Below are 144,179 nucleotides of genomic sequence, written 5' to 3' on the forward strand. Positions count from 1 at the left end.
ATGTAATTTAAGTACAATTTTAATTTCAACTAAAAATTGTCTATATATTTGCAATAATTCCTGTCGTGTATAATAATTGACAAGATAAATGATAAATGGGTTATACTTGTATAGCGCTTTTCTACCTTCAAGGTACTCAAAGCGCTTTGACAGTATTTCCACATTTACCCATTCACACACACATTCACACACTGATGGCGGGAGCTGCCATGCAAGGCGCTAACCAGCAGCCATCAGAGGCAAAGGGTGAAGTGTCTTGCCCAAGGACACAACGGACGTGACTAGGAAGGTAGAAGGTGAGAATTGAACCCCAGTAACCAGCAACACTCCGATTGCTGGCACAGCCACTCTACCAACTTCGCCACGCCGTCCCTAGATAAAATTGTGCATTTGTTCTCGTTCGTTTATTACCATGCCGTAAAAGCCAGATCTCCAGAGGTCCCTAAGAATGTTAAGTCCACATGGGTTTACGTCAATAAAACACCCAATTCTAACCATTGGGTCGAAACTCCATGACCTCCTTGCACATTCAAACCAGCCACAACACACACACACACACACACACACACACACACACGCGCAAGCACCACACACACACACATGCACATAAGCACGCACGCACACACACACACACGCATAAGCACCACACACACGCGTAAGCACCACGCATACACACAAAAGAAAAAGCTGCACGAAAACTCTTTCTCTGCGATTCACTTTACCATATAACTTCCAGTTCTCATTTACCAAATGTTTGAGTTCACGACTTCACGAGTGTTGTAAACTCCCTCTTAACCCTTCCTGCTCGGACTCGGAGTCATTTGTCAAGAAACGTTCTCTTTTTTTTTCTATTTTTTCTTTTTCTTTTAAACTCTACCTGCTAATTCCATTGTCACCAACAACACATTCAATTGACCATTAAATGTTAACCAGTCATCACATTTACCCCAACGACCATCACATTTTTTTTTTCTTGGTCAACCTCCTCGTCCATTGTGTCTCTCTTGTACAAATGGCGTCCTGCCGCGGAATTTATCATACGGTACAGAAGGGCCTCCATCCGTACGGTTCTTATTTTTAGTGTACAATTAAAGTCGTCACAGAGATCTCGCAACCAGGGAGTATTTATTGTACTTTACAAATGGCCTCCAACCCATTTCTATGTTTTAGTGCACATAAAACTGTCACAGGGATCTTACAACCAGGGAGTATTTACTGTACCATATGAAGGGCTTCCAACCCGTTACTCTTTTAGGGAAGACCAAAAACCCAGGGTGAGCCACACCCGACTATTTGCTCACTCGTCAGTGAAGCGACCCATCACGTTTGTCTATACACAATGACGTGAGTTGACCACTATTTACAACTATTATGTAGAGGCGGGTAAGGTAAAAAGGCACTCAACACTACAATATTACAACTCTGTCTCTGGGGTCCAAAACAGTGTTTGACTTACAGACTTCAGGACAGACTCCTAATGCAGATTTTACAAAAAGGCTCTGTTTACCTTGATTTCTGTTTTGGCCAAGTGAGTCTGTCCAGAAGAGTGCAAGAGATGTTCAATCCTCAGCGTGTCATCGCGGACGAGCCCCCAAATTGTGGTGTCGGACCAGTTCTTCCTCCCAGGGAATCTAAGGTACTGGTCAATCCCAAGTTCTTTCGATGACATATATGCTGAGTAAGAAGGACCATCAAGACAGAATTGGAATATTTTCAAGTTTATTCCAAAGCTTTGGGAGATCAACTCAATCAATACATTAGTATCGGCTGCTCTAGCTGATCTGGCATTCCAAAGGAAAAACACACTCTTTTCACACAAAAGAAAGTCCCCCTCCCCCTCCTCTCAACGCTGTAAGGAGAGAGACGTGGGGGTTGTCTTCACATTCCGATGGTTTTGCGACACTAACCAGGCATCTGAAGACAAAGAGAGACTGGTAGAATAAACAAGGGAAAAGTACTACCTACTCTGAACATGGCTACCCACACAGCAAAAACACTCCGCGGCGGATACACCGCGGAGGTATCGCGCTTTCCGGAACGGAACCGCGAAACGGACCCGCATCGGCGTCCACTTGCTCTCAGGAACGTATCCGCCACGGCGGCGGGTCGCGGATCCGCCGTGGCGGCGCGCTGCATGCGCTCCGCACCCATGATCAAAGCCTTATTTCCGCGGCGGGTGCGCCGTGACGGCGCACTGCATCCGCTCCGCACCTAAGATCAAAGCCTAACCTCCTGCCGCGGACCAGCAACGGACTCATAAAAACCCTGGCTCATCTGGCCGTTTTGGACCCCTTTATCTTATTTTCAAAATCCCTTCTGTTCTTGCTGTAGGATAAAATAGGAAACTAAAAAATTCACTAAGCCCTACTACAGCAATATAGGCTTACATATGCATTGCCTTGTATTTTTAAACTAACAATATTGTCAATAGGCAGAAACAGAAAATGGTCAATTCACTCTATAAAGTAAATATATATAATATATATTTAAAAAGTAAATGTACTTTATATATTTACATACTTTATATAAATATACGTATTTAATCTATTAGGCTACAACTTCAAGGAAACACTGCTCCATGCACAGCTAACATATCAGAAAATGAATAACTGGTGAATGACAAGAAGTCCAATAAAAGGTTGTTTATTTTAACATATACATCTCTATTCCTCCTGAGGAGGTGGAAGCGGGACTCGTCTCCTCGTTGCCCGATCCCCCGCCAAGTTGAACCACCTGATGGCGTGTTTGGTGACCTCAGCGTCCGTGGCTGACCTTGTCAACACATTTTTACTCACAGCACCTGTAATCAAACAAGATTACAAGACAGATACGTTTATGTTTATGGTAGGAAGCATCCAAAGCCAAGTATGCTTACACAATACAAAATATGTGATAGGTATTAAGGAGATTACATTTGAAAAAAAAACATGACTTAAAGTTACTGGAGGTGGTTAAAATAAGGTGCGTAAACTATGAATTTGTGATCAGGGTATAGGTGTGCAAGACATCCAAAATGTTCAAACAATATCGTTCTTTGGTTCCTTGATCAGAGTACTTGTTTGGCTCTGTTGGATGACGGCGGCGGGGGGTTGGGGATGGGGGGCATAAATAAATATCCATAACCCAACTTTGGGAGGTTGACATTGTTTTCTTATTATATTTGTACTATCATTCTATGGTTGTATTCGTGTAGGCCAGGGGTGTCCAAAGTGCGGCCCGGGGGCCATTTGCGGCCTGCAGGTCATTTTTTAACGGCCCCAGGGCACATTTTTAAAAAATACGATCTAAATAAATAAAAAACATTAAAAGTGGTATTTAAAGAGCAAACAGGTGAAATGTAACAAGAAAATGTAGCAATGTTTACTCTAATCACACAAAGCTGCCATGTAGGCTGTTTCTTTCTTTAAAAAATAATAATGAATCAAAATCAATGTCATTATGAATTATTGACCTATTCAAGGCTTAAGAAGTTTACCTTCGCAATCAGCTGGTCTTGGTTGTGCTTCATATGTTCCAGCAGGCTAAGGATGTGGATTACCTCAGGCGCTGTTGACAAACAGCAGTATAAAATTAACATGTTTCAGTGTTTATCCTCATTACTCATAACCCTGACATTAGCTATTGACCTTAGTTAATGGCAAAAGTTATTGACAAAGTTTGAAGAAAATATGTGATTGCTTGTGAATTTGAATTTTTTCCAAAATTTGTGGCACAGAATAAAAGCTAATACACAAAATAACAGAAGAAATAAAAAAAATAGAGAGATGGTTTGACAAAAACAGACTGTATTTGAATCTCAGTAAAACCAAAATAATGCTGTTTGGTAACAATAGAATACAAAAAATCAGACAAATACAAATAGAGAGAGTCGAAATTGAAAGAACAAAATAAATCAAATCTATAAGTGTAATAATTGATGTTGAAATGAACTGGAAATCTCATATAATAATATACAACATAAAGTTGCAAGAAATATTTCCATAATGAACAAAGCAAAGTATGTTCTAGACCAAAAATTACTTCATATCCTCTACTGCTCCTATATATGCAGTATATATGTGTGTGTGCGTGTGTGTGTGTGTGTGTGTGTGGTGTGTGTGTGTGTGTGTGTGTGTGTGTGTGTGTGTGTGTGTGTGTGTGTGTGTGTGTGTGTATATATATATATCTGCATAAATAAATATATATATATATATATATATATATATATATATATATATATATATATATATATATATATATATATATATATATATATATATATATATATATGTGTACATATATGTTTGTGTATATATATATATATATATATATATATATATATATATATATATATATATATATATATGTACATATATGTTTGTGTATATATATATATATATATATATATATATATGTGTTTTTTGTGACCAACAAGTATGTGCTCCAATCACTCTATCACTAAAAAATAAGAGTTGTAGAAATTATTGGAAACTCAAGACAGCCATGACATTATGTTCTTTACAAGTGTATGTAAACTTTTGACCACGACTGTATATATATAAGCCTGTTTTGCAGGTTTCCCTGCTCGGAAATCATCGAAACAGGCTTGTAGGGATGATATAGCCTCTGTGTTTTTTCGTGACCTAACGTATATTCCGCTCTACCCCGGTATTGAGCACTGTATAACGAATAAACCACAGAAACCTCGACTATATATATATATATATATATATATATATATATATATATGTGTATATTAGGGGTGTGGGAAAAAAATCGATTCGAATTCGAATCGCGATTCTCACGTTGTGCGATTCAGAATCAATTCTCATTTTTAAAAAATCGATTTTTTTTTTAAATGTATTTATTTATGTTTCTTTTTTTTTCTTTCTTTTTTTTTCTTTTTTTTTTAAATTAATCAATCCAACAAAACAATACACAACAATACCATAACAATGCAATCCAATTCTAAAATCAAACCCGACCCAGCAACACTCAGAACTGCAATAAACAGAGCAATTGAGAGGAGACAAACACGACACAGAACAATCCAAAAGTAGGGAAACAAAAATTAATATTATAAACAACACTATCAATATTAGTTACAATTTCAACATAGCAGTGATTAAAAAATCCCTCATTGACATTATCATTAGACATTTATAAAAATAAAAATAAATGAACAATAGTGTCACAGTGGCTTACACTTGCATCGCATCTCATAAGCTTCACAACACACTGTGTCCAATATTTTCACAAAGATAAAATAAGTCATATTTTTGGTTCATTTAATAGTTAAAACAAATTTACATTATTGCAATTAGTTGATAAAACATTGTCCTTTATAATTATAAAAGCTTTTTACAAAAATCTACTACTCTGCTTGCATGTCAGCAGACTGGGGTAGATCCTGCTGAAATCCTATGTATTGACTGAATAGAGAATTTTGAATTGGGAAAATATCGTTTTTGAATCGAAAATCGCGTTGAATCGAAAAAAAATAGATTTAGAATTGAATCGTGACCCAAGAATCGATATTGAATCGAATCGTGGGACACCCAAAGATTCACAGCCCTAATGTATATATATATATATATATATATATATATATATATATATATATATATATATATATATATATATATATATATATATATATATATATATATATTTATTCTGGTTTTATTCCACCAATTTCCTACCATAAACTTGATTTTGATGTTTTTTTTATCTCCTAATTTGTGGTGATATTTCACCATGCTTCTTAATCAACAATTTGCATGTGTTCAAAAAAGAGGGTAAGAAAACATAATGTGCTGATACTGAATGGAGGAATGACAGAGACTGTTTCTGCTACCTCTCAAACTGTCAGCATGCATGTTCATCCAGAACAATGGAGGAAGCCATGACTAAGGCAACTAAAAATAATATGTCTGGATGTCGTTGGCTACTGATATGTGCAAATGTGAGGTCATTTTGACGAGGGCAAAGGTCAATGCAGAAATGCTGCTGGGAAAAGGAGGAAGCACCTGCCGCTGCTCTGCAAACACACCACGTACAGAATGAGCTTGTGACGGCAAACAGAACAAGACCTCCTTGCCAAGAGTTTCCACTCTGCTACACTTTATATGGTCACGATAGGAAAAGTGCATGTGTGGAAGGAGTCCTTGTAAAGGTTGATGATGGTAACCCTCCAAAACAGTATATTTTACTAACAATTAACAATTGACCGGTTGCATTATGTGACATATGATTATGTTCATTAAAAACCTACTTTTAGGTTGTTATTTGCAGTGGAAAATCTGAACTATTCCTGGGTTTAGCCGGACAATTCAAAAGGAGAAAATTGTTGATCTTATCAATCTAGTGGGGGGGAACGATGATGAAGCAGGTAATCAATATTGATATTCTCAACAAATTCATACACTTGATTTTATTAATTGTTTGTTTTAAGTGTTACAGCTTGACCAAATATATGTTGGTTATTGTTACTTATATTGTTTTGCAGTGTTTTCAGTTCATTTTTTAGTTTATTTATTTTTTAGGGTTTTTTGTATTAATCTGTTTTTGTTGTGGTTTATCCTATATTTATATCAGGCTGTCAAAATTGTAAGTATATAACTATGATTAATCACATTTTTTCCGTAGTTAACTCATAATTAATCGTGGTTAATATATGGTTTCTGTCTTTAATTAGTGTATCTGAGGCAGATAGTTTTCTGGTTTTTTGAGCACCTCACAATTGAGCTAAATCTGATTCTTGAGTTGGCAAATCAGAATGGTTTTCTCGATTCAACACGATTCCTGATTCAAAAACAGAGACTCCGATTTCCCTCGCCCGGACGCGGGTCACTGGGGGCCCCTCTGGAGCCAGGCCCGGAGTTGGGGCACGATGGCGAGTGCCTGGTGGCCGGGCCTGTCCCCATGGGGCCCGGCCGGGCACAGCCCGAAGAGGCAACGTGGGTCCCCCCTCCAATGGGCTCACCACTCATGGAAGGGGCCATAGAGGTCGGGTGCGTTGTGAGCTGGGCGGCAGCCGAAAGCAGGGCACTTGGTCGTCCGATCCTCAGTATTGGGACTAACGCGTTACTTTGTAAGGGGGATAGCGGGGGGGGGGGCGTGTCTGTGTTTACTAACAAGACATCATGGCGGAGCCGCAGTCGAGTTTCTTAACATGGAGATATTTTCACTACTTTTTTTTTGTCGAGCACAAAGAAAATAACATTTTAGGTAAATGTAAGTTGTGTCTTGGATCAAAGATCCCATCTACTGCCCAAAACAGCAATTCAAATCTGCTGAAACAGCTACAAAAGCAACATGCTTTGACGAAGCTAGTAAAGAGAGACACAGACTCCGATGCCACTTCACCTCCACCACCACCACCACCATTTAAGGATTTTAACGGAGGGACTGCTAGCCAGGACAACATTGATAGAGCCATTGCAGCGTATGTGCTAGAAGACATGCAGGCTTTCAGGCAGCTAATTAGCATGATAGCTGGCGTCAAACAGCAAATGGCACGAAAACATTTTCCAAGTTCCTGGACACAGTGGACAGTGAGCACATAAACATGGAAAGCAAGCTAAAGACACTCCAAACTCTGCCTCTGCTCATCATTCAGCACTGAAGGTACACACTCTGTCAATTCTCTTATATACTCTTTCATTCCAGACTTCTAGAGTGTTTGATTTTCACATCACTCTAAATCAGTGGTTCTTAAAGGCCTACTGAAATTAATTTTTTTTATTCAAACGGGAATAGCAGATCCATTGTATGTGTCATACTTGATCATTTTGCGATATTGCCATATTTTTGCTGAAAGGATTTAGTATAGAACAACGTTCGCAACTTTTGGTCTCTGATAAAAAAAAAACTCGCCCCTACCGGAAGTAGCGTGACGTTGTCAGTTGTTCACTCCCTCATATTTTCCTATTGTTTTCAACGCAGGTAGAGCTATTCCGACCATTACCCCATTAATTTGAGCGAGGATGAAAGATTCGTGGATGAGGAACGTTAGAGTGACGGACTAGAATGCAGTGAAATACATATTTTTTTTCGCTCTGACCGTAACTTAGGTACAAGCTGGCTCATTGGATTCCACACTCTCTCCTTTTTCTATTGTGGATCACGGATTTGTATTTTAAACCACCTCGGATACTATATCCTCTTGAAAATGAGAGTCGAGAACGCGAAATGGACATTCAGTGCCTTTTATCTCCACGACAATACATCGGCGAAACGCTTTATCTACGAGCTAACGTGATAGCATCGTGCTTTAACTGCATATAGAAACAAAAAAAATAAACCCCTGACTGGAAGGATAGATAGAAAATCAACAATACTATTAAACCGTGGACATGTAAATACACGGTTAATGCTTTCCAGGCTGGCGAAGGTTAACAATGCTGTGCTAACGACGCCATTGAAGCCTACTTAGCAACCGGACCTCACAGAGCTATGCTAAAAACATTAGCTCTCCACCTACGCCAGCCAGCCTTCATCTGCTCATCAACACCCGTGCTCACCTGCGTTCCAGCGATCGACGGAAGGACGAAGGACTTCACCCGATGCGTTTAGCGGCCCGGAGACGTAGGAAGTCAAGGTGAGGTCGCCGGCTAGCGCGTCTGCTCTCCAACAAAGTCCTCCGGTTGTGTTGCTGTAGTCCGCTGCTAATACACCGATCCCACCTACAACTTTCTTCTTTGCAGCCTTCATTGTTCATTAAACAAATTGCAAAAGATGTCCAGAATACTGTGGAATTATGAAATGAAAACAGAGCTTTTTGTATAGGATTCTACGGGGTACCATAACTTCCGTTTAACTGACTACGTCACGCGCATACGTCATCATACCGCGACGTTTCAGGCGGATATTTCCCGGGAAATTTAAAATTGCACTTTATAAGTTAACCCGGCCGTATTGGCATGTGTTGCAATGTTAAGATTTCATTATTGATATATAAACTATCAGACTGCGTGGTCGGTAGTAGTGGGTTTCAGTAGGCCTTTAACCTTGTTGGAGGTACCGAACCCCACCAGTTTCATATGCGCATTCACCGAACCCTTCTTTAGTGAAAAATAAAACTTTTTTTTTTTTAATTCAAGACAAAGTTATGTTTTTGGTAACACTTTAGTATGGGGAACATATTTTAAGTAACAAAGACTTAATTTAGAGTTTTTTGGACACTAGGGGAACATATTCTAAGTAACAAAGACTTAATTTAGAGTTATTTGGTTAGGGTTAGGGTTAGGGTTAGAGGGTTAGGGCCAGGGTTAGAGGGTTAGGGCCAGGGCTAGAGGGTTACAATAAGGCCATGCCGAATAAGGCATTAATAAGTACTTAATAATGACTAGTTAAGAGCCAATATGTTACTAATTTGCATGTTAATAAGCAACTAATTAATGGTGAATATGTTCCCCATACTAAAGTGTTACCATGTTTTTTTACTGGTACACAAAATTAACCGTGCATAAACATTACCATGATCAAAGAACAAAACCAACGCAGTGCATAAACTCACAACAAATTACACACCTGCAAATCAGTGTGGCTTCTGCTGTTGCCGTATCCGTAATCAGGCCCGGCCCTAACCAATCTGGCGCCCTAGGCAAGATTTTAGGTGGCGCCCCCCCACATCGACAGTGAAGTGTATATACTCACAAGAAACCGAATAGCTTTGTCATTGATCTTTTTTTTTACTTAAAGAAAGCAAATTAACAATCAGAATAGTTAACAAGAGCGTAATGTTGTAACAAATAATATTTCTATTAAATAGGCTATACTTTGCATTTTAATCAACGTGGGATTATTTTATGTATTTACTATTTAGAAATAATCGTACCAACTTTTTTTTTCTTTTTCTCTCCAACATTTGTGGCACTGGCGTGGCGTCCCCTGATGGACGGCGCTCTTAGCATTTGCCTATACGGCCTATGCCACGGGCCGGCCCTGTCCGTAATACACCGATAGGGAGAAGTTTTTATTTACACGATGAGTCGGGTGTGTTTTGACCTCCATCGAACCCCTGAGCCCGACTCACCAAACCCCTAGGGTTCGATCGAACCCAGGTTAAGAACCACTGCTCTAAATGTATAGACTATAAAGTTCACAAACATAAAGAGGGATCCTAGTGGGCCAGGCCAATCTTTCTTTATCTCTAAACTAAAATTGGGGAAATGCGTAGTGTCCTGGGCTTCAGTACAGTGTTGATCTCATGAAGACATGATTTTATTTCAGAATTCCTTGAGAGAAAAAAATCCCTGGTTAGGCTTTGTGTATGTGTGCCTTCCTTGGGTGAAGCCAGGTTTACAGCTATGTTGTTATTATGCTGTTTGTTACTTATGTATGTTAAGTTGCAGCTATTTAAAATAATGTTGTCAATTTGTCCTGGCCTGAAATAAATTGGCCCTTTGAAACATATCTTTGTCTTCGTGTGTTGTATGTAGACCACATTGCTTAGCAGAGTTCAGTGATGCAAATGCATGTCAAGTTGATTAACAGATTGTATTATTCTCCAGTGCAATAATAGTACTAAAATGAAGGCTAAAAGGGCATTAATGGGAGCTTAAAAAAAAAAAAAGAAGAAAAGAAGAAGTAACTAAATAGTTACTTTTCACAGTAACACATTACTTTTTGGTGTAAGTAACTGAGTTAGTAAATGAGTTACTTTTGAAATATATTAACTAGTAACTGTAACTAGTTACTGGTTTTCAGTAACTAACCCAACACTGACGATCCTTGGGTACATAAGCTAGTTCTTGGGACGTGGAATGTCACCTCGCTGGAGGTTGAGCCTGAGCTAGTGCGCGAGGTGGAGAAGTTCCGGCTGGATATAGTCGGACTCACCTCGACGCACAGAAAGGGCTCTGGAACCAGTTCTTTCGAGAGGGGCTGGACTCTCTTCCACACTGGCGTTGCACGCAGTGAGAGGCAACGGGCTGGGGTAGCAATTCTTGTTGCCCCCCGGCTCAAAGCCTGCATGTTGGAGTTCAACCCGGTGGACGAGAGGGTAGCTTCCCTCCGCCTTCGGGTGGGGGGACGGGTCCTGACTGTTGTTTGTGCTTACGCACCAAACAGCAGTTCAGAGTATCCACCCTTTTTGGATACATTCGAGGGAGTACTGGAAAGTGCTCCCCCGGGTGATTGCCTTGTCCTACTGGGGGACTTCAACGCCCATGTTGGCAACGACAGTGAAACCTGGAGTTGTGTCATCTGATTTGCGGCCTCACGTTTTGGACACTCGGGTGAAGAGAGGGGCGGAGCTTTCTACCGATCACCACCTGGTGGTGAGTTGGCTGCGATGGTGGGGGAGGATGCCGGACAGACCTGGCAGGCCCACACGCATTGTGAGAGTCTGCTGGGAACGTCTAGCAGAGTCTCCTGTGAGAGAGAGATTCAATTCCCACCTCCGGAAGAACTTTGAACATGTCACGAGGGAGGTGCTGGACATTGAGTCAGAGTGAACCATGTTCCGCACCTCTATTGTCGAGGCGGCTGATTGGAGCTGTGGCCGCGAGATATTTGGTGCCTGTCGTGGCGGTAATCCTAGAACCCGTTGGTGGACACCAGCGGTGAGGGATGCCGTCAAGCTGAAGAAAGAGTCCTATCGGGTTCTTTTGGCTCATAGGACTCTGGAGGCAGCGGACAGGTACCGACAGGCCAAGCGGTGTGTGGCTTTAGCGGTCGTGGAGGCAAAACTTGGACGTGGGAGGAGTTCGGGAAAGTCATGGAAAACAACTTCCGAACGGCTTCGAAGCGATTCTGGACAACCATCCGCCGCCTCAGGAAAGGGAAGCAGTGCACTGTCAAAACCGTGTATTGTGAGGATGGTGTTCTGCTGACCTCTACTGCGGATGTTGTGGATTGGTGGAGGGAATACTTCGAAGACTTCCTCCATCCCACCAACACGTCTTCCTATGAGGAAGCAGTTCCTGGGGAATCTGTGGTGGGCTCTCCTATTTCTGGGGCTGAGGTTGCTGAGGCTGTTAAAAAGTTCCTCTGTGGCAAGGCCCCGGGGGTGGATGAGATCCGCCCGGAGTTTCTAAAGGCTCTGGATGCTGTGGGGCAGTCTTGGTTGACAAGACTCTGCAGCATCGCGTGGACATTGGGGGCGGTACCTCTGGATTGGCAGACCGGGGTGGTGGTTCCTCTCTTTAAGAAGGGGAACCGGAGGGTGTGTTCCAACTATCGTGGGATCACACTCCTCAGCCTTTCCGGTAAGGTCTATTCAGGTGTACTGGAGAGGAGGCTACGCCGAATAGTCGAACCTCGAATTCAGGAGGAACAGTGCAGTTTTCGTCCTGGTCGTGGAACTGTGGACCAGCTCTATACTCTCTGCAAGTCTACATGTGCTTTGTGGACTTGGAGAAGGATTTTGACAGTGTCCCTCGGGAAGTCCTGTGGAGAGTGCTCAGAGAGTATGGGGTATCGGACTGTCTGATTGTGGCGGTCCGCTCAGTACAATCAGTGACAGAGTTTGGTCCGCATTGCCGGCGGTAAGTCGAACAAGTTTCCGGTGTGGGTTGGACTCCGCCAGAGCTGCCCTTTGTCACCAATTCTGTTCATAACTTTAATGGACATAATTTCTAGGCGCAGTCAGGGCATTGAGGGGATCCGGTTTGGTGGCTGCAGCATTAGGTCTCTGCTTTTTGCAGATGATGTGGTCCTGATGGCTTCATCTGGCCAGGATCTTCAGCTCTCACTGAATCCGTTCACAGCCGAGTGTGAAGCGACTGGGATGAGAATCAGCACCTCCAAGTCAGAGTCCATGGTTCTCGCCCGGAAAAGGGTGGAGTGCCATCTCCAGGTTGGGGAGGAGACCCTGCCCCGAGTGGAGGAGTTCAAATTTTGAGTCTTGTTCACGAGTGAGGGAAGAGTGTATCGTGAGATCGACAGGCGGATTGGTGCAGCGTCTTCAGTATTGCAGACGCTGTATCGATCCGTTGTGGTGAAGAAGGAGCTGAGCTCGAAGGCAAAGCTCTCAATTTACCCGTCGATCTACGTTCCCATCCTCACCTATGGTCATGAGCTTTGGGTTATGACCGAAAGGACAAGATCACGGGTACAAGCGGCCGGAATGGGTTTCCTCCGCCGGGTGGCGGGGCTCTCCCTTAGAGATAGGGTGAGAAGCTCTGCCATCCGGAGGGAGATCAAAGTAAAGCCGCTGCTCCTCCACATCGAGAGGAGCCAGATGAGGTGGTTCGGGCATTTGGTCAGAACGCGTTTAGGGCAGTCCGACCGGTGGGGAAGACCGAAGACACATTGGGGAGACTATGTTTCCCTGCTGGCCTGGGAACGTCTCAGGATGCCCCGGGAGAAGCTGGACGGATGTGCCTGAGGAGAGGTAAGTCTGGGCTTCCCTGCTTAGGCTGCTGCCCCCGCGACCCGACCTCGTATAAGCGGAAGAAGATGGATGGATGGAAAATTTGAATCGATTTAGAATCGGATTAACCCCTAATATCCACTTGAGATTGAACAAATTGTTTTATGAAAATGTTTATTACCCCAAAGGCTGTTTTTTTGTCCTTTCAGTAAATTGTTGCTATATATTTGGCTTTAATTTTTTACACAATTATATGTGATTTTTATTCTTGCAGAGGTTTTTCATGTGCAAATAGAAACATTTCAATGTCCAATTTTTTCAATACCCAATTATTTTGCTTCAGGTTTGTGCTCGCAAACTAGGAGGTGCGACTTCTGTCCAAATGCAGCTGGGATAGGCTCCAGCCATCCCCATGACCCCGGGAGGGACAAACGGTAGAAAATGAATGGATGAACTAAGAGATGGCGCTGAGTTATTTCTTCTCGAGCATGTCAGACCTTTTCTTCCTGTTATGCACACACAAACCAGTGACCTGTAGAGATGCAGCTGCGGAGCAAAGTGTGTGACTCAAATATTGTTAACAAGGACGAGATATGATGCTAATTTTAAGACAATGGGGATCAATAAAGCTGAGTCATTAAACAATATGTTCAGCAGGTAAGAAATATGATTGATAAACGGAATAGAATTCTATTGCTATTAAAAACTGATTCCTTTAGTCTCCTTTTTAACACAAATTGACCTTTTTAAACACACACAGTATTTATAAGCTACTATTTTTATCAACAAAGCCAACTGTTAAAATGAATAATACTCTAAGCAGACTTATTTGCCCTACAGATTATTATTAATGTGAATAAGCGTTAGCACATTGCATTGAAATTTCAAAGTGCATATATTAGTTTACATTTAATTACGTGCAGCGGGAAAACAGGAAGGCTTTTATCTAATAAAGCGTAGAATCCAGACAAGCAATCGTTAAACGATGAACCTTAAAGCGGCCTCTTCTTCTGTGTGTGTGTATATAACAGTGTGTGTGTAACCATGTGAGTGTACATAATCACCACTCAGTTGGGTAAAATTCCAAGCTTTGCCCTATCAGGACTCCAATCACTCTTTCTGGACTCCTGGTGTGAACAAAAGGACATGATCAGACACGTAAATCCTAGTTAGCATGATTGCAAGTGCATGCTGTGAAGATACTGATTGCACAGCAGATGACTGTAGAAAACAACACTGACACATGTGCAGTACACCGCTCACAATTAATTTCAATAATCAGTTTCATGACAATATACCCAGTCAAGGAACTTACTTTACATTAGAATAGTCAGAAAACTTGTGATAGAGTGAAGACGCAATGTATGGCCACGCGTCAACCAAGACATTTTACATAAACTGGAGAAAAATGATATCAACTTGTAAAGCTATTGTTCTTCAAAGTTGATCATAATATAGAAAAGGGGTGACTCGATCTGATCGGATAACTAAATTACAACATTGAGGGAGGGCAGAATAATTGCCACATACTATATTTTTTGTGGTGGAAACTCCCAACAGTGCTACCTCACAACAAAAGTAGTTCTGATGAATGTGCATAGTTGCGATAGTGTGTGACCCCAGGATGCAGACACAAAGTGAAGGTAAAAGTCTTTTAATTTTCAACAAAGGGAAGGCATCAGAGAAAGGAGTGCATGTTCAGCAAAACAAGACAAATGCAAAGCTATAACCCATCCCTGTCTGAAGGGGGCAAGGCTGGCATATAAAGACGCCTGATTGGCAACCCTAAACAAGTGTGCCCAGATTGCCAATAAGGGACAGGTGAGGGAGACAGCGCTCAGGCGAGAGGACTGGTGGAGCCAGACAGGAAGTGAATCAAAATGAGAGCGCTGGTAAGGAAATAAATTCAGAGAAAAAAATATGACATCAGAGACACTTCGCGTTGCTAACCGTCCCTTGAAAAATTGAGCTGTCAAGGGACGCACTTTGTCCTGTATTTTTATTAAGTGGCTAACATAGCCGATTATTTGTTTCCCAGGTTGGTGCGCCCTGTAAAGCTACAAGAAAAAGGTAAATCGTGACGTCACACACCAGTTTTGACTTTGCAGTTTCACTACAATAGCCAACACGCACCGAATAGGCATCTTGTCAGTGCAGCAGATAACAAGTAATTGTAAACATTTTAACTATAAAGGTTATTTTGTCTATGGTTGCAACAAGCGCAATATTTATGTGAGCATGTTTGTTTTGTCACTCAGTACAGTTGGTCCGAGGTCAAGCACACAAATGAGGATATTACACATACAGTTTGCACCCTTCGGTAGGCTAAGAGAGGTATGTGGCTTAAACCATTTGTGGCGTGTCATTTATTTTACAGTAATGAGCTATGAGCTTTTATTTAATGATCAATTAACACAATATAGATAGGCTCCAGCACCCCCCGCGACCCGAACGGGACAAAGTGGTAGACAATGGATGGATGGATGGATAGCATAAAGACAATAGCCACACTGAGTGGAGATATCCTTCAACAATAAAGCACAATTGAAATGTTGCCAGTCAACACAATAACACAAATATCTCACCTCTCTTTTTGTCAGAGTAGTTCTCATAGTGATGATAGTTCGAGACCTGCTCTGTCATTAAGTTGCACACTGAATCTATTCCGTTTTAAGTTAAGCAGGACTAGGGTTGTCCCGATACCAATATTTTAGTACCGCTACCGGTACCAAAATGTATTTCATTACTTTTCGGTATTTTTCTAAATAAGGGGCACCACAAAAAATGGCATTATTGGCTTCATTTTAACAAAAAATCTTACGGTACATTAAACATATGTTTCTTATTGCTATCGAAAAACAATTTTGTCCTTAAATGAAATAGTGAATATACAAGACAACTTGTCTTTTAGTAGTAAGTAAGCAAACAAAGGCTCCTAATTTGTCTGCTGACGTATGCAGTAACATATTGTGTCATTTATCATTCTATTTTTTCAACATTATTAAGGACAAGCTGTAAACATTTATTAGTAATCCACTTGTTCATTTACTGTTAATATCTGTTTATTTTCCGTTTCAACATGTTCTGTCTACACTTCTGTTAAAATGTAATAATTACTTATTCTTCTGTTGTTTGGATACTTTACATTAGTTTTGGGTGATACCACAAATGTAGGTATCGATCCGATACCAAGTATTTACATGATCATACATTGGTCATATTCAAAGTCCTCATGTGTCCAGGGACATATTCCCTGATTTTTTTTTTATTTTTTTTTTCCCCTGAGTTTATAAACATAATATTTTAAAAAAAGGAAAAAGGATTTTGTGACGATAAAAAATATCGATGTAATCATAGTAGTATCGACAAGATATGTTATTGTACTGGGTATCATTACAACGGATGTAAGGTGTAGATCCACCCATGGCATTTGTTTACATTCAGGGTGCTAGCTTGCTGTTAGCAGTTAGCTATCGTAGCCTTCTACGGTGTGTAGTGAAGCATGTTTAGTTATTCCTCATCCTGCAGCGATGATACTTGTAAGAAACGTACTTTATTGGTCACCATGGAGGCGAGGATTAGTGATTTAGAAGTAGCTAAAACACTGCCGACTGCGGATGGACGTTTTTCGCTAGCTAGATAGCCATGTCTTAAAGCACTTAAAGGCATATTCAGTGTTATAGCTTCGCCTTTATGTTTAGTTTTTAGGTCAAAATGCATTCGTTCTCCCTTTTCTGTCTACACACTGTGTCTGCTTGTAAGTACTCTGTGATTGTGCGCTGCCGAACTGCTCCTATGTTCGCAAAACCAGCAATGTCATGACATGATGACGCGCCGTCATGCCCGGGATGCGGTACTTTATAGTACCGTTTTCATTAGTACAGCGATACTATACGTCCATTGCACCAGTTGCCCAGGGGGGGGGTCCCCACATCTGCGGTCCCCTCCAAGGTTTCTCATTGTAATCCCATTGGGTTTGAGTTTTTTCTTGCCTTGATGTGGGATCTGAGCCGAGGATGTCGTTGTGGCTTGTGCAGCCCTTTGAGACACTCGTGATTTAGGGATATATAAATAAACTTTCATCTGAGATAGGCTCCAGCGCCCCCCGCGACCCCGAAGGGAATACGCGGTAGAAAATGGATGGATGGATGGATGGATGGATGGATTGATTGATTGATACCAGTACCGGTATACTGTACAACCCTAAGCAGGACAGACATTAGCCAATAATAACGACACAAAGCTTTGTCTTTAAAAAACAAGGAGAAGGCAGCAGATGGAGAAGACCCTTGAAAATGGGATCGACCAGGGGCTCCTAAACACAAACTTTGGCCACACTTGCGTGTTGGGAGGAAGACTAGGTTAGGATGGCTACTTCTTTTTCACCTCACGAGGGTGAAAAATGCTGCCACTGCAAAGGAGTGTTTATAACAAGGCCTCCAATTCCCAGTTGGCATCAACCTGCTGTCCAGTTGCATGTCCCTGTCGTCCCACGCTCTCTGGCCTCCTTGCAAGCAGAGGTCAAACGCTTCACCCTCTTACTTCCGGGTGGCGCTTTGCCAAGGATGAACCAAAGAGACTTTTAGAGGGGTCAAAGGTCATGTCCATGAACTCCCCCTTCTGTAGATCACTCAAACCTGAGAGGTTCAGCCACAGGGCCCTCTCATCTGAAACTGTGAGTCCTGTACTGCACAACGATAGGAACGCAAGATGAGGTCATTCACCAGACAGATCTTGTCCCACAGGGCGGGGGTTTAGAGAGTCCGTCTGCTTCCCCATTTCCTCCAGGATTTTTGATTGATACGCAGACAGTAGCGTTGGTGCTTTAGAGCTGCATGTTTATAGGACCTCTGGAAGATAGAGGCTGTGAGGTGGTCCATTTTGCTTGGCAGAGGATTTTCGAAAGAGGCTGACAGCGACCGACGGTTAGGGTGAAGATAAAAGGCCATGGAAGGTTCTACCTGTGGGGTTCGGCGAGCCCCAACTCACCCATTTTGTGAATCTCCAATTAAGAGCAGCCTTTGGTGGGAAGCCCGCTCTTGTATGGGTTTGTCCAGTAACGACTCATCTCCCTCATACACACCAGTATGGCGGGATATACTACATTGATTGCAGCTGGGGTGTGGTGAGCCACTTGCCATCCAGCCCCTTCACGGTCTCTTCTGCATCCTGGGTGTCAGGCAACTGGATATCTCGCCTGGAAGCAGCCCGCTTACAAACATCATACAGATGGCTGTTCCTAGGGAGGCTGCGTCTGTCGTGCTAAGGGGCCTGAATGGGTCAGCAAGGAATGTGGAGTCTTCAGCCTCCATCCCATCCATATCAAGAAGGTCAGAATTGCCGTCGTCATCTGCATCCTCAGCTCCCCGTCCAACTCAAGGAGGTCCTCAAAGAGTAGAGGCATGTCCGAGAGATTATTGTCCACACAACTCTTAGTAGCTTGCGGGGGATGGTGTGGTTTTAAGAGAGGGCCCAGGCAGACATTGGTCCTGACCACCTGACTTCTTTCCAGTAGCTTTTCTGGCAGTGATGCACAGTTGGGGCATGACTGGGGGTCTGCCAGCAGTGTCCGAGCACGCCAAATACCCATGCAGGCTATGCACATCGGGCAGTGGCGGGCCGTGTGTTTCCCACCTAGGTCTTCAGTGATGTCCGACTTCAATGATCACCTCTCAAAATACCATAACTTATGTCACCACATGACCATTCCTGGAGAAATACTATACAGGAAAACATTTACGCACTACTGCGCATTGAGACACCTCAACAGTATACAAAACGGGTTATTTTCTGGTGCATTTAAAAATCAATCAAAACGCATCAGCAATTAAAACATATCTTATGTGATACTGTCATAATTAAAATTGCAAAAAACATTAAAAGTAAAAAAAATAATTATTTGAACTCATAATTTATAGGACCTTCGACGCCGTATAAGCCAGTGGTACGCCTCGTCGTTGGCTTATTCAAGTGGAAATGGCGGGAATTTCCCCATTTCATCACCAGAACAGCTGAGCTAGCTTCCGGCCGACATCATCCCACAAGATGTAGTTTCTCTTTAAATATCCTTCTTCAAAATCGCCTTGCAACTATATATCAGTGGCCTAGTGGTTAGAGTGTCCGCCCTGAGATCGGTAGGTTGTGAGTTCAAACCCCGGCCGAGTCATACCAAAGACTATAAAAATGGGACCCATTACCTCCCTGCGTGGCACTCAGCATCAAGGGTTGGAATTGGGGGTTAAATCACCAAAAATGATTCCCGGGCGCGGCCACCGCTGCTGCTCGCTGCTCCCCTCACCTCCCAGGGGGTGATCAAGGGTGATGGGTCAAATGCGGAGAATAATTTTGCCACACCTAGTGTGTGTGTGTGACAATAATTGGTACAAAAATATACAGTGTATATATATATATATATATATATATATATATATATATATATATATATATATATATATATATATATATATATATATATATATTTGCCACCTTTTGTTCTCCTTCTCTGCTATCCCGGTATGGCTACGGCGCAACACTTCCTGCTTCCTGCTAAATTGAAACTTGTGAATGGATACTCACTTTGGAATGACAAGTGAGTATCCAATCACAGTCTCGTTAACATCAGGCTACTTAGATAGGCTACTGTCAACAACATGTGATCTGATTGGCTATCGCAACTGTTTCTCAACTCTGTGTTCTCAAATTCATCCGCTAACGGCCCCGGTGAGTATCCAATCACAGGACGCGTAAATGTCACGTTTAACGTGAGGCCATCTAAAAGGCCTTACTGACAACAACTTGTGATCTGATTGGCTATCACAACTGTCTATCACCTGTATGTCCCCGTTCACTTATAGTGCACATATGCCCACATTGTTGATTCTGAAGGCCTCGGGCAGATTTCATACAGCATGGCAACATAAGCTAGCTGAATTCTGATTGGATACAAACTAAAACTAAGAACAACAGCACTGGAACGAGCATTGTATGACAGGACGAGAATATTAATACTTTTAAATATTTAGGGAAAGTAAATAAAAAATATTTGTATCTTTAATTATGATCATGATTTCTGGTTATGTTAGGCCAGCAGAAAAGGCCTTGCTGGCCCTGACGGCACACCACTGACATCGGGTGAGGGTTCCTGTCTGAGATGGAAGCCCTGCAGGACACAGGCGGGATGCAGCCACTTTGCCTTCATGGGAAACAAAGCTGCTGACATAATGCAGATTGGGTAGAGTAGCCATCTTTTAACCGGAGGGTTACCGGTTCGATCCTGACCCGGAGAGCTTTTGTCAAGGTGTCCCTGAGCAAGACACCATTTTTAATGTGCAATGACAATGAACGCTTATCAAGAGTAGTACTAGTATTAAATTAATACAGAGTAGCTAAAAGGAGGCATCCCGTAACAACTTGGCCGCTCCTCTGAGACCAGTGAACGAAACAACGGAATAACACATTGATCAGTTGTCCGTAACTAAAGTAGATAACCACATTCACAACTTTACCTCTTGAATCAATTTAACAGCTACCCACTAGGCCCCATTCAGCAACCGTTCTTAAGAAAAAATGTTGTTCTTAGGCCCACTTATGATGTTTTTAAGGAGATTTTTGTATTCACCAATGTTTTGTTAGCTGGGATTTGTTCTTAGGTAAGAGCACTCTTAGGGTCGCCTATTTGTTCTTAAGTGTGACAAGTTCCCTTCTATTGTCTAATGTTAAATTAATATCATAGATAGATAGATAGATAGATAGATAGATAGATAGATAGATAGATAGATAGATAGATATAGATAAGACAGACATATACACACACACACACACACAATCAACGCTGATTTAGTGATTGGTGACTCTTTAAAAGACCCAACTCACATGGCTGCTACTGCAAGATGCATTGCGGCAAGATATAATATATATATATATATATATATATATATATATATATATATATATATATATATATATATAGATAGATAGATAGATAGATAGATAGATAGATAGATAGATAGATAGATAGATAGATAGATAGATAGATAGATAAGACAGACAGACATATAGCAAAATTAGCAATATATAGACATTTCAAAATACCGTGTGTGTCCTGTCGCACCAGAAGAACCAGAACCACTCATGGGCATACTTGCCAACCCTCTCGATTTTCCCGGGAGAGTACCGAATTTCAGTGCCCCTCCCGGAAATCTCCCGGGGCCACCATGCTCACAAATTTCTCCTGATTTCCACCCGTCCAACAATATTGCTACACCATCCTTCACTGGGCGCCGTTTCCGGCCGGACAATAATAACGGTTACACCTCGAAGTCAAGCGCGGCAATCAGAACAGAAGAAGAAGAAGACGAAGCAGAAGAAGAGGCATGGCGACGACGAGTAAGAAGAAGAAGTACGCTTGCAAGTTCCAAAATGATTGGAAGAATATCAGTTCATCCAGGAAAGCTCAAAGGGGAAGGGGTATGCTGCCTGCAAATTTTGTAGATCAGACTTCTCCATTGAACACGGTGGCCGAACGGACATAGACTCATGAATGGTCAGAGAAGCACAAGGTTGCGGCAACGCAGCACCAGTCACAGCCCAGTATTATGGGCCACCTTGCTAAATGGAGACCCGAGGGTGTAACTTATGCCGAGACAAAGAAGGCTATGCTGATAGCTACAAGCAACATCCCGTTGTCATTTGCGGATGTTTTCAACAAATCCGTGAAAGATATGTTCCCGGATTCAGAGATCGCTCGCCAGTACGCAAATGGGAGAACAAAGGCTACTCAAATAGTGAAAGGTGAGTGTATAGGGCTGCCACCAGTCCCTTATAATACGGAGTCGTCCCGTATTTTAAGATTAAATTGTTACATTTTTTTTTTTTTTTTAAAGTAAGCAGCAAGTACAGTACAGTTAGTAGAAAAACTGTGTTTTCATTAGTGTGTATTTGATAGGTGCCATTGCCCCGGAATTGGACAAGGAAGCGATCGAACTGTGCCAAAACCAACTCTTTGGTCTGATGTGTGATGAAAGCACAAGCAGAAACATGGGATGCATCTGTCATCTGGTCCAGCTGGCCACAGGATGTGGCATTAGGGCTCTATGCCAGCCTATTGAAGACATCCTCAGCAGTATATACTGTATGCTCACTTTGACATCAGGTAAGCATATTGATATGCTGCATGTTACACTTGCACATAAGTTAAAACAGAGCCTCTGTGCCACAATTTGACAGTTATTGGATGTCATTTTGGTTCCCTGGCTTTTCATTATTTAACAATTTACAAACCCCGTTTCCAGATGAGTTGGGAAATTGTGTTAGATGTAAATATAAACGGAATACAATGATTTGCAAATCATTTTCAACCCATATTCAGTTGAATATGCTACAAAGACAACATATTTGATGTTCAAACTGTTAAACTTTTTTTTTTTGCAAATAATCATTAACTTTAGAATTGGATGCCAGCAACACGTGACAAAGAAGTTGGGAAAGGTAGCAATAAATACTGATAAAGTTGAGGAATGCTTATCAAACACTTATTTGGAACATCCCACAGGTGAACAGGCAAATTGGGAACAGGTGGGTGCCATGATTGGGTATAAAAGTAGATTCCATGGAATGCTCAGTCATTCACAAACAAGGATGGGGCGAGGGTCACCACTTTGTCAACAAATGCGTGAGCAAATTGTTGAACAGTTTAAGAAAAACTTTTCTCAACCAGCTATTGCAAGGAATTTAGGGATTTCACCATCTACGGTCCGTAATATCATCAAAGGGTTTAGAGAATCTGGAGAAATCACTGCACGTAAGCAGCTAAGCCTGTGACCTTCGATCCCTCAGGCTGTACTGCATCAACAAGCGACATCAGTGTGTAAAGGATATCACCATGTGGGCTCAGGAACACTTCAGAAACCCACTGTCAGTAACTACAGTTGGTCGCTACATCTGTAAGTGCAAGTTAAAACTCTCCTATGCAAGGCAAAAACCGTTTATCAACAACACCCAGAAACGCTGTCGGCTTCGCTGGGCCAGAGCTCATCTAAGATGGACTGATACAAAGTGGAAAAGTGTTCTGTGGTCTGACGAGTCCACATTTCAAATTGTTTTTGGAAACTGTGGACGTCGTGTCCTCCGGACCAAAGACGAAAAGAACCATTCGTATTGTTATAGGCACAAAGTTGAAAAGCCAGCATCTGTGATGGTATGGGGGTGTATTAGTGCCCAAGACATGGGTAACTTACACATCTGTGAAGGCGCCATTAATGCTGAAAGGTACATACAGGTTTTGGAGCAACATATGTTGCCATCCAAGCAACGTTACCATGGACGCCCCTGCTTATTTCAGCAAGACAATGCCAAGCCACGTGTTACATCAACGTGGCTTCATAGTAAAAGAGTGCGGGTACTAGACTGGCCTGCCTGTAGTCCAGACCTGTCTCCCATTGAAAATGTGTGGCGCATTATGAAGCCTAAAATACCACAACGGAGACCCCCGGACTGTTGAACAACTTAAGCTGTAAATCAAGCAAGAATGGGAAATAATTCCACCTGAGAAGCTTCAAAAATGTGTCTCCTCAGTTCCCAAAAGTTTACAGAGTGTTGTTAAAAGGAAAGGCCATGTAACACAGTGGTGAACATGCCCTTTCCCAACTACTTTGGCACGTGTTGCAGCCATGAAATTCTAAGTTAATTATTATTTGCAAAAAAAAAATTAAGTTTATGAGTTTGAACATCAAATATGTTGTCTTTGTAGCATATTCAATTGAATATGGGTTGAAAAGGATTTGCAAATCATTGTATTCTGTTTATATTTACATCTAACACAATTTCCCAACTCATATGGAAACGAGGTTTGTATTTCCTATTTATTTTTTTTCAACCTTTCTCAACTTTAGTGCCAAACGTTGTGAAATCTTCAAAGAGTTTGTGTAGTTCACAGACTCAGAAACTCTGAATACACTCCGATACTGTGCAACCAGGTGGCTCAGCTTGCTGACTTGCATAAACCGGGTGCTCAACCAGTGGGATGCACTGCAGGCATAATTTTGCCAGTCATGAGGATGTGGAGAAGCCTGGCAAGGTGAAGATGCTGGCAGAGCATTTAACCAGCAAGAAGACAAAGTTATTCTTCCTCTTCCTTTCCCAGGCTCTGAAACCACTGGCAGAGTTCAATGTTATGTTTCAGGTCAGCCAGCCTATCAAAAGATAAACTTAAACAATTATGATAATAAATAATGCTGTTATCATCATTTTTTTATAACTGATAATCCATCATGGGTTTCTAGGCTGAAGGAGTGATGGTTCCTAGGCTGCACTAGGAGATGACCAGCCTGGTGAGAAGATTAATGGGAAGATTTCTCCCTGCCAGCCTTATTGCTGATGTCCCACTGAAGGACATCAAGTTCAAGGATGCCAGCCTACAGTTGCCAGACAGCGAACTCTGTCTTGGAGAAGCTGCACGAAGCCTCTTGGAGGACAACATGGATGAACTTTCCTCCTCTGTCCCAATGATGATCAAGTAAACATTATGATTATTGTGTTATCCAAATCAGCTTACCTCCCAAGAGCTAACTAATTGATATCCCATCATACAATGGCTGTAATTTTTGATCTGAACATGTGTCACAGGGCAGTGAGAGACTTCTTTGTAGCTGTGACCACAAAGATGATGACTGCATTCCCCCTCGACAACATCATCCTCCAAAACCTGACCGTGTTGGACCCAGAGTCAGGGCATCAATTTTCCCCAAACTCAGGTGCATCCCCTTTTTTTAATTGATGGCGGTAGTTGTTTAATAATCAACTTCAGAAGTTATAAAGGATAAGACCAGAGAAAGCAATTATATCCCCAGCTCACTTGTGCTTAATTTGCTCATTTTCATTTGCAGTTATAGAGCTAGGGCAGGGGTCGGCAACCTTTACCACTCAAAGAGCCATTTTGGCAAGTTTCACAAATTAAAGAAAGTAATGGGAGCCACAAAAAAAATGTTTTAATTTAAAATGAAAAACACCGCATACAAAGCTTAAACGCTTTGTGCTATGTTAACCAGGGGTCTCCGACACACGCACCGGCACGCACTTTAATGTGGAAATTTGATGTTAGTGCAGCCCGCGAGTTTTGAATGAATGGCGCTTGATAGCGTCATACTTGCCAACCCTCTCATTTTTCCCGGGAGACTCCCGAATATCAGAGGGTGATGACACTGCATTTGACGCCCTCTACAGTCTGCCCTAACAGTGTACCTGCTCGACCACACGTAGAATGCAATTTCAGCTTGCTCACGTAAGTGACAGCAAGGCGTACTAACTCAGCAGCCACACATCTTACACTGACGGTACCAATACCCAGAATCCCATGCAGCCCTAACTCTTCCGCTCAACCAACGCACGGAGAGGGGGGGGGGGGGGGGTTGATGTGTGGGGGGGATTTGGTGGTAGCGGGGGTGTATAATGTAGACCGGAAGAGTTAGGGCTGCATGGGATTCTGGGTAATGGTTGTGTTGTGTTTATGTTGTGTTACAGTGGGATGTTCTCCAGAAATGTGTTTTTCATTCTTTTTTGGTGTAGGTTCACAGTGTGGCGCATATTTGTAACGTAACAATGTTAAAGTTGTTTGATACGGCTACCGTCAGTGTAAGCTGTGTGGCTGATGACTAAGTATGCTTTGCTGTCTCCTGTGTGTGCAAGTAATAACAACATGCAACATGTGGCTGGACTGGCACGCTGTATGTAAATGCTATAGAGGACAATTACTGCAGTGCAATTAGGGCACGCCCTTTATTTAGTAATTAGAGTGTAAATAGGATTATTTTTTCCCTGGGAGTAATCTATGAGGGACACTGAGATCCATAAATCTCCTGGGAAAATCGGGGGGGTCGGCATGTATGTAGCTGAGCCGCATCAGAGTGGCCAAGGAGCCGCATGCGGCTCCAGAGCCGCGGGTTGCCGACCCCTGAGCTAGGGAAAAGTCTGCCGCAGCTGCGGTTGGACCTGGATAGCCTTAGGGAAGAAGTGGTGGAGTACCAAGTGCTTGGCCGGGAAGATCTTCCTCAGGAAGCAAGGATTGACAGGTTTTGGGTTATGCTAAGGAGGGATGGAAAATTCCAGACTCTAGTGCATTTGATGAAGGCACTTTTGTGCGTGCCACACAGCAATGCATCATCAGAGAGGGTGTTCAGCATGGTTAGAAAGATAGTGACAGAGAATAGAACGAGAATGGACAATTCAACCCATAACTCACTCCTTTCCTGCAAATTTAATTTCACAGGTGCTGCCCATACCTATGCTCCTTCAAGGGCTGTGCTACTGGCTGCGAAGCATTGCACCTTCAAATACAACCACGTGTAGAGGAGTGTTATGTGTGTATATGTGTAAATAAATGAACACTGAAATTCAAGTATTTGTTTTTTCTTTTGTGTGTGTAAGGCAGCCCATCTAGGAGAAGGAAATCTCCAATCTCAAAACCACCGCTGCCTTGTGGTCAACCCACTCGAGGGTAAGGCTAAGGGAGTAAACCCCGACAGAAAATCAGGAGCCGTAGTCCTGAAGGCGATTTGACGTAACGTAATTCCGGCAACTCCTGCGGCGTCGCTGTTGCCAAGTTGTATCGACACTCGTCGCTCCCTTGGATCCACCAGCCATGCGGAGAGGGGGGGCTTGCTGCCTGGACAACAGCTTGCCCTCCATAGTTCCATGCCCAGGCCGTGTAGATCCACTGGAGAGGTCCACTGGAGTGGTCACTCCAGCAGATACCGGGTCTAAGCCCATCCGATTGGCGAAAGAAACGGGTGCCAGGGGCCATCTCGCAGTGAGACCCACCCCCCTTTTTGGATCTACCCCATCGTCTCCCGAGACGGAAGGATGCCGATGATATATATATATACACACACACAAAAAAAGAAAAAACAAATACTTGAATTTCAGTGTTCATTTATTTACACCTATACACACATAACACTCCTCTACACGTGGTTGTATTTGAAGGTGCAAATATATATATATATATATATATATATATATATATATATATATATATATATATATACATATATATATATATATATATGTATGTATGACCCCCCAGCAGGCCTTTTGAATATCTCCCTAATTCTGAGGTCTCAAGGTTGGCAAGCATGCTCATGAGTCCAATTAACAATCATGCCCAAAACATTCAGCAACAATTAATTGCTCGATTCTAATTTTGTTTCATTTGATTAAAGATACTTTTGATTAAAACAAAGCATTTAGAAAAACAATTGGGATTCAGAACATGTTTTATTGTCTCATGTTTTCATTCAGGTCTGTCAATTCGTTAAATATTCTGGCCTGCGTCGAAGCTAAGCCTCTTAAGACATCAACAATTTGTGAAAGTGACTCGGCCATACTCTCAGTGAGTTCCGTGGCGATGACAAGCCTCTCCTGGCTTTCCATCACAGCGTCTCTTAGTTGACGTATAGGGGCAGGCTGGTTTTTTGTGGACCTGTGTTTACGTCGTGTGCGTGTGGTACCGGCGCTGGTGGAAGGTGGAGGTGGTGACTCAGGATGAGGCTGTGATAACGGGTCCTCAGAGTCCTCTTCTTCATCGGAAAGCAACAGTGAATCTGACATTAAAATGAATCAATTTAGTGACCTTTATTTGGGATGTTTCAATCATGATATATGGACCACCAGAAATACACATAGCCTACAGGACATGAAGGGAAACCAAACATGCCTATAGCCTATTCATTTTACGCGCGGGCGTCGTTCCAAAATGCTCTGCCTTATCGCATGTATACACCGTTGTAGGCGTGAGCAAATATCTGACAAAGCAAATAAAAAAATAGCAGTTCACCATCAGGTTCTGAGATGGGGAGGAGACGGAGCAGAATGCTGAAGATGAGATGGTGACTGTGTCACGGTCTCAGTGGTTAGTATTAGTAAATCGCTGTCCAAATGTTCTGCGGCTGGCACACCGGAAACAGCCGACTCTCCAATTAGGGCTCCAATCCTCTCATCCTGCTCTGAAATATCCAGATGTATTGGACCCTGTCCACCTGATTGATTGAAAATTATATTAGCAGTTGGTGTTTGATTTATATATTATTAGTATTATTATTATTATTAGTCTGCCCTACAGTTCACACAGTACAGTACATGTTCCATACAAAAACATTATGCAAGTGGGGGGGGTCTCAGCTAAAATAGGTAGACTACTACAAGCAGTAGCCTAAATGTAGGATAATTAGCCCAAAAGGGAACAAGCATGTACTGACCGCCTGTAGCCTGGGTCTCCGTTCTGTACTGGGCGATATTCTTTTTGGAGTCAGATTTTAGGTCAAACTATTTCTTTTTAACGTCCTCAACTGTGCGGACCACGCCGCTTGACACTATGTTTACTGCATCGGTTATAGTGCCCCAGATCTTAGCTTTATATGTGCCCTTAAACCTCAAGTTTGCACTGCTGAGGATCACTACTTTGTTTTTCTCCACTTCCTGCAGTAGAACCTCCATTTCTGAACTCGACCAGTTTTTCTTCCGCTTTGGTGCTACCTCAGCAGTCCCCCCTTTCTTAAACTTAAGTTTTGACATTTGAGTTTTCTCCGCGTGTTTGATATTCGGCTTTTCTGACGGAATTGTGCCCTTATATGGGGAATTAAGGGCGTTTACCTATGCAATTTACGGAATTAAGGGAGTTTACATGTGTATATTGGGGAAATAAGGGCGTGTTTATATGCAAATTATGATAGACACGCACGCGCTAACCATTTGGCATTCAGCAACTGACGAACGGCAGGTGGGAACAATTTGGCCATTTAAGAACACGTCATGAATTTGAATGGACTCCTCTTAGGAAATCACTTAGGAAAAAAGATAAGAGGAAAAGTTAAGAACTTATTGCTGAATGGGGCCCACTGTTAGCATGGCTCAACTGAAGGAGCTTAGTGTAGTTTTTTGACAGGAAGAAAGCAAGACATTCTGGCAGACATTGGAGCTTCTGTAGTGATACACGGCCAAAGCGATATCCCATAGTGAAACACCGAACAAAGTTAGAAAATGAACCAAAACTAGGCGATGACATAATAGATGGTGTTGGCCGTAATTCAAAAACTCCTCAATGAGTTTTAATAGCAGAAGCTTGTTATGAAGATGTTCCAAAGAGGTCAGTGACTCTGCTGACCTGATTTCTTCAAGCAGCTCATTGCTTCAGGACTACACTTTGCTTTTAATACAAAATTATTATTAAATTGTTCATATTTGGCCCAATAACCCAATCACCCCTACATGATCTGGGCCCAGATGGGCATGACTGGCCAGCTAATGACTACTTCACTATCCATCACATTTTTAAAACCATATTGCTCCAAAATCTGCTTAACATTTCATGACAGCCTGATAAAATTATATCATGGTTTTATGCTGCCCCCTACTGTTTCAATAGTAACTGTCTCGAAGAAGAACACATACCTGAAAAGATATAGAAATAAAAATACAGGAAAGATAACAATATGAAAGCAACAAATAGTAAAATGCAAATCTGAAATGCAATTTTTAGAACATTAGTTGGGGACGGCGTGGCGAGTTGGGAGAGTGGCCGTGCCAGCAACCTGAGGGTTCCTGGTTCCATCCCCAGCTTCTACCATCCCAGTCACGTCCGTTGTGTCCTTGAGCAAAACACTTCACCCTTGCTCCTAATGGGTCGTGGTTAGCACCTTGCATGGCAGCTCCCGCCATCAGTGTGTGAATGAATGGGTGAATGTGGAAATAGTGTCAAAGCGCTTTGAGTACCTTAAAGGTAGAAAAGCGCTATACAAGTATAACCCATTTATCTAACATTATCTAGTATTTAGCAGTGCTCTGACCTCTTTGTCTTCTGATTTACTTCAAAAATGTTTCTATTTACAGTAGGGTACTCAACTACATAACAAATGTAATGTACTGAAGAAAATGAGGAGCCCTCTTGATCTGCCGTCAAATGCTCTATAACTGAGATATATCAACATATCGACACCCACTGGTTTGTTATCATTTTGTACACATTTCTGAGTATATTAATGGACACATTTAAAGCAAAATTGTACTTCAAGGCATTAATTATATACGTTATATATTGTATATATTATATAAAACTATAATATAATAATATAATATATGAGTATATATTATACAAATGATAAATGGGTTATACTTGTATAGTGCTTTTCTACCTTCAAGGTACTCAAAGCGCTTTGACAGTATTTCCACATTCACCCATTCACACACACATTCACACACTGATGGAGGGAGCTGCCATGCAAGGCGCTAACCAGCACCCATCAGGTGCAAGGGTGAAGTGTCTTGCCCAAGGACACAACGGACGTGATTAGGATGGTAGAAGGTGGGGATTGAACCCCAGTAACCAGCAACCCTCCGATTGCTGGCACGGCCACTCTACCAACTTCGCCACGCCGCCCTGTAAATATTACATATATGTTGTATTTTATATTGCTACTATGCTACATTTTTTGTCTACTTAATACCTGCATTATCCTTTCCACCCTTACCCTTTCCATCCTTTGAAACATAGCTACTGTGTGGAACAATTTCCCTTGTGGATCAATAAAGTTTGTCTATGTCTAAGTCTAAAAACAGGATATTACGTATTGACAGTGCACATGTATTGAAAATAAAGTGCAAGACGCCGAATCATGATGGTACAATTTTACTGTCCTTATCTACATTAACTTTATTGCTAAAACAACTAATGTTAACTGTATGTTTCGGTGAAATGTCAATAATGACCCATTGATGTCACTAAAGTCACTTCCATTCATCCATTTTAGGTTGCCAACAGTTAGAGACAAAAAAACGGCGTTCCCGTATTAAGTGGTCAAGGATGCATTTTGTCCCGCATATTTATTATCCTTAGAATTGAATATTGTCTGTAATATATTTTTTTTAAATGCATAAAGGTGTCAGTCGAGTGGGTGGAGCTTAGAGCTGGGAATCGAAAACCAGTTTAGAATTGGTTCTCAGTGCGTCAATTCCTTGGAATCACTTGCCATTTTTTCAAACGATTCCTGCGGGTCAGATGGCAACATGGCGCCCAGGCCCTGGAACCACTCCAAAGTCGGATTATAATTTACAAGAAAAGATTGCAACAGTGCTACTTGTTCGCGAGGTTGTTATTTCATCAAAAATACGATGAATATGCTGAAACATTTGAACACACAGCATGCAATAACTATAAATGAATGTCACCTTTTTGAACTACTCTGATCTGGGGTTGTACGGTATACTGGTACTAATAAAGTACCGCGATACTAATTGATACTATACTGCCTTTGAAAAGTACCGGTACCGTTCTTTCATTTGAATGCCCGCTATGTGGCGGTGACTACAGAGTCGAGGCGCATGATGTTGAGTGTGTGAAAACGCACACACAAAGAGCATACAAGCAATAACATCTTGGAGAGGAGGAATGGCAAAAAACGACAATTCGACTGGTTAATAAAGAGTGTGTGTGAAATGCAATATGGATATATTTGGGCTTCAAAACTAACGGTAAAGGTGACGTTTTAAACACGGATGCGCCACGCTTCAAGTGTTGCTTTAAAACCAAATCACCAACTGTGGCGATTAGTATTAGCGCTTTTGCTTCAAACTTTGGTAAACATTTAAATAATCAACATTTAGATATGCACATGGAGTTTAAAGATTGAGAGGTAATGATGTTGTTGTTGCACCTGTCCTGCTGTTCGGCTCCGGTGCAGACCGAAGTAGAGGGCAGACGTTCCTTTCAGGGTCGATGTTTTCGTCGGGTTAACACACTTCACTTTACCCGTCATTGGGTCTGCTAAGCTCCGCTTTCAGGTCAGAATGACGAGGCCGCCGATTTTTGAGAATCTGGTTGCTTTATCGTTAGTTTTTGCAGCACACAACCAGACCTGTTTATCACTCAACTGCGCAGTGCAGCACTACCACTCTCATTCTCTTTGCTAGCCCGCTCACTCACTGACATCACTCAGCAAACATGTTGCCATTCTCACAAACACACATACTGAACGCTACTCTCATAAGTTAACCAGCTCCATAACAGATACATAACACGTAGGTACGTAGACGCGCACACAGCTGCTTGGATTGATGCAAAATATTAGCAGAGTTAAAACTGTCCAATTAGCAGTCAACTAATGTGAGTGAAATGACTATATTTTGTAACAAATTGTTACAATTTGCGTTTTATCTTTAACAAAAGTGTGTTTTACCTGCTACATGGCTTATCTGTGTACATTCATCCATAGTTTAGTTTTAGTACTTACTAATAATTATATTTTTCTTAAAGCACAGACCAGGAGTGGCAGCCATAAATCATGAAGCATTTAATATAATGTAAATAAAGCTTTTTATTATATTCTAACCTAATCCTTGATTACGGCAGACTATATGTAAAAAGTAAAATTGTAAATTGTTCTTTGAGTGCAACAAGAAAAGCCCAATGTGTTTGATGCCTTTTAATTTATACTTTAACCTTCTAAAAGTGTTATTTGAGTGCAATAGGAATCAAATGTTTATTGTATTGTAACATTTTCTGTTAAAATAATTTTTAGTTCCCTTTATTTTGAAAAGTATCAAAAAGTATCGATATCCATGTTGGCACCAGTACCAAATTATTGGTTTCGGGACAACCCTACTCTGATGTCATCCCAGAAGCAGTAACACCAGCATGTCATCTGAATACATCAGGTACTAACACCACCTATCATGTTGGTGCTATTATTTGTTAATTGGAAATTAATGCCTTGTCATTTAGATTGGCATGGCGAGAGACAAATTCTAACTGGTTCCGAGGCGGGCAAGTACTCGCTCCAGTTTGTGTCTGCCGCTAGAAGACTGTCACCAAGGAGTGAATAAGTTTGTGGTCAAAAGCTTGCACCCATTTGCCACAGCAGACGTTCCTGATTTTCGGTAGGTGAATGTTCAATTGTAGTCAGAGAGAAGTTGCATGTGCTCCTCCCACCAGATTTCCACACCCAATTCCACTATACAGGGGGGAACTTAAATAATTTGAATACTGCGTAAAAGTCTATTCATGTCAGCAATTCAATCAATCAATCAATCAATGTTTATTTATATAGCCCTAAATCACAAGTGTCTCAAAGGGCTGTACAAGCCACAACGACATCCTCGGTACAGAGCCCACATACGGGCAAGGAAAAACTCACCCCAGTGGGACGTCGGTGAATGACTATGAGAAACCTTGGAGAGGACCGCATATGTGGGTAACCCCCCCCCCTCTAGGGGAGACCGAAAGCAACGGATGTCGAGTGGGTCTGACATAACATTGTGGAAGTCCAGTCCACAGTGGATCCAACACATCAGCGGGAGTCCAGTCCACAGCGGGGCCAACAGGAAACCATCCCGAGCGGAGACGGGTCAGCAGCGCAGAGATGTCCCCAACCGATGCACAGGCTAGTGGTCCACCCGGGGTCCCGACTCTGGACAGCCAGCACTTCATCCATGGCCACCGGACCTATGCAACTCCCCCTCGCAAGGGACAGGGGAGAAGAGGAGAGAAGAAAAGAAACGGCAGATCAACTGGTCTAAAAAGGGGGGGTCTATTTAAAGGCTAGATTATACAAATGAGTTTTAAGATGGGACTTAAATGCTTCTACTGAGGTAGCATCTCTAACTGTTACCGGGAGGGCATTCCAGAGTACTGGAGCCCGAATAGAAAACGCTCTATAGCCCGCAGACTTTTTTTTGGCTCTGGGAATCACTAATAAGCCGGAGTTCTTTGAACGCAGATTTCTTGCCGGGACATATGGTACAATACAATCGGCGAGATAGGCTGGAGCTAAACCGTGTAGTATTTTATACGTAAGTAGTAAAACCTTAAAGTCGCATTTTAAGTGCACAGGAAGCCAGTGCAGGTGAGCCAGTATAGGCGTAATATGATCAAACTTTCTTGTTTTTGTCAAAAGCCTTGCAGCCGCATTTTGTACCAACTGTAATCTTTTAATGCTAGACATAGGGAGGCCCGAAAATAATACGTTACAGTAATCGAGACGAGACGTAACGAACGCATGAATAATGATCTCAGCGTCGCTAGTGGACAAGATGGAACGAATTTTAGCGATCTTACGGAGATGAAAGAAGGCCGTTTTAGTAACACTCTTAATGTGTGACTCAAACGAGAGAGTTGGGTCGAAGATAATACCCAGATTCTTTACCGAGTCTCCTTGTTTGATTGTTTGGTTGTCAAATGTTAAGGTGGTATTATTAAATAGATGCTGGTGTCTAGCAGGACCGATAATCAGCATTTCCGTTTTCTTAGCGTTGAGTTGCAGAAAGTTAGCGGACATCCATTGTTTAATTTCATTAAGACACGCCTCCAGCTGACTACAGTCCGGCGTGTTGGTCAGCTTTAGGGGCATGTAGAGTTGAGTGTCATCAGCATTCAACTCTACATTCAACTTCACATGGGAAATTAATATGTGATAACTCATCACATGCAAAGTGATATTTGTTAAGCCTTTATTTATTATATTTTTGATGAGTTTGGCTTACAGTTAAACCCCACATTTTCTGAGATTTTCAATTCAAGGTTTTTATAAGCTGTAAGCCATAATCATCAAAATTATAAAAAATAAACGCTTAACCTATATCTCACCTTACATGTTATGATTTAGTCTTGCTAATAAATGTAACATTATTGTGTAATTTCCACATATATTTTATTTTATTAAATTTGACATAATATTTATTTCTTATATTTATTTTCAAAAAAGTTTTTTTCTATGCTACGAATGTGCCTCTTAAAGACCTCACTGTAGACTTTGTAGGGTCATACTTCTACTAAATCAGTGGTGGCGAACTCAATTTCATTGAGGGCAAACTTGCCAACCCTCCCGAATTTTCCGGGAGACTCACGAATTTCAGTGCCTCTCCCGAAAATCTCCCGGGACAACCATTCTCCCGATTTCCAGCCGGACTTAAGGCACGCCCCCTCCGGGTCCGTGCGGACCTGAGTGAGGACAGCCTCTCGTCACGTCCACTCTTTACTTAGTACTTCAGAACCGACTCCCACACTTGCCGTCAGGGTGCGCAAACAACGTAAACCGTTGGCCAACCAAAAAGTAACTTTTTGGTTGGCCAACGGTTTACGTTGTATTGCGCACCCTGCATGGGTTCCCTCCTGGTACTCTGGCCTCCTCCCACCTCCAAAGACATGCACCTGGGAATAGGTTGATTGGCAACACTAAATTGGCCCTAGTGAATGAATATGAGTGTGAATGTTGTCTATCTGTGTTGGTCATGCAATAAGGTGGTGACTTGTCCAGCGTGTACCCCGCCTTCCGCCCGAGTGCAGCTGAGACACCCCCCGCAACCCCGAAAGGGACAAGCGGTAGGAAATGGATGCATGGCTGTTCATTGTAACCAAAAAAAGTTGGAAAAGGATGATAGTATTATTATTTGTGCATTATTAGATAATTATAAAGATTAAAAGATATGCAATTGCATGCAATATGTGTACTCATTTTGTGAGAAAAATTAAGTACTTCATCGACGCATATTATTTCAAAGCTTTCGTGGGCCACGTTTAACTATGTGGTGGGTAGTGTTGTGTCGTTCGCGAACGATTCGTTCGAAAGAACAAATCTTTTGAGTGAACGTACTGAACCGAATCACTTCATGAACTGATTCGTTCCTTTCTCAGTTCAGTTGAGCTCCGCCGCGACCATGCCGGTATGAGTGGAACTGGCGCATTCTGTGACTCACTGAACCCTCGACGTCGGCGAACGACGCAGCCAATGAGAGGGCGGGGGGAGGGACTGAGCGAACGATTCGTTCACCGCGGATTAACGACATGAATCACTCAGTGAACGTCAACGCTCTCGCTCTCTGCTCTGCTTGCCCCAATGCCGCGAGTGATTCTCCCCCCGTCGCGGGGATATGTTTCATGCCATTGGCATCCGTTCTCCATTCATTCTCCAAGCTAACGGCTAATGTTGACTCAAGCCACATGGAAACAAACACACGTCCCCATTATCTCAACACATAAAGTTAAAGAAAATCCGTGCAGGCTGAGCAGCAGCGACGCGAGGGGGAGGGGCGGAGGATAACGTGTAGGGCAGGCTGTTTTGAGAAGATTTAAAATAAAAATAATAACTAATGTATGTACACATACATAGGCTATTATTTACACAGTTATTGTAACAAAAATAAATTTCTCCTTGGGGATCAATTCTGATTCATATTATTATTATTATTATTATTATCCATTCTACTGCAACTGTTGTTGTTGTTGTTGTTTAGTAGCTATCATCATCATTATAATAATGCTGATTTGCAATTAAACTGTACTGCTGCTGCAGAAGTGATTCGGTACACGTACTGAACTGGCCACAGTGTGGCGCTGTCAGTCACTGATTCTAGTGATCCGTACTGTCAAAAGAACTGCAGAAGTGATTCGGTACACGTAATGAACTGCGGCCACAGTGTGGCGTTGTCAGTCACTGATTCTAGTGATTCGTACAGTCAAAAGAACTGCCGATCCCATGAAAACAAGCCACATGAAAACAAAATGAGAGTAGACTAGTAGAGGAGACAGAAAGAAGGGGTGGGGGGTAAAGTGTAAGCAGGCTGTTTTGAGTAGATTTAAAATAAAAATAATAACTAAGGTATGTACACATACATAGGCTATTATTTACACAGTTATTGTAACAAAAATAAATTTCTCCTTGGGGATCAATTCTGATTCATATTATTATTATTATTATTATTATTATCCCTTCTACTGCAACTGTTGTTGTTGTTAGATTAACGCGAGTCCCTACGCAGTGCGCGAATGTCTGCACTGTACTGTCTGTACTACGCACGCTCCGCCCCCCCCCCCCCCACCCCCCCCCACCCCCCAATTATTTTTTTTGGGGGGGTGATTCGGTGAACAAATTTTTTGAACGAATCAATTCAAGGAACTGATTCTAGTGATTCAGTACAGTCAAAAGAACTGCCGATCCCATCACTAGTGGTGGGTCAGATCTGGCCGGGCCTTGAGTTTGACACCTGTGCTTAAACTAAACAAAATTAATGCTAATCCACCTTTTTTCCTCTTTTTTTCCAAATAAGAATCGATAAGAGAACAAAAGGAACCAAATTGTTCAGCAGAATCGAAAGTGGAATCGGAATCGGGAAAATATTATCAATTCCCAACCCTCGTGGAGCTACTGGGAGGATACCCTTGTTGGGTTATCAATGCTACTGTGGTAAACACACATTTAGCATTATTATATTGAGACGAATGAGTAATAATTAATTCTAGCTAAGGCAAGAGCGTGTGTTTAAGTTATTAAACTATCACTACATGCTTTACGGCGTTCTAGCTTTCCACATGAATGTTTGACAACTATGGTTTCATCCATGAACCAAGGCGTACATCTCCTAGGGGTCTTTTTTGTTTTTAGTGATGCTACATTATCGATGGTCTTGTGCAGAGCATCATTAAAGGCCTACTGAAACCCACTACTACCGACCACGCAGTCTGATAGTTTATATATCAATGATGAAATCTTAACATTGAAACACATGCCAATATGGCCAGGTTAACTTATGAAGTGCAATTTTAAAATTCCCGCCACACTTCCGGTTGAAAAACTCCTTTGGATATGATTTATGCGCGTGACGTCACAAAATCCACGGACCCGATACAAAAACCTCTTGTTTTCTTCGACAAAATTCCACAGTATTCTGGACATCTGTGTTGGTGAATCTTTTGCAATTTGTTTAATGAACAATGGAGGCTGCAAAGAAGAAAGCTTTAGGTGGGATCGATCGGTGTGTTAGCGGCTAAGTACAATACTTACAGCAACACAACAAGGACTACTTACGGTACTTAGCAGACGCCTAGCCGATGCTTGCCGCCAAACCCACGGATGAAGTCCTTTGTTGCGCCGTCGATTGCTGGAACGCAGGTGAGCACGGCTGTTGATGGGAAGATGAGGGCTGGCTGGCGTAGGTGGAGCGCTAATGTTTTTATCATAGTTCTGTGAGGTCCGGTTGCTAAGTTGCTAAATTAGCCTTAGCGTCGTTAGCAACAGCATTGTTAAGCCTTACCAGGCTGAGAATTTTTAACCGTGTAGTTACATGTACATGGTTTAATAGTATTGTTGATCTTCTGTCTATCCTTCCAGTCAGGGGTTTATTTCTTTTGTTTTTATCTTCATTTGAGAACGATGCTATCATGTTAGCTCAGTAGCTAAGTGTGTCACCGATGTATTTTTGTGGAGATAAAAGTAACTTTAAATGTCCATTTTGCGTGCTCGACTCTCATTTTCAAGAGGATATAGTATCCGAGGTGGTTTAAAATACAAATCCGTGATCCACAATAGAAAAAGGAGAGAGTGTGGAATCCAATGAGCCAGCTTGTACCTAAGTTACGGTCAGAGCGAAAAAAGATACGTCCATCACTGCCTCTCGAGTCCTTCACTGTAACGTTCCTCATCTACGAATCTTTCATCCTCGCTCAAATTAATGGGGTAATCGTCGCTTTGTCGCTCCGAATCTCTCTCGCTCCATTGTAAACAATGGAAAATTGTGAGGAATATTACCTCCTCTGACGTCACGCTACTTCCGGTACAGGCAAGGCTTTTTTTATCAGCGAGCAAAAGTTGCGAACTTTATCGTCGATTTTCTCTACTAAATCCTTTCAGCAAAAATATGGCAATATCGCGAAATGATAAAGTATGACACATAGAATGGATCTGCTATTCCCGTTTAAATAAAAAAAATTCATTTCAGTAGGCCTTTAAAGTCATTGGTAAGTCGATAGAGCCCACATAATTGGGCAACAGTGCTAGTAGGCCAGAGAGAGTTATGGTTGTAGCAGCACTAATATTATGGCTGCTAAAGCATTGGTTGTTATCAGAACATTTGCAATGCGTCATAACTTCAAATTGTACAAGGTAGTGATCAGACAATGCTGTGGTATTTGGAAGACCATGACTTTATAAGTGGCAACACCTCAGACTAAATCTAACTTGTTACCATTGCAATGTGTGGGTTCATATACTATTTGTGTAAGACCACAGCTGTCAATTATAGTCTGGAGCGCTTGAAGGGTCTAATAGGTTATTCATATGAGTATTAAAATCACCCATGCTTACTATATTATCTGCATAGCAAGTCACCAGGTCAGCAACAAACTGGAATAATGTGTTGATAAAGTCAGAATAAACTGCCAGGTAGAGTGGTAGTGGGACTACAGAACTCATAATAGGAACTGCAAATTAATTATATTATTAGTAGATGCAATTATTCACTTGAACTCTAGATATGACCTTTAATGTTTGAAGTTATAGGGGCTGTTTGCAACATTTAAACAGAGGGCACTACTAACGTTCAGTGTATTTCTCACAGTATATCCCGCCCTCTGACGGCTTCTAAAACATTATGATTACGTACATAACACGTGGATTAGTATTGGTTGTTGTTCGCTAATGATAACAATTTGTATAATTTGCATTATCGGTCATTGAATGTACATTCCATCATAATAACAACATGACTGCAAAAAGTGTGGACGAGACAGGGTAACTGCCGTGGCCAGTAAAAAACATTGTTACATAAACTGAGTCATTTTGAAAAATATAGACAATTTTAAAACAGATGTGTGCTGTTAAAACACTAATGGTACCATAAGCTAGCTAATGGTCTTTTTGTTATATGGTTGCTCAGAAAAATGTAACTAATCAAAGTGCTAAAAGCCCCTGCAGGACCGACGTCTGAAGATATATTTGTGTTCTGATTAGGTTACTGTAAGCAAGAAATATTTTTATTTGAAAATATATTTTCTTATTTTATGTTATTTTTTATAAAGTAACACAGTATAAAAAAGATACTCCATATTTTAATAACACAACACATACGCTGACAACAAACAGCACAGGCCGTTTGTTTAGATTGAAGGCCAGACAACAGGAAAAACTATAACAATAAAAGCTAACTTACATCAAACAGAGTAAACACAAATTTATGTCAGATCAGGAATAAAAAACAGAGTGAAAAATCAAAGAGTTTTAGAACAGGAATAAAAGACAACTGTGATTTAGGCACAGGAATAAAAGACAACATAGTGAACAGTAAAATAGTTTAAGAACAGTAATAAAAACACAATGAACATTAAAATAGTTTAAGAACAGGAATACAAGAACAAAACAAATGATTAGTAACATTTTTGGGTGATACAATGGGTCCTAAAAGTTGGGACCAGGGGTAATCAGGATGTCCCCATAAGGCATGTCCTGCCGCACAAGCCTCCTCCTGGATGTCAAATCCTCTACAACACACACAAATATCAACTGTCATCCTCCAAAGCTCTTGTACAGATTGTGGCTTATAAACTATATCTGCATTATGACATAATTGGATGTCATATGTCTGGGACATGATCTCACTTCCTGTTTTTAATCTGTTACGTATTTGACCAAAACATAACAAATACAATTTAAGCAAACAAATGCAGCTTGGATAAGCTCCAACACCCCCAAAAGGGACAAGCGGTAGAAAATGGATGGATGGATGGATTGATTACCGATTTGGCCCAAACTCACCTATAACATCATGTCCTCATCCAATTAACATTAACACATAAAATATTAGACCTTATAAATAATTAGGATGTTATTTTCCTTGTTTACTAATTTGCTCTTTGACCAAAGTTGGTAGTTTAAAATTCCTTTCTGCACAGATATTCGTTAAATTCGTAAATTTGCCAACTATTCATTTTATTTGCTGGTCAAATGTAGCAACTTTTTTAGTCCAGTAGATGGCACCATTTTTAAACTGCAACACTATCAGTGCAGTGTCAATATAAGCAGTGTCACTAGTAATAGACATTGTTAGAAATATGACCTTTATGAAAGTGTCAAGCATTCATTACATAACATGTATTCATTTTTTTATTTTGGGTTAGTCATGTCGTACCAAGGAGTTTTTGAAAAACATTGCTGACAGTTCTGCGGTCAGCCTGCGGAGGCAGCAGCGTTTCAAACAAAACAGCAGTCTCCCCCTGCTGCTCCTCCAGTCCTGGCAACCTGGAAACAAACATGCATACTCTGTTGATACCACAAACTGCCGCTTTAAAAAGGAACACCACTTTTTTAAAATTTTGCCTATCATTTACAATCCTTGTGTGAGACAAAACACATGTATTTTTCTTTTTTGCGCAGTTTAAATCGTAAAAAAAAAAGGCTAACAACGCAGGTAATAAAAAATTTATCTATTCCACCGATTAAGCTCCAGAAACCTCCAACAACGTTTTATTTACATGCTGTAAGTATATACAGTATGTAATGTAGTAACAGGCACATTCTAAATAACATGTAATATTTACAGTATATTGGTAGCATTACCAAAACTTCTTTCCTGGGCAAATTGATTTCACAGAGCGCATCGAAACGAACGCTACTCCTGTTAACAACTACTAATCATGGCAGACTTCATGAGAGCCAACAACGACTACTTTGGGACAAATGATGATCCAGAACCTTATATTTTTTTAGCCTGAATATACGAAGGATGAGGTACAGGTTTTCGACGCTGAGTGATAAGCAGATTTAAACACAAAGCATCATGTCGCAGTACTGCTAAACGTATCATCGACAAAATAAGAACATAATAAAACAATAACTTACTGTACAATGTCTGCTGTCACTGGAATGCCAACTGATGGGACGTCTATATCTTTTAGCACATGACTTTCACGTTTAGATGATGAATTCATCATAAACCTCAGACAAAAAATGCTGGGAGCAAACAAGCGGCTTCCTAGCGAATTTCAAAATTGACCAACTTCTCGGCTTATGGCCACAACCTTCTACTATACAAGATTGATAATCTAGCGTTAACTTTTACAAAAACACAGGCGATTCAGCAGCAGCAGCATCTTCAGTAGTTATCTTAGTGTTACTAAAAGTAGTTCCTCAGCTTTAGTTCTTATAATAACAATGTCTTTATGGCTAGGTTAATATGCAGGTCATGGCAGGTAAATTGAGTATTGTTGGTGTTTTTGGATGTTTTAAGAGGACTTTATAGGCGGAATAGATGACTTCGTTGTTAGCCGCCTCATATTAGCAGTTTTTTTAATCATTATTTAAACTGCACAAAAAAAGACATGTGGGGTCGTCTCACATAGAGATTGTGAATGATAGGCAACATTCCCCTCAAAAAGTTTTCCCTTAAGAGGCAAGTGATGATTATTCACCCAACAGACTCCATTGTTTTCTCCGGCATCTCGTCTATCTCCTCACGAATGCCTGGCAGAGTGGAGACAGATCTGTGCAGGCAGGACACATTAGTCTGAGTGTGTCTACTTCTGCAACTCTTGTGTGATACTCACCCATCTTGGTCTGACTGGTAAATCACCTCCCGGGGGTTGGACATCTCCAGCAAACCAGAGTCTTAACACACGCAAACACAGACATGCGCGCGTGCACACACACACACACACACACACACACACACACACACACACACACACACACACACACACACACACACACACACACACACACACACACAAACCATGTAATCATTTGCTACATTTGGAATCCCGCTTGAAAATACGTAGGAGTTGATTTTCCCCCAGTAGAGCGGTACTCTCCTGAAGCTGGCTGTGGATGCCAAAAATTTAAGGCCCAACCATAGTCAGGTGAGAGATACGCAGTACAAACTAAGTAGAGGACTCAAAGCGGAGGACCGCAAGGCCTATGAGCGCAAAGCTCAAATTTTACGACTGCGCGGACTCTGCTCTGCACACTGGTATCACACCAAACACTGCTCAGCACATATTTTTCACATCAACCTGCATTAACTGTAACACCAATTTTGCCACCACAACATATAACATAAAAATCAGGTCAAAATCATGACATGTTTTTCACAACTCACCTCTGAGACTGTTTCAGACACAACTGATGTGATCAGTTGATAACTGGCTGCACCACTTGGCTCTGAGAAGCCAGTAGCTCGTACTTTTAGAGCGACAGCCGTCCTCTGCGTCTCTCATGGCATTTAATATATCTCTTATATAATAATATAAATATCAGAGGAGTTCAGCAGGGGTCCACGACCACCAAAATGTCAGCAAAAGTAGTGTGGGGGGCTGGGACATTTTTGGTTTAAATATCGCTTTATACTGTATATTTCCCACCGCAATTTTTCCACAAGGGTGAATGTCTTTAAATACACATGAACATTGAGCCAACACACTGTCATGTTGTTGAATGTGAATAAATAATAATATATATCATGAATAAATAATTACCATATTTTTCAGACCATATTGCGCATCGGATTTTAAGGCGCACTGCCGATGAGCGGGTCGATTCAGGTCTATAGTCATAGAAAAGGCCCACCCGGATTATAAGGCGCATTACGTTTTTTTTTCAACATTTAAAACACTTCCTTGTGGTCTATTAACATGTTTTGGTGGTTATTTGGTCAAAATGTTGCATAGATATGTTTTACAGACCATCTTCAGGCCGCTTTCTGACCGTCTCTTCAGAATGTGCTGTTTTGTGGGCAGTCTCATTTGCGTGGCTCCACTTCGAGAGCGTCTTCTCCCCGCCATCTTTGTTTTACCGGTAGTTTTAGCGCTTCCATAGCGCAGACTACAATGGTGGACACATGCAAATTTTCGGGATTTATGCAGATCCCAAATACACAACAGCAGGTACCAATAGGTCAGGAAAGTTTGTATTGCATATTATTGAGAAACAAAACGCCAGGTAATTTTTTCTAATAGGTGCCATTGTGGGGTCCTTATACACACACTATAATAATACTTGTATGTTGAAGCACAGTAAGTCTGACTACGGTAGCCATAATGCGCCAGCAATTCAACAAGCGGTGCGGCTTCGGAGCTTGCCAGAATCATACTAAAACATTCTGACAGATTTTTGAGCGTTGTAATGTTTTATATTCTCAATGAAACACCATTTTGGGCTTGCTTGCGCACGTTATTGAACAGGCGTCAACTTGCAGTCCACTCGTGTATCTCTACGAGCCGTGTACGGAGAGAGTTTGGCCAACCTGGTTTCAGGCGATCTCCTTAATGAATCGTCAAAAGGCACTCACGTGACTATGAAGCTCCATGATTGCTACCAATTGTGATGCTGGCCCTAAGCTATACTGCACTTCCTTGACAGACATTTATTTTACTTGAAGAGTTTTTCGCCGTGTAAACATGCCGTGTTGTGTGCTGCTTGGCGGCTAACAAAGCCAACGGGCTAACGAAGCACCCGTTTACCTGTATCCTCTGAAGACCTATTTTTACGATTGTAAAGGCAGGATTTGGGACGACTACTGGACCAGACTGGCTGCCGAATGGACAACTGAACAGAGCTACGGTAGTTACACGGTTCTCTCTACGCGAGTGGCTCGAGAACACAGATGTTGATTTCAGTTTTGGAGGACTATCTAATCTTGCCAAGAAAAGTTTGTAGCAGGTGGGAGCTTAAACGTTGCTCGCTGCCAAGGCACGGCTCGTCTTGGGACTGTGAGTAAAAACATAATTGAAATCCTGATTAAAATATAAGCTATACATTTATCTGTAAGTCTGACAAATATCTTTTAAATTGATCGATTTGCACATTTAGAATGCCTGTTCGTTTGTTTTGTGATTCAGAAGTCAAGTTGTTGCTGCAAAGCTGATGAGGATTTTGGCAAAATGGGGGTAATACGTTTATCTTTGGTAGTTGTGTATTTTCTGATGTTCATTGCAGGAGGGTATTAGAGAGCCTGCTAGTGACTTAACACTGCATGAATGTAGTGGCAGAGTGCATCAAGTACATCCACTAAATTGCCCCAAAATTATACTTTGACGCAATAAAAGCATGTTTTATTGTAAGTTTACGAGCTGGAGTATGTTTAGAACTATATTTAAATGTGTTATTTTGGTCTATTTCGTCAGAAAAACTAACGTAAGAATGACAGCAAATGCATTCTTATGGGCACAGCCGTACCAACGTTGGTAGCAAAGATGGCCTCACTCGTTTAGTTGGCCATAATCTCTCTACACATGACTCTGGTATCTCTTACGTGTGACTGCCATCTACTGGTTACATTTATCACTACACCATGTACCAAATAAAATGTATTCGAGGTCGGCAAGCACAACCAGAATTATTACATACATTAGGTGCACCAGGTTAAAAGGCGCACTATCAGTTTTTGAGAAAATGAAAGCATTTTAAAGGCCTACTGAAACCCACTACTACCGACCACACAGTCTGATAGTTTATATATCAATGATGAAATCTTAACCTTGTTAACTTATAAAGTGCAATTTTAAATTTCCCGCGAAACTTCCGGTTGAAAACGTCTATGTATGATGACGTATGCGCGTGACGTCAATCGTTGAAACGGAAGTATTCGGACACATTGTATCCAATACAAAAAGCTCTGTTTTCATCTCAAAATTCCACAGTATTCTGGACATCTGTGTTGGTGAATCTTTTGCAATGTGTTGAATGAACAGTGAAGACTGCAAAGAAGAAAGCTGTAGGTGGGATCGGTGTATTAGCGGCTGGCTGCAGCAACACAACCAGGAGGACTTTGACTTGGATAGCAGACGCGCTATCCGACGCTAGCCGCCGACCGCATCGATGATCGGGTGAAGTCCTTTGTCGCTCCGTCGATCGCTGGAACGCAGGTGAGCACGGGTGTTGATGAGCAGATGAGGGCTGGCTGGCGTAGGTGGATAGCTAATGTTTTTAGCATAGCTCTGTGAGGTCCCGTAGCTAAGTTAGCTTCAATGGCGTCGTTAGCAACAGCATTGTTAAGCTTCGCAAGGCTGGAAAGCATTAACCGTGTAGTTACAGGTCGATGGTTTAATAGTATTGTTGATTTTCTGTCTATCCTTCCAGTCAGGGGTTTATTTCTTTTGTTTCTATCTGCAGTTAAGCCCGATGCTATCACGTTAGCTCCGTAGCTAAAGTGCTTCGCCGATGTATTGTCGTGGAGATAAAAGTCACTGTGAATGTCCATTTCGCGTTCTCGACTCTCATTTTCAAAAGGATATAGTATTCGAGGTGGTTTAAAATACAAATCCGTGATCCACAATAGAAAAAGGAGAAAGTGTGGAATCCAATGAGCCCTTGTACCTAAGTTACGGTCAGAGCGAAAAAAGATACGTCCTGCACTGCACTCTAGTCCTTCACTCTCACGTCCCTCATCCACGAATCTTTCATCCTCGCTCAAATTAATGGGGTAATCGTCGCTTTCTCGGTCCGAATCGCTCTCGCTGCTGGTGTAAACAATGGGGAAATGTGAGGAGCCCTTCAACCTGCGACGTCACGCAACTTCCGGTACAGGCAAGGCTTTTTTTATCAGCGACCAAAAGTTGCGAACTTTATCGTCGATGTTCTCTACTAAATCCTTTCAGCAAGAATATGGCAATATCGCAAAATGATCAAGTATGACACATAGAATGGATCTGCTATCCCCGTTTAAATAAAACAATTTCATTTCAGTAGGCCTTTAAGTGCACCTTATAATAAAAAAAATACAGGAATGAGATTTATCGAGAATTTTAAATTCAGATTGCGGTATTAGATTTTAGAATTTTTAAAACCCTGCGGATAACCTAATATAAATACCCGAGGTAGAGTCCACGCCCAGTTTTGCTGCATCTTCAGGGACCTGCAAGCACATAACTTATCAAACTTCTTGTCCTCCCCATGCAAGCTTCATGTCAAACCCTCGTACCTCAGGTCTCAGTTGTTCGTGCTCGGCCTCGGTCGTGATGCTAGTACACAGTTTCCATAGCAACAGCAGCTCTTCTGGCAGGACTGTAAGCAAAGGGGGGGGGGGGGTCCAGTTTCAAAAACACCATGAAGAACACAATGGGCCCCATTCAGCAACCGTAATTTTGTTCTTAGGCCCACTTACAAAGTTTTTAAGGAGATTTTTGTATTTACCAATGTTTTCTTAGCTGGGATTTGTTTGTAGGTAAGAACAAAATCTACGAGTGCTCCAGGGCACTCTTAGGGTGGCCCATTTGATCTTAAGTGTGACAAGTTCCCTTACTTCTATTGTCTAATGTTAAATTAATATCATAGATAGATACATATCATACTTGCCAACCTTGAGACCTCCAAATTCGGGAGATTTGGGGGGGGGGCGGGGTCAAGGGGGAAGGAGTATATTTATAGCTAGAATTCACTGAAATGTAAGTATTTCTTATATATACAGTATATATATACGTATATATATATTATTTTATTTATATATATATATATATATATATATATATATATATATATATATATATATATATATATATATATATATATATATATATATATATATAAATAAAATAAATACTTGAATTTCAGTGAATACTAGCTATATATATATATATATATATATGTATTTTATTATATATATATATATACATATAAATAAAATAAAAACTTGAATTTCAGTGTTCATTTATTTACATATATACACACATAACACTCCTCTCTACTCATTGTTGTATTTGAAAGTGCAATGCTTTGCAGCCAGTAGCACAGCCTTTGAAGGAGCGTAGGTATGGGCAGTGTAATATTCTGGGTTGGAGTCAATAACCAGGCAAGGTGATGAAGTTACATCTCTTTACTTCATACTTCAGAACTGACTCCCACACTTGCCGTCAGGGTGCGCAATACAACGTAAACCATTGGCCAACCAAAAAGTAACCACAGAATATACGGTATACGGTATAGTGTTCTGTGGTTACTTTTTGGTTGGCCAAGCGGACGTGACGACAGGCTGTCCTCACTCAGGTCCGTACGGACCTGGAGGGGCCGTGCCTTAAGTCCGGCTGAAAATCGGGAAAAATTCGGGAGAATGGTTGTCCCGGGAGATTTTCGGGAGAGGCACTGAAATTCGGGAGTCTCCCGGAAAATTCGGGAGGGTTGGCAAGTATGATATATATATAGATAAGACAGACAGACAGACATATAGCAAAATGAGCAATATATAGACTTTCAAAACACGCACACACACACACACACACACACACACACACACACACACACACAATCATCAATTAGCGGGGCGCTGATTTAGTGATTGGTTACTCTTTAAAAGACTCAACTCACACAAAGGCAATGCTTTTGCTGCTACTGCAAGATGCCGCAGATCGTGCCCTGGGGAGGGAGCGCATATTTCACGACCATGTAGACCATGGGTGTCAAACTCTGGCCCGCGGGCCAAATTTGGCCCGCCGTGTAATTTCACTTGGCCCTTGATGCGATATCAAGTTAACACTAAAGCTGGCCGGCCGATCCTTCCGGGAGTCTTCCGCCAGCCCGCCAGCCCGCCCAACGAGTGCTGGCCCAGTCACATAACATGTGCGGCTTCTGCACGCACACACATTAGAATGCAACGCATACTTCATCAACAGCGATACAGGTTACACTGAGGGTAGCCGAATAAAAAACTTTAACACTGTTAGAAATATACGCCACACTGTGAATCCACACCAAACCAGAACCCTTTGCAGCACTAACTCTTCCGGGACTCTACAAGGTGTGTGTGTGGGGGGGGGGAGGTTTGGTGGTAGCGGGGGTGTATTTTGTAGCGTCCCGGAAGAGTTAGTGCTGCAAAGGATTCTGGGTATTTGTTCTGTTGTGTTTATGTTGTGTTACGGTGCGGATGTTCTCCCGAAATGTGTTTGTCATTCTTGTTTGGTGTGGATTCACAGTGTGTTGATATTTCTAACAGTGTTAAAGTTTTTTATACTGTCACCCTCAGTGTAACCTGTATCGCTGTTGATGAAGTATGCTTTGCATTCGCTCGTGTGTGCGTACAGAAACCGCACATATCTTGTGACTGAGTCTGAACAATGTTAGAATGGATGAAAAGCGGACGTGATGATAGCTCGTAGAGTACGTTAAAGGTTAATTTGTTCAACCTTGGCCCGCGGCTTTGTTCAGTTTTAAATTTTGGCCCACTCTGTATTTGAGTTTGACACCCCTGATGTAGACCTATTTGCCCAAAGTGACAAATATTTATTTGAACGCTTTAGGCTACCTTTCTTAAACTTACGTTTTGACATTATTTATTTCCCCCGCGGGATAATACGAATTTCTCTTCTGTAATCTGTTTGTGTTTTCTCCATGTGTTTGATGTTCGGCTTTTCCGCCAGAATTGTGCCCTTATATGGGGAATTAAGGGCGTTTACCTATGCAAATGTCGGAATTAAGAGTGTTTACATATGCATATTGGGGAAATAAGGGCGTGTTTATATGCAAATTATGATAGACACGCACACGCTAACCATTTAGCATTCAGCAACTTAAGAACAGCAGGTGGGAACAATTGGGCCGTTTAAGAACACGTCATGAATTTGAATGGATTCCTCTTAGGAAATCACTTAAGAAGAAAGATAAGAGGAAAAGTTAGGAACTTATTGCTGAATGGGGCCCAATGAATTTAGACTTAGGCCCTGTTTACACTAAGCCGGATAAGGTTATCCAGGGTAAATCACACCTAACCTTATCCGTGTCTACACACAACAATGCCACCGTTTAAGACCACCCCACCTCCCTCCGTTAAGGAGCATTGATAAAACACAACACCACTTTCAGGATAAACACACAAGATTATTTTCCTTTTATTTTTACGATTCAACATGTACGGAAGGAGTAGGAACAAGTAGTATTAATTTAAGTCTAACATCAATCAAACTAGGGATCTAGATATCTGGTCAAGACACTCCTTACTCTTTTGCCTTCACCTTCATTGTCCATTCGTTTTTGGTGACTTTATATACTCGAGACCTAGACGTTGAGTCGGGGACATACATGGCAGAAAATAACTGATACAGTCTGCTTTACCAGTCCAAAAGCATTCACCATTTTCCGTAGTCTTCCCTCGATGGCCAGGTAATACAAAGCACACGCTACCTTTTTTATCACATCCACTGGAGCCCACATTCTCGTTGTCTTACCTTCGACAAATAGACAAAGTTTTTCGCTAAGTAGAACCGCAGGTCACCCGGACATTCCAAAGTTCTCTTGCCGTCTGAGAAGTGTTGTATCCGAAATAGCTGCAATCGCTTTCTCTTAATGTATTCATGTGTGATTTCCACAAGCGTCTGTACATGTAGAAGAAGGAGAAACACGGGCATGTCTGGATGACTCGCCTTCATATTTCCAGTGATTACCTCCGGTTGTTATGAAACCGCTTTATTATGAAACTGGCTGTGGCGTGTTATTTCTGACGTTACTTCCTGTGTGGGTGTGGTCTTTCTGGCGTCACTTCCTCTCCGAACTCACTTTGTAAACGATCAATGAGTCCATACAAAGTTAAGTGCCGGAGATTCAAGAATTAAACGGCTGACTTACCCGTGTAAAAATTTGTCCGAGGAGGGGACCATAAACGCTGGTTTAGTGTGGCTGAAACGGGGCTTAGGCTAAATAATTATTCGTTTAAGGGGTTAAACGACTTAGAGTAGACATGGCCTTAATCTCAGTGTATCTACAAAGCAAATAAACTTTGAATCACAGCCCATCTAGAATTGAACAAAAAACAAAAACAACATAAATAAAAAACTCTTCTATGTATCAACTACCCCATTTATCATTTCCACATAATAATCCTGTGCTAACTCAATAAACTGTACAAACTGTGGTAGAAACTTTTCAAAATGGTTCAGTTACTCCTTGCCATCACTGTGTATTGATAGAAAAATAAAAGCTGTGCAATGTGTGAATAATTTTAACAAACTAAAAATTAAAAATTAAAATGCTAATAGTATTGCAGTAAAACACACACTGTTCCCTTTCTTTAAATTTGCACAGAATACATTAATTTTCACAGAACTACATCAATGTGCAGTCTCTCATGCAGCATTTTAAGTGGGGTTACCAAATCTTTATTTTACTCCTGTTTGTTTAACATTGGGTCGAAGGGGAGCACCGCTTTATCGTGTACCTCTTCTTCGTATACTTGCTTGTATAAACTATTTGCTTGCCTAACACAATTGCTATTGCAACATCCAGTGGACACATTTAGAACAGCAGTGTCTTTCATTTAAAAATGCAGCTCACTTTTACACTTAGCAAATTCGTCTCGCAGGCCGGATTGAACCTGTCCACGGGCCTGATCCGGCCCCCTGGCCGCATGTTTGACATCCCTGTGTTAAACACATAGTGTGAACCAACTGATACATGAATAAGGGTTAGACTTTAACACTACTTGTTCCTACTCCTTTCGTACATGATGAATCGTAAAAAAAAAAGGAAAATAATCTTGTGTGTTTATCCTGAAAGTGGTGTTGTGTTTTATCAACGCTCCTTAAATTGGTGACAAGCTATCTAAAAAGCTGCTATCATAGAAGACCAAAAAAACTGTTTAATGGAGTGTAGATTTTAGTAATTTATCTAGAGGTTTACGAAACCGTCGTTAAAAATACATTGATATTCCCTCAAACAATTCTGTTTTGCCTGCAATAATAAATGTTTCTGTGCTCAAAATCTGCCTCTGCGACCTCAAAATCAAGGCAAAATTATAACTCCACACACGAAAAGCTCAATACTAGCTTAGTTTTCCTGCTGTATTCCTTATAAAAGAAAAGCGCAGAGTGCTGTACAGTTACTAAAGCAGTGTTCTATCACATCGCAATATGAGCTTCCCAGTCGCAAATAGTTTGTATGAGAAGCACAGCCACAAATGTACACGGAAAGCAGTCAACCACAGGTGAACATGCAAAGGGAACACTGTTAGCAGGAAAAGCGAAGTTACACAGGAAGTAACGAACTGAGGCGTGCAATCAGTGACTGTCTGAAATGCGGTGCGCTGGCATATAATGCCTTCAGATGGTGACTGTGAACAGGTGAGTGTCCTAATCACCAAATAGAGGCAGGTGTGTCAATCAGTGCTCTACACTGACTGTGACAAGGGAGGAGAACCGCGTAGGAAGTGGAAAATCGGGAGGACAGAGAGCTGACAATTAAACTAACACAAAACACTGGGAAGTAATATACAAAGCCAAAACAGTCATGAAGGATCATGACAAAAACATCCTCATCTTAGCTTAGAATTTTATGTGACAAAACGAGTGTGTGTATTAATTCATAATATATTTTAATAATATTAACTTAAGAATGTTTACATTAGGACAAGAGCCAATACAAGAAGAGCAAAAAAGAAATTGTTCCCAGTACCACATTTTGGACACCACTGTTCTCGAGAAATTAATATGAACAGATAGCGGACTGAGGCTCCATTTGAGCTGAATTAACCAACAAACTAGCAAACAACACTTTCTGTGCTTTCAATTCTTAGCCAAATTCAAAAGGACTCAGCTCTTGAATCGTGTCACACTGACCGTTACAAGGTGCACCAAGCAACTCGCCCTCTGTTTTCATCCTATGAGACACAGGCGGGAGGAATGTTGGGGCTCTGGTCCCTATCAGAGGGTCATCAATCTGCCTTTTAAACGTTCCCCAGTGGATCTGCGTTTCCGGGTCAAAGAAGATCAGCTGCCTCTTCCTCTTCCGCTTTGGCACCTTCCTTCCAGGGAAGGGCGCAGCCTGGAACGGGAAGAATATTAGGTGGAATTGACAGTAATACATAACTAATAACAAGGCAGTATTATTCTCATTTGTAGATGGATAAATACAGTGATACCTAAATCTATGAGCATCAACGAAAATTAATTGAAATCAATTCAATCCGTGCTTGGCCCTCCCAGAACAGCCCCGTTAAACATTAAACATGACTTTTGAAAAGAAAAACAAAGTTTTAGATAAGAAAAATTGTTTTTACAAAAAATACAATTGGTAATACAAACAACTACGAAACAGCAGTTCTTCAGGATAAGAAGATGGAAAATTCCCACAGTTGAAAACTCCCATGAACGCATCACCTGTATTTTGTTATACAGTAATTTTATGTAAAGCGTACACCTTTTCAAGCAGACCGATGAGGACTTTGGAATCCTTTTTAGTTTGTTTTGTTTGGCATTGTCCCATCTCATTACATCCAACATGATTGTACAAAAAGCCGAGTTACCAAAGAGGGACAGCTGATGGCAGCGAGTAACGGCGTTTAAATAGAGGATATTCCTACTTATGCAATCTCCCACAGTCAGTGTTGTGGTCGGGAAGAGTTGACGCTTTTCAGGCGATGTGCTTGGAAAGTTACTAGGTGGGATGGGGAGGACAACAAATTTTGCTTGACGATATATTGACCTACAAATGATTGCAGATAAAAAATATTATTATTTTCATTCATTTTAGTTTTCAGAGCAAATTAACCATTGATGTAATGATAATACATACTATTAAAACATGTATATCATGCAATAAACTTGTATTTCTCATGTATTTAAATATTGTAATTGGAATGAAAACGTTTACATCTCCAAGTTAAATAAAACAAACAAATGATAACAATAAAAAATACATTATTAAAAAAAGTTTGCACTTGAATAAAAATTACAACCAAAAGCAATAACATATCTTAAGGAGAGGATGGGGGTGGGGGACTCAAATACACACAACTATAACAATACATAAAATAGCTAAACAAAGTATTGACAAACAAAATTGCACTTCAATACTGAACACAAGTTTGCTTCATGAGGAGAAAATAATACACCCCCTTCTTTTCATTCTGCTATGGTACGAACGTGCGTAGCCGCTAAAAGCGACGAAAAGCGTGAATGTTCTTGAAGTATGCACATGGCGATTAATCGACGTTGGAAAACTTACCAACTTAATTTTCATTTATTGTCAGTTAATTGACTTCTTGAATATCGGCCCAGGTCTACATTTTCCCGTGCTCTTGGCACAGCAGAGCGCAACAGAGACCCCCGGACAGCCAGAGCAGTTTTAGGCGTGCACGTGGCTGAGCTGCGCTTGTAGTAGCAAACTTTAGATGTGGAAGCTGAATGGATGCTAAAGGTTTTATGGTTAATAATTGTTGGAAAACCAAGTTATTTCAATCTCTAGCTATAAGCTGATGCTAGCAAGTTAGACCATATGTTTTTGGGAGGTTCTTACGGGGTTCACTGTGACATTAGCTAAGCTAGCTAGCGGCTGTGCAGCTAGTGGCTTGTAACTTAAACTATGCTCACATTTTAAACTACAAAAAAGCAGAGACACACCTTGTACCTTACTCTTAAGTTAAGGTACTTGTAAGTTGAGGTACTACTGTAACCTAAACAATCTGCACATTTAATTTTTTTGAATCCTTGACTAACAGTGCTGCCAATAAGTGCCATAAAACCGGCAGTGGAACAATAATAAGTCACTATAACGCCATTTGAAATGTCAATGCTGAGAGATGGTGTAACTGCTGAGCTGCCTAGAAGAACTGTTGTCACTACACAGCGTATCATAGTTACTCCCATTTAGCCAAGGAATACATCCAATATAATTAGACAGTTAATAACTTCTTAATTCATTACAGTGTTTTTGTTTTTTTCTCTATGATTTAAAAAAAATGACCTTGTCATTAAAAACAGGCATGTGGATATTCAGAAGCACAACAGAGGTAGCTCAATTTAAGAGTATTTTGAGATATTGTGATTATGCTTTGTATTGTAAGCATACATTTGAGTTACAAATCTTCCCGCTGCTAGTTGGCGTACTGAATGTCACAGTGACACCGTAGGATCTGAGCAAAACTTTCGGTCTTACTCACTAGCATTATGTTATAGTTAATGATCAACACAACTTTGTTTTCCAACCATTGGAAACCTTTAGCAGTGGTCCAGCTTCTACAGCTATCCCGCCTACCACCCACAGCTCGACTTCCTGCCCATGCCTGAAGCATCTCCGGACTGCGGTATCCAGGCTCACTGTCGCTCTGAACTGGCGGTGTCTGCCCTGTCCAGTCCTGCCAGCCAAAAGGGAAGTTGGCGGCTCCCAAGAGTAGTGATCACCCGGGCATATTGCCTGTAAAAGTGTCCCCATTGTTATTCCCCATTTCTCCGCTTGTGAGAAATAACATAACTAAGAATATTTACTTTTTTAACACCATTACTCACTACTATCTGGGAGTCAATTGTCTTCCCCCTTACATAACTTGGCTCATGGTCCATGTTGTATCTAATGAGACACAAGACGCCAATCAGAACAAACTAAATAGGACTTCGAAGTCTTTGTCAGTCTGCTGGAAATGGTAATACTGTAAAATATTATAAAATGTTTTCATAAAACTACTGGGGTGTTTTGCTGTACATTATATTGTATTACTTTTCAAAAAATAGTTCTTATCTAAAATGCGTTCGTCTTTTTAAAAGACATGTTACGTGCTAAAATTGTGAAGTTTTGGGGGATCAAGCACAGATTACATTTATTTGACTTTATTTCAATGATTTGAGATACGAGTGTTTTGAGTTACGAACTCTGTCATGAAACCAATTGAGCTCGCAAGAGGAGGTACTACTGTAGCTTGTTACGCACAATGTTTGGCCATAAAATAATCAAGAAAGTATTTTAAAATTGGGGAATAATATTTTCAAAAATGTTAATCGAAAAATCAAATGCAACGTAATATGAGCCGTATGAAAACCAAGGTACTACTGTATAGGTACTGTCCTCTGATTTTTATGTATGCTGCCCCAGTGTTAAATTTGGTTTTGGAAGGGATCTTTGTTCTATTCTGCAGTATATTTATAATTGTTAACGCATTGCTGAAACAACAAATCAACAGTATGCCTAGAATGTGTTCCGTCACTGTGAGCCTTAGTAAAATCAAAGTTAAGGAAGTCCCAGCAAAACTTTATACAGACCACACGGCCTTCTTGGGTTCGTACCTCTAACTCGGCAACTACCTCTGCAGCGGCAGGGGGGGAGACTGGGGTTAGCTCCTGCGCAATGGTTGGAGGAATCTCTAGGGTTTTATCCTGTGGGTGCAAGATGGTGTCTTCTGGCAATCTAAACAAAAGGTAAATGGTCAATCTATGAGTGTGTGCACGCATTAACTGGTGATCGTCTTTTGGGTTTACTCAGGAATGGTTCGTGTTGGCTCTGCATCCATTTCTTGCTCCCTCTCTGGTGCCGTCTCTCTAACCTCTTCTTCGGCAGGCGCTCCCCCCTGTCTTTCCATAACTGCATTTACAAAAAAAACAGAAAACAAACAAGAAGTCAGTGGAACGTTTTCTTAAGCATCTCCTGACATGGAGAAACTGTGACTAACCCTCTAAGAAGTTGTCGGGTTGCTCCTCCAAATGGGCAAGTGTAACTTCCAGGTTGGCTTCTAGGTCTGGACCTTCAAACTGCCAAAAAAGAAGCAATGTTTTAATACTTTATTGCAGGAAAGTCAAAAGTCCAAACTTGTCCATAGAGAGAGGTATGGTCGCATGGGGTAAGAGGAATTGGACGCCCCAGCTAACGATTGCATACAACACCGCAGAAGCCCACACACGCACACTCCGAACCTCAGTCTTCTTGTACAGGGCGTTTGAGTTGTGACTGAAGTCAAGTTTATTGTTGAGGTGAGCATCCAGGTATTTAAATGAGCTCACTATTTATATCTTTGATCCCTGGATGTGGTGTAGCTGACCGCCGGAAGTCAATCACAAGCTGTTTTGTCCTACTGGTGTTCAAATGTCTTACATCCACACTGCAGAAAGGAGAATTACCGTAGGTCTTTTCTACCCACATCCATAAGAATTTACAACAGACTTATCTGTTGTTTTCCACGTGTGCAATATGGGTGATAAGATAGTGTTTTGCTTTATTATTTATCCATACATAGTGTTATCATTACTACGCAATATGTATTATTTATTATTCTTTTAGTTTTCATTAAGTTTTTACTTTTGTTACTGTATGTAAAAATCTGCACTGCAACCACATAATTTCCCCATTGTGGGATGAAAATAAGTCTATCCTATCCTATCCTATATAGCATGAGGAGAATGGGCGATAATAAAACATTTTTTTAAACTTTGGCAGTTTGTTGGCATCACTATCCTCCACTAGTGACAGTTGAAATGTCTACCGCAGAAGAAGGAAGGATCTTTGGTCCGATGCCAAAGCTTTGAAGGTGAATGGCATTTCCTTTGCTGTTGTGTTTTGTTTTTATTTTATTTTTTTACACAAATCTGCAAATATCAACAACCTGACCGATTTTCTGGGTCAGTGTGCACTGTATGTTGCCAATTACTTGAGCAGGAATATTTTAGTAAAAAGAACACGGTGGATCACAAACCGATGAGTTGGTCAACTTAACTAACACAGGTTGTTAACATAAACAGGTTATAACACAGCATGGTGTTGGGTTGCACGAGTGCTGCCGACACACGGCAGCTCCGATTCATTGAATTGAATTATATTATTATATGATAAGCTGTGACATTGTGAAGCATAACATGATCCACTCCATTCATGGCGGTTTTCCAACATGATAAGGAGCACAAACACACCTTCAAGTTGGGGCCTGACTGAGGAAGCAGAAGACAATAAAAGCAACAAGTATTCATAGTGGTACCACTAGTTTGTGTTTTACCTGAGGGGAAGGAGAAGGGTCATTTAGGGTGAGGGTTTGATGAAAAGACCAAATGAATATTTTGTGATGACAAGGTATACCTAATGTTGTGACCAGTGAGTGTGCTTTGTACCTCTGTGGTAGGGATGGCAAACAGCTCTGTCTCTTTCATGGTGATACTTTCCCGAGACGCAGTGATTGCTGTTGGAAAAAAATTATGGCCGTTTGTCATTAAGGTGTCAAGTCATATGCTTCCCGTCTTTATCTTGAAATGTGAACATTTCAGTCACCACTTAGCCTTGCAGCATTGATTGTTGGTCAGCAAAGTCATTTCACGTTTGTACACAGGATTTCTGACTGCTCTCAGGCTGCCTTACTTTAAACTACACAATGCAACACCCGACTCACCCTTAAGAGTGACAGACCTGCCAAAAGTTGGTGTTTGCAATCTAGTAGATTTACATGCCATTTGGTATAATAAGCCATCTTCATACAGTGCATTCGGAGAGTATTCACAGCACTTCACTTTTTCCACAGTTTGTTATGTTACAGCAGGGGTCACCAACCTTTTTGAAACCAAGGGCTACTTCTTGGGTCCTGATTAATGCGAAGGGCTACCAGTTTGATAACCACTTAAATAAATTGCCAGAAGTAGCCAATTTGCTCAATTTACCTTTAACTCTGTTATTATTAATAATTAATGATATTTATCTTTGTGGAAACACTGATCATCTTAATGATTTCTCACAATAAATATATATAGAAACAGATAAATATCAATATGCAACACTTTATTTTTATATTTTCTCTAAGTGCACATTTTTCAAATTGAACATTTTCAAATGATCACTTCTAAGACAGTCTTGTGAAATCACAATATCCCATTTTAACTAGCTAGCCACTAACATTTTTTAACAAATCATGAATTACTTTGCACCATGTTTGTACAAATAATAACTCATGTAAAATACAAAAGTAAACTCTCAAATTTTTAAATCATGTCACACTTTGAACTGGACACCAAATCTGTTATCTGTTTTTTTGTCAGTTAGTGGGAAGCCTGGCATTGCATGCTGTTAACTAGTGTGTTGAACTCTGGTGTGTAACTTGACACTGCAACTCTGAGTGAGTCTTGCAGATGTGCATCAGTGAGGCGTGTTCTGTGTTTGTTCTTGATGAAGTTCATGTCAGAAAAGGCTGATTCACAAAGATAAGATTTTTCCTCATTGTTTGCGGAACCTTCTTAATCTTTTGGACATATTTTCACAGCAATCTGGCCTTAAGCTTAATTATGATAAATGTAAAATGTTAAGGATCGGAAATCTAAAGGGAACGTCCTTTCGAATGGAATGCAAAGTGCCTGTTTTGTGGACAGATGGACCAGTTAACATACTTGGTGTTGTTGTCCCAGAAAATCTGGAAGATCTAGGCTCAGTAAAGTATGATAATCGACTAAGAAAGCTGGACAAAATTATGCAATTATGGAAAGGGAAATCCCTAACCTTGTATGGTAAAATGTCTATTGCCAACTCGTTAATTATTCCTCAATTTATTTATTTGTTTTTGTCATTACCAGCTCCATCACAAAACTTTTTTAAGATTTATGAGCGGAGGGTCTTCGATTTTGTCTGGAACGGCAAACCAGAAAAGATTAAAAGAAAGGTTTTGTACAAAGAGTATGAATATGGGGGCCTGAAACTTCTCAACCTTGAAGCTATGTGTCTGTCTTTAAAAGCATCAATTGTTCCAAAGATGTATTTAAACATTGAGTGGTACACAAATGTCCTGTTGGACAAAAAACATGTACTGTATCAAAAGAAATTGTATCCTTTTTTACAAATGATCCCCTCCCAGAGAGTCTGCTGGGAAACATGGCGGGGTTCATAAAGGAAACAATCCACTCATAGTGGTGTTTTCAATTTTATGTGCCAGAAAAAAGACGATATTTTGCAGCAGTTAATATGGATGAACTCTAATATTGTAATAGATGGAAAGCCTTTCTTTGGAAAAATATGTTTGAAAGAGGAATCATTTTTGTCAATGATATTATCAATGGGAATGGTAAAATTATGAAGTATGATGAATTTAGAGCTATGTATGGTGATGCTTGCTCAAGCTTTTCATTTTATCAACTAACTGGAGTAATTGGGAAAAGATGGAAACAAATAATTAATTATGGAACTACTAAATTATTAGTTTGTAAACCTCTAATAAGAAATTCTAGTTGGCAAAAAGGAACTAAAATAAATAGAAAAAAATATATTTTTTATTTAATAAAGAAATCTTTGAAGGCTACCTCATACAACACAAATGGAAAATGGGAGGACTTTTTTGACTGCCCGTTGCCATGGGATGCCATATTCAAACTAATCTATAAAACCACTATCGATGTGCAAAATCGTTATTTTCAAATTAAAATTATTTATAACTTCTTACCCACAGGGAAAATGTTAAAATTATGGAATATGACAGAGTCAGATGATTGCCGATTTTGTTGTCAGGAGCCTGAATCCACCCTGCATTTGTTTTGGAATTGTCATATTGTGTCTTTGTTTTGGGTGGAAGTTGAAAAAATGTGTTTAAGGATTGGTTTGTTTATGAAGCTTAATGTGGTTTCTGTTATTTTAGGAGAGTTCATTGACAATCATGATTTAGTCAATTTAATTATAGTACTCGGTAAAATGTTTCTTTTTAAGGCCAAAAACAGATATTTACTTAGTATTACTTTCTTTAAAACATTTATTCAGTATTTTCTAACTTTAGAAAGTTACATGGTTGAAAACGATAATGATGCCAAAAAACATTAAAAAAAAAGATGAGAAGTCCTCAAAGGCTTATTTTGAAAGTAGAATTATGTTTATAGATTATATGATATCTGTTGTTGTGTTCCCTAATTTGAGTGACCTGGACATAATCTGGACTGTACATAAATGCTTATTTTGAAAATGTAATTTTGTTTATAAATTATATGCAATCTGTTGTGTTCCCTAATTTTTTTCTGTGTACATGAATGAAGGTGTGTGTTGCTGAGTCCGACTTGGACATTATCTGGACTGGGCCTGGTTTAAAAAACCCTTTAAACAAATCTAATTTCATTGACAACCTGGTCTGTTGAAGATAAGGCCCTTTTTTTAAAAATAAAATAAAATAAGATAAATAAATAAAAAACATTTTCTTGGATAAAAAAGAAAGTAAAACAATATAAAAATAATTACATAAAAAATAGTAATTAATGAAAATGTTAGTGGACCAGCAGCCTATACAATCATGTGTGCTTCAGGGACTGTGTCCCTTGCAGATGTGTTGTCTATGTTGTGGGAACCAGAATATTGGTAGCAGAAAGAAATAACCCCTTTTGTGTGAGTGGGTGTGGATGAGTGTGCATGGGGGAGGTTGTTTGGGTTGATGCACTGATTGAAAGTGTATCTTGTGTTTTTTCTATGTAGATTTAATTTTAAAAAAAAAAAAAAAAAAAATTTTTTTTTTTTTTTTTTTTAGAACAGGCCCGCGGGCGACTCATCTGGTCCTTACGGGCGACCTGGTGCCCGCGGGCAGCGCGTTGGTGACCCCTGTGTTACAGCCTTTTTCGAAAATGAAAAAAAAAAGTTTTGTCTTCAAAATAAATTCTATACACAATACCTCACAATTCTATACACAATACCTCACAATGACAATGTGAATATGTTTTGTTGGTTTATTTTAGATTTTTCTGCAAAAGTATCACAAGTACATAAGTATTCACAGCCTTTGCCGTGAAGCTCAAAATTGAGCTACGGTGCGGGCACGTCGGCTCTACGCAAAGTCGAATGCGCGCCAGCTACTCTGGATGCGTACCAGACCCTTCCCGCGCGTTACCTGCCGGGCCCCTGGACGGCGGCGCGCCGCACCAGTTCTAAACATTAGTAACAAAGACACATCAAAAGAGTGGGTTTAGCATGGTCGGTGCAGGGGGTGCTTAGCGGGGGCTTTGTGGAAATGTGGCCTTCTTTTATATTGTATTGGCACTATTACTAACTTCAGCTGTCATCTCTACCATACTTTTTACTGCCCTGCCGTGTGCAGTTTCTTTTTTTGTGAATTGTGCCTGTAAGTTCTGCGATGTCTGGCCGAGGGAAATCCGACAAGCCAGGCCGCTACAAGTCTTGTACGTCTCCGGATCCAGATACCACGGAGGAGTCGGTCGTCGACTCGGCCCTTTTGAAGAGGTTAAGTCAGAAGATGGACGAAATTCGAGCCGACATCCTCGACAATCTTAAATCTGTTGTCAGTACTCTCCAAGCTTTTGGACATGTGTCTGGTTACAAATTGAACTTGGGTAAAAGTTAAATATTTCCTATAAATTCTGCTGCTAAGAAATATACTCTGCACAATTTTCCCTTTAAAATTGCCACGCAAAGTTTCACATACTTGGGTGTCCAGGTCACACGCTTGTAGAGCTTTGTAAAGCCAACTTTATTCCACTGTTGTCCAGACACCAGAGATATTTTGATTGCTGGTCCTTACTTAATATATCTGCAGTGGCTCGTGTTAACTTTGCTAAAATGAATGTACCTCCACAATTTTCCTATTTGTTCCAGTGTATAGCACTTTTTCTCTCTCAGTCCTTCTTTCGTAAATTAGTCAAGATTTTAGACTTCATTTGGGATAAAAAAAAAAAGGCTCACAGACTACGTAAAAATATTTACAGAGACCCAAATCGTTAGGAGTATTAGCACTACCAACCTTTAGGTTTTACTACTGGGCCACCAACATTAGAATTCTGAAATGTATACAAGTATATTCCATAATAATAATAAAATAATAATCATAATTATAATGGGGTATTGTGTGTAAAATTTTGAGGACAAAAATGAATGTATACCATTTTGGAATAAGGCTGTAACATAATAAAATGTGGAGAAAGGGAAGCGCTGTGAATACTTTTCGGATGTACTGTACTTCTAATATTTATTCTTAATCATGTATAATTGTTTAGCCTAATTTAGGCACTTCAAGCTTCCAAGCAATTGGTGCTGGCTGCACTTCTCATACAGCGCTACAGCCATGCTTCAGTTGTGATCTTAACACATTCACACACTCTTTATATCTTATAAAAAATATTATTTATGTACTTAATATTTGTTTCCTTACTATGGTATATTATGTATTTGTTTACTGTTCTGTTACAGAGAACAAGGAAATTGGATAAAATTGCTATGGTATGAAAAGGGGTAGGATTAAATAAACTCAGCTTCTTCCTACTCTTTTTAGGACGTGCTGTAATGAAACAACTGGAATTTTGTGATGCATTACATTGTATCGTATGCATGAAACTGAAACTGAAACTGAACTGAACTGAACTGAACTGAATTAATCCCAATTTTTAAACAGCTAGGATGTCTGGAAACAAAAACAATTTCTGTAAATCTCCTTCAGAATCCTGAAGCTATGTTTGACCTGTTGCACTCTCTCTCTCCCTCTGCTGGAGCTGGGCGTTCTGTTGGTGGTGGAGTAATTACACACACCTGCCACAAAACAGCAGTGAAGCTCTACTTAGGCCAGTGCTTCTCAATTGTGTACAATGTGTCCATAAAATAATTTTAAGTACACCTCTGCATCACAGCATATCCTTATTAAAGGGGAACTGAACTTTTTAGGGAATTTTCCCTATCCTTCGCAATTATTATGAGAGACAAAAACACCCAGAAAAGATATTTGAAGCCAGAAAAGCTTAACATGATGTTTACATTGTCACTTTAAAAACATTAACTGTAAGTTATTTTTTAAAATATTTGCTTGAAACAGTAGTTCTTCTTGCATTATTATTTGCACTTAAAAATACATATTTGTTTAAATAAATGTGATTAGAACATTTCAGCATTATATTTGGGTTCAATTACAGTAAGTGTGTTGTCTAACACATTGCTACATTTTACATTTTACACATTATGTCATTATGTATTTTTTTTGGACATATACCACAATAATATTGTACCGTGACCTTAATACCGTGATAATATTGTACCATGAGATTTTGACACAGTTGCATCATTAATAATTGTTAACAACTATTCCTGCCTTGTAGGGGGCTGGGTGTCAGCTCCTGACGAGAGGCCATTTGCAGGTGAGTGTCCGCCATCTTAAAGGCAAAAAAAGAAAACATAATTTGAATTATTAAGTGAATACCTTAGATGCAAATTGCTGCAGGCAACAGCTACTCCCAGGTTGTGTTAATAATATATGTAATAATTGGTAGCTGCAAAGAACAATGGAGGAGGATAACTGTTCCCATAGGAAATACAATTGTACCTCCTAATTTTTTGGTTATGAATCTGTTCCAAAGGGACCACACACCTTCCTTCCATGCCTCCAAAAAGGCTTTTTGGAGGTGTGGCTTTGGAGCAAGATGGCTGCAACTGTTTCTCTCTGTTGAAAGGCCTAATGAAATTCACTAAAATAATCAAAATGCACTGACATCCAACAAAAGTCAAGATTCATTAAAGATTCCCTAAACTTTATGTCAAGGGAACTCAGTGAAGCGGTGGAACAACAGAGGAAACTGACAGGCCTCATGGAGGAGATCAGGCAACAAAAGGCTATCAACACAGACAAAAACAAGATGGCGGCGCTCCTGTAAGTTGCGACAACATTTAGTAATTATTATCAAATCCACTCTGTCAAAATACAAAGAAAAGGCGCGGGAAGCATCGACGCAATTTGTGTCATGCCTCCTCCAAAGAAGAGCGCACAGAGATGGAGAATGACATAGAGGAAATACGCAAGTCGCTAAACTTCATGTCAGGGGACCTGGCAAGCGTCTCCCAACAGCTAAGCAAGCTAACGGAGCTTGTAGATGAAGTGAGGAAACTCAAAGAAACAATCGGACAAAAAGACAAGACAATACTGATCTTGAAAGAAGAGTTGAAATCTTGGAGCAGTACACGAGGATGGAAGATGTCATTATCAGGGGACTAAACATCAGACCGCGCTCATATGCCCGAGCTGCTACGGCGGGCAGGAATATTGGAGAGGACGCAGAGACAGAGGATCTGCAAACTCTGGAGGACCAAGTCTTGCACTTTCTGAAGGGAAAAGACATACACATGGATGCAAACAATATCTCAGCGTGTCATACACTGCCACGCAGAGACAAAGCAAAGCCTGCAGTCCTTGTGTGCTTTGTAAACCGGAGACACAAAACGGAACTACTGAGACAAGGAAGAAAGTTGAAGGGATTAGCGGTGTATATCAACGAGCATCTGACCAAGAAAATATCGGATATAGCACGGGAAGCACGGATCCTGAGGAAAAACAACAAGATTGGAGCCACATGGACAAGAAACCGCAAGATTTTCATCCAGCTGAATGGATCTACGCCGGAAAAAGCAAAAGTGAACTGGTAAGAGAACTTGAAGACCTTGAACAGTTCAGATAATGTCGATTGTTCCATTTTTTGGACAGTTACACTTGCACTCTTGTCGAGCTCATTTTTTGATCGTTCCATTTTTGATGAAGACAGCTACAGTGAGATTTTTGACGAGTTTATTTTTGGAATGCTCAGACTATTTTTGTTGTTTTTTTACTTTTTCTTACCTTGGATCATAAAGACATATACTCAACACCACGTATAAACACTAACCTAATACCAAATACAAACTTGTTTTCTCTTGGACTGCTTTGGGACACTCATAATAGAGTAAAAGTATTGTCAGTTGTGTGCGTGTGTTTGTGTGTGTGTGTGCGTGTTTTTGTGTGTGTGTGTGTGTTTCAGTGCAAGTGTTTCAGTGGAGGTGGATACACATGTGTTATCTGTACAAAGAAAAAGAAAAAACTAAAATATAATGGAGAGTGAATTAAAAAATGATTTTACCAATGTTGGTGATAAGGAATTAGAATGTAGAAGTACTGATAATAATCATAGTAGTGAACTGTATAATAATTATAATCACATCCAACTAGACTTCTATGACAATATCAATTACAACTGCAATTCAAATGAGTTTGGCAGTGACATAGATCCCGACTGTAATCTTTACAATGATATTACCAGAAACTGTGAGCACTACACAGATGAACAATTTAAATGTGTGAATGTGGAAAAATCATTTACCGTAATACATTTTAATAGCCGTAGCTTGTATAAAAACTATGACAATATTAGAGAATATCTGAGCCAGTTCAACAAATTTAGTGTTGTTGCAGTCTCAGAGACTTGGCTCGATGAGAACAAGTGTTGTGAAATGAGATTGGAAGGTTATGAATTATTCACAACAGAGTTGGAAAAAGGGGAGGAGGAGTTACACTTTTTGTAAATCGAGATTTAAACTGTTGGAAGATTGACAGCAAATCAACTGCTGTAACTGGAGTCTTTGAATGTATAACTGTAGAAATTGAAGTAGAAAAATCCAAAAAAATAAATGTCAGTTGTGTTTACAGAACGCCTGGATCATGTCTAGACACATTCAATCAAAAATTTGATTATTTGTTTAGTAAATCAAACAAGATCCATATTGTGTGCGGTGATTTTAATATTAATCTTCTGAACCCCATGGACAGTACCAAAACAACCGATTTTATAACAGGATTGTACAGCAATAATTTATTTCCCCTTATCACAAAACCAACCAGAATAACAGTAGACTTTGCCACACTGATAGATAACATTTTCACCAATCAACCGGAGAATTAAATAACAGCAGGACTACTACTCAATGACATAAGTGATCATCTACATGTATTCAGCATTTTCCACAATTTCTTTGATGAGAGAAAAACCAAAAAAGCAGTTCCATATAGATTTGTTAGATACCAAACACCACAAACTATGGCAGCATTCAAGTCTGAGTTATGTGCTCAAGACTAGGGGGAGGTTTATACCTCCACAGACCCGGATGAGGCATATGAAACTTTTCGCAACATTTTCATAAAACTGTATGATAAGCACTGTCCAATTAAAAACATGACATTAAGGACAGCACTGTTAAGGACAAACCGTGGATTACAAAGGGAATATTGAAGTCCTGCAAAAAGAAAATTATCTTTACAGAAGACATTTAAAGCACAGAACCAAATAAAATGAACACAAATATAAAACGTACAAAAATAAGTTAACACAAATAATAAAGCACAGCAAAACAACATATTACTGTAACCTATTAGAACAACATAAACATAGCATCCAGGGTACGTGGAAAGTTTTAAATGGTATCATTAAAAAAAACATGACAAATAAGGAACATCCAAGCTATTTCATAGAAAATAATCAAACAATAAATGACCCTAAGGAAATAACAGATGCTTTTAACACCTTCTTTGTGAATGTTGGACTTAATTTAGCAAATTAAATTGTACAACCCGAAAACAGTGGCAAATTTAATGAACAACCATTCAAAGCAACTTAGAATTGTTTATTATTTCTCCCGTTCATGAAAGTGAAATCATAGAAATTGTAAATTCTCAGAAAAACAAAAAGTCAACAGACTGCTGTGACTTGAACTTTTCTCTGATCAAAGAAATTGTTGATTTTATAGCTGTTCCCTTCACTTATACATGCAATATTTCTTTTATTAAAAGGTGTCTTCCCAAAGAAAATGAAAACGGCAAAAGTTATTCCCATCTTCAAAAGTAGAGATAAGCATCAGTTCACCAACTATAGGCCTATTTCTCTACTCTCACAATTTTCAAAAGTCCTTGAAAAATTATTTGTCTCAAGATTAGACAGTTTTATTGATAAGCATCACTTGCTAAGTGAACACCAATACGGTTTTCGATCAAACAGGTCCACTTCCATGGCAGTGATGGAATTAGTTGAGGAGGTAACCACTGCAATTGATAAGAAGGAGTTTGCTGTTGCCGTTTTTATTGACCTGAGCAAGGCCTTTGACACCATCGATCACACATTAATTTTAAACAAAATGCAGAGGTATGTTGTCAGAGGTCTTGCTCATGATTGGTTAAAAGTTATCTTGGAAACAGAGAACAGTATGTGCATATGAACAATGTAGATTCGGATAAAAAGATTATAACACATGGAGTGCCCCAAGGTTCTGTACTGGGACCAAAATTGTTTTTATTGTATATCAATGATATCTTTAAAATCTTTAAAAAACTCAACTGTATTCTCTTTGCTGATGATACAAGTCTGTACTGTTCTGGGCAAGACCTTGGCCAACTCTTAGAGACTGTAGAGAGTGAACTCCACATACTAAAGCAATGGTTTGATGCCAATAAACTATCAATCAACCTAAATGAAACAAAATATATAATTTTTGGAAATAGGAAAAATAACATACAGTGTCATATAAGAATTGATGATATGGAGATAGAAAGGGCGTATTCAACTACATTTTTGGGAATCTATATAGATGATTAATTAAATTGAAAACTGTACATAAAGATAATTAAGACAAAAATGGCAAAAATGATTGCTATGTTACATAAAATCCAAAACTGTAAATCAAAAGGCTCTTAACATGTTATAGAATTCTTTCGTACTCCCATATCTTAATTATTGTGTTGAAATCTGGGGTAACAATTACAAATCAAACATCAACTCTATATTCCTACTTCAAAAGAAAGCGATTAGAATTGTAAATTATGCGGATTATCATGACCATAACAATGCTCTGTTTATTAAATTAAAAACATTAAAACTGCACAATCTTGTTGACCTCAACACTGCTATTGTGACGTACAAAGCTCATAACCACATGCTGCCTCAGTGTCTACAGGAGAGGTTCAAACCCAGAGATTCAGAATCCCTATGACCTCAGAGGTTCAGCTGTCTTTCAGAAACCAAACATAAGAACGAGCTTAAAAAGTAGATGTGTTTCTGTCAGGGGGGTTCAACTGTGGAACAGCTTGAATGATTCCTTAAAATGTTCCAGTTCCATTCACACATTTAAAAAACACTTTAAGACCAATGTCTGAAAGTGTTTTTTAAATGTGTGTCTTGTTTTTTAAATGTGTGTCTTGAATCAAAACTGTAGTTAATACTAGGCAAGGCAAGGCAACTTTATTTGTATAGCGCTTTTCATACATAAGGCAGACTCAAAGTGCTTCACAGACAACAAAGTGAAATGAAAGAAAATAAAAGCAAAATTAAAATGCAGACAATAAAAATAAAAACAGTGCGGATGTTAAAAGATTTAGCTGAAAGCTAAGGTGAACATAAAAGTCTTCAGTCTAGTTTTAAAAGTAGTCAGAGTTGGGGAGAGTCTGACATCTTCAGGAAGTTTATTCCAGCTATTTGTTGCATAGTGACTGAATGATGCTCTCCCTTGATTTGAGTTTACTCTGGTAACCGCTAACAGATTGGTCTCAGAAGATTTTAGTAATCTAGAGGGCTTATATAGTGGGAGCATATCAGTGATATACTTCGGCCCTAGACCATGTAGTGATTTATATGTGAGCAGGAGGATTTTGAAATCAATTCTCTGATGTACAGGGAGCCAATGTAAGGATTTAAGAATTGGTGTAATGTGCTCACATTACTATGATCAATGTTAATCAAAAACTAAATGTGAGATATAAATAATAATGGAAGTATAATTGTTTGTATATAGTATATAATTGGTGCAAAGGTTTAACACGTTTATGTTGTGTATAATGTGTAATTATTATATGTTGTAAAAAGGACATTTCATAATTTTCGGAAGTTCATCTTGTACTTGACATTGTTTATAGGGTTAGGCGCAATAAATGTTCAACTTCAGCCTAAACCCTTTCGGTCTGCAACATTTTCTTTTTCAATCTATGAATGTACAACTGTTTGTTTATTTTGTTGACCATTGACCGAAGAAGAATAATAAACTAATAATAAACTAATCCAACACAAGAATGAACGGATTGAGCTCCTAGAACAAAGGGTGGATGACTTGGAACAGTATTCCAGAGCTGATGACCTTGTGGTCACCGGCCTGGAGACCAGGCATCGGAGTTATGCCCGGGTTGCTGGCCCACCTGATGACCAGCATGGTGAGGACGCACCATCTGAGGAGCTTGACACCTTGGAGCAACAAGTGGTACGCTACATGAAGAGTAAACATATTCCTCTGGAGAGTCAGCACATATCAGCATGTCACATTCTTCCAAGTAAGGACCAAAAAAACAAGCCTAAAGTCATCATCAAGTTTGCAAATAGAAAGCACAAGGTGGAAATTCTGGAGGCAGCTAAAAAACTTAAAGGCACTGGAGTTTATCTAAATGCGCACCTGACAAAGAAAAATGTGGAAATTGCTTGGACAGGCCGGATCCTCAAAAAGCAAAATAAAATCCAATCAACCTGGGACAGGAATGGAAAAGTTGTCATCCGGACAAACGGACCACCAGAACAAGCCAAAGTGATTGTAATAGCGAAAGTGAAACCGCTTCTATCAGGACATGATCTCGAGAAATTAATCCACGCCTTTATCTCGACTCGTCTTGACTACTGCAATGCCCTGTATGTAGGCATTAGCCAGGCCTCCCTCGCCCGCCTGCAGCTCATGCAGAACTCTGCTGCTCGTCTGCTAACACAGACCCGCAGACGTGAGCACATCACCCCTATATTAGCGTCCCTTCACTGGCTCCCTTTGCGTTACCGAATCAATTTTAAACTCCTTTTATTTGTTTTTAAATGTCTAAACAACCTCGCGCCAACAAATCTCTCCGACCTCCTTCAGCCTTACTGCCCCACCCGATCCCTAAGATCAGCCGATCAGCTGCTACTGACGGTCCCTGACACAAGGCTGAAGCTTAGAGGTGACAGAGCTTTCGCCGCTGCTGCTCCTAAGCTCTGGAACGACCTACCTCTTAGTGTTAGACAAGCCTCCTCTCTTCCTGTTTTTAAATCTCTCTTAAAAACATACTTTTATTCCATGGCTTTTAACACTGAGTGATATCCATCCTGCAATGGCGCCCCATGATACACCTGCTGTGAACCTGTTTTTATGTTTTATTTATTTATTTTTTTTATCGTGTTCTGTTTGTGTTGTGTTGTGTTTGCTCGGTTCTCGTATTATCTTTTAACCTGCCCATTGTACAGCACTTTGGCTACCCCTGTGGTAAAATTTTAATGTGCTTTATAAATAAAGTTGATTTGATTTGATTTGATTTGATTGTGATGAGAATATTGAAAGACCTGGATCAGTACAAATGAAAATAGTGAGTGCATTTTTCTTTTTTCTTTTTCTTCTTTTTTGCTTGATTATTAGATATCCTGGAAGGAACTCATGACTCTTTCTTTCAAGACTGAAGCCCTTTCAAGTGTTGATTATACAGAAAGTGGCACATTTGGCAACGACAGTGAAACCTGGAGAGGCGTGATTGGGAAGAATGGCCGCCCGGATCTGAACCCGAGTGGTGTTATGTTATTGGATTTTTGTGCTCGTCACAGATTGTCCATAACAAACACCATGTTCAAACATAAGGGTGTCCATATGTGCACTTGGCACCAGGACACCCTAGGCCGCAGTTCCATGATCGACTTTGTAGTTGTGTTATCGGATTTACGGCCTCATGTTTTGGACACTCGGGTGAAGAGAGGGGCGGAGCTTTCTACCGAGTTGGCTGCAATGGTGGGGGAGGATGCCGGACAGACCTGGCAAGCCCAAATGCAGTGTGAGAGTCTGCTGGGAACGTCTAGCAGAGTCTCCTGTCAGAGAGAGTTTCAATTCCCACCTCCGGAAGAACTTTGAAGATGTCACGAGGGAGGCGCCGCACATTGAGTCCGAGTGGACCATGGTCGGTGCCTCTCTTGTCGAGCCGGCTGATTGGAGCTGTGGCCGCAAGGTAGTTGGTGCATGTCGTGGCGGTAATCCTAGAACCCATTGGTGGACACCAGCGGTGAGGGATGCCGTCAAGCTGAAAAAAGAGTCCTATCGAGTGTTTTTGGCTCATAGGACTCCGGAGGCAGCGGACACGTACCGACAGGCCAAGCGAAGTGCGGCTTCAGCGGTCGCGGAGGCAAAAACTCGGACATGGGAGGAGTTTGGGGAAGCCATGGAAAACGACTTCCGGACGGCTTTGAAGCGATTCTGGACCACCATCCTCCGCCTCTGCGGATGTTGTGGATCGGTAGAGGGAATACTTCGAAGACCTCCTCAATCCCACCAACACGTATTCCTATGAGGAAGCAGTGCCTGGGGAATCTGTGGTGGGCTCTCCTATTTCTGGGGATGAGGTTGCTAAAGTAGTTAAAAAGCTCCTCGGTGGCAAGGCCTCGGGGGTGGATGAGAGCCGCCCGGAGTTCCTTAAGGCTCTGGTTGCTGTTGGGCTGTCTTGGTTGACAAGACTCTGCAGCATCGTGTGGATATCGGGGGCGGTACCTCTGGATTGGCAGACCGGGATGGTGGTTCCTCTCTTTAAGAAGGGGAACCGGAGGGTGTGTAACAACGTGGGATCACACTCCTCAGCCTTCCCAGTAAGGTCTACTCATGTGTACTGGAGAGGAGGCTACGCCAGATAGTCGAACCTCGGATTCAGGAGGAACAGTGTGGTTTTCGTCCTGGTCGTGGAACTGTGGACGAGTTCTATACTCTCGGCAGGGTCCTGGAGGGTGCATGGGAGTTTGCCCAACCAGTCTACATGTGCTTTGTGGATTTGGAGAAGGCATTCGACCGTGTCCCTCGGGAAGTCCTGTGGGGAGTGCTCAGAGAGTATGGGGTATCGGACTGTCTGATTGTGGCGGTCCGCTCCCTGTACGATCAGTGTCAGAACTTGGTCCGCATTGCCGGCAGTAAGTCGGACACGTTTCCAGTGAGGGTTGGACTCCGCCAAGGCTGCCCTTTGTCACCGATTCTGTTCATAACTTTTATGGACAGAATTTCTAGGCGCAGTCAAGGCGTTGAGGGGATCTGGTTTGGTGGCTGCAGGATTAGGTCTCTGCTTTTTGCAGATGATGTGGTCCTGATGGCTTCATCTGGCCAGGATCTTCAGCTCTCACTGGATCGGTTTGCAGCCGAGTGTGAAGCGACTGGGATGAGAATCAGCACCTCCAAGTCCGAGTCCATGGTTCTCGCCCGGAAAAGAGTGGAGTGCCATCTCTGGGTTGGGGAGGAGACCCTGCCCCAAGAGGAGGAGTTCAAGTACCTCGGAGTCTTGTTCACGAGTGGATCATCAGATCGACAGGCGGATGGGTGCGGCATTTTCAGTAATGCGGACACTGTATTGATCCGTTGTGGTGAAGAAGGAGCTGAGCCGGAAGGCAAAGCTCTCAATTTACCGGTCGATCTATGTTCCCATCCTCACCTATGGTCATGAGCTCTGGGTTATGACGGAAAGGACAAGATCACGGGTACAAGAGGCCGAAATGAGTTTCCTCCGCCGGGTGGCGGGGCGCTCCCTTAGAGATAGGGTGAGAAGCTCTGCCATCCGGGGGGAGCTCAAAGTAAAGCCGCTGCTCCTCCACATTGAGAGGATGCCACCCGAACGCCTCCCTAGGGAGGTGTTTAGGGCACGTCCGAGGCCACGGGGAAGACCAAGGACACGTTGGGTAGACCATGTCTCCCGGCTGGCCTGGGAACGCCTCGGGATTCCCCGGGAAGAGCTGGACGAAGTGGCTGGGGTGAGGAAAGTCTGGGCTTCCCTGCTTAGGCTGCTGCCCCCGCGACCCGACCTCGGATAAGCGGAAGAAGATGGATGGATGGATAGATTTATATAGCGCTTTTCTAGACACTCAAAGCGCTGCACAAAGAAGTGAGAACCCATCATTCATTCACTCTACATTCACACCTGGTGGTGGTAAGCTAAATTTGTAGCCACAGCTGCCGTGGGGTGGAGTGACGGAAGCGTGGTTGCCATTTTGCACCTACGGCCCCTCCGACCACTGCCATTCATTCATTCACCAGTGTGAGAAGCACTGGAGACAAGGGTGAAGTGTCCTGCCCAAGGACAGTGAATTGGATGGCAAGAGACGGGGAACGAACCGGCAACCCTCAAGTTTCTGGCACGGCTGCTATACCCACCACATACAAACCCCGTTTCCATATGAGTTGGGAAATTGTGTTAGATGTAAATATAAACGGAATACAATGATTTGCAAATCATTTTCAACCCATATTCAGTTGAATATGCCACAAAGACAACATATTGTTCAAACTGAAAAATGTTTTTTTTTTTTGCAAATAATAAATAACTTTAGAATTCGATGCCAGCAACACGTGACAAAGAAGTTGGGAAAGGTGGCAATAAATACTGATAAAGTTGAGGAATGCTCATCAAACACTTATTTGGAACATCCCACAAGTGAACAGGCAAATTGGGAGCAGGTGGGTGCCATGGTTGGGTATAAAAGTAGATTCCATGAAATGCTCAGTCATTCACAAACAAGGATGGGGCGAGGGTCACCACTTTGTCAACAAATGCGTGAGCAAATTGTGGAACAGTTTAAGAAAAACTTTTCTCAACCAGCTATTGCAAGGAATTTAGGGATTACACCATCTACGGTCCGTAATATCATCAAAGGGTTCAGAGAGAGTTTTTAGTTTTTAGTTTTTAGCTCAATGCTTTCATGATGGTTTGTATGTTGTATGTATTTTATGTATTTGTACCTTGTTTTACTGTTGTACTTCGTTTTTACTGTTGTACCTTGTTTTTTACTGTTGTACCTCGTTTTACTGTTGAACCTTGTTTTTAATGACTACTGCTGCAAACCAAATTGCCCCTCGGGGACAATAAAGATTTTCTAAGTCTAAGTCTAAGAGAATCTGGAGAAATCACTGCACGTAAGCAGCTAAGCCTGTGACCTTCGATCCCTCAGGCTGTACTGCATCAACAAGCGACATCAGTGTGTAAAGGATATCACCACATGGGCTCAGGAACACTTCAGAAACCCACTGTCAGTAACTACAGTTGGTCGCTACATCTGTAAGTGCAAGTTAAAACTCTCCTATGCAAGGCGAAAACCGTTTATTAACAACACCCAGAAACGCCGTCGGCTTCGCTGGGCCTGAGCTCATCTAAGATGGACTGATACAAAGTGGAAAAGTGTTCTGTGGTCTGACGAGTCCACATTTCAAATTGTTTTTGGAAACTGTGGACGTCGTGTCCTCTGGACCAAAGAGGAAAAGAACCATCCGGATTGTTATAGGCGCAAAGTTGAAAAGCCAGCATCTGTGATGTAATGGGGGTGTATTAGTGCCCAAGACATGGGTAACTTACACATCTGTGAAGGCGCCATTAATGCTGAAAGGTACATACAGGTTTTGGAGCAACATATGTTGCCATCCAAGCAACGTTACCATGGACGCCCCTGCTTATTTCAGCAAGACAATGCCAAGCCACTTGTTACATCAACGTGGCTTCATAGTAAAAGAGTGTGGGTACTAGACTGGCCTGCCTGTAGTCCAGACCTGTCTCCCATTGAAAATGTGTGGCGCATTATGAAACCTAAAATACCACAACGGAGACCCCCGGACTGTTGAACAACTTAAACTGTACATCAAGCAAGAATAGGAAAGAATTCCACCTGAGAAGCTTAAAAAATGTGTCTCCTCAGTTCCCAAACGTTTACTGAGTGTTGTTAAAAGGAAAGGCCATGTAACACAGTGGTGAACATGCCCTTTCCCAACTACTTTGGCACGTGTTGCAGCCATGAAATTCTAAGTTAATTATTATTTGCAAAAAAAAATAAAGTTTATGAGTTTGAACATCAAATATCTTGTCTTTGTAGTGCATTCAATTGAATATGGGTTGAAAAGGATTTGCAAATCATTGTATTCCTTTTATATTTACATCTAACACAATTTCCCAACTCATATGGAAACGGGGTTTGTGGATCATCCTCAATGGATTGGAAGATTGGGGAGTAATTCAAGAGATTCAGGTCTGACAAGGTGGAAGAGATATTGATACCCAGGTATTTGATGTTCCTTTTGTGCAGTGGAATCGATAAGGTGCTCATCTGGTAACAAATGAAGGAATAATTAATTCCCCCAAAAAACAGCAGGGGGTCCATCGTCTGGCGGTGGTTTGGCTTCAAGTGGGAATACAATATGTCGAACACACAACCGTAATTTGTCAAGTGTGGGGCGAAAGCGTTGCTATAAAAAGTAGCATTACTGCTAATATGTAGCATCATTTGAAAAGTCACCTGCTTGGGAATGAACAGTGCTTACTCCGCATGTCAACATCTCCGTTCGGTGCTACACGCCCACACCATCAAAATGCTGAGGCAAACATTTCCAGATCAACACCATATGAAAAAAATAGTGATTTTTTTAGTTGTGATTTCCTTCTCTGCATGAAAGTTTTAAAGTAGCATATATTAATGCAGTATGAAGAACAATGTTTTAATGTAGACACATATAATCATCATACTGCTGTGATTATATGCATCAAGTGTTCATTCAAGGCTAAGGCAAAATATCGAGAGATATATCGTGTATCGCGATATGGCCTTAAAATATCGCGATATTAAAAAAGGCCATATCGCCCAGCCCTAATTCACTCTGTGAAATGTTTTTTCAGCACCTAATGAAACAACAGGGATTTTTAGATTATGAATAAGATTGAGTAGACGGTGAACATTGTTGAACGAGTGTCTCCATTTGATAAAACCTGTTTGATCAGGATGTACTCTATCTGGAGTAACTTTTTCTAATCTTTGAGCTAATACTTTGCAGATAATTTTAATATCAACATTAATCAAGGAGATTGGCCGATAACTGGACGGAAGTATTGGGTCTTTATCGGTTTTAGCAAGAGACTGATTATACAGAGTTTATGTTTGGAGGAAGGAATGAGTTTTCTTTCATCTCTAAAGCCATTTTTGTAAATATTGGAACAAGCAATGACCAAATGGTTTGTAGAACTCCACAGGGAACCTATCAGGTCGTGATGCTTTATTGTTTGGCATCTGTTGTAGAGCATCTTTAATTTATGTTACTGAAATAGGTGGATCTACATTTGTTACCTGCCCTGTATTTAATTTGGGAGATGAGTAAATCTGGGGTGTATATAAGTTTTTTGAAAAGTCTCTAAAGATAGAGTTAATTTCCTCAGGAACGTGTGTAATATTTCCAGCTGAATCTTTAACAGATGGTATAGAGCTTTTTTCTTTCTTTAGTTTAAGTTGGTTAGCCAAGTATTTACTTGGTTTATTGTCTTGCTTAAACTTCGCCAAGCAAAACCTCTGCAGCTGGAATTTAGTTTTCTTATCAAGTATTTATGTATTTTGAGTTTTCTCAATTTGCTCAAAATTAATTTGTTTTGTAAGTTATTTTAAATAGTTTGATTTCATTTTCAAGTTCCTGCTCAAATAAACGTTCCTTCTTTTACTTGTATGATGAATAGGAAATATTTTTCCAATCTCATCCGCCTCAATAAAAACTATCCTAAATATTTGTTTAATACAGTAGCATCGCTAACCCAACGAGGGACTTCTCCCAGTAGCTCCACCCACTCAGCTGATGACTTTATTATTTACTAAGAAAATTGAGCTCATTAGAAAGGAGAATTAAGATAACACGTCCCAGCTCCAACCATGTTCTTTTAACGCATATACGAATGTATGTACTACGGCAAATTCTCTCCAAAAATAATCTTTCTTTTTAAAGAAATAACATTAGAGGAACTCTTGCGACTCGTAAATGGGACAAAACAGACATCATGTTTACTTGACCCACTTCCTGAGAAACTTATCAAGGAGCTGTTTGTAATATTAGGACCATCAGTGCTAAATATAATTAATATATCATTTACCTCTGGTAGTGTTCGTCTAGCATTCAAAACAGTGATTATTCATTCTCTGCTCAAAAGACTTAACCTTGATTCTGACCTTCTGCTAAACTACTGGCTGGTGTCAAACCTCCCTTTTATCTCTAAAATCCTTGAAAAATTGTTGCACAGCAGCTAAATGAACACTCAGCGTCTAACAATCTCTGTGAACCCTTTCAGTCAGGTTTAAGGGAAAATCCGTCTACTGAGACCGCCCTCGCAAAAGTGACTAATGAACTATTGCTAACTATGGATGCTGATGCGTCATCCATGTTGCTGCTACTTGAGCTAAGTGCTGCTTTGGATACCCTCGATCATAACATTCTATTAGGATACCACCTTAACATTTGACAAAAAAAACAATTATAATAAGCGACTCGGTAAAGAATCTCGGCATTATCTTCGACCCAACTCCCCCCAATGTTTCGCAATATTATGCAAAACCAACTTTTTTTTACCTTCTGGTACCTGCTGATCTGTATTTGGGATCTGCATAAATCCTGAAAATTTGTGCGGGTCCGCCTTTGTAGTCTGTGCCGACGCCGTAATCGATAAGCTTCTTACTTTTTCCTCTATCTTCTTGTTATGGAGCATTTATCCAGCCCTTTGAGACACTTGTGATTTAGGGCTATATAAATAAACATTGATTGATTGATTGATTGATCCTCCGCTGTTGCCATTTATAATATAAAGTAGCGTAAAGTTGTAACGTGTTAACTATAAACTTCAATAACGGCACACATTTTTTTAGCGGGCAATTAACGCACACGCGTCCTTTTTTACCCTCGGGCGGTGCCGTAGGCAAGGCCAAAAACACGGGGGAAGAAATAGCTTTAACATTTGGTAACAGCGACATCATCATCCTCTATGTCTGCTCCAGGTAATAAGTCTACTCTATAAGAATACATTAGCTTTGCATTTTAACTTGCAATAGTTTATCATAATCAGCTCCGTTCCTTGGACAGTACATTGTAATGTTACTGTAAAGTTTTTGCTTCACTTACATTTGTAGTTTAATACCTTTGATTTATTTTTACTCCATCCTCTTTTGCTTATTTGTTTTTAACTTACCGTATTTTCCGCACTGTAAGGCGCACCTAAAAACCTCCAATTTCCTCAAAAGCTGACAGTGCGCTTTATAATCCGGTGCACGTTATATATGGACCAATATTGAGCCACAACAAGTCTCGCAACTACGGTAACTACGCCGACTTAATTTTCCCCCTTCTACGGCTGCTTATCATAGAAGAAGAACTTCTTCTTCTACAGGGGAAAATGAAGTCGGCGGCTGATTACCGTAGTTGCGAGACCTAAACTTTATGTAAAGACCCAAAAATGGCTCCTATTAAGAGACACGCTTACGACGCAGAGTTTAAACTCAAGGCGATCAGTCACGCAGTAGAACATGGGAATAGAGGAGCAGCGAGAGAATTTGACATTAACGAATCAATGGTGCGGAAGTGGAGGAAGCAACATGATGACCTGCGCCAAGTAAAGAAGACTAAACAGAGATTCAGAGGGAACAAAGCGAGCAGAGAGCAGCAAGTAGAAGTGTCAGTACAATCACTATTTGTTTTGTTGACATTCCCTTTAGCGCAGCTCCATCTAATGGATGCATAACGTAACCCAAGCCTCTACTGTAGCGTCTATTCTATGCGCCTTATAATGTGGTGCGCCTTATATATGAACAAAGTTTTGAAATAGGCCATTCATTGAAAGTGCGCCTTATAATCCGGTGCGCCTTATATATGAACAACGTTTTGAAATAGGCCATTCATTGAAAGTGCGCCTTATAATCCGGTGCGCCATATAGTGCGGAAAATACGGTAATTGCCTTAATTGCTTCCATGGACCCCTATCACATATTTTCAGATGGAAAAAGAAAGGAGTACATGCAGCCAGGTTTTATTTTGTGCAATACTAAGAAAATAACACTGCATTGTTGTAGTTCAGTGTTTTTATGTTGAAGAAATTAGCAAAACTATTGCAAACATGTTACTATACAAATAATTGGATATTGTTTTGATATATTTGATGATCGATCGATAAAGAGAAATAAATATGCTACATTTAAACATTTTAAGATTGTATTATTACACAAATAAAAACATTTTACCACATAAACACACACAAAAGTACCAAAAATTGGTACCGTTGAGTACCTGTACTGATTCCCAGGTACATGGTATCGATTTAAATGTGAAAGGTACCATCCCTATTTGTCAGAGATGTTTTGTAATGTTATTCTGTGATATTTGCACCTAAAGAAATGCTAGTACATCAGTTGAGGAATATGTGTAAATTATTTTATAACATGTTCTGGTCGAGTCCTCAATTACAGAATGATTAGCAGGCTGAATATTATTATTTTTTAATTAATAGGGAATGTTTAAACATTGCCATGCAGAAATATGAAGACCATTAACTTGTACAACATGTAATGTACAGAATATCAGAAGCATTTATTCAGGTAGAAATATCACAGATTACAGCTGGGATAGGCTCCCAAAAGGAACAAGCGGTAAAAAAATAGATGGATGGATATTACAGAACATCTTCGAAAATCAGAGCATGATCATAACAATCCACATTTTGTGTTATTTGTGCATGAAACTGTTATTTAAACATCGAAGTGTACTCCTCCTCTGAATGCAAGTTGCCCCTAAAGCAGGAATACAAATTCTGTATTTATGCAAAATATAAAATCTGGCAAGACAGCAACACACAGTAGGCATTTTTTTTTAAATTATTGTCATTAAATCATGTTTGGTTTTTTGTAATGAGCTGTTTAAAAAAGCATAAAGTTTAAATTTTTTTGCCGTGAGAAGAGACTACATCCCTGCAGCAAACGCCTGCTGCGCGCATCGTTAAGAGGTGGGTTGTGCTTCACTTCTGTGTTTACAGTTCAGGTGCAGTGATAACATTACATTTAGATTGCTACTCAGATTGCTTTAGTAAGTAAGACGACATAAAAGCTCAACAGAAATGAAGACGATCGGCAGGAAGTCGAAAGGAGACGATTTTATTGCAAACAGTCGATCCGACATCAAAGCATGTCAAGACACTTTCTCAAACCAATCACACCCTTTTCCGGCTTCAAAATGAAGCGCTACACAGTACATTCCGGGTTTCCCCTTGCTTTTATTTGATTGTGGCGATGCGCCACAGCTTCATATTAGCCGCCACACCTAACAAAATAAAGTAATACAATGTATTGTAGCGCCCAGAAGAAAACACTGCTCTATTTTTTAGCTTTTATTACCAATTTAAAGCTCACAATGGGCCCAATTTTAACAAGTATTTCCTCCGTGCACACACGTATGTCTCTGTAATTCACTGCTAGACACACATCACTTCCGTCAACACGTTGTGTTCACAGACCATCGGAAGAATCACCATCATAACACACTAACATACACATTAACACTAGCAGGTAGTTACAGTATGAATGGCTATATGTAGTTATAGTTAAAAAGACGTACTTTGATCACCAGACGATGGAACCGTGCTCCCAAAATCGATGTTGTGATTACTACAAACCCCGTTTCCATATGAGTTGGGAAATTGTGTTAGATGTAAATATAAACAGAATACAATGATTTGCAAATCCTTTTCAACCCATATTCAATTGAACGCACTACAAAGAGAAGATATTTGATGTTCAAACTCATAAACTTTTTTTTTTTTTTTCAAATAATAATTAACTTAGAATTTCATGGCTGCATTAATGGCGCCTTCACAGATGTGTAAGTTACCCATGTCTTGGGCACTAATACACCCCCATACCATCACAGATGCTGGCTTTTCAACTTTCTTTTCTTCTTTGGTCCGGAGGACACGACGTCCACAGTTTCCAAAAACAATTTGAAATGTGGACTCGTCAGACCATAGAACACTTTTCTACTTTGTATCAGTCCATCTTAGATGAGCTCAGGCCCAGCGAAGCCGACGACGTTTCTGGGGTGTTGATGATAAACGGTTTTCGCCTTGCATAGGAGAGTTTTAACTTGCACTTACAGATGTAGCGACCAACTGTAGTTACTGACAGTGGGTTTCTGAAGTGTTCCTGAGCCCATGTGGTGATACCCTTTACACACTGATGTCGCTTGTTGATGCAGTACAACCTGAGGGATCGAAGGTCACGGGCTTAGCTGCTTACGTGTAGTGATTTCTCCGGATTCTCTGAACCCTTTGATGATATTACGGACCGTAGATGGTGAAATCCCTAAATTCCTTGCAATAGATGGTTGAGAAAAGTTTTTCTTAAACTGTTCAACAATTTGCTCACGCATTTGTTGACAAAGTGGAGACCCTCGCCCCATCCTTGTTCGTGAATGACTGAGCATTTCATGGAATCTACTTTTATACCCAATCATGGCACCCACCTGTTCCCAATTTGCCTGTTCACCTGTGGGATGTTCCAAATAAGTGTTTGATGAGCATTCCTCAACTTTATCAGTATTTATTGCCACCTTTCCCAACTTCTTTGTCACGTGTTGCTGGCATCAAATTCTAAAGTTAATGATTATTTGCAAAAAAAAAAAGTTTATCAGTTTGAACATCAAATATGTTGTCTTTGTAGCATATTCAACTGAATATGGGTTGAAAATTATTTGCAAATCATTAAATTCTGTTTATATTTACATCTAACACAATTTCCCAACTCATATGGAAACCGGGTTTGTATATGCATACACATTAACGCCATGCAAGGCCTTAAACACGACCCATCAGAAGCCAGGGTGCTCAAGGACACAATGGACGTGAATAGGATGGCGGAAGCTGGGGATTGAACCACGAATCCTTAGGTTGCTGGCACAGCCGCTTTACAAACCGAGCCACTCTATATCTGAGACATATCCACGGACAGCGAGCTCCACAATTTAAGATGACACTGCCGGCTTTTAATGAGAGAAAGGCTCCCAGCAGCGCGAAGCAAGTGTGACGTCAGGCTCTCTTCTCCTTGCTTTTTGTTACGGACCTGGCCGGACAGAAATATCTAAACAGAGTCTCTAAACACGAGTACAGTCTCCAATAACACCAAAAATAGATGCTAGATTTGGTGCCAGTTGTTTTTATTAAAGAAAGAGTGACTAAAAGGATTGGAGAAATGTCAACAACGAAAAAAGTCTCAACAAAGTACATTGTACTACAAGCAGCAACAATGTAAAAATAGAACAAAACGATATTGTGTAAGAAAAATATATATGTTAATACTATACTTAATAGTTTTAAATGTATATTCAATTTTTTTTGTCTTTTTAAAGAATATATACATTACAGCAAATCATGCAATGACGTCATATTGACCACGCCCCACCGTCACAGGTATTTTGGCAATTTAGGGGAAACCTTACAAAATAGAAATGTCTTACATTACGATCATGCTTTGTCAGAGATGTTATGTACTGTTATTCTGTGATATGAGGGCGCAGGGGTGGATTTCTCTGGCTTGCTGAAATATTCTATAAATTATTTTACAACATGTTCTGGTCAAGTCCTCAATTACAGAATGATTAGCAGGCTGAATATAACATTTTATTAATTACTACAGAAGGTTAAAACATTGTCATGCAGCAATGTGAAGATAATTAACTTGTACAACATGTAATGTACAGAATACCAGAAGTATTTATTCAGGGGGAAATATCACTGGGATAGGCTCCAGCCCCCCCCCCCCAACCCAAAAGGGACAAGCGGTAGAAAATGGATGGATGGATGGATGGGTATTACCAAACATCTTTGACAATCAAAGCATGATCATAACAATCCACATTTTGTGTTATTAATGTGTGAAACTGGTATCTAAACATGGAAGTGTAGCTCCTCCTCTGAATGCAAGTGCTCTTGAAGCCAGAATACAAATTCTGTATTTCTACTAAATACAAAATCTAGCAAAACACCAACACATAGCAGGCATTTTTTATTGTCATTGAATGGTCTTTGTCCTTTTTTGTGATTAATGTTTAAAAAAAACATAAACATAAAGCATAATGTTTAAAACACATTTCATTATGTGTGTGTGACTATCAATGGTACTTTAACTTTAATTAAAACAAATTAATTGTCCGTTGATGGTGTTAAAACTTGGAAAATGATCTGTCTCGGGTACACTTATTAATGATGAAAAATTATATCTATCTGTGATTAATCATGATTAATTTTGAGTTAACTATGAATAATGCGATTAATTTTGATTACATATTTTAATTGTTTGACAGCCCTAATATATATATATATGTATATATATATATATATATATATATATATATATATATATATATATATATATATATATATATATATATATATATATACATATATACATTTATATATATATATACATATACCGTATTTTTCAGACTATAAGGCACACCTAAAATCATTTCATTTTCTCAAAAATCGACAGTGCGCCTTATAACCCGGTGCGCCTAAAGTACGGAATCATTTGTGATTACCGACCTCAAAGCTATTTTATTTGGCACATGGTGTAATGATAAGTGTGACCAGTAGATGGCAGTCACACATAAGAGAAACGTGTAGACTGCAATATGATGCCAGTAAACAACACCAAAAATGCAAATGTTCCATTGAGAATATAGAACATTACACACGGCGCTCAAAAATCTGTCGAAATGTTTTAGTACGACTTTGGTAAGCTATGAAGCTGCACCGCTTGATGGATTGTCGGCCCATTACGGCTACTGTAGTCAGACGTGCTGTGCTTCAACATACAAGTATTATTATGGGTGTGTAAGGACTGCAAAATGGCACCCATTAGCAGACATCTTATCTGGCATTTTGTTACGCAATATTATGCAAAACCAACTTTCTTACCTTCTGGTACCTGCTGATCTGTAATTGGGATCTGCATAAGTCCTGAAAATTTGCGTGCGTCCGCCTTTGTAGTCCGTGCAGACACCATAGTCGATAACCTTTTTCTTTCTCCTCTATCTTCTTGTTATGGAGCATTTATCCTCCGCTGTTGCCATTTATAATATAAAGTAGCATAAAGTTCTAACTTATATCTGTCTGTAGACTCGCTATGAAAGCGCTAAAACCTACCGGTGTAGCAGGTTTACATAGTTCATCACGAGAGTTCCGGTCGGACGGTTTTTCACAGGACACATTTCCGGCGTTGTTGTTGCACTAGTGAGCCATGGATGAGGAAATGCTGCTTGATTTAAGTTAAGTCTGAATGTCATTAAAACAGTTATTATTTATTTCAATCACCATAAACTGCAATGATTGCATTTTTGTGTTGTGTTGTATTATAATGCATTTTATACTGCTATGGACCAATGTATCTGCAATTACATTTATAATAATATGGTTTGTCACCAATAGCACCAAGCTTAGATGCATATTGTAAGAAAAAGAGTAAACCTGCCAAATAAAGTTAAAAAAAAATGTATTTGAATCAGTGCTTACCAGTTTGGCTATAAGAGTGAGTCTAGATATCTGCAGTGCACAAAGTACAGCCTGGGGTTCATTTGTGAAAAACAAGCAAAAAGACAAGAAAATGCCAAAATGTTAATACTCACCTATGACACAAAACTGAGACGCAGACTTTAGCAAGAAAAGTAAAGGCCCCCGAGCCCTTTATTTTCAGTGTGTGGCCTGTTCTGTTGTTTTTTATTATTATTGTTATTATGATGAAGATTATTATTATTATTATTATCATTATTATTATAGGACATTGGTCGAGGTCTCCTGGGAGCTCATATATTTATCTTTTTGGAACATACCTTAATCAGTGTGTTGAGACTCGCCATGCCATCATCTATTACTCCAAAAAAAGGATCAGGCACTCCATCAGCGTCATCCAGGTAAGACAGAGCATCCCGGAAGAGGAAAGCTTGTCTGGGATGACACTTAAGTTACTCCATGGGAACTTTTAGGTGAGATTGGGGGAGTCCGGACTTACCTGCCCTGGTCCTCAATGTCAAGCTGCCGAGCTCTCTTCTGCTTCAACAGCCGACTCCAAATATACTGAATATCCTCTGAGGAGGATGAGAGCAGGTTAGAGCAGTGTTTTTCAACCACTGTGCCGTGAGATATTGTCTGGTGTGCCGTGGGAAATTATGCAACTTCACCTAATTGGTCCAAAAAATATTTTTGCAAATCAATAATTATAATAATGTGCTGTTGTCTAGTGCCTGTGCTGTGTAGAGCTTGGCAGGGTAACCATGTAATACTCCATATCAGTAGGTGGCAGCAGGTAGTTCATTGCTTTGTAGAAGTCGGAACGCGTCGAAGATGGTTTGTCATGATCCCAATATGCAGAGCACAGCGGGAGACAGCGTGCAGGTAAAAATGTATGTAATGCTTAAACCAAAAAATAACAAAAGGCAAGTCCCGCTAGGAAAAGGAACTGAAGCATAGGGTTGGCTATGCAAAACAAAAGTACAACTAAACTGGCTATAAAGTAAACGAAAACAGAATGCTGGACGACAGCAAAAACGTACAGTGTGTGGAGCAGAGACCGGTCCACAAAGTACATCCGTACATGACATGACAATCAACAATGTCCCCACAAAGAATGATAGCGTACGCACAACTTATATAGTCTTGATTGCAAAAACAAAGCAAGTGCGGGCAATAGCACTCAAAGGCGTCAAGCTGCTACAGGAGAACACCAACAAAACAGGAAGGGTCACCAAAATAACAGCGCAAGACAGAAACTAAAGCACTACACACAGAAAACAACAACAAACTCAAAATAAGGCATGACAACCTGGTGGAGTTTAATTTTTTAACCTTTTCTGCTGGTGGTGTGCCTCCGTATTTTTTTTATGAAAAAAATGTGCCTTGGCTCAAAAAAGGTTGAAAAACACTGGGTTAGAGGACAGGAAAAAGTGATAGAATCCGCTGCAAGGTGAATATGATTACTCACCCAGAAGAAGGGTACATTGGCGGTGGAAGACTAGGACGACGCCATATTGAAGCTGGGAGGACAGGTATAAGGAGAAACGAGGTCGCGGCAGGCTGGGATGAGGCGGTGGGACCTGCTCCAGCACGTAGTTCATGATGTCATCACTGTGGGGAGGTCAGTGGAATATCAACAAGAGTGGGTAGGCTACAGTAATTGTATACAATGGTATTTTGCGTTAGAGGAAAGAAACAATAAACCCTCTGGAAGATATATGTGAACCATGTTCCAAAAAACATTGACAATGTTATGTTTTTTTGACATTCAAGTTTGAGATTTGAGCCACAGGCTTCTGTGTCAACTCAACAGATTATTATTGTATTTTTTTTTTATATTTTACTTTTTATTCTACAGTATTTTCAATTGATATTTATTATTGTTTATACGGCCACCTTTAGTGTGACATGTATGGCTGTTGACTAAGAATGCGCTTCATTCACTTGTTATGGGGTGTATAAAATCAGTGTGATCATCATTATTAGGTATGATCTTACAGAGTGACAAACTTTTCTTGACATCTTCAACATAAGACCATTTAAACTCTGTCCAACGCTACAAATGCAGTGAAGTGGGTAGGCTCAATCAAACGTATTCCTTACATTAGGCGCACTGGGTTACACAGCGCAGGGCATCGAGTTTTGAGGATTTTAAGTGCGCTTTATAGTCTGGAAAATAGGGTACATATAATATGTAAAACGAACATAAAATAAACTAAGATTGCACAAATCTCATGCTGGTTGAGAAGCTAATGGGTAAAAAAAATCATGCTGGTTTAAAAGTTAATGGGTAAAAAAATGTTTTAAGACGTGATTTAAAACTCATTAAAGAAAAAGACGTCCGAATAACCAGAGGGATATCGTTCCAAAGTTTAAGAGTCACAGCAGATAACGCACGATCCCCTCTGGATTTTAATCAGGGTTTTGGGACGACAAGGAGAATTTGATCAGCAGAATTCAGAGAACTTGTGGAGATGTAGATTTTTAAGAGGTCTGAAATATATTGTGGGGCTAATCCGTTAGGAGATTTAAATAATGACATTTTTAAATTATTTCTAATTTGAACTGTTAGCCAGTGAAAGGATGCTAAAATGGGGTAATGTGCTCATGTTTTTTGTGCCAGTTAAAAGGTGAGCAGCAACATTTTAGACTAACTGCAATCACTCTAAGATAAAGTGAGTTGCAGTAGTCCAAACGTGACGAAATAAAAGCATGGATTACCTGCTCAAAGTCGTTAAAAGATAAAACTGATTTACTTTAATAAACTTGATGATAATAAACTTTGAATTGAATTGACTGGCAGAGTTTGCATCAATATTTCTACAGAGTTTGGTGAATATATGTCTGTAAGTAGAAATACATTTTCTGTTTTATGTCAATTTTGTTTTGTTTAAATCTATTTTGTTAAATATTTTTACAAGTTTAAAACAACCGCAATGCTAATTTTCTTTAACCTGTCAATGTTCTTGTCCATGTGGTAATCTGTAAATGTCCTTGCCTATTTCTGTTGTCTGCACTCCATGTTCACTCTCTCTCTCGTTCACAGTATGGAGTGCAGCTGACGCAAGGCAGCAGCACACACCTGACTGTAATTAAAAAACAGCCTATTTAACCAGGCTGCTGACAACCGGTGAGCGCCGGAACTTTGCCATTGCTTGCAACCTGTTGGTCGTGCCACGAGAACTCACTAGTTCATCGCATACTTTTCATCTCAGGTTGGCCCGTATTATTCCTAGCCTTGTCTAGCATTTTATTTTGGACCTAGTCTATTTACTTCTTTCATGAAGTATATTTTTCCTAGCCTTGTCTAGCGCTTTTAGTTTTGTGTGTTTATTTTCCTCTTAGTAGTTTTTTTTACATGGTGTGTTTTGTGTTTTCCACCATCGCCTTTGTTTGCTACTTTGTGCTTCCGCCAAATAAAAGGAAGAACAATTGTAAACACAAATTCGTCTCTGCATCCTTGGGATCCACCTCACCGTTTCCTAACAGAAAGTTCCGGCCAAACTATGGAACCCGCAGAGACAGACCCCTGGAAAAGAGCATTGCAAGGCCAGGCTCAAAGGATCAACCAGCAGGGGGACCAGCTTGACCACCTGAGCCGAGGTCTACAGGGGATGTCGGAGCGTCAAGACGCCATGTTGGAGCGAATCAACATGCTGTTAGCCACCGTCGTACCCACCTCGACCACCGTGCCTGACCAGGCATCCACCCAGCCTACACAACCCGCTAGTACTAGCAACATACGGCTTTCCCGACCCGAACGTTTTTCCGGGGAAAAGGAAGACGTAAGACAATTCCTGACGCAGTGTGAACTTCATTTTGAGCTAAACGCTTCCGCTTTCACCTCTGAGCGGGCTAAGGTAGCGTTTGTGATCTCTCACCTGTCTGGCCGTGCTGGCACCTGGGCGACTGCAGAATGGAACCGTCAGACCACCTCCAGCTCCACATACGCGAACTTTTCCAAATCCTTGAAGCAAATCTTCCAACGACGACTCCCAGGTAGAGAGGCAGCGAGATCCCTTTTCCGGCTGCAACAGGGTTCACGACGGGTCGCGGATTACGCGATCGAGTTCCGCACCATGGCGGCCGATTGTGACTGGGGTCCCTCAGCACTATTGGACGCTTTCTTCCTGGGTCTCGCGGACGAGATTCGTCACATGATGATCCCGCTGTCACTCCCGACGAATCTGGATGATCTCATCGAGCTGGCGGTGCAAATCGACTTCCGCCTATTGGAGGAGAGGAGGGATCGACTAGGAAGACAAGCCCCACCTTGCAGCCAATCAGCGCCTGCTAGACCTGCCATCTGCAAGACGGAGCAACTCGAAGACAACCCCCCTTCATGGCAGAGAGATGAGCCGATGCAACTGGGAGGCCGCCGACTCACCGCCGCCGAGAGGGAACGTCGCGTTCACCTCCAACTCTGCCTATACTGTGGGGCCGCTGATCATCTCATCTCCCGCTGCAAAGAACTGCCGCGCCCCGCCGCACGGCCACGAGTGCGCCCTCACTCGCCAGAGGACACGTCCACCAGAGGTCGTCGTTCTCCTTCGTTGGCCGCAGGCAGAATGCAGCTAAAAGGTACTCTTTCTTGGTCTAACCAACAAATAGACATTTGCGCTCTCATTGACTCAGGAGCAGATGATAACTTTTTGGATTTTGAATTCATGAGACTCCATAAGATTCCTGTTGTCAAACTATTTGTGCCCAAGAGGGTGTATTCTCTTGATGGGCGCCTATTAGCCAGCATAACCCACCAGACACTCCCACTCAACCTGCGCTTGTCTGGAAATCGTTGTGAGAAAATAATTTTTCTTGTTGTGCCATCACGGTCCGCGCCCGTCATTCTAGGGTTAACCTGGTTACATAAGCATAACCCGCACATAGACTGGCCTCGTTCGGCCATTATTAATTGGAGTGTAACCTGCCACACACATTGTCTTCGTTCCGCAGCAGGATCTCGTACACCGCCACCTACCGCTGTTATAGAGAACATAGACTTGACAAACGTGCCCAAGCACTACCATGACTTAAGGGCGGTGTTTAGCAAGGATAGAGCACTCTCACTCCCCCCCCACCGACCCTACGATTGTGGCATTGATTTGCTAGCCGGGGCGGCGTTACCATCGACCCGTATGTACAAGGTGTCTAACACCGAACTCAAAGCACTAGAAGAATACATAAACACATCTATAGCTGCCGGCCTCATTCGCCCTTCGACCGCACCTGTAGCCGCTGGATTTTTTTTTGTCGAAAAGAAGGACAAGTCCCTACGGCCTTGTATAGACTACCGCACTCTTAATCAGATTACTATCAAGAATAAGTATCCTCTACCACTCCTTGATTCAGCTTTTACTCCATTACAATCAGCGAGGTTTTTTACTAAACTCGATCTACATAACGCTTACCATCTTGTTCGCATCCGAGAGGGGGATGAATGGAAGACCGCATTCAACACTCCTCTCGGACATTTTGAGTATCTTGTCATGCCTTTTGGACTTACTAATGCACCTGGCGTTTTTCAGGGTTTCATTAATGACATTTTTCGGGACATGACAGGTCGTTTTCTCTTTGTTTACTTGGACGATATATTAATTTATTCATCTACATTTGACGAACATGTGCAGCAGGTTCGGTTAGTCCTTCAACGATTGCTCGAGAACAAACTGTTCGTCAAGGCGGAAAAATGCGAGTTTCACTCATCCTCCATTCCATTCTTAGGTTTTATCATTGAGGAGGGTAGACTCAGACCGGATCCCGCTAAGGTAAAAGCAGTAGTAGATTGGCCCACTCCGGTTTCCAAGAAGCACCTTCAGAGATTCTTGGGCTTCTCTAATTTTTATAGGCGATTTATTCGTAATTTTAGTCGCGTCGCTGAGCCACTTACGAGGCTAACCTCTACTAAGGTTCCGTTTGAATGGGGACCCGAAGCCAATTCCGCGTTCTTGAGGCTGAAAAGGTTGTTTACTTCTGCCCCTGTTCTGTGTTACCCTGACCGTTCTCTCCAATTTTTTGTTGAGGTGGACGCTTCTGATTCAGGTGTAGGGGCCGTACTCTCCCAGAAATCTACCACTGACCAGAAGTTACACCCCTGTGCTTTCTTCTCTCGTCGCCTATCCCCTGCTGAGAGAAATTATGACATTGGCAACAGGGAGCTTCTGGCGGTCATTTTGGCCCTTCAGGAGTGGAGACATTGGCTGGAAGGGGCGGAGCAACCATTCATCATCTACACAGACCACAAGAACCTGTCCTACTTAAGGACCGCACAGAGACTGAACCCCCGCCAGGCCAGGTGGCAACTATTTCTGACCCGTTTTAACTTTATCATCACTTTCCGACCTGGTTCTCAGAATGGGAAGCCCGATGCCCTGTCCCGTGTCTACTCTTCATCCTTTGAGAATTCTTCACATGAACCAATTGTTCCCCATACCCACGTCATTGGGGGACTCCAGTGGGACATCGAGCGGCAAGTCTTGGAGGCCCTGAAGTCGGACACATCTCCTCGGGGCTGCCCACCAGGCCGGTTGTTTGTGGTTCCTCGGCTCCGCTCCAGCGTTCTGGATTGGGCACATGGGTCGAAGATCGCTTGCCATCCAGGTATTCGTCGCACCAGTTTTGTCCTCTCCCAGCGTTTTTGGTGGCCATCCATTCTGGCAGATACGAAGGCGTTTGTGGCAGCATGTCGGATCTGCGCCCGGAACAAGGCATCCCACCAGGCTCCAGCAGGACTGTTACACCCATTACCCATCCCCTCCCGCCCGTGGTCACACATAGCTGTGGACTTTGTCACAGGACTACCCCCCTCCGAGGGTAATGACACTGTTTTGACCATTGTGGACCGGTTCTCGAAGATGGCCCACTTCGTGGCCCTCCCCAAGCTGCCGTCAGCTCTTGAAACTGCCCAATTATTAGTGCTCCACGTTTTCCGGCTGCACGGCATCCCCACTGATGTGGTATCCGACAGAGGACCACAGTTTTCCTCGGCCGTCTGGAGGGCATTCTGCAAATCTCTGGGGGCCTCCCCTAGCCTGTCCTCCGGCTGCCACCCTCAGAGCAATGGACAGACCGAGCGGACCAACCAAGACCTGGAGGCAGCCATCCGGTGCACTTGTCATCAGCAACCTTCGACCTGGTCTGAGAATCTCCCATGGATCGAATACGCTCACAATTCCCTCATTAGCTCCGCCACCGGCCTGTCTCCATTTCACGTCGCCTATGGGTTCCAACCACCAGTTTTTCCTTCTACCCAACCCAGTGCCGACGTCCCATCTGTTACTGCACACCTACATCGGGCTCACCAGGCTTGGCGCAACACCAGGGCGGCGTTAAGAAGAACATCGGCCAGGAATCAACTCTTAGCCAACCGCCATCGCACACCAGCCCCACACTACCTGTTGGGACAGAAGGTCTGGTTATCGTCTCGGGACCTACCATTGGCCACCGAATCTAGGAAACTGGCTCCCAGGTTCATTGGACCATTCCCCATTGCCAAGATCATCAATCGTGTTGCAGTCAAGCTCCATCTCCCTAGATCTCTCAAGTGCCATCCTGTTTTTCACGTGTCCCGCATCAAGCCTGTCTCATCCAGCCCGCTCAGTCCTCCGGAGGTACCGCCTCCTCCACCCAGGCTGGTTGATGGTCACCCAGCATTTACTGTAAACACCATCTTGGATGTGAGAAGAAGGGGAAGGGGTTTCCAATACCTGGTGGACTGGGAGGGGTACGGCCCAGAGGAACGGTCATGGATCTCTAGATCGCTTATAATTGACAAGGACTTGATCAAGGACTTTTACGTTCGATTCCCAGACAAGCCAGGTAGGTCGCCAGGAGGCGTCCGTTGAGGGGGGGGTACTGTGGTAATCTGTAAATGTCCTTGCCTATTTCTGTTGTCTGCACTCCATGTTCACTCTCTCTCTCGTTCACAGTATGGAGTGCAGCTGACGCAAGGCAGCAGCACACACCTGACTGTAATTAAAAACAGCCTATTTAACCAGGCTGCTGACAACCGGTGAGCGCCGGAACTTTGCCATTGCTTGCAACCTGTTGGTCGTGCCACGAGAACTCACTAGTTCATCGCGTACTTTTCATCTCAGGTTGGCCCGTATTATTCCTAGCCTTGTCTAGCATTTTATTTTGGACCTAGTCTATTTACTTCTTTCATGAAGTATATTTTTCCTAGCCTTGTCTAGCGCTTTTAGTTTTGTGTGTTTATTTTCCTCTTAGTAGTTTTTTTTACATGGTGTGTTTTGTGTTTTCCACCATCGCCTTTGTTTGCTACTTTGTGCTTCCGCCAAATAAAAGGAAGAACAATTGTAAACACAAATTCGTCTCTGCATCCTTGGGATCCACCTCACCGTTTCCTAACAGTCCATTGAATGTTAGCATTAATTAAGCTAGTGACATTAGAACTAAGCTTTATCTGGTATAGTTATACATGTTATGTAGACCATGAAGTATTTTAAATGTAGAAAATAAATCCTATTTTGACAGCTTTGAATATATATGCTCCACTTTTATCATGTATTATATTTTTTAAGAATGACTTATAGCTAAAACTGTTCAATCAAGACATTTTCAATTAACACATTTTAGAGCAGTAACTATAATACCATACCATTAAAATGTGAGATTTTTGCCTAAAGTTATCATAGTGTCAGAATCTCATGCCTGATCTGGAGCGGTGTGGGCGTGTCTGAGGTGTGGGCGTAATTTAATATATCTCAGAAAGACCCGCAAACAATGGTAATAATAATTGCCATTATAATTTGTTTCAGTTTTCGGCCATGGTTTCCCCATTTTCAGTTTGAGCCAAGAATTTTCATTTTGATGCATCCCTAATTATTGATATGTATAACACCGATATGGCTTTGTTAAATATGCAGTATGTATAACATTTTAGACTTTTTTAAAAAGACATGCGTCATAGCCAATTATGCAAACTATACGATAAAACCACATTAGCCACGCCCCAAACAGTCAAAAATAGACTGCCAATCTGTGGGAAACACTGCTATTGCGTTTGGGATCTAAATATTGTGACATGCAAGCCAGCAGATGGCCCCAATGACTTTTCTACCTCTAGCGAGTCAGAGATTTTCTTATGTCACTCACACCAGTGACCAGGAAACACAGAAAAGTGTCGGGAAGGTTGTTAGATAGTAGTGGGTGATAATGCAGAATTTGGTATCGATACCAAATAATTACAGGGCGAATATGGCAGGGTAGGGATGTAACGGTAAACGGTGTTAATGATAACTGGGGTAAAGATCCCGATGGCTAGTATTACAGTTTTAAATCAAAATTATTGAAAAACCATGATTGATAACCATCTTTTGTTGAACTTATGGATCAACTGATCCTAGCTTGCTGGCTGAAATGCTAACATGAATACAAGAGACTAGGGCTGGGCGATATATCAATATACTCGATATATCGCGGGTTTGTCTCTGTGCGATATAGAAAATGACTATATCGTGATATTCGAGTATACGTTCTCAGGCAGTTGCTTTTAGCTGCGGGGCATTAAACTGCATGCGTTTCCCACTCGTTCCTGTCTCTCCTTCTCAAAGAGACTTAAACAAGCGCACCTTCTTACGTTACGTCACATACTGTCACGTGAGCAACGTCACACGCTCCTGCGGAGCAGACAGTTAGCGACGTGGTAACGTTAGCTGTGATGCTAACAGCTAACGGTGTGGTTTGAGTGGTAATACGAGAGAAAGAAGGTGCGAATCTGGTAACAAATGGAGGAATAATTAATTCCCAAGAAAAACAGCACGGGGTCCATCGTCTAACAGTGGTTTGGCTTCAAGCGGGAATATGTCTTTACATGTCAACATCTCTGTTCGGTGCCACACCAACTAAATGCCGAAGCAACTATTTCCACATCAACTCCGTAGGACATATACTATTTGATATGCAGCTCATTTTTATGTGACACTTATTGAAATATCTTGTGTGACATCATGTTTTAAACTATTGTAGTGGCGTTCTGTACAAAAAGTGCACTTTAATTTAGTGTTGTTTTGATAAGTCATCTTAGTGACACCATGCACAAAAGTGCACTAATAACTTGTTTTAAAATGTCTCTGACAATCTTGCACTTTCTGTTTTGGAAATTACATTAAGGTTTGTGCCACTGCTTAATAACTGTTTAATAAATACAGTTTTGGTAAATTGACTTAGTTGTGATTTCCCTCTCTGCATGAAAGTTTAAAATGAGCATATATTAATGCAGATGAACAAGAATGTTTTAATGTAGACACATAGAATCATCATACTGGTGTGATTATATGTATCAAGTGTTAATTCAAGGCTAAGGCAAAATATCGAGATATATATTGTGTATCGCGATATGGCCTAAAAATATTGAGATATTAAAAAAAGGCCATATCGCCCAGCCCTACAAGAGACCTTAGCGTCTTTCTCGAAACAACATACCCCAATGTATCTGAACAACTAAGATATTAAATTGTTTAAATTAAACCAACAGATTGTGCTCTCCTAATACAGAGTGATTGGTATATTGATCTATAATTAGAGGAATACGAGACGGAGGAATTTTTACTGTGTGTTCAAGGACCGCTGAACAGAGTAGGATGCGTATCAATAAAGCATTATAAATACAAAACATGTAAAATGGTGAGCTTTCTAACAGTGTGTCTATTAATTTTAATTGTTTTGAAAAATAACTTGTTTAAAAGATTACAGTGTGTCTGTGTTTAAGTACCTTTTCAGCACATCAACAATACCACAATAATTACAAACCCCATTTCCATATGAGTTGGGAAATTGTGTTAGATGTAAATATAAACGGAATACAATGATTTGCAAATCCTTTTCAATCCATATTCAATTGAATGCACTACAAAGACAAGATATTTCATGTTCAAACTCATAAATCCATCCATCTTCTTCCGCTTATCCGAGGTCGGGTCGCGGGGGCAGCAGCTTAAGCAGGGAAGCCCAGACTTCCCTCTCCCCAGCCACTTCGTCCAGCTCCTCCCGGGGATCCCGAGGCGTTCCCAGGCCAGCCGGGAGACATAGTCTTCCCAACGTGTCCTGGGTCTTCCTTGTGGCCTCCTACCGGTCGGACGTGCCCGAAACACCTCCCTAGGGAGGCGTTCGGGTGGCATCCTGACCAGATGCCCGAACCACCTCATCTGGCTCCTCTCGATGTGGAGGAGCAGCGGCTTTACTTTGAGCTCCCCCCGGATGGCAGAGCTTCTCACCCTATCTCTAAGGGAGAGCCCCGCCACCCGGCGGAGGAAACTCATTTCGGCCGCTTGTACCCGTGATCTTGTCCTTTCGGTCATAACCCAGAGCTCATGACCATAGGTGAGGATGGGAACGTAGATCGACCGGTAAATTGAGAGCTTTGCCTTCTGGCTCAGCTCCTTCTTCACCACAACGGATCGATACAGCGTCCGCATTACTGAAGACGCAGCACCGATCCGCCTGTCGATCTCACGATCCACTCTTCCCTCACTCGTGAACAAGACTCCGAGGTACTTGAACTCCTCCACTTGGGGCAGGGTCTCCTCCGCAACCCGGAGATGGCACTCCACCCTTTTCCGGGCGAGAACCATGGATTCGGACTTGGAGGTGCTGATTCTCATCCCAGTCGCTTCACACTCAGCTGCGAACCGATCCAGTGAGAGCTGAAGATCCTGGCCAGATGAAGCCATCAGGACCACATCATCTGCAAAAAGCAGAGACCTAATCCTGCAGCCACCAAACCAGATCCCCTCAACGCCTTGACTGCGCCTAGAAATTCTGTCCATAAAAGTTATGAACAGAATCGGTGACAAAGGGCAGCCTTGGCGGAGTCCAACTCTCACTGGAAACGTGTCCGACTTACTGCCGGCAATGCGGACCAAACTCTGGCATTGATCATACAGGGAGCGGACCGCCACAATCAGATACCCCATACTCTCTGAGCACTCCCCACAGGACTTCCCGAGGGACACGGTCGAATGCCTTCTCCAAGTCCACAAAACACATGTAGACTGGTTGGGCAAACTCCCATGCACCCTCAAGGACCCTGCCGAGAGTATAGAGCTGGTCCACAGTTCCACGACCAGGACGAAAACCACACTGTTCCTCCTGAATTCGAGGTTCGACTATCCGGCGTAGCCTCCTCTCCAGCACACCCGAATAGACCTTACCGGGAAGGCTGAGGAGTGTGATCCCACGATAGTTAGAACACACCCTCCGGTTCCCCTTCTTAAAGAGAGGAACCACCACCCCGGTCTGCCAATCCAGAGGTACCGCCCCCGATGTCCACGCGATGCTGCAGAGTCTTGTCAACCAAGACAGCCCCACAGCATCCAGAGCCTTAAGGAACTCTGGGCGGATCTCATCCACCCCCGGGGCCTTGCCACCGAGGAGCTTTTTAACTACCTCAGCAACCTCAGTCCCAGAAATAGGAGAGCCCACCATAGATTCCCCAGGCACTACTTCCTCATAGGAAGACGTGTTGGTGGGATTGAGGAGGTCTTCGAAGTATTCCCTCCACCGATCCACAACATCTGCAGTCGAGGTCAGCAGAACACCATCCTCACCATACACGGTGTTGATAGTGGACTGCTTCCCCTTCCTGAGGCGGCGGATGGTGGTCCAGAATCGCTTCGAAGCCGTCCGGAAGTCGTTTTCCATGGCTTCCCCGAACTCCTCCTATGTCCGAGTTTTTGCCTCCGCGACCGCAGAAGCTGCACACCGCTTGGCCTGTCGGTACCTGTCCGCTGCCTCAGGAGTCCTATGAGCCAAAAGAACCCGATAGGACTCCTTCTTCAGCTTGACGGCATCCCTCACCGCCGGTGTCCACCAACGGGTTCTAGGATTACCGCCACGACAGGCACCAACTACCTTGCGGCCACAGCTCCAATCAGCCGCCTCGACAATAGAGGTGCGGAACATGGTCCATTCGGACTCAATGTCCAGCACCTCCCTCGTGACATGTTCAAAGTTTTTCCGGAGGTGGGAATTGAAACTCTCTCTGACAGGAGACTCTGCCAGACGTTCCCAGCAAACCCTCACAATGCGTTTGGGCCTGCCAGTTCTGTCCGGCATCCTCCCCCACCATCGCAGCCAACTCACCACCAGGTGGTGATCGGTAAAAAGCTCCGCCCCTCTCTTCACCCGAGTGTCCAAAACATGAGGCCGCAAATCCGACGACACAACTACAAAGTCGATCATGGAACTGCGGCCTAGGGTGTCCTGGTGCCAAGTGCACATATGGACACCCTTATGTTTGAACATGGTGTTCGTTATGGACAATCTGTGACGGGCACAAAAGTCCAATAACAAAACACCGCTCGGGTTCAGATCCGGGCAACCATTCTTCCCAATCACGCCTCTCCAGGTTTCACGGTCGCTGCCAACATGAGCATTGAAGTCCCCCAGTAGAACGAGGGAATCACCCGGGGGAGCACTCTCAAGTACTCCCTCGAGTGAATCCAAAAAGGGTGGGTACTCTGAGCTGCGGTTTGGCGCGTAAGCGCAAACCACAGTCAGGACCCGTTCCCCCACCCGAAGGCGGAGGGAAGCTACCCTCTCGTCCACCGGGTTGAACTCCAACATGCAGGCTCTGAGCCGGGGGGCAACAAGAATTGCCACCCCAGCCCGTCGCCTCTCACTGCCGGCAACGCCAGAGTAGAAGAGAGTCCAGCCCCTCTCGAGAGAACTGGTTCCAGAGCCCTTGCTGTGCGTCGAAGTGAGTCCGACTATGTCTAGTCGGAACTTCTCCACCTCGCGCACTAGCTCAGGCTTCTTCCCCCCCAGCGAGGTGACGTTCCACGTCCCAAGAGCTAGTTTCTGTAGCCGAGGATCGGACCGCCAAGTGCCCTGCCTTCGGCTTCCACCCAGCTCACATCGCACCCGACCTCTATGACCCCTGCTATGGGTGGTGAGCCCATTGGAGGGGGAACCCACGTTGCCTCTTCGGGCTGTGCCCGGCCGGGCCCCATGGGGACAGGCCCGGCCACCAGGCGCTCGCCATCGTGCCCCACCTCCGGGCCTGGCTCCAGAGGGGGGCCCCGGTGACCCGCGTCCGGGCGAGGGAAATCTGGGTCCATAGGTTTTATTTTTCATTGAGGTCTTCGAGCTGCTCTTTGTCTGATCCCTCACCTAGGACCAGTTTGTCTTGGGAGACCCTACCAGGGGGCATAAAGCCCCCGGACAACATAGCTCCTAGGATCATTGGGACACGCAAACTCCTCTACCACGGTAAGGTGGCAGCTTTTTGCAAATAATAACTAACTTAGAATTTCATGGCTGCAACACGTGCCAAAGTGGTTGGGAAAGGGCATGTTCACCACTGTGTTACATGGCCTTTCCTTTTAACAACACTCAGTAAACGTTTGGGAACTGAGGAGACACATTTTTTAAGCTTCTCAAGTGGAATTCTTTCCCATTCTAGCTTGATGTACAGCTTAAGTTGTTCAACAGTCCGGGGGTCTCCGTTGTGGTATTTTAGGCTTCATAATGCGCCACACATTTTCAATGGGAGACAGGTCTGGACTACAGGCAGGCCAGTCTAGTACCCGCACTCTTTTACTATGAAGCCACGTTGATGTAACACGTGGCTTGGCATTGTCTTGCTGAAATAAGCAGGGGCGTCTATGGTAACGTTGCTTGGATGGCAACACATGTTGCTCCAAATCCTGTATGTACCTTTCAGCATTAATGGCGCCTTCACAGATGTGTAAGTTACCCATGTCTTGGGCACTAATACACCCCCATACCATCACAGATGCTGGCTTTTCAACTTTGCGCCTATAACAATCCGGATGGTTCTTTTCCTCTTTGGTCCGGAGGACACGACGTCCACAGTTTCCAAAAACAATTTGAAATGTGGACTCGTCAGACCACAGAACACTTTTCCACTTTGTATGAGTCCATCTTAGATGAGCTCAGGCCCAGCGAAGCCAACAGCGTTTCTGGGTGTTGTTGATAAACGGTTTTCGCCTTGCATAGGAGAGTTTTAACTTGCACTTACAGATGTAGCGACCAACTGTAGTTACTGACATTGGGTTTCTGAAGTGTTCCTGAGCCCATGTGGTGATATCCTTTACACACTGATGTCGCTTGTTGATGCAGTACAGCCTGAGGGATCGAAGGTCCCGGGCTTAGCTGCTTACGTGCAGTGATTTCTCCAGATTCTCTGAACCCTTTGATGATATTACGGACCGTAGATGGTGAAATCCCTAAATTCCTTGCAATAGCTGGTTGAGAAAGGTTTTTCTTAAACTGTTCCACAATTTGCTCACACATTTGTTGACAAAGTGGTGACCCTCGCCCCATCCTTGTTTGTGAATGACTGAGCATTTCATGGAATCTACTTTTATACCCAATCATGGCACTCACCTGTTCCCAATTTGCCTGTTCACCTGTGGGATGTTCCAAATAAGTGTTTGATGAGGATTCCTCAACTTTATCAGTATTTATTGCCACCTTTCCCAACTTCTTTGTCACGTGTTGCTGGCATCAAATTCTAAAGTTAATGATTATTTGCACAAAAAAAAATGTTTATCAGTTTGAACATCAAATATGTTGTCTTTGTAGCATATTCAACTGAATATGGGTTGAAAATGATTTGCAAATCATTATATTCCGTTTATATTTACATCTAACACAATTTCCCAACTCATATGGAAACGGGGTTTGTATTATAACCATTTTGGTCACAATAACTGTGATATAAAAATGTTCCTATTACCTAATCCCGATGTACATTACACATTATAAAGTAGATGAATGAAAAGTCAGTTCACTGATTCTACAAACACAATTATTTTTGTCCTGAAACTAATTGTACAAAAACAGGTCTTGAAGAGAGGGCTCGTCTTATATTGAGGGTTGTCTGACTGTATATTACGGTAGACCAAAAGTGAATTTACCAGGTGCGTTTAACGTTGACTTTCAGGAACTCCCGGCGTTGGACCTTTTTTCCCTTAGTGGCCACCAGCCTACAAGAATACATCAAGAGGACAAACATCCATAATCAATTGTGACAAATTCAATCAGCCACTTTACTAAGCACTAGCGGTGGGAAAAATTATGGATTTTTTGATGCATCACAATTGAGGCGTGGACGATTATTATAATATTACTTCGGTATGTTAAAAATAGCAACGTTAACAAGTTGACACGTTGCTTCAGCAGGCTTCACAGCCTTCACCTGTGTAGTCTTCTATATCTACAGCATATCTATGCTGTGCACGATTGCATCCGAGAACATAAAATGGCGCAATTTATTACTGCATATGTAGGAGTCCTTTACACATATGTTAAACAATTAATAATTATAATAATATACAATACCCAATAATTTTCTATACCGCTTCCTCACTTGGGTTGCGGGTGCACTTGAGCCTTTAAGACCATAAAATAAATAAATATGTATAAATGATCAATTAAATAATGGAATCGTGAGTTGCCCAAATTTTACCACCTTCATTAAGTACACTTGTACCATTACCTAAATCCAACACAAAATTCCTGCCTTTGAAAAAAAAAAAATTCTATTACAATTACACTTTTCTATTACAATTACACTTTATCCAGGATGTATTTACTGTATTTATGGATGAATTGACTCAACAATGTATTGTAGATTGATTTTGCTGGATAGGAGGATATAATGTGTTCAAATAATACTTTAATCCATACCCGCTCTAGCCACAACATGAGCTACACCTGCCAAATAAATTTTACATAAAATGTATCAATTTTCTGGATTTTTTTTTGTTGCAACTAAAAAACAAGTGAGTGAAAGCAATACAGCACCTAAGGGAGATATTGGTGAATTGCAGTTTAAAGGCCTACTGAAACCCACTACTACCGACCACGCAGTCTGATAGTTTATATATCAATGATGAAATCTTAACATTATAACACATGCCAATACGGCCGGGTTAACTTATAAAGTGACATTTTAAATTTGCCGCTAAACTTCCGGTTCGAAACGCCTCTGAGGATGACGTATGCGCGTGACGTAGACCGGCGAACACGGGTATGCCTTCCACATTGAAGCCAATACGAAAAAGCTCTGTTTTCATTTCATAATTCCACAGTATTCTGGACATCTGTGTTCGTGAATCTGTTGCAATCATGTTCATTGTATTATGGAGAAGGAAGCTGAGCAAGCAAAGAAGAAAGTTGTCGGTGCGAAATGGACGTATTTTTCGAACGTAGTCAGCAACAACAGTACACAGCCGGCGCTTCTTTGTTTACATTCCCGGAAGATGCAGTCAAGATGGAAGAACTCGGATAACAGAGACTCTAACCAGGAGGACTTTTGACTTCGATACACAGACGCCTGTAGAGAACTGGGACAACACAGACTCTTACCAGGATTACTTTGATTTGGATGACAAAGACGCAGACGTGCTACTGTTGAGTATGCAGCTTTGGCTTCTAAACATTTGATCGCTTGACCGTATGTGCGCAACTTTTTTTTGCGTATGTACGTAACTTTTTAAAAATATATAAGCTTTATGAACCTTGGGTTAGGTGAACGGTCTTTTGGGCTGAGTGATTGTGTGTGTTGATCAGGTGTTTGAATTGTATTGGCGTGTTCTATGGAGCTAGGAGCTAGCAGAGGAGCTAGGAGCTAGCGTAACAAACACGCAGGTGTTTTTATGCAGGATTAATTTGTGGCATATTAAATATAAGCCTGGTTGTGTTGTGGCTAATAGAGTATACATATGTCTTGTGTTTATTTACTGTTGTAGTCATTCCCAGCTGAATATCAGGTACCGTGAGTATGCAGCCTTGGCTGCTAAACATTTGACAGCTTGACCGTATGTGCGCGTCACGTACGTAACTTTTTAAAAATATATAAGCTTTATGAACCTTGGGTTAGGTGAACGGTCTTTTGGGCTGAGTGATTGTGTGTGTTGATCAGGTGTTTGAATTGTATTGGCGTGTTCTATGGAGCTAGCGTAACAAACACGCAGGTGTTTTTATGCAGGATTAATTTGTGGCATATTAAATATAAGCCTGGTTGTGTTGTGGCTAATAGAGTGTATATATATGTCTTGTGTTTATTTACTGTTGTAGTCATTCCCAGCTGAATATCAGGTCACCCCCGGCTCTCACAGCATCTTCCCTATCTGAATAGCTTCAACTCCCCACTAGTCCTTCACTTGCACTTTACTCATCCACAAATCTTTCATCCTCGCTCAAATTAATGGGGAAATTGTCGCTTTCTCGGTCCGAATCTCTCTCACTTCATGCGGCCATCATTGTAAACAATAGGGAACTTTGCGTATATGTTCAACTGACTACGTCACGCTACTTCCGGTAGGGGCAAGCCTTTTTTTTTATCAGATACCAAAAGTTGCAATCTTTATCGTCGTTGTTCTATACTAAATCCTTTCAGCAAAAATATGGCAATATCGCGAAATGATCAAGTATGACACATAGAATAGATCTGCTATCCCCGTTTAAATAAAAAAATTCATTTCAGTAGGCCTTTAAAGCAAGTTTAATACAAACATAAATATTGATTTATTATCATTATTATTTTTATGAATTGTACCTTCTTATATTGGATCTCAGTGCCTTACGCCATTGCTGGTATATCAAAGAACATTATAATGAAATAATTCACGATTATTAAAGGTACTTTTATACAGTAGTACAATAGTTAATTTATGTCTGGTAAACGATAAAGAAATTCAAGAGCAGTTTTTTTTTGCTAAATCGATTTTACACACAGTACATATAAATCCAGCAGTATTGCCAATATCGATATGGAATAAAATGACACAATCCTATTTTCATAACTAGCAGACATGCATACATGGGCATTTTATTTTATTTATTCATATGCACAATGACAAAACCAAAACATCTAATTCCATAACAAGGGCAAACAGGAAAAGGCAAATAGAGGATTTAAATGACACTAAAATAGTTCAACCATTTTTAATAAAACAATTATTCCCCTTCGTTGCATACCATCGTGTATACAATATTAAATCCATGGTACAAAATAGGTAAAAAAAATTAAAAAAAAAGACAAAAACTACTACTTTCTCTTTTAAAGCATTTGGTATGTTCAATAACATATTTCCTAATTTTGTAAATATACAGACTGTAACTATAACTATATCACTAATGTAGCAAAATGTACAACACAACCAAAAACAGATACAGAGAAGGGAACTAAAAATGTATATCTCATACCGCTAATATCGACCCAATACTGTCCTTGGTATCGACATGTGGCTAGCTAGAGTGGCGACTTATCATTCTGCACAATTCTATATCATTGTCTTTGCGCAGCAATACATTAAATAAAATCCAATGTCTGACAAATATGAGCCTAAAACATACAAATGGCCTAATAAATACATCCATATAGGGAATGAAGCCGTTTCGCATATCCTAATTATTTCAAATAAATCACCACCATAAATCCCCAATTGCAACCTACACGTGGTGATATGAATTTGATTATATATACATAATACAGTACTCACCTTTTAATCCCATTTGTTATTATATTATTATACATTTACAATACATTATAAATCCATGTTAGTAAATATTTTCGTCGAGTATTAGAAGACTTGATGATGTATTTGTTAGGTGGCTAATTCGTCACTGGCTAGCTAATATTGTTAAATATATTAAAAATCATGGCGATTTTATTTTACTCACCAGATCGTCGAGAAACATCCAGTGTGTCGCTGTAAAACAACAGGGTAGTAAAACATATTGTTCAAATAGTCCAGAAGTTATTGAAAGGCGAAAGTTTTCCCTGCCGAGGTGAATGCAGCAGATATTAAAAGTTCAGTGATGGGAAAGATTGGAAAACTATTGTTTTAGCATCAGGCCCTCTGATTGGTCCATCTGCCGGGAAAACCAGCGAGAAAGAAATCCCCTCTCCAAAAAAATTAATTGTAATAATCACACTATCACTTGGGTTGTCATAATTGCATAACACAATTTTAAAAAATGACTTAAAATAATTAGAGCTTTTAAAATTTACAAAAAATTAAGGGAGTAATATGCTTTCCTGAAGAAAAATTGCATTTTATTTCCATGCAAATACATTTGCTTTAAGTCAAATGAAATGCATGCATATGAAAAATAACTGAAAAAGATCAAATCTTAAAAGCTAATCTAAAAAAGCTTTCTAAACACCACTTGTAAAAAAATAATTACACTGGGGGTTTTTAAGGACCCGGGGCCAGTGAGAGAAAGCCTCCAGAAGCCTTCCACCACTCACTTTGACCTCCTGCTAAATGAAGTACCAGGTCAGCTCGGTTGCACTAAAACACATTTTGTAGTGTTGCTACTTGTACTTCAATTATGCTGCAAAATATTCACTATATCTTTTTTTTCTAATTTATTGTGGTTCATCCCCATCATAAGTTATATCAATAATCGCAATATCTAATAATATAGAGGTATCAGGATCAGGAGCCATGTGTTTGTTGTGTCCATCCATCCATCCATCTTCTTCCGCTTATCCGAGGTCGGGTCGCGGGGGCAGCAGCTTAAGCAGGGAAGCCCAGACTTCCCTCTCCCCAGCCACTTCGTCCAGCTCTTCCCGGGGGATCCCGAGGCGTTCCCAGGCCAGCCGGGAGACATAGTCTTCCCAACGTGTCCTGGGTCTTCCCCGTGGCCTCCTACCGGTCGGACGTGCCCTAAACACCTCCCTAGGGAGGCGTTCGGGTGGCATCCTGACCAGATGCCCGAACCACCTCATCTGGCTCCTCTCGATGTGGAGGAGCAGCGGCTTTACTTTGAGCTCCTCCCGGATGACAGAGCTTCTCACCCTATCTCTAAGGGAGAGACCCGCCACCCGGCGGAGGAAACTCATTTCGGCCGCTTGTACCCGTGATCTTGTCCTTTCGGTCATAACCCAAAGCTCATGACCATAGGTGAGGATGGGAAGGTAGATCGACCGGTAAATTGAGAGCTTTGCCTTACGGCTCAGCTCCTTCTTCACCACAACGGACCGATACAGCGTCCGCATTACTGAAGACGCCGCACCGATCCGCCTGTCTATCTCACGATCCACTCTTCCCTCACTCGTGAACGAGACTCCGAGGTACTTGAACTCCTCCACTTGGGGCAAGATCTCCTCCCCAACCCCTGTTTGTTGTGTATCCTAGTGAAAGAGGAAGGAACCTAACTTGTGCAAGACCCAGGATAGCTCAGAGGTTAACATTACTAACACTTAGTAATGGTATCTGGGTTTGTACCCCAGTTGGGTTGATTGATAATTTACTGTTGTTTCATCGCTATCATATCATGGTTACTCAGAGAAATATATCAATCAGGGAAATCCAATGTCAACAAAACCCTGGATACCTCAGTGGTTAAAACTGTTGGCTCTCAATAAGGAGTACTGCTTTTGAATCCCAGTTAGGTTGATAAATAACTTACAAAAGTATATGGCTGGAAGAATCAGGATGCCTAGGAATTACAAATGTTTTCCTACAAACTTTAGCCTTGGCACAGAGGATACAACCCTGACTCACCGAGGTTTACATTGACTTTTGATGATCTGTTATCTTTATCCATTACTCAACTTTTTAACTACAGTGTATGTTAATTAATCAATTACCACCTAACATTACTGTGTGGGGGAGGTGTGTACACAGTCATGAGGACTGCAGAATTACCTCGTAGGTTACCGATTGACTGGTATTCGAACGCGGTGTTAACCACTGACCTATTTCTTGATGAGGTGTGATTCCGCCCCATAACCAAATGTAATCGGGCACACTTGCCATAATGAACTACAATACGGGTAAAACAAGACACTGACTCTTCTGGCAGGAACTTTGAAAGTTACCTATCAACCCACCTGGTTCAAATCTCTCATGGGTACCCCTCATAAAGAGCCAGCAGTGCTAACCACTGAGCTATCCAGAGTCTTGGTTAGAGATTATTCTTTCTCCTACACAAATGTAACTTAGGACCCACCTCAGTAAACATAGCACTATTAACACTAGTCCAGCCACAGCCATGTAAGTTATCGATCAATTTTAGGTCTTGTTTAGATAGAACTCCACAACGTTGTATTTTCCTAAGCAACCTGGTGAACCAATATTGTTACCAAGTCAATGGATGTTTATTCATCCAGTTTATTGTATTCTCAGTGCATTCAAACAATTGCAACTGGACTGTTCAGTTTGTTTTAAGGCTGTCAAACACTGATTTTGTAAATCCTAAGCAATTCTATTAGTCCTGTTACAGACCCCACACACAAAGGTAAAAAAATCTGCCATTTTGACCTTTGTGTGTGGTACGCTCATGTCAGCACAGCACACCACCTTGCCTGATATAAGCCAAAATCTTGTGTGGACAAAATACATTTAAAATCATAACTTATTTAAAATTTTAACTGAATCTGAACATTGTTCTTCTCACACTCATTTAGACCTTTGTGGAGAACGTACTCAAGACTTACACCATTTATTCCAGTTTATGTAAGGGCACCACACTGCAAGTTATAATATGATAGAGGGCTTTATTTAAAAAGTTTATATTATAAAATGCGGCAGTTCACCTAAACCCAGTCACACAAATTGCAAAGACATATCCCTTTGGCTCGGGTGACAAACACATATCTTTAGTCTTATTGGAAGGAGATGTATACATTTTGGCAAAGTAGGAACAATACAGCAGAGTAATTGCTTTGGTCTGCTTTACAAAAAGGTTTATTACAGGTTGAGATTGGCAGTACAGCGCTCTGACAGATGGAAAACAATCCTCAATCGTCCTTATCCTTGGCACCGTGTTTAAGGATGCGTGTGAACTCCACATAGTTGAAGTTATTCTTCTTGTCGATGGGGGCCTCCCTGAAGAGCTCATCCACCTCGTCGTCTGTGAAGCGGTCACCCATGGTTGTCAGCAGCTCCCTCAAGTAATCATCAGGAATGAAACCTGCAATTAAAAAGTTCACGTTTTTTTGGGCTGCTTCCATATATTTAATGTTTCATCTTCTCAAAAGATTTATTTTACCTGTCCCCTCTTCGTCAAAGCAAGCAAAAGCATTTCTGATCACATCTTCAGGGTCTGTGCCGTTGAGCTTTTCTCCAAACATGGTGAGGAACATGGTGAAGTTGATGGGTCCAGGAGCTTCATTCATCATGGCCTCCAGGTACTCGTCAGTTGGATCCTTACCTGTGAACCACAAAAAAGAACACACTTAGACAATTTACATTTTCATCAATAATTTCACCAAACTACTTCAATTGTTCAACAATGGTTTAAACCAGGGTCCACAACCACTTGACCAAGCCGCGGAAAACTTTCAGAATAAATTATTTTTAAAAAGGTAACCTTTTTAAAACACAATTTCTGTAAATATCTAAAGATTTTTTTGGGAAGTTTGGAAATAAAAGGTATTGTTTTCCTTTGAAAACTTTACAAATACATTTATTTTACTTTGACTGAACTTACCCTCATGAAGCTAAGTTAATCTTTCCCATTGAGTATACTGAAAAATAATTACACTACTCAAGGAATTAGTGAAAAGAAGACAGCCAGAGCTACATAAAATAAGCTTTTGTTGCTTCCATGCTAACATTTGTTTTGGTCATGATCAGAAGCAGAATGACAAGAATTTCACTCATTTGTAAATGGTACTATACCAAATATGACTTTTGCCGGATTTCAGCCAAGAAACATACACTTTAATCCTAAATTGATCAAGGTAGTCTATGCATATTGTTTTTAGAACGCCCATACACAGAAATACTGTTTCACACGGCAAACGCTGCCTTCAATACCATTAGATACCAAAGAGTACAAAGACTTAGTGACAAAGATTCTGATTTTGAGGCCAAGTCTAAGAAATATTAAAATAAAAATAAAAACACACTCCTAAATGACATTTGAATAGGGACTTTCTTCTTCTAATTAACACATCTGAAATAACCAAAGATTATGTGGTTTTCAGAACCACAAACAGTTATGGTCAAAATAGCTTCCTAGGAAGTTTTAAACATCGCTCAAAATGCAGTATTCATAACATTCTTCAGTGGCATGGCATAATTTTGGTAAATGATCAAATGTGAAATACATTTTCAAAGCGTCTTTCGCAAAGATTTGGTGAAATAAGACATGGTCATGATTGGGGTTGTGTAACATTCGCATTTGAACTGATACGGTACCAATTCCCATTACCTTTTGTGTGTGTTAATATTGTTTTTTGATAATAAAATCTTATTTTTTATTGCAACACTTAAAAATAACCTGATTATGATAACTGCTGTCTAAATGCCATATTTGTTTTATTACAATTGAGTTTAATTTGCAGTTTAACATTAAATTGTAATGACAGTTGCAAGTCCAAGATGTTAGGTGGCATTTATGTTGTGTTTTTTTTTGTCTTTTGTTTCACCTTAAAAAGTGTTGATACACTAAGTATTGTACTTATTGCAGACCAGGGCAGTCATGTATTAGGTTTCCTTGAACATAAAACCCTGGCGTGCGCCCTTTTTTTACAGCAATGTTGGGCTGCAACAAGAGTAAACTTGACGTGAAAATGTGCGCTGCCTCACGCCAACTTCATGTTTCCAATTTCTACACTACAGTATGTGAATACTTTGGCGACACACAGAGGTAGGTGGTTGTTATGGCTTTGCCAAAATTTCATTTCAACAATGTAAAAAAGACCAAGGCAAAGACACAAAATTCACTCTTTTGCCAATGCATTCAATACTTTACATTCAAATTATATATTTGTGATGACATCTATTAATTTATCTAGGTGATCATTTTGATACCTATTGCAGTCACATTGTGTTCCTGTGACTGTAGCACTAGCAAGCAGCCAGTGGGGGGCGGCAAAAAAACAGTCACTAAGACGGGGAGTGCAGGCAACCCAGTCTGGAGTGAGGAAACAAAATTTGATAGCAAAGCACACATACAGTGTTGGCGTTAACGCACTTTTTGTGTCTTTTTACGCATTGAAATCAGAAAGAACGCCAATTTTCGGAAGGCCGTTCCCCGGACGCGGATTTATTTTTACGCCCGGTTTGCTTGTTGTTGTTTTTGTTTTTTTCGGTTATCGCTTTCCGACGGTGTTTTGTTTTGCTTATATTTGCCGGGTCAAGTTATTATTTTATTGGTCGACTTCAAAGTGATGCACTTTCCGGTACAATTTCTTAAATTTTGATTCGCCGAAAGTTCTATCGATCACAAATACTGCATTTCCGGTATTAGGACTTCCGCGTGTTATTGTTTTCATTCTGGCGAGCAATAAACCCACGCAGCGAAGCTTCAATGAAAAGTGGCTTCAAGAGCCACTTTTCAGCAAATGGCTCACTTATGACGATGGAAAGATGTTTTGCACACCATGTAAACGGGCTAATAAAAAGAACACCTTACGACCGGGTGCACTGATTTTCAAAGATCCAGCCTTACACCAAGAAACATGTTACATAAAGCTTTTTAATGACTTAATTTAGTTTATGACAACATTTTTCCAAAACACAATATAGAATGTGAGATATAAAATAATAATGCATACATTTATCATTTGTTTTCAAAACGGTTACAAAAAAGTGGGACCCCAAAAACTTACTGTGGGACCACAATTTTATGACTTGATGGGGCCCCTGGGACTCCATTTTCAAAAATTCCTAGCGCCAACACTGGTATACATATTACAACATACAACTCAAGACTTGCAACAGAGGATGAAGGGGCGGGCATCTGGCTCGAAGCAGCCAGCCAGCTACGTTTTCCGTCATACCACGTGGGGTGAAGTGTCTGAGGCGTGGGATGGAGGGTGGGGTACGTGTGTGTGTGTGTGGCGTGTATTTTTCGTGAATGCATATGTGTATCTGTTCCGCGACACTTTCGCAAACGCGAGAGCACAGCCAGTCAGTTCAACAAAAGTCAACAAACAACAGGTGTATGTCCATGAGAGACAGGGAAGGAGGTTGTTTCATCTTCACTGTTTTATGCACCGGAGGAATGACCCACCTTTGTGTTACGTAGAGCTGCAAGATGTTTCCATGATTTGTATTAATAAATTGAGAAATCAAACTCTAATAAGAGTCTGAGTCTTTCGTATCCTTTTTGACAGCACTCGCATGTTTAAATTTAAAAGATTACAAATCGAATATTACATAATTTTCACATGAAACTAATCTGGCTGTGAGCAGGCTACTACTGTATGAATATATTTTGATCTAAGTTACACAAATTATTTTTATATTAGGGGTAATCAGTCACCCGCCTCCAAGATTTTGCATATCATTGCAGCAAGTCTGCAACTATCTTTTCAAACAGGGTGCGGCACTACTTTGATTCCGGTCTGTTTTGGCCATGCACAGCCATCCTGGGAAGAGGTCACAGAGAGACATGGCACTGGGAAATAAAACATCCATAGGTATTTTTTCCTCAAGTTGACTACAATGCATGGCCTTGTAATGACCAACTGTTCTGCCTCCCCGTTTGTAACAAGACATCATGGATGCTTCAAGCATTGGCATTTGATTATGTCATCACCAGGAATAAGGACAGGTAGGATGCAAGTCACTGAGGCCATGTGTGGTGCGTAATGCTGGACTGACCATCGCCTCATTGTGTCTAAGCACAAACACTGCATCCTGCCAGAAGAATGTAAAGAAGCTCAACGTCCTCAAGCTTAGAGCAGCAAAGTTACAGAATAACTGCCCAATAATCTTGACGCAGGGCTACTAGACACACTCCAGTCTACTGGCTGCTCAATGCGGATGAGACTCAATTGCTGACAGAGAAGACAGATCTTGGAGAGAAGGGTTGAACACTGACGTGATATTCAAACCAGCCGCAATCAACGACATGTGGACATCAACTATGACCAAGACAACCTCCCTAGAAAGGAAGAAGTCAGAAAGGCCATTAAGCAACTCTCCTGTGGTGAAGGACCAGGATCAGATTCAATCCCTGCTGCGGTGTACAAGGCAGGTGGGTCCAGCAATGATACAGAAACTGACAGAACTCAAGTCTGTGGAATGAAGGAAGGGTCCCAAAACAGATGTAGATGTGACCATTGTCCAAATCTACAAGAGGAAAGAAAGTGTCAGGGTGTGTTGGTGACGAATCCCAAGATGCAGAAAAGGCGGCAGGCATTGTACGAGAAAACATGATTTAATGTCCAAAATATAAACAATAAAGAAAAGACACAAACCAGGAACTAGGAATGGACAAACTGGAAACAGTGAACAGGGATCCAGCAAACAGGGACTAGGAACAAAAAGACAGTAAGCTACAAACAGCTACAAAATATGGCTTACCGCATACAGCTACACTGATATCGACACGACAGGTCGGAACGACAATAATCCAGCACTGACTGGAGGGGAAGGCAGGTTTAAATAGCAGCTGGCTGATTGACACCAGGTGTGGCCAGGTGCCAATCTGCCACAGCTGAGGGGACAGCACTCAGAGAGACAAACAGGAAACTGAACCAAAATAAGAGTGCTGACAGGAAATAAAACAAACACAGAGGAAAAACTAAAACTTAACCAAACTGTCAGGGACAAGCCTGACAGAAAGGCTACCTCCAGGCCTGTGATAATCACAGTGGCCTCTCTCTCGTCGATCGCCAGGAAGATTGGGTTTGAATTTGGACGATTCCAGTTTAGATTCCTTGTTCCAATTCTGGATCTCAACAATTCTCAATTCCGATTCTTTTAAAAGGCAGAGTCAAAAATATGTATTTGTTTTTAGATAAGAACTTTACAATGCATTTCTCATGTGGCTATTTTCAAAGCAATCAATGTGATTAAAAGAACTGAAAATATGGGAAACATTTTGGATTTGAAAACTTAAGCCACAAGAAAAAAACACTACATTAGTGTGAATGTGACCGTGACGAAAAATGTAAAGCGCTCTGGGTATCGTGCAGGTGTAGTAAAGCGCTATATAAATAGACTTTCCTTTACCTTTTTTTTTTTAAATTTTGTGTTATTGGTCAAAACTGCCATCTGGTGGTGTTTTTTCACTCTTACAGGTGTTGACACGCCATAGGTGGAAGTCCTGTTTTAAGCTCACATGACTTTCTTTGAAATATGTCCCCCTGATGACTTCCACACTTTTTGGAAGGCCTGGTAGCATTCCTCTTTAAACTCTTTTATTCCGCTTATGTGTTTTTCGTGTTTCAATATTTTAGGGTCAATTAAAAATATATATATCCATATGAAGATTAAGCTCCTCACAAAATATGGACGGTAAACCACACTGCCTGTCAGCCGCACATCAAACCACAAAATCTTCTCTGGAAAACAAACTCATTGTACGGATGCTGAGTCAGTATTCATTATGTGCTTTTCCTTTGATGTTATACTTGCCTTTGTTTTATCCATTGCTACATTACAACGGCACAATTAGGGCTGAAGATACTGTAGGAAAAAAAAAATGTTTTCAAATCCTGTGATCTGTATTGTGACATTTTATTTTACCAACTAACTTGAAAATTACTGTTATGCTACACTACTGTCATTTTGTGGAAAATTAACCTTCACAGATCTTTTGTTAATTTGGCTTCTGTCTGTTTTTTAGAGATGTTGTTAACATTTATTGCTTGCTTATATTATACTGGGACCAAAACACAAGTTTCCTTCAATTATGTGCAATTGTGAATTGAATGGAAAACAAAATTTTAAACATTTTAGGCCCATCATCTTAAAATGGGACACACCATCTTTAAAATTACTTTATAATATAACCAGGGTTTTCCCTTAATTTACAAACCCCAAAACCAAATCATTTTCAACCTATACTCAATTGAATAGACTGCACAGACAATATATTTAATGTTCGAACTGAGAAACGTAATTTTTGGTTTTGTAATTGAATTTGACAGCATTTTTATTACCGCCACACCTTAAAAATATGTTTTGTTTTTTTTTTATACTTGAAAACAAATTAAATTAATATAATATGTTGTATCCCCCAGAAGAAATTACACAACATCCGACGCTATTTTTAACTCTTATTACAAATCTTATGATAACAAATGGCACAAATACAACAGGTTTTACCTCCTGTGTACACACTTTTGTCTCCGTGAGTCTGTGCTTTCTCGCGGGACACACAACAACACTTTCTTTTTCTCCGCCAATCACTTTTCAGACACGGACGGTGTGTTTGCAAACATGGGAAAAACTGACAATAAATCCAAACCACACAAATATTAAACATTACCAATAGCAGGTCATTAGTTTGCGTGGATATATATATATATATAGCCTATTATTTGCGCACTATTGACAAGCGATGTACCGAAAACTTGACCACCGAACAAAGACTTCATTACCGAAAACAGTGTTGCCGAACCTGGATGTAAGCAATACGTACGCCATTGTCTGGAGCGTTGTCAGTATGCCTGCAATGTGGACGTAACCAAATGGACCGTTCAAGAACGGTGACCAGCAATCTACAAAATGTGCAAATATTAAGAGGACAAGAAAAGAAAGTCCAAATGGATCAAAAGCGCGACGCAAGTGTAACGTCATGCTCGCTGCAGCTAAGAGGGTACGTGAGCTAGGTTTAGACCGTCGTGAGACAGGTTAGTTTTATTCTACTGTTGATATGTTGTTGCAATAGTTGAGTCTCTAAACAGAAGTAGTCTCTAAACACGACTACATTTTATAATAACACTAGAAGATGCTAGATTTGTTGTTAGTTGTTTTTAAATTGAAATAAGTAATTAAAAGTATGTAAACACTTGGAAAAAAATCTCAACAAATAATTGAAAATATGGCAAATCGATAAAAACAATGTTAAGACTAAATAATAATAACAGATTTGTTTCAGTGGCCTTGTGGTTAGAGTGTCCGCCCTGAGATCGGTAGGTTGTGAGTTCAAACCCCGGCCGAGTCATACCATAGACTATAAAAATGGGACCCATTACCTCCCTGCTTGGCACTCAGCATCAAGTGTTGGAATTGGGGGTAAAATCACCAAAAATGATTCCCGGGAGCGGTCACCGCTGCTGCCCACTGCTCCCCTCACCTCCCAGGGGGTGAACAAGGGGATGGGTCAAATGCGGAAGACAAATTTCACCACACCTAGTGTGTGTGTGACAATCATTGGTACTTTAACTTCAAATGTATGTATACATTTTTTGAGCCTTTAAAAGAAAATCATATAATCATAGGAAATTATGCAAATTACTCGATTATCATGGTGACCACGCCCCCACCGCCACCGGTATCTTGGCAGTTTAGTGGAAACCCTGATAACTGATATTAAACTGCAGGATTTCCCGCAGCGCTTTGTTGTTAAGGTGGCAGCCTTAACAACAAAGAGCCACTGCCTAAACTAAAGTCTTAACAAGCTGCTCCGCTTAGTTCTGCCCCTGCCTCTGTCAGTACGTCTCTGCAGCACCCAGCATTGTCCCACCCACAGAACCATCTGATTGGTTACACGCAAAGCGGTAACAGCCAATCAGCAGTGCGTAGTCAAAGCGCATGTAACAGCCAATCAGCAGTGCGTATTCAGAGCGCATGTAACAGCCAATCAGCAGTGCGTATTCAGAGCGCATGTAACAGCCAATCAGCAGTGCGTATTCAGAGCTCATGGAATCAGTGCTCTTGCGGTGAGGTGAGCAGAAAGGTGTTTAGCAGGTAAGGCAGCGGACTCTCCCCAAATTATAATAAACACCTCCCAGTCAACTACTAGTAAAATCACTATGAGCCCGTTGACCTTCTAGAAACATAAGCAGCAGCTCAGCTCGCTCGCAGTCTTTGAGGTGAAGGCTAATTAGCTTTTAGCGTAACGTTAGCTCATTTTGCGGCGTGTGTGTGTGTGCGTGTGTGTTACGGACAGCAAAGCTCTGTCGGTCTGAGAGAAAGACAAGCATTATTGACCTACAGTTAACAACTAAGTTATTTCACTTTACCTTTTTCTGTGTTGATTGAGCTGTGTTGAAGCAGCAAAAAACGACATTATGTTAAATGAAGAGTTTCCTGAAGCTGTCTCTGATAGTTGATATAATAATGTAACTGCATCATAAAGCCTACTTGAACTCCATGGTGTTCAGGGATGAATAGTCTCTCCTATTGCTATTGTACTATTCTTTCAGCTATAGTTACATTAATCATTAATAATGTAGCAGCCTAGTTTTGAATGGCAGGGTCCCTGCTATCACATGTTGATAAAAATATAACATTTACAAAATAAAAATCAACTACAGGCTTCCCAAATGCTGTAATAAACTAAGCATGATGAGTTGAACACATGTCAGCATGTGGCCCCACTTTTAACTCTTTTTTTTCCAAACGCTTATTGCAAACGCTTACTTACCAGTAAGTAGGGCTGTAACGGTACGTGTATTTGTATTGAACCGTTTCGGTACGGGGGGTTCGGTTCGGTTAAGAGGTGTACCGAACGAGTTTCCAAACGAACATATTAAGTAGCCGCCTCCGCTTCCTTCTGCCTCTGTCTCTGTCAGTACTCTACACAGCACCCAGCATTGTCCCACCCACACAACCATCTCATTGGTTACAAACAGAGCGGTAACAGCCAATCAGCAGTGCGTATTCAGAGCGGTAACAGCCAATCAGCAGTGCATATTCAGAGCGCATGTAGTCAGTGCTTAGTGTTTAGCAGGTAAGCATCAGGCAGCGGACTCTCCCCAAATTATAATAAACACCTCCCAGTCAACTACTAGTAACATCACTATGAGCCCGTTGACCTTCTAGAAATATAAAAGGCAGCTCAGCTCGCTCGCAGTCTTGGCTTGAGGTGAAGGCTAATTCGCTTTTAGTGTAACGTTAGCTCATTTTGCGGTGTGTGTGTGTGTGTGTTACGGACAGCTAAGCCCTGTCTGACTGTTATTTCACTTTACCTTTTTCTGTGTTGATTGAGCTGTGTTGAAGCAGCAAAAAAGGACATTATGTTAAATGAAGAGTTTCTGTCTCTGATAGTTGATATAATAATGTAACTGCATCATTAAGCCTACATGAACTCCATGGTGTTCAGGGATGAATAGTCTCTCCTATTGCTATTGTACTATTTTTTTCCAGCTATAGTTACATTAATCATTAGTAATGGAGCAGCCTAGTTTTGAATGGCTGGGTCCCTATCACATGTTGATAAAAATATAATAATTACATCATAAAAATCAACTACAGGCTTACCAAATGCTGTAATAAATTAAGCATGATGAGTTGACTTGAAACTGTTTAATGTTGCACTTTTTATATGTAGAAGAAAAGTTTTGTCATTTTATTTAATCTGAGCAACAACTTGAGGCAGTTTAATGTTGATTAACGTGGGCAGAATTATTATAGTGTTCCCAATGTTAAAAGGATAAAGCCATTGTTTACAAATTTGGTAAATAAATAACAAAAAAAATTATATTTTGTTGTTTTCTTACTGTACCGAAAATGAACCGAACCGTGACCTCTAAACCAAGGTACGTACCGAACCAAAATTGTTGTGTACCGTTACACCCCTACCAGTAAGTCATTAATTTGACTCAGTAAGTCATTATTTTGACTTAGTAAGTCATTATTTTGATTTAGTAAGTTACTAAGTCAAAATATTGACTAACTAAGTCATAATAATGACATACTTAGTATCTCAGGTAACTAGGACTGTTTTGTTTTTACTTTACGGAAAAAATATTGAGATATACAGTATATCGTATATCGCCATTCGGCAAACAGAGCGGAAAACACAACCAAAAATTGTAGGCTTCTTCACCGCAGTCTGTAGTCTATTGCCCTCCAGGCTGTGGTGGCAGCGACGAGGTGGAGACGTGATGGCGACAGGCCGAGTTACACCGATCCTTACACCCACCAACACCCTTCCGCCGGAGAGACACCACCTTAACTAACACATTTTCTGGGGGAAACACTGAACTGTATTGTTTTGTGTGGGTATTAAATAGACCTACTGTAGCTTATCCAAGGACAACATGTTTACTTGTATGTTCTGATTTTTTAAATTCTATGTATCATATTGTTGTTGAAATAAAGTTACAACGAACGAGCTGTGATTTGTCAGCTTGTTAAGACATAATTTCCGGTGTTCACACAGCCTTCCTTTGCTAACGTCTTTGAAGCAATGTGCACGCCAAAAGTGACCTTTACTTCAAAATGATTAGTTCCATCGCCAACATTAAAGTGAGTGTTGCTATCACTACAGCACACAGGAAAACATGTGGAAGAGAATTTCTGGGTGTTGTTAATAGCTTTCGTTTTGCATACCAGAGTTTTAACTTGCACTTACAGATGTAGCGACGAACTGTAGTTACTGACAGTGGTTTCCTGAAGTGTTCCTGAGCCCATGTGGTGATATCCTTTACACACTGATGTCGTTTTTTGATGCAGTACCACCTGAGGGATCGAAGGTCACGGGCATCCAATGTTGGTTTTCGGCCTTGCCGCTTATGTGCAGTGATTTGTCCAGATTCTCTGAACCTTTTGATGATATTATGTTGTTCTTAAACTGTTTTACAATTTGCTCATGCGTTTTATTCACAAAGCGGTAGGGATGATACTCGAAACCGGTTTTCCCAGTTGTTCGATAAGAAAAAATGTTGGCTATTTAATAGATTATATGTTTAATCTTATGGTACCTCTGCCTTGGTGCCCGTCAGTCTGTGTGTGCGCACGCGCTTGTGTGTGTTCCCTTGTTAAAGTGCCTTTTTTTCAGCATTGCAAAGTGATACTGCTTTAAAAAGTACTTGAATTGATGTAGACAAAGTTTAGTTGGCTGACTTTGGCTAAAATGAAAGTAATTTTTCACACAACTTTGTCTCACTCTTGTTAGCAAGGTAGAAGCTCACACTCTTACCAAGGTTGAGACTGCATCTTCCCTCCAAATGTCCGACATGAGGGCTCCGCTTTAAATGCTCACGTATCACAAATGTACTGCCATAAAAACAAAGTCCGCTTTGCAAAATGAGCAAGGTATTCATGTTTTTAACAATAAGAGGAAGTATCCTCAAACTTTACATGTTATCACTGACGTTGTTTTAGCGAGTGACCCACTTTCGCCTGGAAAAACTTGAGTGATGACGTCACATTGCGGACAAATAATTGTTGGCGACAAATTTTATCGTCAATTTGTCGACAAATCGTTGCAGCCCTATCCAGTATATTTATGTTGAAGCTCGTTTTGATGACACATTGATTAAATTCAATCAAATCCATAAACTATATAACATTACTGGAAGAAATCTACCATTTTAAACTGTTAAAGCTTTGCACGTCACAACGTCCAGCTCTACTCACCCAGCGAGGCTAGCATGTCGTGGAGGTCTTCCTTGTCAACAAAACCGTCACGGTTTTGGTCAATCATGTTGAAGGCCTCTTTGAACTCCTGGATTTGGGACTGGTCAAACATGGCGAAAACATTGGAAGTGGCGCGCTGGGGGCGCTTCTTGGTGGTCTTTCCCTTTGCCCTTTTGCTCGACATTTTGATGGATTTATACCTTTAAAAAATAGCACATTTAACTACAGATATGAATACATGTATAAAAATGTAATGCACAAATATCTACTAGACTAGGATCATGATAATATGTATGCCTACACCTCAGTAGCAACATCATTCAAAGCCTGTGAATTCTGAGCTATAAATGGACATGTTCCTTTTCTTTCTAGAACACTGCGTCACTGACGACAGAAAAGCCAGTAATGTACGGACTGATGCCCTTATCTGGATGTTTAACACAGGAAAGGTTTTGATGCTACAACACAAGCTAAGACATGCTTGACAGGCAGTTTAAGCTCAGTTGCTACAGTAATGACATCCATCCATTTTCTACCACTTGTCCCACTCATTTTGTCGATATAACTACAATGGATCAATTAGCTGTATATTGCTTATGACTACTGCTTAATAATTAACTTCACAATTCTTTCAGTTTGAAATTTGCAATGTTTTTAAAAAAAAACAAAAAAACAATTACTCTTAAACTGGAGCTTTCCAAAAACATGCAAATTATTCCGTTTAAGGAGTTTGGAGGGGAGGGGTCGCAAATTATGTTGATTTATATCAATTAACAAGACGATGATTTACTATAGTGCCTTAAAATATGTATTTTAAACGGCAACTCATTTAAGGACTAAAACAAGCTTTTCATACCAACAACAACTAAACATTTATCTTGTTCTTATCTCGAACCTGGTTAATCTTGACTCCGGAGAAGCAGTCTTTGCCACTAATATTACTATAAAGGACATGTATTAAATAATGCACAATAAATAAAAGAATAATAACACCAATACGTTACTAACACGAATAATGGAACACCAGCTGACGTTACCTTTGAAGGAATTCAACAACATCATATTTACGTTTTTAGCACAATTCTTGTAGTCGTGTCGTCAGTTTCTGTTTGAACATTTATATCTTTGCCACCTTAGCTAGCGTTAGCTAAACTAACCGTCCGCGTTCAGTGTTTTGAAACCACTAAAAACACACACACATTCTCGCTCGTCGTTCACGTTTAACGCCAATAATATCCCACATAAACGTGCCACGAATAGACGACAATAAGAGGCAAATACTTGCTTACCTCCGATAAGACGATAAGTTGTGTTAAAAGCGTTTTTTCTTAACCACCGCCCTTCACTTCCTGCCTTCAAGTTAATGTCGTCAACTCGTTCGGGACAAACCAACTGAAAAAAAGGGGAGGTCCTTATTTTGCAGCAACACCGTTTAAACCGTTATTAAGTAAACATAACATGGTTCGAAATAGATATAAAATATTTTACGATAAATAGAAATTGAATACACGATTATGTGTCGAACCGGGCTTTTATTGTTGACTAAAGAAGTACAACTGAATGTTTTACCCTGAGACAAGTATCTTTCCCAAATACGCCAACTGCGTTCCTGGATATGACCATTTATGGACTGGAGACGTTCTACACGTTGTTATGCAATAAAACCAATAAAACATCACGCTCATTTTAGGGATGTTTGTTATTGAATTTTCATTGTTCAATTCAAAGTTATTGTCTAATGCAGGGGTCACCAACCTTTTTGAAACCAAGGGCTACTTCTTGGGTACTGATTAATGCGAAGGGCTACCAGTTAGATACACACTTAAAGGCCTACTGAAATGAATTTTTTTTATTTAAACGGGGATAGCAGATCTATTCTATGTGTCATACTTGATCATTTCGCGATATTGCCATATTTTTGCTGAAAGGATTTAGTATAGAACAACGACGATAAAGATCGCAACTTTTGGTATCTGATAAAAAAAAAGGCTTGCCCCTACCGGAAGTAGCGTGACATAGTCAATTGAACATATACGCAAAGTTCCCTATTGTTTACAATGATGGCCGCATGAAGTGAGAGAGATTCGGACCGAGAAAGCGACGATTTCCCCATTAATTTGAGCGAGGATGAAATATTTTTAAATGAGGAAAGTGCAAGTGAAGGACTAGTGGGGAGTGGAAGATGCTGTGAGAGCCGGGGGTGACCTGATATTCAGCTGGAAATGACTACAACAGTAAATAAACACAAGACATATATATACTCTATTAGCCACAACACAACCAGGTTTATATTTAATATGCAACAAATTAATCCCGCATAAAAACACCTAGGTGTTTGTTATGCTAGCTCCTAGCTACTAGCTCGAGCTAGTTATAGCTTGAGCGGGTAATATGGACGGGATCCTGTATATATAACCCGCCAATACAATTAAAACACCTGCACAACACACACACTCACTCAGCCCAAACAACCGTTCACCTAACCCAAGGTTCATAAAGCTTATATATTTAATCAAAGTTACGTACATGACACGCACGTACTGGCAAGCAATCAAATGTTTGGAAGCGCGCGGGTGGGACCTGATATTCAGCTGGGAAAGACTACAACAGTAAATAAACACAAGACATATATATACTCTATTAGCCACAACACAACCAGGCTTATATTTAATATGCCACAAATTAATCCTAATGCTAGCTCCTAGCTCCTAGCTACTAGCTCGAGCTAGTTATAGCAAGCGATCAAATGTTTGGAAGCGCAGCTGTGTACTCACGTTATCGCAACTGTGTATCCAAATCAAAGTCCTCCTGGTAAGAGTCTCTGTTGTCCGAGTTCTTCCATCTTGACTGCATCTTTCGGGAATGTAAACAAAGAAGCGCCGGCTGTGTACTGTTGTTGCTGACTTCCCTCGCAAAATAGACACTTCGCACCGACAACTTTCTTCTTTGCTTGCTCAGCTTCTTTCTCCATAATGCAATGAACAAATTGCAACAGATTCACCAACACAGATGTCCAGAATACTGTGGAATAATGAGATGAAAACAGAGCTATTTCGTATTGACTTCAATGGTGTCCGAATACTTCCGTTTCAATGATTGACGTCACGCGCATACGTCAACCCTCAGAGGCGTTTCGAACCGGAAGTTTAGCGGGAAATTTAAAATTGCACTTTATAAGTTAACCCGGCCGTATTGGCATGTGTTGCAATGTTAAGATTTCATCATTGATATATAAACTATCAGACTGCGTGGTCGGTAGTAGTGGCTTTCAGTAGGCCTTTAAATAAATTGCCAGAAGTAGCCAATTTGCTCAATTTACCTTTAACTCTGTTATTATTAAAAATTAATGATATTTATCTTTTTGGAAACACTGATCATCTTAATGATTTCTCACAATAAATATATATACAAACAGATAAATATCAATATGCAACACTTTATTTTTATATTTTCTCTAAGTGCACATTTTTCAGATTGAACATTTTCAAATGATCACTTCTAAGACAGTCTTGTGAAATCACAATATCCCATTTTAACTAGCTAGCCACTAACATTTTTTAACAAATCATGAATTACTTTGCACCAGGTTTGTACAAATAATAACTCATGTAAAATACAAAAGTAAACTCTAAATTTTTTAAATCATGTCACACTTTGAACTGGACACCAAATCTGTTATCTGTTTCTTTGTCAGTTAGTGGGAAGCCTGGCATTGCACACTGTTAACTAGTGTGTTGTACTCTGGTGTGTAACTTGACACTGCAACTCTGAGTGAGTCTTGCAGATGTGCATCAGTGAGGCGTGTTCTGTGTTTGTTCTTGATGAAGTTCATGTCAGAAAAGGCTGATTCACAAAGATAAGATTTTTCCTCATTGTTTGCAGAACCTTCTTAATCTTTTGGACATATTTTCACAGCAATCTGGCCTTAAGCTTAATTATGATAAATGTAAAATGTTAAGGATCGGAAATCTAAAGGGAACGTCCTTTCGAATGGAATGCAAAGTGCCTGTTTTGTGGACAGATGGACCAGTTAACATACTTGGTGTTGTTGTCCCAGAAAATCTGGAAGATCTAGGCTCAGTAAATTATGATAATCGACTAAGAAAGCTGGACAAAATTATGCAATTATGGAAAGGGAAATCCCTAACCTTGTATGGTAAAATGTCTATTGCCAACTCGTTAATTATTCCTCAATTTATTTATTTGTTTTTGTCATTACCAGCTCCATCACAAAACTTTTTTAAGATTTATGAGCGGAGGGTCTTCGATTTTGTCTGGAACGGCAAACCAGAAAAGATTAAAAGAAAGGTTTTGTACAAAGAGTATGAATATGGGGGCCTGAAACTTCTCAACCTTGAAGCTATGTGTCTGTCTTTAAAAGCATCAATTGTTCCAAAGATGTATTTAAACATTGAGTGGTACACAAGTGTCCTGTTGGACAAAAAACATGTACTGTATCAAAATAAATTGTATCCTTTTTTACAAGTGATCCCCTCCCAGAGAGTCTGCTGGGAAAAATGGCAGGGTTCATAAAGGAAACAATCCACTCATAGTGGTGTTTTCAATTTTATGTGCCAGAAAAAAGAGACGATATTTTGCAGCAGTTAATATGGATGAACTCTAATATTGTAATAGATGGAAAGCCTTTCTTTTGGAAAAATATGTTTGAAAGAGGAATCATTTTTGTCAATGATATTATCAATGAGAATGGTAAAATTATGAAGTATGATGAATTTAGAACTATGTATGGTGATGCTTGCTCAAGCTTTTCATTTTATCAACTAACTGGAGTAATTGGGAAAAGATGGAAACAAATAATTAATTATGGAACTACTAAATTATTAGTTCGTAAACCTCTAATAAGAAATTCTAGTTGGCAAAAAGGAACTAAAATAAATAGAAAAATATATAATTTGTATTTAATAAAGAAATCTTTGAAGGCTGCCCCATACAACACATATGGAAAATGGGAGGACTTTTTTGACTGCCCGTTTCCATGGGATGCCATATTCAAACTAATCTATAAAACCAGTATCGATGTGCAAAATCGTTATTTTCAAATTAAAATTATTTATAACTTCTTACCCACAGGGAAAATGTTAAAATTATGGAATATGACAGAGTCAGATGATTGCCGATTTTGTTGTCAGGAGCCTGAATCCACCCTGCATTTGTTTTGGTATTGTCATATTGTGTCTTTGTTTTGGGTGGAAGTTGAAAAAATGTGTTTAAGGATTGGTTTGTTTATGAAGCTTAATGTGGTTTCTGTTATTTTAGGAGAGTTCATTGACAATCATGATTTAGTCAATTTAATTATAGTACTCGGTAAAATGTTTATTTTTAAGGCCAAAAACAGATATTCACTTAGTATTACTTTCTTTAAAACATTTATTCAGTATTTTCTAACTTTAGAAAGTTACATGGTTGAAAACGATAATGATGCCAAAAAACATTGAAAAAAAGATGAGAAGTCCTCAAAGGCTTATTTTAAAAGTAGAATTATGTTTATAGATTATATGATATCTGTTGTTGTGTTCCCTAATTTGAGTGACCTGGACATAATCTGGACTGTACATAAATGCTTATTTTGAAAATGTAATTTTGTTTATAAATTATATGCAATCTGTTGTGTTCCCTAATTTTTTTCTGTGTACATGAATGAAGGTGTGTGTTGCTGAGTCCGACTTGGACATTATCTGGACTGGACCTGGTTTAAAAAAAAACCTTTAAACAAATATAATATCATTGACAACCTGGTCTGTTGAAGATAAGGCCCTTTTTAAAAATAAAAAAATAAAATAAGATAAATAAATAAAAAACATTTTCTTGGATAAAAAAGAAAGTAAAACAATATAACAATAATTACATAAAAATAGTAATTAATGAAAATGTTAGTGGACCAGCAGCCTATACCATCATGTGTGCTTCAGGGACTGTGTCCCTTGCAGATGTGTTGTCTATGTTGTGGGAACCAGAATATTGGTAGCAGAAAGAAATAACCCCTTTTGTGTGAGTGGGTGTGGATGAGTGTGCATGGGGGAGGTTGTTTGGGTTGATGCACTGATTGAAATGGTATCTTGTGTTTTTTCTATGTAGATTTAATTTTTTTTAAAAAATAAATAAAAATAAAAATAAAAAAAATTATTATTAGTTTTTTTTAATTTTTTTTAATTTTTATTTTTTTTTAGAACAGGCCCGCGGGCGACTCATCTGGTCCTTACGGGCGACCAGGTGCCGCGTTGGTGACCCCTGGTCTAATGCATCCCGTTTGGGTTGATTTTATCCTGACATTGGGGTGATGGTATTGGTGAAATACACAATCAATATCATCACAATAATACTCAAGAATAGTGACAGCAACAGGTGATACAACATGCAGGAACCTGGGCTTTAATATATAAAATGAAATACAGCTGAGATAGGCTCCAGCACCCCCCGCGATCCCGAAAGGGACAAGCGGTAGAAAATGGATGGATGGATTTTAAATTGGCACAGTAGCCAGCTTTTTGTTTAGTGCAACTGGCCAAGGTAAACTTTTCTTTCCAGGCAGCAATTTGAGACAGTAATCCATATGCATCAGCTGGATTCAATGTCGCTTTATTGTGGGGTTAGCCAGTCCTCCCTCTCACGTCTGCAGCTGGTGCAAAACGCAGCTGCCCGCCTAAGCATGAGTAAAAGAGAACACATTTTACTCCTGTTTTAGAGCATCACTTGACTGGCTATGCCTTTTAGAGTAAATTTTTTTAAATGACTATTTGGTTTTAAATCTTTACATGGTCTTGCTCCGCCTTAATTACCTCTCTGAGCCCGGCCCCGCCTGGTCCTCCTGCAGCTGCTCCTGGAGTTTTTGAAGTCAAAACAAGCTCAGAAGGGGCCAAAACGTTTCTGTGGAAGGATCTCTCTCTTCATGTGAAACAGGCCCCATGAGAAACAGGCCCCTTCCTTGACAACTGCTGTATGTAGAAATGGCGCCACTAAAGTGGCAGCTGGTTGCATCAGCTCTGTGATCTTTTATGTCCTTTGTATTCTTGAATGTTTCCCTCTTGTTTTCATATATTTTTACCTTAGTTTGGGGATGTTTTAAATCTGCACTGCAACTACATAAGTTCATAATTGTGGTATAGATAATGTCTTTATCCTATCCTAGGATAGGATATCTTAAAACCCACTTTTACTCACTGGCCTATGACCCGAAGTCATTGTTTTCAAATATGTTTTATTTTATCTTTTTATTTCTAAATATATATTTTACTTTGTTTTAAATTATCTGTGGAAGTGGGTTTTATGCCTTTGCTTTTATACTTTCTTATATTTTACCTGTGTTTAGTGTACAGCCCTTTGTTTCTTAACTGTGCTTGTTTTAAACGGCTCTATGAATAAAGTTGGTATGGTAACATAAGTAACTAAGTCAAATCTAATTTCAAGTATAGTGTCACTAACCTTTGTTTTACTTTTTAAACAGTTTCCTTATACTCAGGGACTTTTCGTTGAAGAACTTGAATTATTTAAAAAAAAAAAATCTTTGGCTAGGTTTAGGTGTGTGTGTGTGTGTGTGTGTGTGTGTGTGTGTGTGTGTGTGTACATAAATACATAACACAACAGTATTCTATTAGTACTATCATGTAGTGTGCTTGTTCCGTTAAAGGGAAACTGCACTTTTTTGGAATTTTGCCTATCGTTCACAATCATTATGAGAGACAAGAACACACATGTTTTTTTGTTTTTTTTTGGGTGGGGGGCTATTAATATGTACAATATTTACCGTATTTTGGTCATTTTAAGGTCACCGGAATTTATTTCTTCAGCGCATTTATTTCCGTTTTCACAGTCGCTCACATCCAACTTCTGGCAACAAATGTGTGTTCCAACTTCCGGAAACAAATGCGAGTGTTTCCTAACTATGGCAGACTTGGTAATAGACGACAAAGATGACTATTTTTGGACAAATGAGGATTCATAACCTTATCTTTTTGAAGCTGAATATACCGAGGATGAACTGCTGCTTATAAAAGTGAGCACAAAGTGAGGCAGAAACGTTGAAGCAGACGGAAGCTGAGAGTGTTGTAGTAGTGTTTATATCCGTGAAAGCAGACTCCAGAGACTTGTAAACTTCACACAGCTTCCTTTACTCGTGCTTGTTAATCCACCTCTTAATCCCCACAACACACTCAACGGCGCCCCCTCTGAACGCTATGTGATATTGTACTTAACATCTGTACATCCCCCCCTTTTAGCTTGTAAACCTCTTTTCTTTATTTTAAAGATTGAACTGTTTCAAAATAAAACAATTCCAAAATGATAGTTACTTCTATCTTAATCACTAGGTATTAATAACTGAGCATGTTCAACTCACATTCAATAACATTAGTACCCAACATAACACACATGTTTTTAGGAACAACAAACTGTTAGGTCTACACCATTCTTTCCAAAGACCAGGGAAAACTGTCTGGTCAATTAGAATGTTCATAAATCCAGTCTATCTGGAGGGCGGGAAACTTTTCCCGACCTGGTTACGGTTTCACCTGAATCTGTCTGCCTTTGGACAGTCTCTGTCTCATCAGGGCAGGACAGACCTCTCTCAGGGAGCACTGTCAGGTGAGCCCTGTTTCGTCTTAGGCTCCCTTGGTCTGTTTCCACATTGTACGACCTTGGTGTTGAAGCTGGTCCCTGGACAGTAGCTGTGGTCTGCGCTGTTTTAATCCACACTCTCTGTCCTGGAACCAGAACTGGTAAGTCTTTTGTCCTGTTTCTCAGGTTGAATGACTCTCTCTGCTTCACTTTTAGTTATTTGTCTTTTTCCCTGAAAGCTCTGAGGTTTGGCCAGGCTGGTTTCAATGATTGTGGAGCGGTAGGAACTGTTGATCTTATCCTCCTCCCCATCAGCAGCTGCGCTGGACTCAGCCCGTGAGCCAGTGGTGTACCTCTGTAAGCCAAAAGAGCTTTCTGAGGGTCTGGACTTTTGTTAAGCAGCTGTTTGACCATGCGGAAAAGCTCTCTCTGCTTCCCCATTGCTCTGGGGATAGCGAGGGCTGCTGGTCATGTGGTTGAAACCATAGTCCTGGGCAAAAGTGGCAAAGTCTGTGGAAGCAAACTGTGGCCCGTTGTCAGTCACCAAGATTTCAGGCACTCCAAATCTTGCAAAGATTACCTTGAGTCTCTCCACAGTTGTAGATGTTGTCAGGGTCAGGAGGTTTGCTACTTCAATGTATCGGGAGTAGTAGTCCACCACCACGATATAATGTCAATTTTTCTACTGAAAGATATCAGCCGCCACTTTTTCCCATGGTCATGCTGGTAGGGGCGTGGTCATTAAAGGTTCTGTCTTTGTCTGTGAATATTGGCAACAGATTTCACACCTTTCCACCATCTCTTTAATCTGTCTTGTTATCCCTGGCCACAATAGGGATCCTTGTGCCCTTGCCACACACTTAGTCACGCCCTGATGGCCTTCGTGCAACCTTTCCATCATTTTCTGCTGCATGCATCCAGGGATCAGAATCCTCGTTCCCTTAAGAAGCAAGCCCTCTGCCATGTTGATGTCGTTCCTCTCTGACCAGAATGGCAAAAGATGCTCAGGAACGCTTCTCCTGTGAGAGGGCCAGCCTTTTTCCGTCAATGTTTTCAGCTGCCTGCAAACACTGTCTGTGCTCTGAGCTTCCTTGATGCAAGCTAGTTTACTGTCAGTGGCAGGGAGATGGTGTATAATGTGATAAATGTATGCACAGCATTCTTTCTGCAAGCTGCTATTGGCCTCTCTGGCCTCCATTCCCAGGGGAGCTCTTGAGAGAGTGTCAGCAGTGACAAGTTGTTTTCACGGGACATGTATGATTTTATAGTTGAACCTCAACAGTCTTAGCCTAAATCTAAGAATCCTTGGAGGAAGATCATCCAAAGACCGAGAGCCAAGCAGCGAGATTAAAGGTTTGTGATCGGTTCTCACTGAGAATTCCAAACCTAGCAGATATGAGCTGAGTCGCTCACAGGCCCATGTTGCCGCTAGTGCTTCTTTTTCTATTTGCTCGTACTGGACCTCTGTGGGCGTCAGGCTCCGTGATATGTACACAACAGGTCTCCACCTACCATCTGTCTGCTGCTGCAGGAGAACCGCCCCAAGTCCGTATGACGACGCATCTGCCGATACGAATGTTTCTTTCTTAGGACTGTATTGTGCAAGGACTGGAGGAGAACTCGGCTGTTTTTTAATTTTTTCAAAGGCTGTTTTCTGTTGTGCGTCCCAGGTCCATGTGCTGTCACTTTTTAACAGGTCACGTAGGGGTTTTGTGAGAGCTGGTAGGCTGGGTGACAACTTGCCAACATAATTCACTATTCCCATGAACCGGCGGACCTCCTCCACATTGCGAGGTTCTGGCATGTTTTTAATGGCACTGCTTTTGTCTGGATCAGCCTTGATTCCTGATGCGCTTATGTGGTGTCCAAGAAATTTCACTTTTTCCACTGAAAATTCACATTTTTCATTGAGGGTGAGGCCCGCTTTTTCACACCTTTTCAGTACTTCCTGCAGCCTTTCATCATGCTCTTTTTTGTCTTTTCCATAGACTAAGATGTCATCTGCATGGCACAGAGCGCCCTTTGCCCCTGCGATTATTTGTGAGATTCTCAGCTGAAAATGCTCAGGCGCAGAGGAAATGCCGAAGGGGAGCCTCTGAAAGCAATATCGTCCGAAGGGGGTAATAAAAGTTATTAAAGGCTGTGATTCTCCATGTAGAGGAACTTGCCAGAAACCAGATGTTGCATCTAATTTCGAAAAGACTCTTGCCCCCTCCAGCTGCGCCAGTGTCTCATCAACTGCAGGCAATATGTGTCTCTCTCTGCACACGCTGTCGTTAAGTCGGGTAAGGTCCACACAAATGCAAGGTTTCTTATTTGGCTTGGAGACCACTACCATCCCCGCACACCATTCAGTTGGCTCCTCAAATTTTCTTATGACCCCCATTGCTTCCATCCTGTCTAACTCTTCTTTAACTTGTTCTTTCATAGGTAATGGAACTCTGCGCGGGGCCGAGAGAGCATAAGGAACTGCTCCATTATTCAGTTTTATCTTGTAGTTTCCTTGTAGCTTTCCAACATACTTGCCAACCTTGAGACCTCCAATATCGGGAGGTGGGGGGTGGGGGGCCTTGGTCGGGGGTGGGGTGGGGGGGCGGGGGGGGCGTGGTTGGGGGCGTGGTTATTTACAGCTAGAATTCACCAACTCGAGTATTTCATATATATTTCATATATATATATATATATATATATATATATATATATATATATATATATATATATATATATATATATATATATATATATATATATATATATATGTATGAAATACTTGACTTTCAGTGAATTCTAGCTATATATATATATATATATATATATACATATATATATATATATATATATATATATATATATATATATATATATATATATATATAATATATATATATATATATATATATATTTATTTATTTATTTATTTTATTTACATAAAATAAATACTTGAATTTCAGTGTTCCGGTGGCTAACCATTAGATGGCAGTATTGTCCTGTTTAACTTCTCCGTTCATGAATGAGTATATCATTTCGGCCACCGTGTTCAATGGAGAAGTCTGTTCTACATATTTACAGGCAACATACACCTTCCCCTTCGAACTGTCCTGGATGAACTGAAATTCTTGTTTCCATTTGTTTGAATTCGTTAGGCAAGCTGTTTATATTTTGTGAGAACAGGCTGTCCCCACTCAGTCTCAGGTCCTCATTGAGCTGGAGGGGGCGTGGCCTGCAGCTCCGGCTGAATACCGGGAGTTTGTCGGGAGAAAATCTCTGCCGGGAGGTTGTCGGGAGAGGCGCTGAATACCGGGATTCTTCCGCTAAAAACGGGAGGGTTGGCAAGTATGCTTTCCAAGCCCTGAAAACACTTTTGGGAACATAGCTCTGTATTGATGCCTCGCTTCTTGTTTCTCCTCCTCTACTGAAGCTACCTGTTGAACCAATGTTCAGCTTTATTAAAGCAGGAAGTCCCATTAGTGGCATCACCAGGTTTGTCAACACATATACATCGTGCCTTATTTCTCTTTTTTCTGTTTTAATGTGTGCTTTCATGATGCCCAAAACCTTCAATGGACAGTTATCTGGACCTTTAATCTTTTTAGGTGGTGTCTTCAGCCTGCCATCACGTGCTCTCAAGTACATGGCAGATGGAATAGCTGTAACTGAGGCTCCTGAGTCCAGTTTAAATGTTACCTTCTTTCCGTTAAGGCTGATTTCTTTTAACCATTCCTCTTCAATTCCTTCTGTGTTAACTGTCCCCATGAAAGCTATGTCTTCTTCTGTGTTGCTGTCCACTATAGCTTCCACTCTTTGAGATGATCTGCAGACTGCAGCGAAATGTCCCTTTTTTTTGCATTTTTGACACTCAGCCTCTTTGGCTGGGCAGTTTCCAGGGGTGTTGTGGCGTTTTGCCGCACCTTGTACATTTCTCATTATAGTATGTCTTGTTTATAGTGCTTGGCTTTGACGTAAACTGCTCTGGTCTGCGTGGGGGAGCTTGTCTATATTGTGTTTTCCCTCTATTTATGTTTATAGCATCCACTTTAGCACCTTTAATTTCTGTGTGTGTCCCTCGTAGCAGTTGATGTTCTTTATTTCTTCCTGCTGCCTGACCTGGGTTATTGTTTTTGCCAGCGTCAGGTCTGGGTCTAACTGAAGTCTCTCTGACAGCCTGGAGTCTCTTATCCCGACCACTATGCGGTCTCTTATCATTTCCTCCTTTAAGGCACCAAATTTGCAGTGTTCTGCCAATTTATGCACATCTGTGATAAAGTTCTCTGCAGACTCGCCTTGTTGTTGCTGTCTGCTATTAAACTTAGCACGTTCATAAATTACATTGTGCTTACCCACAAAATGTTCATCAAAGGCTTTTGTCACCTCTGCATAGACTGTCTTCTGTTGGTCGCTTAGTGGCACGTAGTGAGAATGTCGTCAGTCTTTTCACCCATCACATATAGTAGGGAGTTGACCTGATAGCCGTCCTCTTTTCCGCTCAATCCTGACGCCATCCTGAACCTCTCGAACCGTCTCAACCATTGCGGCCACGAGCTGCGCTCCTCGAAGTTGAAGCTGCCAGGAGGCGCGATGGAGAATATTTGATCTGTCATCTCCCGTCCTTATCTGATGCTGATCCGCTGCTCTCCGTGCTCACCGTAGCCTAGCGTAGTTTAGCCTGTCGCCGGGCAGGTAAACAATGACGACCTCGGCTGGACTATTTCAGCCTCACTTCTCTCAACTACACCTACTTTTTACCCACAGTAGGTTCGCTTACTTCTGACACAATGTTGTAGTAGTGTTTATATCCGTGAAAGCAGACTCCAGAGACTTGTAAACTTCACACAGCTTCCTTTACTCGTTCTTGTTAATCCACCTCTTAATCCCCACAACACACTCAACGGCGCCCCCTCTGGACGCTATGTGATATTGTACTTAACATCTGTACAGAGAGAATGAGCTCGGCGTGACTTTACGGTGCAAATGTGCAACTTGGAGCCAAACTACACTGACATAAATGGATTGCTTACCCAAAATCAACTGGAAACGTCCCCGGCCACAGGGCCGGCCCGTGGCATAGGCTGTATAGGCAAATGCTAAGGGCGCCGTCCATCAGTGGGCGCCACGCCAGTGCCACAAATGTTGGATAAAAAAAAAAAAGTTGGTACTATTATTTCTAAATACAAAAAATAATCTCACGTTAATTAAAATGCAAAGTAAAGCCTATTTAATAGAAATATCATTTGTTACAACATTACGCCCCCCCCCCCTTCCCCCCGCACGGTGCGCCCCCTCCCTTCCCGTATCATTCATGACTCTTTTTGGACTCACCACATCAAAAAAATCAACACAAGATGTCAAGATCTTCAAGATGGCGGCGCATTGATATGCAGCAGCTTGAAGACGCTCTTGGGAGTGTAGAGCGATTTGGCAAAAAACACCCGTCATTTCTGTCAATTTCATGGCTGGCTCAAAGCGTGAACACTGTGATCACATACGACCGACAGACAATTCTGGATGTGGATGGATCGGGTCGTTATAGACTGAAAGATGCATGTACGGTGGACCTCCTCGCTAGCATGGGAATACTTCGCGGGCTACATCGAGCGGCCTTTGTAGCAGTGGAGTCAAGTACTAGCGGGGACCGCCAATGGAGGCGACGTAAGCGGTGTGAGCGGAAGCAGAAGCGGGGATGCCGAGCGGGGCTAACAACAAAGGGAAAAGCTAACCAAAGAAGCGTGGAGTGTCCAGGTAAGAAGCCATTTAAACTAGAACTAGCTGGCGCCAGGCTGGATAATCCCTGCACACATAGCAATTCTCTTAGAATAAAACACAACTCACATAATTTTTTTTCTTTTGTGACCATGTCAGAGGCAGACATGCAATCTACTGAGGTGGCTAAATATGATGCGTTCAGTTTATCGCAACATCTAGCAAACAATCGGCAAATTCCCGTCGTATCAATTCCTAGATATGGTCGAAACTATTTAAAGTGCACTACGCATAATAAACGCAACATTATTAATATTGCTACTTCGGATAATTTCAACAAACAATCCTCAAAACAGCCCACTACCTATAATATGGGCTTTTTAAACATACGATCATTATCTTCCAAAACGTTATTAGTTAATGAGGTCATTAGAGACAACAGACTTACGTCGTTGGTCTCGCCGAGACCTGGCTCAAACCAGACGATTTTTTTGCACTAAATGAGGCATCTCCTCCTAACTATACCAATGCACATGTTGCCCGTCCTCTTAAAAGGGGAGGGGGTGTCGCACTAATATACAATGAAAACTATAATTTTACACCTAACCTAAATAATAAATATAACTCGTTTGAGGTGCTCACTTTGAGGTTTGTCACACCGCTGCCTCTCCACCTGGCTGTTATCTACCGCCCCCCTGGGCCCTATTCGGACTTCATCAGTGAATTCTCAGAGTTTGTTGCTGATCTAGTGACGCACGCCGACAATATAATCATACTGGGGGACTTTAATATCCATATGAATACCCCATCGGACCCTCCATGCGTGGCGCTCCAGACTATAATTGATAGCTGTGGTCTTACACAAATAATAAATTAACCCACGCATCGCAACGGTAATACGATAGATCTAGTGCTTGTCAGGGGTGTCACCACCTTTAAAGTTACGATACTCCCGTACACTAAAGTAATGTCCGATCATTACCTTATAAAATTCAAACTTCTGACTCATTGTCAACAAACTAATAATAATAACAATAACTACTATAGCAGCCGCAACATTAATGCTGCCACAACGACGACTCTTACTGACCTACTGCCTTCGGTAATGGCACCATTCCCAAATTATGTGGGCTCTATTGATAACCTCACTAACAACTTTAACGACGCCCTGCGCGACACCATTGATAGTGTAGCACCGCTAAAGCTAAAAAGGGCTCCTAAAAGGCGTACCCCATGGTTTACAGAAGAAACTAAAGCCCAGAAATTATCATGTAGAAAGCTGGAACGCAAATGGCGTGCGACTAAACTTGAGGTTTTCCATCAAGCATGGTGTGATAGTTTAATAACTTATAAACGCATGCTTACCTCAGCTAAAGCTAAATATTACTCAAATCTCATCCACCTCAACAAAAATTATCCTAAATTTTTGTTTAGTACAGTAGCATCGCTAACCCAACAAGGGACTCCTCCCAGTAGCTCCACCCACTCAGCAGATGACTTTATGAATTTCTTTAATAAGAAAATTTAAGTCATTAGAAAAGAGATTAAAGACAATGCATCTCAGCTACAACTGGGTTCTATTAACACAGATACGAATGTATATACGACGGACACTGCCCTCCAAAATAGTTTCTCTCTCTTTGATGAAATAACATTGGAGGAATTGTTAAAATGTGTAAATGGGACAAAACAAACAACATGTTTACTTGACCCAATTCCTGGGAAACTTATCAAGGAGCTTTTTGTATTATTAGGTCCATCAGTGTTAAATATTATAAACTTATCACTTTCCTCTGGCACTGTTCCCCTAGCATTCAAAAAAGCGGTTATTCATCCTCTACTCAAAAGACCTAACCTCGATCCTGACCTCATGGTAAACTACCGGCCGGTGTCCCACTTTCCGTTTATCTCGAAAATCCTCGAAAAAATTGTCGCACAGCAGCTAAATGAACACTTAGCGTCTCAACAATCTCTGTGAACCTTTTCAATCCGGTTTCAGGGCAAATCACTCTACGGAGACAGCCCTCGCAAAAATGACTAATGATCTATTGCTAACGATGGATTCTGATGCTTCATCTATGTTGCTGCTTCTTGATCTTAGCGCCGCTTTCGATACTGTTGATCATAATATTTTATTAGAGCGTATCAAAACGCATATTGGGATGTCAGACTTAGCCTTGTCTTGGTTTAACTCTTATCTTACTGACAGGATGCAGTGTGTCTCCCATAACAATGTGACCTCGGGCTATGTTAAGGTAACGTGCGGAGTTCCCCAGGGTTCGGTTCTTGGCCCTGCACTCTTTAGTATTTACATGCTGCCGCTAGGTGACATCATACGCAAATACGGTGTTAGCTTTCACTGTTATGCTGATGACACTCAACTCTACATGCCCCTAAAGCTGACCAACACGCCGGATTGTAGTCAGCTGGAAGCGTGTCTTAATGAAATTAAACAATGGATGTCCGCTAACTTTTTGCAACTCAACGCTAAGAAAACGGAAATGCTGATTATCGGTCCTGCTCAACACCGACATCTATTTAATAATACCACCTTAACATTTGACAACCAAACAATTACACAAGGCGACTCGGTAAAGAATCTGGGTATTATCTTCGACCCAACGCTCTCGTTTGAGTCACACATTAAGAGTGTTACTAAAACGGCCTTCTTTCATCTCCGTATTATCGCTAAAACTCGTTCCATTTTGTCCACAACCGATGCTGAGATCATTATCCATGCGTTCGTTACATCTCGTCTCGATTACTGTAATGTTTTATTTTCGGTCCTCCTTATGTCTAGCATTAAAAGATTACAGATGGTACAAAATGTGGCTGCTAGACTTTTGAGAAAAACAAGAAAGTTTGATCATATTACGCCTATACTGGCTCACTTGCACTGGCTTCCTGTGCACCTAAGATGCGACTTTAAGGTTTTACTACTTACGTATAAAATACTACACGGTCAAGCTCCTGCCTATCTTGCCAATTGTATTGTACCATATGTCCCGGTAAGAAATCTGCGTTCAAAGAACTCCGGCTTATTAGTGATTCCCAGAGCCCAAAAAAAGTCTGCGGGCTATAGAGCGTTTTCTATTCGGGCTCCAATACTGTGAAATGCCCTCCCGGTAAAAGTTAGAGATGCTACCTCAGTAGAAGCATTTAATTCTCATCTTAAAACTAATTTGTATACTCTAGCCTTTAAATAGACTCCCTTTTTAGACCAGTTGATCTGCCGTTTCTTTTCTTTTCTTTTCTACTCTGCTCCCAACCCGGGGTGGACCGCTAGCCTGTCCATCGGATGGGGACATCTCTATGCTGCTGACCCGTCTCCACTCGGGATGGTTCCTGCTGGCCCCGCTATGGACTTTCGCTGATGTGTTGGACTTTCACAATATTATGTCAGACCCACTCGACATCCATTGCTTTCGGTCTCCCCTAGAGGGGGTGGGGGTGGGGGGGTTACCCACATATGCGGTCCTCTCCAAGGTTTCTCATAGTCATTCACATTGACGTCCCACTGGGGTGAGTTTTCCTTGCCCGTATGTGGGCTCTGTACCGACGATGTCGTTGTGGCTTGTACAGCCCTTTGAGACACTTGTGATTTAGGGCTATATAAATAAACATTGATTGATTGATTGATTGATTGATTGAAAACGGCCAAAACTGTCAGGTGCCCAGGGAAGAAAAAAGAGAAAAGAAGAGGAGAAATGAGAAAAAGACAGAGGTAGCAGGTAGGTAACGTTAGCCTACATGAAATTATTTGTCTGTTACAGAATGTGATAGTAACCTGGCTTTTTAGCATTAAGCTAATGTTACATGATTCTGCAATTGCTAATCAATAAATAGCTAGTTCTGTTTTAACGTCGGGTATTGTGGAGGGGGCTAAATTGTTATGGAAAATAATAATGTAACGTTAGGTAATTACAGTACTCCCACCTTACATTCCTCAGGGACATTTGTATTAGATCTTTTAAGCAGGTGTTTTTTGGTTACATTGCTATTGCCTTCTGGTTAGCTAATGTTTGCCCTGCAGGTAATAGTCACTTTTCCACCCCTTTATATATTAGGTATAGTTGTAAGCCTAGTTGTTAAAGTGCACATCATTAATGTTAATTAAGCAATACCACATGAGAGGGAATGCTGTTTTTTAATTTGAGCACTGCTGTAATTCGGTTAAAGGTAATCATAACATAACATTCTCATATAATATGTTAATTTGCTTTCTTTAAGTAAAAAAAAAGGTAAAAGACAAAGCTATTCGGTTTCTTGTGAGTATATACACTTCACTGCCAATGTGGGGGGGCGCCACCTAAAATCTTGCCTAGGGCGCCAGATTGGTTAGGGCCAGGCCTGCCCGGCCAGCTGGACCAAACGCACAACTGTCCATCGAGTGAATCACTTTAATATTGATCATGATACACACAGCACGCCATGTGTGTTATTACAACTGCAGTGCATATGCTGTTGAGCTAGCTGTGTAAAAACAAAACATGAATTGTGGGCTAATACTTTACAGATACTGTAATATAGTTGTTCATGTTTTTCAGTCAGTACAGATTGGTGTCCTACAGTGTTGGGTTAGTTACTGAAAACCAGTAACTAGTTACAGTTACTAGTTACTTTATTTCAAAAGTAACTCAGTTACTAACTCAGTTACTTACACCAAAAAGTAATGCATTACTGTGAAAAGTAACTATTTAGTTACTTCTTTTTTTCTTCTTTTTTTTAAGGCTCCCAATAATGCCCTTTTAGCCTTCATGTCAGTACTGTTATTGCACTGGAGAATAATACAATCTGTTGATCAACTTGACATGCATTTACATCACTGAACTCTGCTAAGCAATGTGCTCTACATACAACACACAAAGACAAAGATATGTTACAAAGGCCAATTTGTTTCAGGCCAGAACAAATCGACACAACTATTTTAAATAGCTGCAACATAACATATATAAGTAACAAACAGCATAATAACAGCGTAGCTGTAAAGCAAGAAAGGCACACACTACATACACAAAGCTTAACCATGCATTTTTTCCTCAAGGAATTCTGACACAAAATTATGTCTGAAGCCCAGAACACTCTACACATTTCCCCAGTTTTAGTTTAGAGATAAGGAAAGATTGGCCTGGCCCACTAGGATCCCTCTTTATGTTTGTGAACTTTATAGTCTATACATTTAGAGTGATGTGATAATCAAACACTCTAGAAGTCTAGAATGAAAGAGTATATAAGAGAATTGACAGCAATGTTCCCTCTAAGGTGCGCGCCTGCGCAATTGCGCACTGCTCAAGCGTCCTCTGCGCACGGCAAATCTATGCCACACACAAAATCAAATAAAAAAATAAGCGCATAACAATTTTCGACACGACACGGACACGACAGAGAAAACAGTTTTCGTCATCATTGTTCAAATATTGTAATGTCTGTCGAGATGCTTTTAGGACATGAATTCCATCCATCACTTTACTGAGCAAACTTTATTGTCGGCTATAAACACATCACCAAAACATTAGTAAAAAAATTATATCTAGCAAAACTGGTCATTTTCTGCAGTACAAACCAGACCAAAAGCAACTTTGTTATATCAACAGCAGCCGCTCGCTCTTTCTCACTTGCGCCAACCCATGCACATATGGCACTTAGCCAGTGATGCGTTTACAGCCACACAAAAAGTCAGACAACTCCAACACCACACATAAAGTGTCATTCCAGGTCGTTACACTATGATTTACCAATCAAATGTGTGCTTATTCTAGTGTCATTTATTAGAAATCTTAATTTATAAATATTAATCATGAAATGCTGTTAGTATATTAAATAAATACTAATAAAAATATATATTTTACAAACAGGAAGTTGCAGGAATGTACACATGATCCCCTGCTTACATCTCATTGTGCAACATGTGAATGTTTTAATGGGAACTAAATGCAATGTCTGAAAGGGGTACAAATTATTTCCAAAGCAGGTCCTCCACCCAGACAAACAATACAAGTACACAGTTCATCCATCCATCCATTTTCTACCGGTTATTCCCTTCGGGGTCGCGGGGGGCGCTGGAGCCTATCTCAGCTACAATCGGGCGGAAGGCGGGGTACACCCTGGACAAGTCACCACCTCATCGCAGGGCCAACACAGATGGACAGACAACATTCACACACTAGGGCCAATTTAGTGTTGCCAATCAACCTATCCCCAGGTGCATGTCTTTGGAGGTGGGAGGAAGCCGGAGTACCCGGAGGGAACCCACGCAGTCACGGGGAGGACATGCAAACTCCACACAGAAAGATCCCGAGGCCGGGATTGAACTCACAACTACTCAGGACCTTCGTATTGTGAGGCAGTACGAAGGTCCTGAGTAGTTATAAATGATAAATGGGTTATACTTGTATAGCGCTTTTCTACCTTCAAGGTACTCAAAGCGCTTTGACAGTATTTCCACATTCACCCATTCACACACACATTCACACACTGATGTCGGGAGCTGCCATGCAAGGCGCTAACCAGCCGCCATCAGGAGCAAGGGTGAAGTGTCTTGCCCAAGGACACAACGGACGTGACTAGGATGGTAGAAGGTGGGGATTGAACCCCAGTAACCAGCAACCCTCCGATTGCTGGCACGGCCACTCTACCAACTTCGCCACGCCGTCCCAGTTGTGAGTTCAACCCTGAAAAACAATATTTTTTGTTATTGTCATTGTAAGTGGGCCTAAACACTTATATTAGAAATGGAAATGACTGCTGTCATTTGATAATAATAAGAGAATGTTGTCTGTCTATCTGTGTTGGCCCTGCGATGAGGTGGGGACTTGTCCAGGGTGTACCCCGCCTTCTGCCCGAATGCAGCTGAGATAGGCTCCAGCAATCCCGAAAGGGACAAGTGGTAGAAAATGGATGGAGATTGAACTTGTTATTAGTCAGGTTTGGGACAGGTGTGCTGCTGGTGTAGCCACAGTGTGCACGTCTGATGTTGCTCACATGGGCTCCACTGAATGCTCAGGGAGTTTTTGCGTTTGCTCACACATGAACAAAGGGAACATTGTGTGACAGAGTGTGTACCTTCAGTGCTGAATGATGAGCAGAGGCAGAGTTAATCCTTAAATGGTGGTGGTGGAGGTGAAGTGGCATTGGAGTCTCTGTCTCTCTTTACTAGCTACGTCGAAGCATGTTGCTTATGTAGCTTGTTTCAGCAGATTTGAATTGCTGTTTTGGGCAGTAGATGGGATCTTTGATCCAAAGCACAATTTACATTTAACTAAAATGTTATTTTCTTTGTGCTCGACAAAAGAAAAGTAGTGAAAATATCTCCATGTTAACAAACTCGACTTCTGGCTCCGCCAAGATCAGACACCCCCCCCCCAACCCCCCACCCCCTTCTCCTCCACCTCCCCACACTCACACTCACACCCAGACACACACAGAGCGCAGGTCTCTCTTCTCCGGCTTATGACACAAGAACGATGACACTGCAGCGCTCCGATAAAATACACTTTATACTACATTAAAAGTAACGTAAAATAACGCAGTAACGCATCATGTAGTAACGATAACTGAGTTACTGAATATAAAAAATAACGCGTTAGATTACTAGTTACCGCCGAAACTAACGGCGTTACAGTAAGTCCCAACACTGGTGTCCTATTGCATTGTGTTGTGCATTACAAACTCCAAAGTCATTCAGATGCTGACGCAAGAAGCTAGCTTACCTCTTGGCGTAGCTAGCTTATGGCTCATGCCTTAGCATGCCTGTCGCAAGGCAATGTGTTACTACGCTAGATATTCACTTCCTCAGTGATCGCTCTTACAATAACAATGTCGCTAATACAGCTTGGTTATCATACAGGTTAAGGAACGTGAATGAAGTATTGTTGGCGGTTTTGTGAATTACAGGGAGAATGTATTGATCCTATTAGCTGCATTGCTAGCCACCTAGAACAAGCTGATTATTACAAATTAGAATGCAAAAAAAACCTTTTGCCTTCTTGCCTCTCATAAGGATTGGGAATGATAGGCAAAATTTCACAAAAGTGCAGTTCCCTTTTAACAATAATAACAATATGTGATAATTTTGCATCCAAATACCTAATTGAGTGAGTGCATTGGGCCTCCTAAATGCACAGGCTTACCTAGTCTGTTGATGGCGTAATGCAATGATTGGTGTTCATAGCGGTTAATCACAGACAGCTCTGCTTGGTGTAGCGATTGTGTACTCTCTTTCTAGGCTGCGGTGTATTTTCCTACTGCTCCAAGCGGGACGCAAACCCAGGTTTGACAGGCAAGGGTGCTTGACTGATGAGCTTAAAGCACAGGGAATCGCTCAGATCGCCAGCACTTGAAGTTGACTGGCCTCCACACTCACACAGGCGTGCATGCGCCCTTCCTTTGCAAGGGAGATGTATTTATAAAGGAAATATTTTTTATACTGGTCGATTTTTTTTGCATTGTTGCTGTTCTGTTAAGTAAAATCATAATTACATTTTTCTAAATGTGTTTTCTGAGTGAAGGGGGGCAGGGGGGTGGTTTGACATCTGGGGGGTGGGGGTTTGAGGTTTGGGTGGGGCCCCTAGAACCTCTTTAGCCCCAGGGCCCCCCCTTAGGTTAAGGCGGTCATGTGAGTAGATATAAATATTTGAAATTGTTTTGTGTATCAACTGTCAGAAATAACGCCCTAAAATCATTGCAGCTGTTTTTAATTGGTTTAGTACTTTAACAAAGTACTGGTGAATATATTTCGACCCATTAGTTTTCGTGTGCATATTTTTGTCATGATATCTACACTGTGCATTGTTGTTGCATTCTTCACAACCAAGCAGTTATTTACTTTCACAAAAGAGAGTGAAACCTGAGCATGTGGCGAAGGACAGCGGGATAATGAGGCTGCCATGGTTTGTTTGTGACGCAAGTAACAATAGCAGTGGCTAAAGTTAGAAACCTTTCCGGTGACGTTGTTTGCGCTGCTGGGATTTACTGGCAAGAACATCGTAACATCACATGTTCATTTAGACAGCAGATTTTAGTTGAAGACAATTTTTGACGACAATGAGCCTGATCTACTCAAGGTTTGTGTGTATTAAAACGTGCAAATTTGATGCCACACAAAACTGATCTTGTCATGAGGGCAGTTCTCCTGCTTCTTTCCCCTCTTGTTTTCCTATTCCCCTCCCCTCTCATGTCTGTCCTGTCATTAGTTTCAGGTGTGCTGCCAGTCATCCGAGCCCACCTGTTGCTAATCAACTACCAGATTTAAACCCTGGATCTCCACTCAGCCGGTGCCAGTTCGTCCGTTGCCTTCGGTAGAATCAAGCTCTGAACTCACTAACTCTGACCTTTGCCCTGAACTTTTTGTATTTCCTCAGGTGGAGGACAGACTTTTGACCCGCTTTTCCTGGAGCTGATCTTTCGTTACAATTGATTTATTTTCTCCAGTGATTTTTTGTTATTAAATAGAGACTTTTAAGGATCTGCACTTGGATTCTCACTCTTTTTTGAAACCACAACAGATCTACTAAGTTTGTTTGCTGAGGACTGTGTATGTAAAACAATTGTTAGATAATTGATTTCATTTATTTGTCTTCATGTATATGCTAAATATATGCTGACCCCGCCCCAATGCAGCTGAGATAGGCTCCGGCAACCTCCCGCGACCCCGAAAGGGACAAGCGGTAGAAAATCGATGGATGGATGGATTTTTAGAACACACAATACTGGGAGGAGTATATTCAAATACAGTCATTTAGCGCTCACAATGTAAGTCAATCAACCTGAGAGTGTTTTTGCATCTACATTTAGCACGTTTGGAAGATACTTCCAAACTGGCACAGTTACGCACAGTTGGCTGTGAGAAAGGAGACTGCGCTGCAATGACATACATTGAAGAGAGAGTCCTCTATCTGTGTGCTTGTCAACATATTTGTATTGTCATAAATTAAAATATTTTACTTTTTTTTTTCCATCAATATCATTTTAGAATTTTGTAGCTGCTTGATGACTTAAAGAGGAACTGCACTTTTTTTTTTTTTTTGCCTAATGTTCACAATCATTTTGAAAGACTATTTTTTTTTTTATCGCAAATATTAAAATAAATGCGATCAAAAGACGCTCTATTCAGCCTATAAAGCCCTTAGAAAAACATCCAAACACCTCTATCAAGGTTCTCTATACACACTATAAGTATATATGTAATGTATGAACAGGCACATCTATAATAACATTTAATATTTACGTATTTTGATCATTTTAAGCATACCCGGCGCATTAATTTAAAAAACGCATCATGACGTTCGCTTTTTTTCTTCTTCATCAGCACCCCTTGCGACCCCGAAAGGGATAAGCGGTAGACAATGGATGGATGGACAATGGATGGATGGATGGATCACTGATTACTACTCACTGCAGACTTTATGAGAGCCAACAAACATAATAAAACAACACTTACTGTATAATGTCTGCTGTCATAGGATGCCGACTGCTAGGATGTTCATATATTCCTGTTTAGATGAAGAATGACTCAAAATTCTTGCGAAGAAAAGTATTTTTGTGTCGTCCGGCAAAGTGTACTTATTTGTCGGAATATGTCCTCATCCTTCTACCTTCTAGGTGAGAGGCATGATTTATGATCTTAAATAAAGTTTGACAAGCAAAAAAACGAGGAAGCAGCTGATCAGTCGATCATACCAACATTGGTATGATCGCCGTTTGTCTGCGTAGCGCTTATAATAAGAATATCACTAATAATTGGTTAATATTCCATGTCACGAAATATAAATTGAGTATTTTTGTCGTTTTTGTTCATTGCAATTTATGGGCAGAATAGAAGACCATCCATTGGCTCCGCTGTAAGC

General features: G+C 41.0%; 2 protein-coding genes across 3 annotated transcripts; both read right to left on the minus strand.

Annotated features, from left to right (window-relative positions):
• Window positions 1-40,156: 40,156 nt before the first annotated feature.
• Window positions 40,157-104,712, minus strand: LOC133630466 (meiotic recombination protein REC8 homolog). Its single transcript, XM_062022065.1, has 17 exons — window positions 104,522-104,712; window positions 100,750-100,818; window positions 86,319-86,461; window positions 85,350-85,425; window positions 85,171-85,285; window positions 63,806-63,866; window positions 57,882-57,949; window positions 56,456-56,534; window positions 56,265-56,367; window positions 56,073-56,193; window positions 52,635-52,839; window positions 47,021-47,103; window positions 46,912-46,954; window positions 42,651-42,711; window positions 42,516-42,587; window positions 41,237-41,346; window positions 40,157-40,589 (listed from the first exon to the last, which is right to left on the minus strand). Exons 1-17 carry the CDS (start codon window positions 104,575-104,577, stop codon window positions 40,507-40,509), a joined length of 1,548 nt encoding a protein of 515 aa, XP_061878049.1. The 5' UTR covers window positions 104,578-104,712; the 3' UTR covers window positions 40,157-40,506.
• A 2,572-nt stretch (window positions 104,713-107,284) lies between these two features.
• On the minus strand, window positions 107,285-120,478 carry LOC133630131 (myosin regulatory light chain 2, smooth muscle minor isoform). 2 transcript variants are annotated; one of them, XM_062021472.1, is made up of 4 exons: window positions 120,357-120,478; window positions 119,068-119,267; window positions 107,843-108,004; window positions 107,285-107,764 (listed from the first exon to the last, which is right to left on the minus strand). In XM_062021472.1, exons 2-4 carry the CDS (start codon window positions 119,249-119,251, stop codon window positions 107,592-107,594), a joined length of 519 nt encoding a protein of 172 aa, XP_061877456.1. In that variant the 5' UTR covers window positions 119,252-119,267; window positions 120,357-120,478; the 3' UTR covers window positions 107,285-107,591. The 2 variants fall into 2 exon arrangements, with proteins under 2 accessions (XP_061877456.1, XP_061877457.1); XM_062021473.1 differs by lacking the exon at window positions 120,357-120,478 and adding an exon at window positions 120,136-120,285.
• Between the last annotated feature and the right edge of the window lie 23,701 nt (window positions 120,479-144,179).

This window comes from Entelurus aequoreus, linkage group LG15 (genome assembly GCF_033978785.1).
Source record: "Entelurus aequoreus isolate RoL-2023_Sb linkage group LG15, RoL_Eaeq_v1.1, whole genome shotgun sequence".
In the NCBI taxonomy this organism is placed as follows: domain Eukaryota; kingdom Metazoa; phylum Chordata; class Actinopteri; order Syngnathiformes; family Syngnathidae; genus Entelurus; species Entelurus aequoreus.

Coding starts and splice junctions, on each gene's coding strand:
- LOC133630466 (XM_062022065.1), bottom strand. CDS start 104,577: ATGTTTTACTACCCTGTTGTTTTACAGCGACACACTGGATGTTTCTCG. Junction 85,426..86,318: donor CCAATGTACCCTTCTTCTGG/GTGAGTAATCAT, acceptor CATCCTCCTCAG/AGGATATTCAGTATATTTGG. Junction 46,955..47,020: donor ACGAACAACTGAGACCTGAG/GTACGAGGGTTT, acceptor ATGTGCTTGCAG/GTCCCTGAAGATGCAGCAAA.
- LOC133630131 (XM_062021472.1), bottom strand. CDS start 119,251: ATGTCGAGCAAAAGGGCAAAGGGAAAGACCACCAAGAAGCGCCCCCAG. Junction 108,005..119,067: donor CGACATGCTAGCCTCGCTGG/GTGAGTAGAGCT, acceptor TGTGGTTCACAG/GTAAGGATCCAACTGACGAG. Junction 107,765..107,842: donor CTTTGACGAAGAGGGGACAG/GTAAAATAAATC, acceptor TTTTAATTGCAG/GTTTCATTCCTGATGATTAC.